The sequence below is a fragment of the Salmo trutta genome, chromosome 15 (genome assembly GCF_901001165.1).
Source record: "Salmo trutta chromosome 15, fSalTru1.1, whole genome shotgun sequence".
NCBI lineage: Eukaryota > Metazoa > Chordata > Actinopteri > Salmoniformes > Salmonidae > Salmo > Salmo trutta.
In genome coordinates this window covers 46,184,070-46,328,248 of record NC_042971.1, presented here as the reverse complement: position 1 = coordinate 46,328,248, position 144,179 = coordinate 46,184,070, and the positions used below count along the sequence as shown (strand labels likewise).

The 144,179-nt window shown below is 43.2% G+C and overlaps 3 protein-coding genes, 1 non-coding gene and 2 pseudogenes across 19 annotated transcripts; 1 reads left to right on the top strand and 5 right to left on the bottom strand.

Moving 5' to 3' along the window:
• The first annotated feature begins 16,802 nt into the window (after positions 1-16,802).
• On the top strand, positions 16,803-20,127 carry LOC115149156 (complement C1q-like protein 2). 2 transcript variants are annotated; one of them, XM_029691730.1, is made up of 5 exons: positions 16,803-17,081; positions 17,181-17,243; positions 17,791-17,853; positions 18,004-18,152; positions 19,531-19,563. In XM_029691730.1, the coding sequence occupies exons 1-5, from the start codon at positions 16,832-16,834 to the stop codon at positions 19,546-19,548; spliced, it is 543 nt and encodes a 180-aa protein (XP_029547590.1). In that variant the 5' UTR covers positions 16,803-16,831; the 3' UTR covers positions 19,549-19,563. The 2 variants fall into 2 exon arrangements, with proteins under 2 accessions (XP_029547590.1, XP_029547589.1); XM_029691729.1 differs by lacking the exon at positions 19,531-19,563 and adding an exon at positions 19,772-20,127 and having other exon boundaries at positions 16,804-17,081; positions 18,004-18,132.
• Positions 20,128-58,196: 38,069 nt separating this feature from the next.
• On the bottom strand, positions 58,197-58,253 carry LOC115149702 (U7 small nuclear RNA). Its single transcript, XR_003866955.1, has one exon. It is a non-coding gene; the product is annotated as a U7 small nuclear RNA (small nuclear RNA).
• Positions 58,254-76,189: 17,936 nt separating this feature from the next.
• On the bottom strand, positions 76,190-138,147 carry LOC115149152 (protocadherin gamma-C5). 15 transcript variants are annotated; one of them, XM_029691715.1, is made up of 5 exons: positions 135,440-138,147; positions 86,464-86,525; positions 85,453-85,509; positions 84,292-84,401; positions 76,190-78,501 (listed from the first exon to the last, which is right to left on the bottom strand). In XM_029691715.1, exons 1-5 carry the CDS (start codon positions 137,888-137,890, stop codon positions 78,278-78,280), a joined length of 2,904 nt encoding a protein of 967 aa, XP_029547575.1. In that variant the 5' UTR covers positions 137,891-138,147; the 3' UTR covers positions 76,190-78,277. The 15 variants fall into 15 exon arrangements, with proteins under 15 accessions (XP_029547575.1, XP_029547572.1, XP_029547578.1 ...); XM_029691712.1 differs by lacking the exon at positions 135,440-138,147 and adding an exon at positions 132,100-134,726; XM_029691718.1 differs by lacking the exon at positions 135,440-138,147 and adding an exon at positions 122,382-124,901.
• LOC115149565 (protocadherin gamma-A11-like) lies at positions 125,611-128,262 on the bottom strand (annotated as a pseudogene).
• Positions 129,403-131,917, bottom strand: LOC115149155 (protocadherin gamma-C3-like). The gene has a single exon (XM_029691728.1). It carries the CDS (start codon positions 131,280-131,282, stop codon positions 130,014-130,016), a length of 1,269 nt encoding a protein of 422 aa, XP_029547588.1. The 5' UTR covers positions 131,283-131,917; the 3' UTR covers positions 129,403-130,013.
• Positions 138,148-138,575: 428 nt separating the features above from the next.
• LOC115149154 (protocadherin beta-16-like) lies at positions 138,576-141,215 on the bottom strand (annotated as a pseudogene).
• Between the last annotated feature and the right edge of the window lie 2,964 nt (positions 141,216-144,179).

The window sequence follows — 144,179 nt, the reverse complement described above, 5'->3', positions numbered from 1 at the left end:
GTATGAATTTATGCTAACGACTTAATTAAAGCCTGACAAGGGGAAATGAATCAGTGGCTGTGTGTGCATTTAACTGACGCAGTAAATGCCAGAGTAGCCGAGTGTGTATGTGTGTCTTTATTTGACTGATGCATGCAACTATAGTTTGTGGCCAAAGCAAGGACAATAGTGTGTGTGTGTGTGTGTGTGTGTGTGTGTGTGTGTGTGTGTGTGTGTGTGTGTGTGTGTGTGTGTGTGTGTTGGTGTGTGTGTGTGAGTTTAGTGTGTATGCCTAAAACATTGTGTGAGTTTACATTTGCTGATACAGTAAAATACAACAGATGTGTGTGTGCGTGTGTGTGTGTGTGTGACTGAGTGTGTGCATGCAAAAAATATTTTTGTCCCACAGCCCACCCTCACCCCCCAGGCTTCATGCAGCACTGTCAGAATTGCAGGTAGATCATCTAATCAGTTGTGCCTGCAGGCACCACTCTTTAACTGTCACATTGTAGATGTCAGTTGGTTGTACTCCCAACTGACCCCATCTGATGTCACTACGGAACATTCCGTGACAAATGCCTTAGCCCCTCCTCAGACACAGTTGATAAATCTGCCAATAATTCCCTTTCTGACACTGTAAATGAGGGGTAAACAGTGTCCTCTCATCATCACTATATAAAGGCTAGCGGATTTATATCCAGGACAGAGCAATGAGGAACCTGTCCCCTGCCTTCACAGTCAATCTAGACCGGGTCACTAAGCATGTTCAGGTGACTTACCATTGTCAGCGTTTGTCAAACCTTGGGTTGAGCTGTGGTACGTTTCACTTTGTCCTTTAGGTGTTCTGGGTTCAGACGTGGGGGTCCACCTCTCCACCTGGCCTCCTCTCCACCTTGCCCCCCTCCTCTGTACTCCTCTGCTCCAAGTCTTTGAGGAGGGGGGCACTGAGTGACTCTTTTTTGATGAGGTTGAACTCCTTCTCCCTTTCAGTCCCTCCGTGGCACACACAAACTCACATGAACATACACTATGCAGTCTAACAGTGGTGCAAAGCCATATTCCCTTCTGGTAAGTATGCCAAAAGCTCTGAGTCACCACTAATCTGGCTCCCTCAGACTAGACATGTAGTCCAGCTGCGTTCTCAGTTTATTCCCTCTCTCCTCTTATTTTGGTCCCTCTCCTCCTTCCTGCCTCCCTGCTCACATCATAACACAATGATGCACTGCCCTATGTTCAGCACTCTGTCCAACTATCCCTCTCCCTTCCTCTCTTTCTCCCTCCCTCTCTCTCTCTCTCGCGTCCTCTTTCTCTCTCACTATTCCCTCATGCGCACACACAGATCTATGGCTGGGTGACTGGCATCCGAAATTCATCTGAGGGGAAGGAGAGAGAAAGAGAGTGAGACAGAAGGAAGTGACTAAAATCACAAGGGAAGGGACTGGGTGAAAAGTACCACCAGACTTGAAAAACAAGATAAGGCAAATTGCTGCAGGGTATCACACCAGCAGAGAAGACTTGATATTTTATCCTGTGTCTCTCAACACATCATGTGGGTGATAGGGTGACAGCAGTTTCTGCATTGTACACTTTTTAGTTCGATCAGAACATTTTGTGATACAAGAAAGAAAAATACATTTTTGGATAATTTAAACTGTGTTTTTTTATATTCTGGTGACATGTCCTGCTTATGATGATATTGTAGCGATCCTTGCTATATGAACCACTTTACAATTTCCACCATGGGGTTAATCTGGTTGGCGCGATACGTATGGTTTTTGCCTTTTCATGCCAGCGACCCGGATTCACTTCCCTGCCCCACCATTCGCTACAATAGTCTGGAGCTAATGTTTCTGCCATGGACTGTGTATGTCCATAGTCCGTTGTGATACAATCTAACTACAGTACCCCCTACACATATTTAATACTCTCTCAGAACAGAACATATTTGACAGAATTATTAACATTACAATTCATATAAAGCAACAGTGAAATCCAATATTCAACTTCACAAACAAATGTTCTCACTATGTGGGGAATGAGGATTATACTGTATAACTGAAATAGTATTTGACAATCAGAATTTTTTTTTTTACAGCGCAATCACCATGAACAATGTACAGTGTAATGGCACATTGTTTAACTCTGAGGTAATTACTGCTTTATCCATATCTTATCATTGTTATTACCCCTATTCTGAGTTGTAGTGCAGGCAGTGATTGTTTTATTGGGTATTGCTGCCATCTACTGTTTCAAAATATATGGTACCATCCCTCTGAACAACTCCACAAACACATGCTTATGATAAGAAGTTATTTCAATATGTTTACGTTTTATATATCCAGATATTGACCAAAATAATATTGGATCACAAAGGTATCACGTTGTATAGTTGTCAATCTTGCATTTATTAGTGAGAGTAAATTACGGTGGTTGATTCGAGCGGTATCCCCAGAATCAATACACTTTAGTGAAGCTTCTCATCACAACATGGTGTTCATTTCACATTGGGAAGAGAAGGAAGCCACTGAAGATAGTACGGTTATTTGAATCATCATAAGCCCTGTCACTGGTTTTCATGTATACCACATCACCCTCCTCCAGATGTAGCACAGCTGCATTAGACAAACTTTTTATGCCCACCGCTATTGATTTCATCAGCATACAATACTGACTTTTTTATACTGACATTTTTATAAAGCAAAGCCCCCATCCAGTTTGTACCAATACCACAAAGGGTAAATCTGAGGTAGTAGATGCCTCTCACTGGTGCAGTGAAGATATCTATATCAGAGGGAATTAAAGGAGAGAGATCATTCCTAACATAGAGATGAGCTCCAGTTTAGTGTTTCATTAATCAGATAACTGTGTGCTTCAGTACACATTCTTATGAGGACATTACTATACCTGTAATTGGATTGTAGTGGTTGCTGATGTTTGTGAATACAGTGCCTTACAAAAGTATTCATCCCCCTTGGCGTTTTTCGTATTTTGTTGCATTACAACCTGTAATTTAAATGGATTTTTATTTGGATTTCATGTAATGGACATACACAAAACAGTCCAAATTGGTGAAGTGAAATAAAAAAAAAATAACATGTTCAAAAGAATTCACAAAGAAAAAGAAATGGAAAGTGGTGTGTGCATATGTATTCACCCCTTTTGCTATGAAGCCCCTAAATGAGATCTAGTGCAACCAATGACCTTCAGAAGTCACATAATTAGTTAAATAAAGTCCACCTGTGTGCAATCTAAGTGTCACATGATCTGTCACATGATCTCAGTATATGTACACATGTTCTGAAAGGCCCCAGAGTCTGCAACACCACGGAGCAAGGGGCACCATGAAGACCAAGGAGCTCTCCAAACAGGTCAGGGACAAAGTTCTGGAGAAGTACAGATCAGGGTTGGGTTATAAAAAAATAACACAAACTTTGAACATCCCACAGAGCACCATTAAATCCATTTTAAAAAATTGGAAAGAATATGGTACCATAACAAACCATTGCTTAAAGAAAAAAAATAAGCAAACACGTTTGGTGTTCGCCAAAACGGCAGCATCATGCTGTGGGGATGTTTTTCATCGGAAGGGACTCGGAAATTTATCAGAATTGAAGGAATGATTGATGGCGCTACCTGTTTCAGTCTTCCAGAGATTTGAGACTGGGACGGAGGTTCACCTTCCAGCAGGACAATGACCCTAAGCATACTGCTAAAGCAACAATTGATGACGGCGTAGTGTGTTACTAATGGTTTTCTTTGAGACTGTGGTCCCAGCTCTCTTCAGGTCATTGACCAGGTCCTGCCATGTAGTTCTGGGCTGATCCCTCATCTTCCTCATGATCATTGATGCCCCACGAGGTGAGATCTTGCATGGAGCCCCAGACCGAGGGTGATTGACCGTCATCTTGAACTTCTTCCATTTTCTAATAATTGTGCCAACAGTTGTTGCCTTCTCACCAAGCTGCTTGCCTATTGTCCTGTAGCCCATCCCAGCCTTGTGCAGGTCTACAATTTTATCCCTGATGTCCTTACACAGCTCTCTGGTCTTGGCCATTGTGGAGAGGTTGGAGTCTGTTTGATTGAGTGTGTGGACAGGTGTCTTTTATACAGGTAACGAGTTCAAACAGGTGCAGTTAATACAGGTAATGAGTGGAGAACAGGAGGGCTTCTTAAAGAAAAACGAACAGGTCTGTGAGAGCCGGAATTCTTACTGGTTGGTAGGTGATCAAATACTTATGTCATGCAATAAAATGCAAATGAATTACTTAAAAATCATACAATGTGATTTTCTGGATTTTTGTTTTAGATTCTGTCTCTCACAGTTGAAGTGTACCTATGATAAAAAATACAGACCTCTACATGCTTTGTAAGTAGGAAAACCTGCAAAATCGGCAGTGTATCAAATACTTGTTCTCCCCACTGTATATGCATTGATTGTGCTGAAATGAATGACATTACTGTCTGAGTATAAACAATTGCCAAGGGATAGGCTAAGAAGAATAGTCATCAGTAGCCTATTTCAGCTTCTTTCTTTCTCTTTTCATCTTCCACCTGGCTCTCACTGCTTCTCAGCCTAGCCTCCATGGCTGAGAGTAAACATACATTGTAATAATATCTTGAGGTTATGTTGACAAAGAAAAGCATCATCACAAAATCATACACTTCTGGAAAGTGGAAAGTATTATTTATTTGCACCTGCTTTGTCTTTCTCCAGCTTCTCTAAGTAACCCTCCGTGGCTCTTATTTTGGTCTCGATCACTATAAGATACATAAATGAATAATAAAACAACAACCCCAACGTCATAAATAGAATAAGAATAAAATGTGAGGTTGGGTTGAATATTCATGCAAGAGCACCTGACAATATTTTTTCTCGACGCAGTTCCTCTAATTTACCGTCACTGGCACTGAGTCTGGTCTTCGGGGCTAAGGCACCATATATGGTATTGTTGTGAATTCATGTGATCATTGATTTAGGAATTGTTCATCAAAGTGATCTTTATATTTTACCTGCATTGCTAGTCCTCAGTTCTTGTCACGACGTCTACTGAGGGTGGCTCCTCTCCCTGTTCGGGCGGCGCTCGGCGGTCGTCGTCGCCGGCCTACTAGCTGCCACCGATCCCTTTTTCCTTTTCGTTTGGTTTTGTCTGTCTTGTGTTACACCTGTTTTGAGTTGAGTTCGTTAGAGGGGTATTTAGTCTTGCTTTCTAGGTTGAGGTTTTGTGCGGGATTGTTTGTTGTTTCCTGTCGTGGGGTTTTGGGGTAGTTTTGTTTTTCTTGTGTATTTTCTGGAAGGACGTTTTTCCTGGACTGTGTCCCGACCCTGTTGAGGTGGACTTTATGGTCTGTTTGTTTTCCTTGTTTCATGCCTGGGTATGGTATTTTTGGACTCATGAAATAAAACGTTCTACTACGCATATTTGGTCTCCTGCGCCTGACTTCATCCCATCACTACTAGTGAGTTCTGACAGTTCTACCACTCAGCTCTCACTGTTTTTCAGTCTGGCCTCTGTATCTAAATCTAAACCAACAGTTAAATTATAGCAAAACATGCATACATTTCCCCTAAAAATAAATCACATTGGCTACAATAATTAATATTGGCTACAGTAATTCATAATACTTCGTCATTCATATGCCAAATAGGGATGCTTATATTTGTCCTGTTTACAAAAGTGTGTTACCTGTACAAGTGTGAAATGGAAATACAGTTGAAGTCGCAAGTTTACAAACACTCCACAAATTTCTTGTTAACAAACTATAGTTTTGGCAAGTCGGTTAGGACACCTACTTTGTGCATAACGTAAGTCATTTGCCCCCCCCCCCCCCAAAAAAAGATATAGATGTACTATTGTAAAGTGGTTGTTCCACTGGATATCATAAGGTGAATGCACCAATTTGTAAGTCGCTCTGGATAAGAGCGTCTGCTAAATGACGTAAACGTAAACGGAAGATAGATGGGGGGCAATCAGTTCACATATGGTGTCCAGAGCACAGCTGGGGGCAGAGGGTGGTCTATAGCAGGCGGCAACGGTGAGAGACTTGTTTTTAGAGAGGTGGATTTTTAAAAGAAGTTCAAATTGTTTGGGTACAGACCTGAATAGTAGGACAGAACTCTGCAGGCTATCTCTGCAGTAGATTGCAACACCGCCCCCTTTGGCCATTCTATCTTGTCTGAAAATGTTGTAGTTAGGGATGGAGATTTCAGAGTTTTTGGTGGTCTTCCTAAGCCAGGATTCAGACATGGCTAGGACATCCGGGTTGGCAGAGTGTGCTAAAGCAGTGAATAAAACAAACTTAGGGAGGAGGCTTCTAATGTTACCATGCATGAAACCAAGGCTATTACGGTTACAGAAGTCAAAATCAAATCAAATCAAATCAAATTTATTTATATAGCCCTTCGTACATCAGCTGAAATCTCAAAGTGCTGTACAGAAACCCAGCCTAAAACCCCAAACAGCAAGCAATGCATGTGAAAGAAGCACAGTGGCTGGGAAAAACTCCCTAGGAAAAACTCCTGAGAAAGGCCAAAAACCTAGGAAGAAACCTAGAGAGGAACCAGGCTATGAGGGGTGGCCAGTCCTCTTCTGGCTGTGCCGGGTGGATATTATAACAGAACATGGTCAAGATGTTAAAATGTTCGTAAATGACCAGCATGGTCAAATAATAATAATCATAGTAATTGTCGAGGGTGCAACAAGCACGTCCGGTGAACAGGTCAGGGTTCCGTAGCCGCAGGCAGAACAGTTGAAACTGGAGCAGCAGCATGGCCAGGTGGACTGGGGACAGCAAGGAGTCATCATGCCAGGTAGTCCTGAGGCATGGTCCTAGGGCTCAGGTCCTCCGAGAGAAAGAAAGAAAGAGAGAAAGAGAGAATTAGAGAGAGCATATTTACATTCACACAGGACACCGGATAAGACAAGAGAATACTCCAGATGTAACAGACTGACCCTAGCCCCCCGACACATAAACTACTGCAGCATAAATACTGGAGGCTGAGACAGGAGGGATCAGAAGACACTGTGGCCCCATCCGATGATACCCCCGGACAGGGCCAAACAGGCAGGATATAACCCCACCCACTTTGCCAAAGCACAGCCCCCACACCACTAGAGGGATATCTACAACCACCAACTTACCGTCCGAAGACAAGGCCGAGTATAGCCCACAAAGATCTCCGCCACGGCACAACCCAAGGGGGGGGCGCCAACCCAGACAGGAAGACCACGTCAGTGGCTCAACCTACTCAAGTGACGCACCCCTCCCATGGACGGCATGGAAGAACACCTGTAAGTCAGTGACTCAGCCCCTGTAAAAGGGTTAGAGGCAGAGAATCCCAGTGGGAAGAGGGGAACCGACAAGGCAGAGACAGCAAGGGCGGTTCGTTGCTCCAGCCTTTCCGTTCACCTTCACACTCCTGGGCCAGACTATACTTGATCATAGGACCTACTGAAGAGATAAGTCTTCAGTAAAGACTTAAAGGTTGAGACTGAGTCTGCGTCTCTCACATGGGTAGGCAGACCATTCCATAAAAATTGAGCTCTATAGGAGAAAGCCCTACCTCCAGCCGTTTGCTTAGAAATTCTAGGGACAATTAGGAGGCCTGCGTCTTGTGACCGTAGCGTACGTGTAGGTATGTACGGCAGGACCAAATCGGAAAGATAGGTAGGAGCAAGCCCATGTAATGCTTTGTAGGTTAGCAGTAAAACCTTGAAATCAGCCCTTGCCTTAACAGGAAGCCAGTGTAGGGAGGCTAGCACTGGAGTAATATGATCACATTTTTTGGTTCTAGTCAGGATTCTAGCAGCCGTATTTAGCACTAACTGAAGTTTGTTTAGTGCTTTATCCGGGTAGCCGGAAAGTAGAGTATTGCAGTAGTCGAGCCTAGAAGTAACAAAAGCATGGATTAATTTTTCTGCGTCATTTTTGGACAGAAAGTTTCTGATTTTTGCAATGTTACGTAGATGGAAAAAAGCTGTCCTTGAAGCAGTCTTGATATGTTCTTCAAAAGAGAGATCAGGGTCCAGAGTAACGCCGAGGTCCTTCACAGTTTTATTTGAGACGACTGTACAACCATCCAGATTAATTGTCAGATTCAGCAGAAGATCTCTTTGTTTCTTGGGACCTAGGACAAGCATCTCTGTTTTGTCCGAGTTTAAAAGTAGAAAATTTGCAGCCATCCACTTCCTTATGTCTGAAACACAGGCTTATAGCGAGGGCAATTTTGGGGCTTCACCATGTTTCATTGAAATGTACAGCTGTGTGTCGTCCGCATAGCAGTGAAATTTAACATTATGTTTTCGAATGACATCCCCAAGAGGTAAAATATATAGTGAAAACAATAGTGGTCCTAGAACGGAACCTTGAGGAACACCGAAATTTACAATTGATTTGTCAGAGGACGAACCATTCACAGAGACAAACTGATATCTTTCCGACAGATAAGATCTAAACCAGGCCAGAACTTGTCCATGTAGACCAATTTGGGTTTCCAATTTCTCCAAAAGAATGTGGTGATCGATGGTATCAAAAGCGGCACTAAGATCTAGGAGCATGAGGACAGATGCAGAGCCTCGGTCTGACGTCATTAAAAGGTCATTTACCACCTTCACAAGTGCAGTCTCAGTGCTATGATGGGGTCTAAAACCAGACTGAAGCGTTTCGTATACATTGTTTGTCTTCAGGAAGGCAGTGAGTTGCTGCGCAACAACTTTTTCTAAAATTTTTGAGAGGAATGGAAGATTCGATATAGGCCGATAGTTTTTTATAATTTCTGGGTCAAGATTCGGCTTTTTCAAGAGAGGCTTTATTACTGCCACTTTTAGTGAGCTTGGTACACATCCGGTGGATAGAGAGCCGTTTATTATGTTCAACATAGGAGGGTCAAGCACAGGAAGCAGCTCTTTCAGTAGTTTAGTTGGAATAGGGTCCAGTATGCAGCTTGAGGGTTTGGAGGCCATGATTATTTTCATCATTATGTCAAGAGATATAGTACTAAAACACTTTAGTATCTCCCTTGATCCTAGGTCCTGGCAGAGTTGTGCAGACTCAGGACAATGGAGCCCTGGAGGAATACCCAGATTTAAAGAGGAGTCCGTAATTTGCTTTCTAATGATCATGATCTTTTCCTCAAAGAAGTTCATAAATTTATTACTGCTGAAGTGAAAGCCATCCTCCATTTGCGAATGCTGCTTTTTAGTTAGCTTTGCGACAGTGTCAAAAAGAAATTTCGGATTGTTCTTATTTTCCTCAATTAAGTTGGAAAAATAGGATGATCGTGCAGCAGTGAGGGCTCTTCGATACTGCACGGTACTGTCTTTCCAAGCTAGTCGGAAGACTTCCAGTTTAGTGTGGCGCCATTTCCGTTCCAATTTTCTGGAAGCTTGCTTCAGAGCTCGTGTATTTTCTGTATACCAGGGAGCTAGTTTCTTATGACAGATGTTTTTAATTTTTAGGGGTGCAACTGCATCTAGGGTATTGCGCAAGGTTAAATTGAGTTCCTCGGTTAGGTGGTTAACTGATTCTTGTCCTCTGACGTCCTTGGGTAGGCAGAGGGAGTCTGGAAGGGCATCAAGGAATCTTTGGGTTGTCTGAGAATTTATAGCACGACTTTTAATCTTCCTTGGTTGGGGTCTGAGCAGATTATTTGTTGCAATTGTAAACGCAATAAAATGGTGGTCCGATAATCCAGGATTATGAGGAAAAACATTAAGATCCACAACATTTATTCCATGGGACAAAACTAGGTCCAGAGTATGACTGTGGCAGTGAGTAGGTCCAGAGACATGTTGGACAAAACCGTCGATGATGGCTCCGAAAGCCTTTTGGAGTGGGTCTGTGGACTTTTCCATGTGAATGTTAAAGTCACCAAAAATTAGAATATTATCTGCTATGACTACAAGATCCGATAGGAATTCAGGGAACTCAGTAAGGAACACTGCATATGGCCCAGGAGGCCTGTAAACAGTAGCTATAAAAAGTGATTGAGTAGGCTGCATAGATTTCATGACTAGAAGCTCAAAAGACGAAAACGTCATTGTTTTTTTTTTTGTAAATTGAAATTTGCTATCGTAAATGTTAGCAACACCTCCGCCTTTGCCGGACGCACGGGGGGTATGGTCACTAGTGTAACCAGGGGGTGAGGCCTCATTTAACACAGTAAATTCATCAGGCTTAAGCCATGTTTCAGTCAGGCCAATCACATCAAGATTATGATCAGTGATTAGTTCATTGACTATAACTGCCTTGGAAGTGAGGGATCTAACATTAAGTAACCCAATTTTGAGATGTGAAGTATCACAATCTCTTTCAATAATGGCAGGAATGGAGGAGGTCTTTATACTAGTAAGATTACTGAAGCGAACACCGCCATTTTTAATTTTGCCCAACCTAGATCGAGGCACAGACACGGTCTCAATGGGGAAAGCTGAGCTGACTACGCTAACTGTGCTAGTGGCAGACTCCACTAAGCTGGCAGGCTGGCTAACAGCCTGTTGCCTGGCCTGCACCCTATTTCATTGTGGAGCTAGAGGAGTTAGAGCCCTGTCTATGTTCGTAGATAAGATGAGAGCACCCCTCCAGCTAGGATGGAGTCCATCACTCCTCAGCAGGCCAGGCTTGGTCCTGTTTGTGGGTGAATCCCAGAAAGAGGGCCAGTTATCTACAAATTCTATCTTTTGGGAGGGGCAGAAAACAGTTTTCATCCAGCGATTGAGTTGTGAGACTCTGCTGTAGAGCTCATCACTCCCCCTAACTGGGAGGGGGCCAGATGACTTAATGACAACAAGTCATCAAGAGCGCCTGGGGAATAGGAGTGGAGCTAGGCACTGCAGGGCCTGGATTCACCTCTACATCGCCAGAGGAGGAGTAGGATAAGGGTACGGCTAAAAGCTATGAGAATTGGTCGTCTAGGACGTCCGGAACAGAGAGTAAAAGGAGCAGGTTTCTGGGGGTGATAAAATAGCTTCAAGGTATAATGTACAGACAAAGGTATGGTAGGATGCGAATACAGTGGAGGTAAACCTAGGCATTGAGTGATGATGAGAGAGATATTGTCTCTAGAAACATCATTGAAACCAGGTGATGTCATCGCATGTGTGGGTGGTGGAACTGAGAAGTTGGATGAGGTATAAGCAGGGCTAGAGGCTCTACAGTGAAATAAGCCAATAAACACTAACCAGAACAGCAATGGACAAGGCATATTGACATTAAGGAGAGGCATGCTTAGCCAAGTGATCAAAGGGGTCCAGTGAGTAGTGAGGTCGGTTGTGGTCACGGCGATTCAGACAGCTAGCCGGGCCATGGGCAGCAAGTTGGCAGAAGATGGTCTGCTACTAGCCACCTCGTGCGTTTCCGTCGGTAGACCAGTGGGGCTCCGTGTGGTAGAGGGGACCAATCCAACTGGCAAAATAGTTATAGTTATAGTGGCCCAAGAAAATTGGCCGATAGACCCATTCAGATAGCAGTCGATAAGACAGCTAACGATTAGCTGGCCGCAGATGGGCGTTCAGGTTACGTCGCGACAGAGGGGCCAGTTGGATAACTCCCTCGGGCACATAACGTTGGTAGTCTAGTCGTGAAGGCCCGATAGGGCTCCGCATCGGCAGTAAAACGGGTCCGGATAGGTGATTGTCGCCCAGGAGTGGCTGATGGAACTCTTCAGCTGGCTAGCTCCGGAATAATTGATGTTAGCTCCGGGACCAACGTTAGCCAATAGTCACTCGGATAGCAGCTAGCTAGCTGCAAGATCCAGGTGTAAATGTCCAGAGCTTGCGGTAGAAATCCGGGGATATGGAGAGAAAATAGGTCCGGTATGCTCTGGTCTGAGTCGCATTGTACAAAACTGGCGGTAGCTTTTCAAGCTAAGGGATAGCTGATGACCGCCAACCGTGGTTAGCTGAATTCTAACGTTAGCTAGTGAACTGGCTAACTTCTGGCTAGCTTCTGTTGTGGATTTCAGATTTGAGGTAAATAATACTTTTTTTTTTAAATTGGTGAGGCGGGTTGCAGGAGAGCATTTTGAAGTTGAGTTTTTAGAAGAAAAAAAATATATATAAAAAGATATGCGAAGAAAAGATGTGAATATATATATACATGGGAAAAGACAAGACGAGGACAAAGGACGTCTGACTGTTATGCCATCTTGGATCACGAGTTTGGAGATGATTGATACCTTCATTGATACCCAGCTGAGCGATGTCATTCTCCCTGACCTCCTCACCGTCTTTCTGTCCATCTGTCCCACACAGACAAACAAACAACACCAGAGATACTAAAACAGCCCTCATCATCATTACATTGTATTATACAACCGGTAGCGAAGTGTCTTTTCGGATCCTGAACACCCTCTTTATACATGTCTAGATTAGTTGACATGATGTAACCATCATCTTTGTTCTCTATTAAACAACAAGGTCAAAACCTAATTATTAAATATGGAATCCATCTGATTATCTTCGAATAGGTTACACACTGATGTCTGGAAATGTTTAAAACTTTCCCAAAGTGTTGTGGGAGAGAATCAACCTGTGGAATATGTCAAGGTCTGGAGTTGTATTTTTGCCACGTGTCTCTGCCATGAATAGTATCTGCTTTTAGAGTAGCTACAGTCTGTAAGGGCCTCTGTCTTTCAGGAACATACTGTAATACAAAGAGAAAAATGACTATTGAAAAATAACGGTTTTACCTCTTTCTACAAAACAAATGTCCCCATTCTCATTACTCTGTATCTGCAGCTCTTATTCTTATGTTTCCCTGTATTTCCCTCTGCCAACCTGTACAATAGAAGGCAGTATTGCCCCACAAACATAACTGATTCTGTAATTGTTTTATTTAACTAGGCAAATCAGTTAAGAACAAATTCTTATTTACAATGACGGCCTAACCCAGCCAAACCCGGAAAACTCTGGGCCAATTGTGCACCGCCCTATGGGACTCGCAATCCCGGCCAGATGTGATACAGCCTGGAATCAAACCAGGTACTATAGTGACACCTTTTGCACTGAGATGCAGTGCCTTAGACCACAGTGCCACTCAGAAGCCCAAGCATTGAGACTGAAAGTAATATGATGATGATAGTTCTATATGAATATACATTAGGTCCATTTCCAATAATAAGTATTGGAATTTCTCTTTATGAAAAATATACAGTCAATGACCAGTAATTTATGGGCCAATTCCCATGAAAAGGTTATTTGGCTAAACACCAAATAGGATTGTCATTCACGTTTATTTCACATGTATTTAATGTTTTGAGATCACATGCATCCTTAAGTATTTAAAAAAGGACTAAATAGAAAGTCTGTATGTGTCCATTTGCATGATAATGAGCATTCAAAATCATAATGTGTGGTTCATTATATAGAATGCCATCGATCCCCTATGGCCCATAATGCAACATAAAGTCAAATGTCATTGTTGGTTTGTATATGGGGTCGATGCTGCGGAGGTGACAACTGTGAAGAAGGGGTGTGTGAAGGGTTCAGTTAATTTTGCAGTAGCTTATCTGTGTGTGATCCTAAGTGTGTGTTTTAGAATGTGTCTGTGCATGTTTGTGTGTGTGTGCGTGCGTATGCGTTTGTGTGTGTGTACATGTGTGCATTAATGTATTTGTGTGCCATATCCACAACTAATTATCATAGCCTAGTCCCCATGGTAATCCATGTCAGTGTTAATTAAAGTACTTTTCTGTGTTTTATGTGGACTGAAGTACATTTTTCTGTTTACTGCATGTATTTACATCCCCATTTCCTGAAATATGGGTGGCCAACAAAAGTTAATTTGAATAAACAGTTAGCAAGTGGGACTATGGGGAGAGTCTTCTCTCCAGAACATGGTTTTCACGTTTACGTATTTTGGTGGGTTTTAACCAGACAAGAATTGAGTGAGAGAGAGGGAATCAATAAAACATGACCCCTTGGGGTCCAGGTGATTTCTGCATGGCTTCTCTCACTCCTGGCTTATTGAAGTTATGTTTCCAGAAACCCTTAACCTCCTTGTCTCTTTGTATGAGTCCATGTGAGCCTGCTAGTGCAGTAAAGCCTTAAAGTAATGAATATAAATCTTTATTGTCCATGAAGGGCAATTTGTCTGCAGCAGAAAAACAAACACTTGGCCATGTGAATAACAAAAACCATTACTTGGGAAATAGGAAGGTAAAAAATTATTAAATGATTAAAAATGATTTCAAAAATACTACAGTTTGTCCAGCTGCTTAATACGAGTAAAATACAAATGCAACCATTCATGCAACATCATTACTTTTTGATTGTATGGAGACACACAAACACAAGTTGAGTGTGTCAGAAAAACTAACACAAAGGACGGTACAATACCACATGCAAACATCTTCCTTTACGCTGAGTGTGCTGACAGGCCTTGACAGGGGCCATGTGTGTGGGAGAGGACACTGCCATGCCATCTGTCTGTTTGTGTTACTGTTAATGATTCTGTATAGCGTGAGCAGGGCCACTCTGTGCTTGGCCTTGTGCCATACCTTTAGAATCTGCTCAACTCTTTTAGTTGGGCCAGCTGCACTCATATTCATTTGTCCTCTTGGCAGAAACATTGCAGTGCCAGCGCCTCATCACAAAGTCCTCACAGCCAGCAGCTACAGCCACTCTAACAGCCTGTTTGTTTATTACAAAGCCCTTACGGCCATGGCTTCCAGAAACATGTTTCATTCATGACAGGAAACTTGGGGGATGCTAATCAGGGTGCAGGTGCTTCTCAACCGGTTAGAGACTGACATATAGCACCACAACATCTCCAAGTTTCCTAGCTAAACTCACTGTGTGTCTGTGTGTGTGTGTGTGTGTGTGAATGTTTACCTACAGTTTATCTACAGTACCTTAACAGCACCGCAATGTCCTAATAATTCACTAGAATGTCCTGAAAAGGTAATAAAGCAAGAACTTTGGGGGGTTTTGGGGGTTCAGATTAAGTTTAAGTTTAGGGTTAGCAAAAACAGGTTTTTAGAAATGTTTGCAAATGTATAAAATATCACATTTACATACCTAAGTATTCAGACCCGTTACTCAGTACTTTGTTGAAGCACCTTTGTCAGCAATTACAACCTTGAGTCTTCTTGGGTATGACGCTACAAGCTTGACAAACCTGTATTTGGGGAGATTCTCATTCTGTTCTGCAGATCCTCTCAAGCTCTGTCAGGTTGAATGGGGAGCGTTGTTGCACAGCTACTTTCAGGTCTCTCCAGAGATGTTCGATCAGGTTCAAATCTTAGGTCCTGAGTGCTCTGGAGCAGGTTTTCATTAAGGAGCTCTCTGTACTTTGCTCCGTTCATCTTTGCCTCGATCCTGACTAGTCTCCCAGTCCCTGCCATTGAAAAACATCCCCACAAGTGCCTTTTGGCATACTCCAAGCGGACTGTCATGTGCATTTTTCTGAGCAGTGGTTTCCGTCTGGCCACTCTACAATGAAGGCCTGATTGTTGGAGTGCTGCAGAGATGGTTGTCCTTCTGGTAGGTTCTCCCATCTCCACAGAGAAATTCTAGAGCTTTGTCAGAGTGACCATCGGGTTCTTGGTCACCTCCCTGACCAAGGCCCTTCTCCCCCAATTGCTGACTTTGGCCAGGCGACCAGCTGTAAGAAGAGTCTTGGTGGTTCCAAACTTCTTCCACTGTGTTCTTGGGGACATTCAATGCTGCAGAAATGTTTTGATACCCTTCCCCCGATCTGTCTCGGAGCTCTACGGACAATTCCTTCGACCTCATGGCTTCGTGTTTGCTCTGACATGCACCGTCAACTGTGGGACCTTATATAGACAGGTGCGTGCCTTTCCGAATCATGTCGAATCAATTGAATTTACCCCAGGTGGACTCCAATCAAGTTGTAGAAACATCTGAAGGATGATCAATGGAAACAAGATGCACCTGAGCGCTTATTTCGGTCTCATAGCAAAGGGTCTGAATACTTATGCAAATAAGGTATTTCTGTTTATTTTTTAATTTTTTTGCAAACAATTCACACATTTTTGTTTTTGTTTTGTCATTTTGGGGTATTGTGTGTAGATTGCTGAGGACTTTATCCAATCCATTTTAGAATAAGGTTGTAATGTAACAAAATGTGTAAAAAGTGAAGGGGTCTGAATACTTTCCTAAGGCACTGTACATATTGTTTATTTATTTATATTTTTTTGGCACCGTGTATATGTCCCTCCAGACTCACAGCTCTGAATATTTTACTAGCTGGGGATCAAAAATGCAGCAGGGCCTCTAGTGAAACACTCATCAACTCAGATGTGTAGAATAGAGAGGGTTCCCTTGCTCCCTTGTTCCCCTCGCCACTACTCACAAAACACCTCTCCCTCACGCCGTTCAGCTCTGCTCATGCATTCTGGGCATCACCAAACAGCGCGCGCGCACACGCACGCACGCACGCACGCACGCACGCACACACACACACACACACACACACACACACACACACACACACACACACAGCCTTGTATAACTAACCTTGAGGGGACACAAAATTGAGTCCCATTCAAAACTCCTAACCCTAACCTTAACCCTAAAGCCCCTAGAAATAGTATTTGGACACATTTTTGTTAGTTTACTATTTTTGTGGGGCCCTCTTTTACAGAAAAATAACAGGTGGGCAAAGGGCTATTAACCCAGTTTAAACCTTACAGAAAGATAACAGGTGGACAAAGGGCTAATGACCGAGTTTAAATCTTACAGAAAAATAACAGGTGGACGAAGGGCTTATGGCCCATTTTAAACCTTTTATGGGTGTACCAGAAGATTGCTAAATACTCCAAGTTAATGGTTAAGCACAAGGTGATTATAAAAGAGACTGATGTTTGGAGTATATTGTATTCTGAACTAGCTCCATGCATGTTTTCCCAATGAGAGCTTTTCTAGTTCCACTGGTGTTGCTGATCTGTCATTTGGGAGAAGCTAAGGACATTCCAAGTGAAGATGAATCCTCTCACTTACAGACAGCCCTTCACTTTGACATCAAGTCTGAGCTGAGAGATCTGAGAGACATGATGGTGCTGCAAAGAGCAGAGTTCAGCCGCACCATGACTGAACTACGAGACACTAAGACTCAGGTGGAGGGGCTGAAAACAGAGAACTCAGGTGATAGCAGAATACTAAGCCCACTATCAGTTGACTGAGTAATGTTGTACTCTGGTTAATTTCCATTGTTGACATGAAAATTATTTAATTTTGTTTTAGTCATGGAGTCCAGGCTGATGAGTTCTGAAAGACAACTTGAGGCAATGAAGACAGAGAATGCAGGTAAAATGTACAGTTAAATATCAGTTTGTTTAGTTGTAATGCTCGTCGTTAGAAGGAGAAGTGGACCAAGGCGCAGCGTGGTAAGTGTTCATGATACTTTATTCCAAGAAACACTCAAACAAGAATAACCAAAAGCAACAAACCGAAAGTGAACAGTTCCGTCAGGCATAGACAATAAACAGAAAATAACCTCCCACAAACACAGGTGGAAAACAGGCTGCCTAAGTATGATTCACAATCAGAGACAACAATAGACAGCTGCCTGTGATTGGGAACCACACTCGCCCAAAAACAAAGAAACAAAAAACATAGACTTTCCCACCCGAGTCACACCCTGACCTAACCAAACATTGAGAATAATAAGGATCTCTACGGTCAGGGCGTGACATTGGTAATCAAATTAACTATTGTTAATGTAGCCATAGAAACCAGGCAGAATATAGGTATCTAATTATCTTATCATTATGATTGCTAATGATCAAGACACTAATTTCGTGTTCTCCGGGGTATTTTCCTGTAAATGTTTGTGTAATTTTTGTAACTCCAGCCGTACTGAGCAGGGTAACATCCACTGAGAGTGAGGTTGAGAAACTGCAGAGGGAGAATGCAGGTAAAACATAAATGGAATTATGGTACTTTTAAATAACATGTAAGTTAATTTGGGAATAATTCCTTCCCCATCCATTTCTGAGTGTGAAAAAGTTTAAATGTTAATCATTGTCATCATCAAATCATTCTCTTTATTCTCCTGCACTCACAGAGAGACCCAAGGTGGCATTTTCAACCTCTTTGGGAAAAACTGGACACCTAGGACAATTCAACACTGCCACAACCGTAGTCTACAAGAACATCTTCACAAACACTGGTGGCCACTACAACCAAGCTACAGGTACTGTACTGTCTTCATCAATATCAGTCAGGGGCGAAAATCTGATATCAACTCTGGAGGGGACAATTACATGACATTTTCTCAAGAGCAATTCCTGAGGGGGACACCAAAAGTAGTGCTGTAACACATGGCCTACATTGTAATATGGTAAATGTATATTGAGGAACCAAAGAAATAAGGTGTTTGCCGTACTCCTAACTACCGGTACCCAAAACTACACAACTAATCACAACAGCAATACCATTGCCTTTAACAAATCTTAGTTCAGTCACCAGTTTAAGTTGAGAGTGGTGGTATGCATGGCATTTTCCAATTATGTTCCTATTTTACAAGTCAAAAAAATTGAGAACCTTTCATAATGTTGCCAAAGAAAGACTCAACAAACTTACCTGAGACTCCCTGTCTCTGCCAGTCTGTCCCTGCATATCTGTCCCCAACTCTGCTGCCATTTTTCTACCTGGCTGGCTGGCTACACACACACAGTGTGTAGGCTATTTACAGTAGGAGATGGGCTTCTATCATCTTATCTTCTATCATTCTATATGGGCTTTGATCTAAAAGGTAGCTAGCAAATGTGAAACGGATTTCAGTGACAAGAGTTGACAGCTGTATGAGTTCACCATTTCCACAACATATGCTGCAACCTTTTGTAATTTTAATTGTTTGTTTCATATTGGCTGGCTTCCAACAAAAGTTGAATTTGCAAAGCTAGCGAGCACCAATTCCGTTTTAGTGGTGTTTGCTATAATCTTTGCTACCCGGGTTAAATAAAGGTGAAATAAAATAAATAAATAAAAGTTCCCTTGCGACAATTTAGCTTTTGCAACGAGACCATTAAATATATTTAAGACAATGGTAGAAGAGAGTGTAGTTCTGTTCAGTTTATCGCTAACCTTATCACAGGGACTTTGAAGCACTAACTTACATGCATGCTGATCTAGGAATAAATTGACGATAGCAAAGATTCCATCTTTGACGACGCCACATAAATGGAATAGGTACTAGCTAGCTTAATAGTTAATATTTGCGCACTAGCTCTGCATATTCAGCTAGTGTGTGTGTGAACCCTGGCGTGATTGACTGGATGAACCTCCCGTCAGTTATGTTCATTGAGTGCCTTTCAGACAGTAGACACAAACCCTCTGTTACCTGGCCAGCTAGGGAACATGCAGTGGATCAAACCATTGTGAGGCAAAGGGCGGGGGGGTCGCAATCTTTTGAAACTTAAAAACACACTATTAAGTGTCTATAATCAGCACAATTGCTTTCATTGCGTATTATTAATATTATTTAAATTACATAGTTATGTTTACAGTGATATATTGGGGGGACAAATCATATTTTTCCCAGGATGGGGGGGTCGTGTCCCCCCCGTCCCCCCTGGGATTTCCGCCCCTGACATCAGTCAACGGTTAGTGTAGACTATAGCCTACCTAGTCAAATACAAGTGCATCAGAAGTTTTTAAAAAAGCAGCACAACTAGTAAACACTGCTTGATGTTGGTGGCAGGTTGCGTTTGATGCCCCATGATTTTGTTTAGTGCAATAAAGATCATAAATTTATGTCAATGTGCTACAGGTACGGTCATGTACTGTGCAGCACAAGTCTTGATGATCTCTATGATTTCCCTCACATCCAGGTATCTTCACAGCACCTGTGAGAGGGGTCTACCACTTCAGCTTCACAATGGGCGATTTTCTCCAGTCAACTGTTATGGGCCTATCCCTGTTCAAGAATGAACAACAAATAATGCATTCAGGGGAAGTAGGTGACCATCAGCAGTTTAGGAATGCATCCAATGCAGTCATACTACAGCTGGAAGTGGGAGATGTCATTTTTATGCAACTCCCTGCAAACTACAGGATTTATGATGATTCAAATCACCGTAACACTTTTAATGGCATTCTACTCTTCCCTGTTTGAGAAAGTTTTAAATGTGTTGTGATGATGAACATCAATGAAGTGCTTTTGATCAATGAAGTGCTTTTTGACCAATCTTGTTTCATTTAATTATTGCTGCACAGAGACATTATACACAAGCACCTGCACTCCCACGTGCACACAAACCCACACTTCTGATCCACAACACATGCTGCGTTATTCACTTAGACCAGTAGGAGGTAGTAAATGCCTATATTTGGTTGTGTGGTCTTTCAAGTGAGATGGAGACAGACAACACAGACCTCTTATGTGAATGGATTGATGGATGGAAATTATTCAACCTCGCCATGGCAACACATGTATTTGCTATGTATGGAGGTCAGTAAGGATATCTTATTGCAAGGTGTAAGTTTATATAAAAGTTAGGAACAGGGAAGTTAGGGAAGTTAGCAACTCGCCCAAGCCTCCCCCATTTCTCCTTCACCCCTATCCAGATAGCTGATGTTCTGAAAGAGCTACAAAATCTGGACCCCTACAAATCAGCTGGGCTAGACAATCTGGTCCCTCTCCTTCTAAAATTATTAAATTTTAAAATTAAAATTACCCCTATTACTAGCCTGTTCAACCTCTCTTTTGTATCGTCTGAGATTGGAAAGCTGCCGCAGTCATCACCCTCTTCAAAGGGGGAGACAATCTAGACCCAAACTGTCACAGACCTATATCTATCCTACTCTGCCTTTCTAAAGTCTTCGACAGCCAAGTTAACAAACAGATCACCGACCATTTCGAATCCCACCGTACCTTCTCCGCTATGCAATCTGGTTTCCAAGCTGGTCATGGGTGCACCTCAGCCACGCTCAAGGTCCTAAACGATATCATAACCGCATCGATAAAAGACAATACTGTGCAGCCGTATTCATCAACCTGGCCAAGGCTTTCGACTCTGTCAATCACCGCATTCTTATCGGCAGACTCAACAGCCTTACTTTCTCAAATGACTGCCTCGCCTGATTCACCAACTAGTTCTCAAATAGAGTTCAGTGTGTCAAATCGGAGGGCCTGTTGTCCGGACCTCTGGCAGTCTCTATGTGGGTGCCACAGGCTTGGGCCGACTCTTTTCTCTGTATATATCAATGATGTCGCTCTTGCTGCTGGTGATTCTCTGATCCACCTCTATGCAGACGACACCATTCTGTATACATCTGTCCCTTCTTTGGACACTGTGTTAACAAACCTCCAGATGATCTTCAATGCCATACAACACTCCTCCCGTGGCCTCTAACTGCTCTTAAATGCAAGTAAAACTAAATGCATGCTCTTCAACCGATCGCTGCCCGCACCCGCCCATCTAGCATCACTACTCTGGATGGTTCTGACTTAGAAAATGTGAACAACTACAAATACCTAGGTGTCTGGTTAGACTGTAAACTCTCCTTACAGACTCACATTAAGCATCTCCAATCAAAAATGAAATCTAGAATCAACTTCCTATTTCGCAACAAAGCATCCTTCACTCATGCTGCCAAACATACCCTCATAAAACTGACTATCCTACCGATCCTTGACTTCGTCGATGTCATTTACAAAATAGCCTCCAACACTCTACTCAAAAAATTGGATGCGGTCTATCACAGTGCCATCCGTTTTGTCACCAAAGCCCCATATACTACCCACCACTGCGACCTGTACGCTCTCGTTGGCTGGCCCTCGCTTCATATTCGTCACCAAACCCACTAGCTCCAGGTCATCTATAAGTCTTTGCTAGGTAAAGTCCCACCTTATCTCATATCACTGGTCACCATAGCAGCACACACCTGTAGCACGCGCTCCAGCAGGTATATTTCACTGGTCATCCCCAAAGCCAACTCCTCTTTGGCTGCCTTTCCTTCCAGTTCTCTGCTGCCAATGATTGGAACAAATTGCAAAAATCACTGAAGCTGGAGTCTTATATCTCCCTCACTAGCTTTAAGCATCAGTTGTCAGAGCATCTTACCGATCATTGTACCTGTACACAGCCCATCTGTAAATAGCCCACCCAACTACCTCATCCCCATATTGTTATTTATTTTTTGCTTCTTTGCACCTCAGTATCTCTACTTGCACATTCATCTTCTGCACATCTATCACTCCAGTGTTCAATTGCTAAATTGTAATTAATTTGCCTCTATGGCCAATTTTTACCTTACCTCCCTAATCTTACTACATTTGTACACACTGTATATAGATTTTTCTATTGTGTTATTGACTGTACGTTTGTTTATCCCATGTGTAACTCTGTGTTGTTTGTGTCGCACTGGTTTGCTTTATCTTGGCCAGGTCGCAGTGGTAAATGAGAACTTGTTCTCAACTAGCTTGCCTACCTGGTTAAATAAAGGTGAAATAAAACAAATAAAAATGAGGTATGATATAGCCTCTCACAACAAAATAACATCACTCAGTTTCACAGTTTCACTTGCACACTAAAACCACAATTTCAAAATGTTTAGGCTTATACCTTATTCTATATTTTACTATGTCCAAACTAGAAGTCTACAAACAAATTAAAGACATACATTTTTTGCATCCAAACCAGATCTATTTTAAGAAAGAATGACATTTTTTTATTTGTATCTTAACATGAATATATCTGACTTTAAAGTTTAAAAATATAATTTTGAAGTATTCCAGCCTGCAGTTGCATCAAACAGACACCAGATGTGCGCAAGTGAGCAGCTCCTAAATCCCGCCCCTAACCCCTCCCCTCCCACCTGGCCCTCCCATTTCCTGTCAGAACCCGCCCATGCTGCTAGTCCCCCTCTCCCTGGCCTCACCCAGCCATCTGCCAGTGAGTCAGACATTTCCTGCTTCCCAGCTGCCTCCATTTTATTCCTGCCCTTCTCTAGAAAACAGAGACAAGAGGCCATTCAGTGACTCAGCCCCAACCCCTTATTTCCCTTTGTGCGGTCATCCCTAGTAATCAGCACCATAGTGCCCTGTAAACATGACAACCTCCACCTCAAAAAGACAAAACCCCCCACCGACCCCCAAATACGCCAAGCCCCCGCATGCACTTTGTTATTGTGAGGGGTTTTAAAGTTTAAAGGGACAGGGCAGCACAGATTTATAGATGAACAGGTTAAACTTAGAGTATGAACAATAAGCATTCACATCAGCTGTCTCACACAAGCATTCATAGTCCCTCACACACAGTGGATAAGAATAACATCTTCTGTTCAATATCTCCATTATATTACTGAAGTAAAAAAAGGCATCTGTGCTGTTTTACATTTGTTTATCTCTTGTCTAATTGTTCATAGTTAAACTTCTACAGAGTAAAATTTGATGTGAGGGGCAGCCCTGCAGTTCTTCTTTGTGGCCAATAGAGAACACTCTTGAGTCATGCTTGGCTGCTGTGGGAACAATGGAGGGAGCACACGTGGTGTCCCTCTACTCAGAGAGAGATCTAACCACATGAGAGGAGAGCAGTGGTAGGATTCAGAGAGACAGGAGAAGACCCTTAAGAGTTATATCTGTATGTGTAGTCAGAGAACATGTGGAGATGAGGTTAAACATAGCAGCATTGCAAAAAACATTCATTTGGTCAGAAAATGCAAGTCAGTCCAGGACAACTCCCCCTCACTCCATCGCTCCCTCCCTCCCTCTCCTCCCTCTCCAACCTTGGCTCACTGTCCTGGCTCACTGCTTCAGGCCTTTTAAGGAAAGAACCAAGGACGGAGGGAATCAAGGGAGGAGCGAGGGAGGAGGGATCGGTCTAACGTTGTCTGAATGTGGAATGTGTGAGTGTTCAGCATATGAGTTATTGTGTGACTGTTTTATCTCATAGCACAGCTGTGTTGTGCGTACAAGTGTGTTTGTCTGTGTGCGCATATGTGTATGTGTGTCCATGCATGTTTGTTTGTTTGTGTTAAATGTTTTTTTTACTTTGTGAAACTCAGTTACAGTGATTATGTCGACTAAACTAGAATAGAAGACTAATCCTGGTTAGGGACTAGTCCTGGTCAGAGGCAGATTTACACTAACACATAGAGAATCAGACAAAGGATTCTCACATTCTTGATCCATTGGATTCATTAGCAGAAGTTTTATCATAGACCTTGTGTCTATCCTTCTGTCTGAGATCTGAGCCAGTCACACAGAGGCCCATTCAGTGAGTGCATCTAGGAGCAGAGAGCAGAGGATCAGCTTAGTGGTCATCACGAGGACCATCATGGGTCTCTGTCTGCCACTAGCATGACTGAATATAACCTCTCTGTTTCTCTCTGGTCGGTGTCAGTTCCAGAAGAATGCAGTAGGGGGTAATGTTGAACCATAAATGACAGAGTCTACCGCTGGGAGAGTGGCCATTTTACCACCCCCATACCAAACCCATTTTATGACTAATCATTTACTACAGTTTGTTTTTAAGCATTACTACATCTACAAAGGAATTAATGCACATACTCACACAAACGCTCTCTCTCGCTCTCTCAATTCAATTTAAGTGCTTTATTGGCATGGGAAACATATGTTAACATTGCCAAAGCAAGTGAAGTAGAAATTAAACAAAAGTGAAATACAATAAAATAACCAGAAAACATTACACTCACAAAAGTTCCAAAATAATAAAGACATTTCAAATGTCATATAAATGTCAATTACAAAAGGGGAAATAAATAAATATAAATATGGGTTGTATTTACAATGGTGTTTGTTCTTCACCGGTTGCCCTTTTCTTGTGGCAACAGGTCACAAACAGGTCTCACACACACACACACACACACACACACACACACACACACACACACACACACACACACACACACACACACACACACACACACACACACACACACACACACACACACAGACACACAGACACAGACAGTCTCATCCAAGGCCAGGAGGGAGCTGCATCAGTCACATGGTTTCATGAGGGTGCACAGGCCTGAGGTTTTGACCTTGATTCTCATAAAGGATGCTGTCATACACAACAAACATGTGATATATACTAGCCCACAAGAGTTTATTAGTATCACAATAATAGTAATAGTAATAAACTCAGTACAGCCTACAACAACACAATTATAAATTGCAGCATACACAGCCACTTGTTTTTAGCCTTCACTATGCTAATATGAAGGACATAGCTCTTTACAGGGTCCTGTAGTCTGAGCAACAGCTGCTCCCTCCATTCAGGGCATTCCAATGCTCTCAGATAATTGAGTGCTCTCTGTGTCTGTCTGTGGACCCATTAAAGAGTCCCAGCTGCAGGTGTCACCCCCGCTCACCAACATGATAAAACCCTGGGCAGCTGCCAGAGAGTATGCATATCCATAAGAAACTGAGAAGACATGTTGCGCTGAGATGAGGAGTTTAAACTTAATAGTGTAGTTACAATGAGTGCACAAAATATTACGAACATAACGAAAGCATTCCATAAGGATGCTGGCCCTTGTTGACTCCAATGCTTCCCACATTTGTGGAAAGTTGGCTGGATGTCCTTTGGGTGGTTGCAGATCTTGACACAAACTAGGTGCGCCTGGCAGCAGCTACTCTTCCTAGGGTCCAGCAAAATGAAGGCAGTTATACATTTTTATTGTGTGTTTGTATGCATGTGTCTGTGCTTATATTTATGTTTCTGTTCCATAAGGTGTATTTTTATCTGGTTTTTTTAATCTAATTTTACTGCTTGCTTGAGTTACTTGATGTGGAATAGAGTTCCATGTAGTCATGGCTCTATGTAGTACTGTGCGCCTCTCATAGTTTGGACTTAGGGACTGTGAAGAGACCTCTGGTGGCATGTCTTGTGGGGTATGCATGGGTGTCCGAGCTGTGTGCTAGTTGTTCAAACAGACAGCTCGATGCATTCAACAGGTCAAAACCTCTCACAAATACAAGTAGTGATGAAGTCAATCTCTCCTTCACTTTGAGCCAGGAGAGATTGACATATTACAGTTTTTCTCGATTGTTTATACACATTTTCTGAATGTCACAGTTGACTTGGACTGGTGTAAGGCGGAATCAGATGCAGGAGACAGGTGCTGGAGTTGAGTGTCCTTTTAATAATTTGACACACAAAACAAAAACGCGAGGCACAGGGCGCTACAGACAGACTGCCTGGGAAAAACACACTCCCAATATTGCGAACAAACAATATATATAAACGGCACAAAAAGGCACGGGGCGCAGCCCGGTAAATCCTCTCTTCCTTAAACTGTCAGAAAAAACCCGTAATAAAACACGGACCACCGTCCTGAGTGGACAATCAACAATCCCGCACAAAATCCCAACTGAAAACACACATTAAATAAGTCCCCACTAATGACATACACAAAACAGGTGCGGAACAGACAGACAAAACTAAACGAAACTGAAACAACGATCGGTGGCAGCTAATAGGCCGGCGACGACGACCGCCGAGCGCCGCCCGACCGAGGAGGGGCGCCACTTTCGTTGGATCCTGTGACACTGAAAGCATGCCTCATATTCTCAGAACTCTACACATAAATCAAAAAACACACACACACAATGGGCAAAACCCCTCAATTCTCCAGCAAAATGAAACTTTACATTCAAAACAAAGTTATTTCTTATCAAAATGGTATTTTGTTTTCAATGACACACAAACCATCATATGAATAGACATTTATAAGAACCAGTTGAACACTGATGTGCTCAATGTAAAACACTATGATGAATGGAAAACACTTCTTCTCCATTCATCATAATGACTTAGGCCTTTTTTTGGTTCAGTGTTGCCATTACTACAGACAGTACATACATAAGTGTGTTGTAAAATATTTCAGAATATTGTTTTTATACTCAGAACACACAAATACACGGTAACAAATATATTTTATTTTTCCCACAAAAACAATGTACACAGTGTACATCCCATTCCCAACCAACACAAAGTTGCACATACAGTGGTCTACATACAAAACGGAAGAATTTAACGTATACAGTTACAGTAAAAAAAATAAAAATAAATGTAAAACCTTGGGAGACCTTGGGAGACCTTGGTTAATCCTTTGACGTCATCTGTTGACCTCTGTTGACCTCTGACCTAACGTGAGGGTAATTCTGTAGCTTCTAACCCCTTTGTATGTTTACACAAACAAATCCTTATTTTCTAAGTGTTTATTTTCTGCATTTTCTGCAACCACACTCTAACCTTGATTGATTTTAGAGCTGTAATTTAATGTATTTACTGTTGCGGTCTGGCCACAGCACCTCATCCACATCACAAGCAATGTTTTCCCTGGCCAAGCAGCGGGGGAAATATCGCCTAGCATGGCGATTCCAGCCATGAAAAGCATCAGCTGCTATATCTCCACATGCGTCTTCCATAGCTTGGAGAAGAGGTACACGCGTTTGTGGATTTCGGTCATACACTTTCCACCTCCAGGCAGAAAAAAATTACTCAATAGGATTGAGGAATGGAGAATATGGAGGGAGATAAACAACTAAAAAGCGTGGGTGGGCAGTGAACCAGTTATGAACCAGAGCAGCCCTATGGAAACTTACGTTGTCCCAAATGACAACATACCTGAGCTGCTCTGGGCCATCTACCTGATCTGGTGGAATGAGTGTGTTGTGTAGTGTGTCCAGGAATGTGATCAGATGGGCGGTGTTGTAGGGGCCAAGGGTAGCATGGTGATGGATGACACCGTGGTGGGTAATCGCTGCACACATTGTGATGTTCCTTCCACGCTGGCCAGGGACTTGAACAATGGCACGCTGGCCGATGATATTCCTTCCCCTCTTTCGTCTTTTTGCGAGGTTGAATCCAACCTCTTCAATGAAGATGAACTGGTGCTCCACTGCAGCCACCTCTAGCTCAAGGACTCTCTGAAACACACATGACAATATCAGAAATAGACATGGAGTGGTCACTATTGTGAAGCACAATCATTATGATTACAATACTGAAAAATGTATAATTTATACAGTGTTGAGAGTATGCATCAATTGTGGGATTGTATAGGACTCACTTGCACATAGTTATATCGCAATTCTTTGACTCTTTCTGAATTGCGTTCAAATGGCACCCTGTAGACCTGCTTCATCCTGAGATTATTTCTGCGCAAGACACGGTCCAGTGTTGATAAGCTTACCCTATCAATATTTTGAAATATTTAATTGTTTTCTATTATTTTTCTTTGTATTTGCCGTAATGTTATGGCGTTATTTTCTAGGACCATGTTCGTGATTTCAGTTTCCTGTTCAGGAGACAGAACACGTTCCCAACCACCTTGTGTTGGTAATCTTTCAGTTCTGCCAAACAAATAGTAAAATACTGTAAATACAAAGTAGGAATATATTTCCCAAATACTTGAAACATACTTTATTTTTACAGTCCTACAGAACAGTCCACAGGCAATACTGTACTACTGTACTCATTGAGTACTGTATTGATATGCAGTACTGCAATTTTCTAGTGAGAGTAGATTTCTTACCTATTCTCATTTCGGAATGTCCGGATGATGGATGCTACAGTGTACCTGCTCAAATTTGGCTGTACTCTTTGCCCAGCCTCCCTAATTGTTAGACCATGGTTGACCACATGATCAACCAAAGTGGCTCGGATCTCATCAGAGATTACGGTCCTTGGCCTTCCTCGTCCTCGTCCTCGTCCTCGTCCTTCCTCGTCCTCGTCCTCGTCCTCGTCCTCGTCCTCGTCCTCGTCCTTGTCCTCCCCGTCCTCCTCCTCTTACTCTCACTCCTCTGGCTCTGCATCTGTTTCCAATGTTGGCATCCACTGCTCCAAAACAGAAGAGCTCACCTGTTGCCCTTTTATGCTAAAGCTCTGATTGCTAATTGTAAAACTGTGTGACGGGTGTTTGCCCATGTGATGAGTCAGTGTGCATATTTGAATGGCAGTGTGTTCATTGTGAAAACAAGAGATTTTCTGCATGAAAATTGTGCCAAATGCAAAGAATTGTGTGTAGTGTTTTGAAAAAAGTGTGTTTTAGAACTGCAATTTCAGTGTAAAGCAGGAATTGTGCTTGTAGTTTAGCAGAATTGGTTCAGGGGGTTGGTGCATGAGTTACATGTTGTGGTCATTGTGTCTCAAGTACCAGTATTTGTGTGTAAACAATTGAGAAAAACTGTAATAATGTTACTGCTCTGTGTACATCCAAGGGCTGCTGTGCTGCCTTGTTTTGAGCCAATTGCAAGTCCCTCTTTGTGGCACCTGACCACACGACTGAACAGTAGTCTAGGTGCAACAAAACTAGGGCCTGTAGGACCTGCCTTGTTGATAGTGTTGTTAAGATTGCAGAGGAGCACTTTATTATGGACAGACTTTTCCCCATCCTAGCTACTGTTGTATCAATATGTTTTGGCCATGACAGTTTACAATACAGGGTTACTTCAAGCAGTTTAGTCTCCTTAACTTGCTCAATTATCACATTATTCATTACAAGATTTAGTTGAGACTTAGTTTTTAGTAATGATTTGTCCCAAATACAATGCTTTTAGTTTTTTCTCTATATATTTAAGACTATTTTATTCCTTGCCGCCTATTCTGAAACTAACTGCAGCTCTTTGTTAAGTGTTGCAGTCATTTCAGTTGCTGTGGTAGCTGACTTGTATAGTGTTGAGTCATCCGCATACATAGACACACTGGCTTTACTCAAAGCCGGTGGCATGTAGTTAGTAAAGATTGAAAAAAGTAAGAGGCCTAGACAGCTGCCCTGGGGAATTCCTGATTCAACCTGGATTTTCATTCAAAGGCACTTACATTTTTTGTCATACCCATTCACCCTCTGAATTGCACACACACAATCCATGTCTCAATTGTCTCAAGGCTTAGAAATTATTCTTTAACTACTTGTTACTTTTATTTCTTATTCTTATTCATATTTTTTTAACTGCATTGTTGGATAGGGTTTTGTAAGTAAGCATTTCACTGTAAGGTTGTTGTATTGTATTGTTGTATTCGGCGCATGTGACTAATACAATTTGATTTGATTTGTGACGTTCATAATGTTTTGTGCACTCAGTGTATAGTGTTATCTGAAGACAAATTGAAGGGGTCATTTGGACAGAAAATAGCTCAATGGCCCAGAATCATGTTTCTATGGAGATGGATGACTGGGGTAACAGGTGGTAGCTCCATTAAAGCGGAAGTGTGTAGTTTGATTATCACACAACTATATATCTCACTCATTACTTCACTTCACACAACTATATATCTCACTCATTACTTCACTTCACACAACTATATATCTCCCTCATTACTTCACTTCACACAACTATATATCTCACTCATTACTTCACTTCACACAACTATATATCTCCCTCATTACTTCACTTCACACAACTATATATCTCACTCATTACTTCACTTCACACAACTATATATCTCACTCATGAGTCCCGTGTGGCTCAGTTGGTAGAGCTTGGTGTTTGCAATGCCAGCATTGTGGGTTGATTCCCATGGGGGACCAGTATGGAAAAAAATGTATGATATGTATGCATTCACTACTGTAAGTTGCTCTGGATAAGATTGTCTGCTAAATGACTAAAATGTATGTGAACTACTTCACACAACTATATATCTCACTCATTACTTCACTTCACAAAACTTTATAGCTCACTCATTACTTCACTTCACACACATTCTACTCTACTTAACCTTTAAAATATGGTAACTCTCGTTTGAGATTAGAAGGGACATACTCTTTGTAAACTTCAGGTCTAATTCTCTGTCCGCTGTACTCAGTGTGTGACTCGCATGCTCAGTGACCATGGGAAAGTCACTGGGGGACAATCAGGGACATCCACTCTGTTGACTTCATTGACAAATGTCAAAGACAAGGTCACTCTTGTATCCTGAGATAACAAAGACTAAATTGTAGCCCAGAGTCTATTTTAGCCATCCAGCAGTCTGAGTCATATACCAGAGTCTGACCCCTGTATTCAACATCACACACACATACTGCAAAGAGCACACAACACACACACACACACACACACACACACACACACACACACACACACACACACACACGCACACGCACACACACACACACACACACACACACACACACACACACACACACACACACACACACACACACACACACACACACACACACACACACACCTCCCCTTTCCTTTTGTCTCAACCCTTTCATGTGGGAGTGCATCATTTCCATTAGAGATGAGACACTTTACCAAGTTGCAAATCAAAAGGGAATATATTTGTTTATACCTTGTCTTGTTTTGAATCTGTGTAAGTAAGGTGTGTGTTTGTTATTCATTGTCAGCAAAAATCCTGTGCTTTTTATGAAAGTATTTAACCTGGTTTCTAATGGGCCTTTCCTCAGGCCTGCATGGTCTCTGTAGAAGCCAGTTGGGGGAGCTCCAAGCCCACATTACACCACCTCTACCCACACTGCAGGCTTACTGATGGAATGCAGCATGCTGGGAAGAGCCTTGAAGTAAGCTGATTCCTTATCTTCAACAGTACTCATTCAACACAGTTTCCACACAAATACCAGCACACTGGCCACAATCCACATGATAAGAAACATCTTTAGACACAAAAATACGCACGTGTCATCTGTGGAAGGGTTTTATGGAGAGCTAAGTGATGTGGGGTTTATAAAGAGAGAGCTAGAGAGAGAAATTAAGGGAGAGAGAGAGGGAGGGAGATAGTAAATCCTCTTATCAGAGTAGGAGACAGTGGTGAGGACAGGGATGTAAGGTTTAGGGATGTTGAGGCTGGGGGTCCCCCCGTGATTGCAACCCTCGTACTGCTGCTCTGCTGGGATAGTGGGCACACACCAAGGAGGCGTTAATCTGCTCTCATCCTCATGCACCGTTCAGTGTGTGGATTGGGGGGTGGGGGGTATTTTGGGCGTATGGGGAGATAATCTTCGGGACATGGTCTCTGAGTACTAGCTATAAACCCGGGAGTGAAAGGAAGGTTATTTCTGTGAAATCTCTTCAGAGGGATGAAAAAGAGAGTGGAAACTCTGTCCCCCAAGGGAGGTGGTATAAAGTGAGAATTTAAACACATTACTGAGCTGGGGGACATGTAACCAAGGAGAGACGGTAGTAGCACATGAGTGAGTTGAAAGGTAGGAAGAGAGGGAGATGACTCCTGTTCCTCTGTGTAACCCTGTAATCCTGAAGGAGTGGTAGGACTACACACCGCATCTGACACTAACTGTCTGGCCTCTTGAGGCCCCCGCAACATCACACCATCATACTGGTCCTGACTGTATATTTACATATCTGTGTAGTAAAGAGACAGAGAGCGAGAGCAGTTTAAGGTTGCCCTCATTATGCAGCCTATCAGAGAGCCTGCTCCATTTTGATTCCAGTTGCATGACACTGCACATCTGTTTCTAATCATAGGCAACTACATTCAACTCAACTCAGTTCAGTCTCCCCTGCTGCTGCCTCTCCCTGGGATGGACAATGAGCTTTTGTCTGTGTGTGTATGAGTGTGTATACATGAGCTCACCGTGTTTACTATGTTGAGACAATGAATATAAGAAGAATAACACACTTATTCCCCCAATCTCTCTCTCTCTCCCGCTGCCTGTAACCCACTCCTCCACATCCCCCAAATTCCAGAATCCATGTCATTTGACACCCTCATCTTGAGTAGCCTCTGTATGTGTACTATGGAGAGAAAAGCAAAGGTGGGGGAGGGTTGTATTTCTCTTCCAGTAGTGAAGTAGGGGTCTTTTTCACAGAGTACTATTTGGTCTCTGGTTACAGAAAAATAAGGGGAGGGGGGAAGTGGATTTTTAGTGTTGCAGTACATCAAAAGCCTGGATTGCCACCCATAACATGGAAAAGATAACCATGTGAGGAGAAGAAGAGAAAGAGAGTTGAGAAATGATAAAAGAGGAAAGGGGTTGTTGGATAGAGAAAGGTAAAGGGGGTTGTTGGATAGAGAAAGCTAAAGGGGTTGTTGGATAGAGTAAGGTAAGGGGGTTGTTGGATAGAGTAAGGTAAAGGGGTTGTTGGATAGAGTAAGGTAAAGGGGTTGTTGGATAGAGTAAGGTAAGGGGGTTGTTGGATAGAGTAAGGTAAGGGGGTTGTTGGATAGAGTAAGGTAAAGGGGTTGATGGATAGAGTAAGGTAAGGGGGTTGTTGGATAGAGTAAGGTAAGAGGTTGTTGGATAGAGTAAGGTAAGGGGGTTGTTGGATAGAGTAAGGTAAAGGGGTTGATGGATAGAGTAAGCTAAAGGGGTTGATGGATAGAGTAAGGTAAGGGGGTTGTTGGATAGAGTAAGGTAAGGGGGTTGTTGGATAGAGTAAGGTAAAGGGGTTGTTGGATAGAGTAAGGTAAGGGAGTTGTTGGATAGAGTAAGGTAAGGGGGTTGTTGGATAGAGTAAGGTAAGGGGGTTGTTGGATAGAGTAAGGTAAAGGGGTTGTTGGATAGAGTAAGGTAAGGGGGTTGTTGGATAGAGTAAGGTAAGGGGGCTGATGGATAGAGTAAGGTAAGGGGGTTGATGGATAGAGTAAGCTAAAGGGGTTGTTGGATAGAGTAAGGTAAAGGGGTTGGTGGATAGAGTAAGGTAAGGGGGTTGATGGATAGAGTAAGCTAAAGGGGTTGTTGGATAGAGTAAGGTAAGGGGGTTGTTGGATAGAGTAAGGTAAGGGGGTTGATGGATAGAGTAAGGTAAGGGGGTTTTGGATAGAGTAAGCTCAAGGGGTTGTTGGATAGAGTAAGCTAAATGGGTTGGTGGATAGAGTAAGGTAAGGGGGTTGTTGGATAGAGTAAGGTAAGGGGGTTGATGGATAGAGTAAGCTAAAGGGGTTGATGGATTGAGTAAGGTAAAGGGGTTGATGGATAGAGTAAGGTAAAGGGGTTGTTGGATAGAGTAAGGTAAGGGGGTTGTTGGATAGAGTAAGGTAAAGGGGTTGATGGATAGAGAAAGGTAAGGGGGTTGTTGGATAGAGTAAGGTAAGGGGGTTGTTGGATAGAGTAAGGTAAGAGGTTGTTGGATAGAGTAAGGTAAGGGGGTTGTTGGATAGAGTAAGCTAAAGGGGTTGATGGATAGAGTAAGGTAAAGGGGTTGTTGGATAGAGTAAGGTAAGGGGTTGTTGGATAGAGTAAGGTAAGGGGGTTGGTGGATAGAGTAAGGTAAGGGGGTTGTTTGATAGAGTAAGGTAAGGGGGTTGATGGATAGAGTAAGGTAAAGGGGTTGTTGGATAGAGTAAGGTAAAGGGGTTGTTGGATAGAGTAAGGAAAAGGGGTCGTTGGATAGAGTAAGGTAAGGGGGTTGATGGATAGAGTAAGCTAAAGGGGTTGATGGATAGAGTAAGGTAAAGGGGTTGTTGGATAGAGTAAGCTAAAGGGGCTGTTGGATAGAGTAAGGTAAGGGGGTTGATGGATAGAGTAAGGTAAGGGGGTTGATGGATAGAGTAAGCTAAAGGGGTTGTTGGATAGAGTAAGCTAAAGGGGTTGTTGGATAGAGTAAGGTAAGGGGGTTGATGGATAGAGTAAGGTAAAGGGGTTGATGGATAGAGTAAGGTAAGGGGGTTGTTGGATAGAGTAAGAGAAGGGGGTTGATGGATAGAGTAAGGTAAGGGGGTTGATGGATAGAGTAAGCTAAAGGGGTTGTTGGATAGAGTAAGGTAAGGGGGTTGATGGATAGAGTAAGCTAAAGGGGTTGTTGGATAGAGTAAGGTAAGGGGGTTGTTGGATAGAGTAAGGTAAGGGGGTTGATGGATAGAGTAAGCTAAAGGGGTTGATGGATAGAGTAAGGTAAGGGGGTTGTTGGATAGAGTAAGCTAAAGGGGTTGTTGGATAGAGTAAGCTAAAGGGGTTGGTGGATAGAGTAAGGTAAAGGGGTTGATGGATAGAGTAAGGTAAAGGGGTTGATGGATAGAGTAAGCTAAAGGGGTTGTTGGATAGAGTAAGCTAAAGGGGTTGTTGGATAGAGTAAGCTAAAGGTGTTGTTGGATAGAGTAAGGTAAAGGGGGTTGTTGGATAGAGTAAGGTAAAGGGGTTGTTGGATAGAATAAGGTAAAGGGGTTGTTGGATAGAGAAAGCTAAAGGGGTTGATGGATAGAGTAAGGTAAGGGGGTTGTTGGATAGAGTAAGGTAAGGGGGTTGATGGATAGAGTAAGGTAAGGGGGTTGATGGATAGAGTAAGCTAAAGGGGTTGTTGGATAGAGTAAGGTAAGGGGGTTGATGGATAGAGTAAGCTAAAGGGGTTGTTGGATAGAGTAAGGTAAGGGGGTTGATGGATAGAGTAAGCTAAAGGGGTTGATGGATAGAGTAAGCTAAAGGGGTTGTTGGATAGAGTAAGGTAAGGGGGTTGGTGGATAGAGTAAGGTAAAGGGGTTGTTGGATAGAGAAAGCTAAAGCTTTTGTTGGATAGAGTAAGGTAAGGGGTTGTTGGATAGAGTAAGGTAAAGGGGTTGTTGGATAGAGAAAGGTAAGGGGGTTGTTGGATAGAGTAAGCTAAAGGGGTTGTTGGATAGAGTAAGCTAAAGGTGTTGTTGGATAGAGTAAGCTAAAGGGGTTGTTGGATAGAGTAAGCTAAAGGGGTTGATGGATAGAGTAAGGTAAGGGGGTTGTTGGATAGAGTAAGCTAAAGGCGTTGGTGGATAGAGTAAGGTAAGGGGGTTGATGGATAGAGTAAGGTAAGAGGTTGTTGGATAGAGTAAGGTAAGGGGGTTGATGGATAGAGTAAGGTAAGGGGGCTGTTGGATCGAGTAAGGTAAGGGGGTTGATGGATAGAGTAAGGTAAGGGGGTTGATGGATAGAGAAAGGTAAGGGGTTGATGGATAGAGTAAGGTAAGGGGGTTGATGGATAGAGAAAGGTAAGGGGGTTGTTGGATAGAGTAAGGTAAGGGGGTTGTTGGATCGAGTAAGGTAAGGGGGTTGTTGGATAGAGTCAGGTAAGGGGGTTGATGGATAGAGAAAGGTAAGGGGGTTGTTGGATAGAGTCAGGTAAGGTGGCTGATGGATAGAGTAAGGTAAGGGGGTTGTTGGATAGAGTAAGGTAAGGGGGTTGTTGGATAGAGTAAGGTAAGGGGGTTGTTGGATCGAGTAAGGTAAGGGGGTTGTCTGATAGAGTAAGCTAAAGGGGTTGTTGGATAGAGTAAGCTAAAGGGGTTGGTGGATAGAGTAAGCTAAAGGGGTTGTTGGATAGAGTTTGCTAAAGGGGTTGTTGGATAGAGTAAGCTAAAGGGGTTGATGGATAGAGTAAGGTAAGGGGGTTGTTGGATAGAGTAAGGTAAGGGGGTTGTTGGATAGAGAAAGCTAAAGGGGTTGGTGGATAGAGTAAGGTAAGGGGGTTGTTGGATAGAGAAAGGTAAAGGGGTTGATGGATAGAGTAAGGTAAGGGGGTTGATGGATGGAGAAAGGTAAGGGGGTTGTTGGATAGAGTAAGGTAAGGGGGTTGTTGGATAGAGTAAGGTAAGGGGGTTGTTGGATAGAGTAAGGTAAGGGGGTTGATGGATAGAGAAAGGTAAGGGGGTTGTTGGATCGAGTAAGGTAAGGGGGTTGTCTGATAGAGTAAGGTAAGGGGGTTGTAGGATAGAGTAAGGTATGGGGGTTGTTGGATAGAGTAAGCTAAAGAGGTTGATGGATAGAGTAAGGTAAAGGGGTTGTTGGATAGAATAAGGTAAGGGGGTTGTTGGATAGACTAAGGTAAGGGGGTTGTTGGATAGAGTAAACTAAAGGGGTTGATGGATAGAGTAAAGTAAGGGGGTTGTTGGATAGAGTAAGGTAAGGGGGTTGTTGGATAGAGTAAGGTAAAGGGGTTGTTGGATAGAGTAAGGTAAGGGGGTTGTTGGATAGAGTAAGGTAAGGGGGTTGTTGGATAGAGTAAGGTAAGGGAGTTGTTGGATAGAGTAAGGTAAGGGGGTTGTTGGATAGAGTAAGGTAAGGGGGTTGTTGGATAGAGTAAGGTAAAGGGGTTGTTGGATAGAGTAAGGTAAGGGAGTTGTTGGATAGAGTAAGGTAAGGGGGTTGTTGGATAGAGTAAGGTAAGGGGGTTGTTGGATAGAGTAAGCTAAAGGGGTTGTTGGATAGAGTAAGGTAAGGGGGTTGTTGGATAGAGTAAGCTAAAGGGGTTGTTGGATAGAGTAAGGTAAGGGGGTTGGTGGATAGAGTAAGGTAAAGGGGTTGTTGGATAGAGTAAGCTAAAGGGGTTGGTGGATAGAGTAAGGTAAGGGGGTTGTTGGATAGAGTAAGCTAAAGGGGTTGTTGGATAGAGTAAGGTAAGGGGGTTGTTGGATAGAGTAAGGTAAGGGGGTTGTTGGATAGAGTAAGCTAAAGGGGTTGTTGGATAGAGTAAGGTAAGGGGGTTGTTGGATAGAGTAAGCTAAAGGGGTTGTTGGATAGAGTAAGGTAAGGGGGTTGGTGGATAGAGTAAGGTAAAGGGGTTGTTGGATAGAGTAAGGTAAGGGGGTTGTTGGATAGAGTAAGGTAAAGGGGTTGTTGGATAGAGTAAGGTAAAGGGGTTGTTGGATAGAGTAAGGTAAGGGGGTTGTTGGATAGAGTAAGCTAAAGGGGTTGTTGGATAGAGTAAGGTAAAGGGGTTGATGATAGAGTAAGGTAAGGGGGTTGTTGGATAGAGTAAGGTAAGGGGGTTGTTGCATAGAGTAAGCTAAAGGGGTTGATGATAGAGTAAGGTAATTGCATGATAATCATAATTTTCATAATCTTTCTTCTTCTCCTTCCTCCAACTCCTTCTACTCATCATCATCATCATCATCACATTCACATTCAGATAGATTAGAAAATAATACCTTTGCTCTATGTTGAGTAGTTGAACAATTCTTTGAAGTGCCATAAACAGATAGAGACACTCTGTTTCGGCTCACAACACAGCTGTGTGATGTGTATGTGAATTGGGTGTGACTCTGTACCCAACCATAATAAAGTCAAAATGTTTGTGATGTCATACTCCTATCAAAGCATCCCAGTATTACATGCATCCATCTCCTGCAGTACTCTGTTTTAGACAGCAGGGAACACTGTTGTGAATGTGTGTGTCTGTGTTTGAGGGAGTTTGTGCGCAAGTGTGTGGATGTGACACAGAACTCTGACTTAAAGGGATATTACATCTCTTTTTGACAAATTTGGGTCTGATGCAGCTCCTGTCCTGGGCCTGCAGGGGTCAGTGTTGCTGGAGGGGGAGGCTGTCTGTGAGAGAGGAGAGAGGGTAGGGGACTGACGTCTGAATAGGATTATCAGGCTGTTACTCTCCCACCAGATGGAGCCGTGCCTCAGGAGAAGAGCTGAAGGCACAGACACACTGACCCAGTCAGCTCTGCTTGGGGAAAACAACACATCACAACAGTGTGTGTGTGTGTGTGTGTGTGTGTGTGTGTGTGTGTGTGTGTGTGTGTGTGTGTGTGTGTGTGTGTGTGTGTGTGTGTGTGTGTCAACTGATGTTTTTTGTGGAACTGGTCATTGTATTGATCCAGTCATACAATGCCTCATGGTTCACAAACACACATGTTCTACAGACAGTAGAGTAGCAGTAGTTCATAGTCAGTACAGGGGATATTTGGGGGGGGGGGGTTGATCTTTAGCAGTGGGTCATCTCTGAAATGTAAATATATAGATAATATAACAGTATACCTGTTTCCTCAGGTATTTTAAATGCCAAAGTTGTTTTCATGAAATGTTCAACACAAATGTTCAATTTCACACTGCAGTGAGAAGGAATCAGCTGCAGTTTCATAGTTCAGCCATCGTGTGGCATAGTTCAGCCATAGTTCAGTCATAGTTCAGTCATAGTTCAGCCATAGTTCAGTCATAGTTCAGCCATAGTTCAGCCATCGTTCAGCCATCGTTCAGCCATAGTTCAGCCATAGTGTGGCATAGTTCAGCCATAGTTCAGCCATCGTGTGGCATAGTTCAGCCATAGTTCAGTCATAGTTCAGCCATAGTTCAGTCATAGTGTGGCATAGTTCAGTCATAGCGTGGCATAGTTCAGCCATAGTGTGGCATAGTTCAGCCGTATTGTGGCACAGTTCAGCCATAGTGTGGCATAGTTCAGTCATAGTGTGGCATAGTTCAGCCATAGTGTGGCATAGTTCAGCCATAGTGTGGCATAGTTCAGTCATAATGTGGCATAGTTCAGTCATAGTGTGGAATTGTTCAGCCATAGCGTGGCATAGTTCAGCCATCGTTCAGCCATAGTGTGGCATAGTTCAGCCATAGTGTGGCATAGTTCAGCCATCGTTCAGCCATAGTGTGGCATAGTTCAGTTATAGTGTGGCATTGTTCAGCCATAGTGTGGCATAGTTCAGCCATAGTGTGGCATAGTTCAGCCATAGCAGTGGTGTAAAGTACTTAAGTAAAAATACTTTTAAGTGCTACTTAAGTAGTTTTCTGGGGGTATCTGTACTTTACTATTTATATTTTTGACAACTTTTACTTTTACTTCACTACATTCCTAAAGAAAATTATGTACTTTTTACTCCATACATTTTCCCTGACACCCAAAAGTACTCGTTACATTTTGAACGCTAAGCAGGATAGAAAAGGGTCCAATTCGCACACTTATCAGGAGAACATCCCTGGTCGTCCCTACTGCCTCTGATCTGGCGGACTCACTAAACACAAATGCTTTTTTGTAAATGATGTCTGAGTGTTGGAGTGTGACCCTGGCTAAACCGTCTGGTTTGCTTAATTAATATAAGGAATTTTTAATTATTCATACATTTACTTTGATACTTAAGTATATTTTAGCAACTTAATTTACTTTTGATACTTAAGTATATTTAAAACCAAATACTCTTAGACTTTTACTCAAGTAGTATTTTACTGGGTGACTTTCACTTTTACTTGAGTCATTTTCTATTAAGGTATCTTTACTTTTACACAAGTATGACAATTTAATACTTTTTCCACCACTGAGCCATAGTGTGGCATAGTTCAGCCATAGTGTGGCATAGTTCAGCAATAGTGTGGCATAGTTCAGCCATAGTGTGGCATAGTTCAGCAATAGTGTGGCATAGTTCAGCCATAGTGTGGCATAGTTCAGCCATAGTGTGGCATAGTTCAGCCATAGTGTGGCATAGTTCAGCCATAGGGTGGCATAGTACAGCCATAGTGTGGCATAGTTCAGCCATAGTGTGGCATAGTTCAGCCCTAGTGTGGCATAGTTCAGCCCTAGTGTGGCATAGTTCAGTCATAGTTCAGCCATAGTTCAGCCCTAGTGTGGCATAGTTCAGCCCTAGTGTGGCATAGTTCAGCCATAGTGTGGCATAGTTCAGTCATAGTGTGGCATAGTTCAGTCATAGTGTGCCATAGTTCAGCCATAGTGTGGCATAGTTCAGCCATAGTGTGGCATAGTTCAGCCATAGTGTGGTATAGTTCAGCCATAGGGTGGCATAGTACAGCCATAGTGTGGCATAGTTCAGCCATAGTGTGGCATAGTTCAGCCCTAGTGTGGCATAGTTCAGCCCTAGTGTGGCATAGTTCAGTCATAGTGTGGCATAGTTCAGCCCTAGTGTGGCATAGTTCAGCCCTAGTGTGGCATAGTTCAGCCCTAGTGTGGCATAGTTCAGTCATAGTGTGGCATAGTTCAGCCCTAGTGTGGCATAGTTCAGCGCTAGTGTGGCATAGTTCAGCCATAGTGTGGCATAGTTCAGTCATAGTGTGGCATAGTTCAGTCATAGTGTGCCATAGTTCAGCCATAGTGTGGCATAGTTCAGCCATAGTGTGGCATAGTTCAGCCATAGTGTGGTATAGTTCAGCCATAGGGTGGCATAGTACAGCCATAGTGTGGCATAGTTCAGCCATAGTGTGGCATAGTTCAGCCCTAGTGTGGCATAGTTCAGCCCTAGTGTGGCATAGTTCAGTCATAGTGTGGCATAGTTCAGCCCTAGTGTGGCATAGTTCAGCCCTAGTGTGGCATAGTTCAGCCCTAGTGTGGCATAGTTCAGTCATAGTGTGGCATAGTTCAGTCATAGTGTGGCATAGTTCAGTCATAGTGTGCAATAGTTCAGCCCTAGTGTGGCATATGAGGGCCAAAGGAATGTGTGTGTGTCTGTGAGATCAGCAGGCTCTATGACAAAGGCAATCTTCTATGTACCAAGGCACAGAGGATAGAATGGTGTCCGTGGAGGGAGGGTTTGACTGACTGATAGAGTTAAAGGGATGTGTTGACTACAGTAAGCACCTGACCCTTTAATCTGATGGATTATTAGACATCGCCACTTGCCTGGGTTATGCCTGATGCCAATCATCAGTAGCCTACGTTTGAATACATTTTCTTTTGTGACTTTAGAGTTTTTAATCTTTATAACATTGTTGAAGACTCACAAGAGATGTACAGAAGATGGTATGTATGTGTTGTGTGTCTCTGTGAGAAAAAGAACAGCTAGTCCTATCCTTCTGGACAGGGGAGGAGCTATCATTTCTGTGGTCTATCTCATATTGTGGAAAAGGCTAAATGTTTACTAACCTTCAACGGAGAAAGGCCTGATCTCAGGATTAAGTGTAATTCAGTGCTTTAATTCTATCAGCAACCCCCTGTGTGTGTGGGAGCGTGTGTGTGTGCATCCGTGCTTGTGAGTGCATAAACAGGAAGTATCCATTTCCTTGTTTATCTGTCATGCTACATGTTGTTGTGTTTTATGTGTAATAGGCTCTATGCATTATACCGCCTCCCACATTCTATTTTGTTTCCTACCAGGTTGCTGACTTCCGGAGTGATTTCCGCTGTTGTTTTTATCATTAGCTTACTAGCTAGCTAGCTATCGTCGATACATTTCTGACTGAAATAGTTCACAATGGCTACGTTTAGATTACAGCCCGCTGTTAAGGGAATTTTTAATCCCAACAATGCATTTAAACTTTAACCAATTCAACAAGGTTTGTAAGACCCTTGATTCACTAATAATTGGGCGAAGTCTCAGATTTTATAAAAAAGGTTCAAAGATCTTTATTCATGAGTGCTCTAAAGTGAAAAATGAGGACTCAGTCCTTTTATAATACACACATACATTCCTATCTTTAGACCACTCGCTTCTCAAACAACCAGTACTTTTCCACTAACCACAAAGAACCATAAAAGTTGTCACATTCTTCAAGGCTTTCACCTTTCCTCCCCTGTTGGGACCCTCTTGGTTTGAAACCCTCTAATGATTTTCTATTACCTACTCTACAACTTCACTCTGTTTACATCCCTACTAAAGAATATACTAACAGATCTACCCCATCTGGGTTTTATCTTCTCAAAATTATCCAACTTTTCCCCCTATCCTACAATTTCAGAGTGGAACACTTAAGTCATTATCCTAACACATACAAATTATTCTAACACCCGCAAAGGAGGTGCTAATGAACATTGTTCAGTGCCTCTGTGTTCAATTACTTCCAAATGTAATGGTTTTGTGAGCTTCCATAGTTTCCAAGTCGATGTAGAGCTCAGAAAAATGTGGTTGGTGGCAGTACTTCGTGATAACTTTACTGTCACCGAACACACAAAGGTGTGTAGTACACATTTTGTCGAGAGTGACTTTGTTGAGGGGAAAATTGGGGGGCAACAATACCTAAAAAGAGGTGTGGTTCCTACAGTCTTTGCGTGGAACTGGAACATTCAAAAGAGACCTGGTGTTTGGGAAAGAAGACTGAAACCTCCTGCCCTGACTGAGGAGGATGAAGAACAAGGTGTGCCTTTGAACTGTGCCGTCTCTGATCCGGTCCAGACACATGATTACTGTGAAATCCCTGAACCCGCAGCCCTGGACATGGCCCTAATGGCAAATCATGAACACGTAAGAGAAATTGAGGAGCTTCGAGCCAAGCTGGAGAAACTGACCACACAACACGGCGTTGGTCTACAGTGATTTGCTGGTTCTGACGAGGATATACGTTTTTACACAAGGTACAGTAATTATTTATTATTATCCAGCATTACTATTGTTTATTATTTACTATGAATTATTATTATTATTATCACAAAGTCCATCTTACCTTTAAGAACATGTTCATTGTTATTTCAAATCAAATCAAATGTAACGGATTGGCAGTCGTGGTGAAGGAATGAGGCACAGGAAGCAGCGAGCACAGGGTAGTGGCGTATTTAATTTACACTCACACAAAACAAATACTCCCAAACACAGGGGAGAAAACACACACGGCGTAAAATAGCGCCGACACGAACATGAACCGTCACAATAGGAATAATCCCGCACAACACGGAAGCGGACCAGCTAACATAAATAGCCCCGCTAATTAACCAAACTAAACACAGGTGCACAAAACCAAAAAGGGAAAACCAAAAAGGGAATCAGTGGCAGCTAATAGGCCGGTGACGACGACCGCCGAGCACCACCCGAGCAGGAGGGGGCGCCACCGTCGGTGGGAATCGTGACATCAAATCACATTGTATTAATCACGTGCTGAATACAACAGGTGAAAATGCTTACTTACGAGCCCCTAACCAACTGTGCAGTTTACAAAAATAAGGATAAGAATAAGAGATCAAATTAACAAGTAATTAAAGAGCAGCAGTAAAAAAGATAAAATCGAACTAGGCTAGCATATCGTAGCATAAGTAGACACATTGTCTTTACATTAGTTTTCAGTTAACCCCCAAAAATCCACTTCCCAGGATAAATAACAGAACATTTTAAACAAATCCACTGCTGTGATGATAGTTGTTGTGAATTACAATACGAATTTCAGTAACAAAAAAAAACAGGCTACAATAGCAGCTAGGTCATGTCTAGTGCTACTTGATGCTTAGAGAAGATGAGCAATCAGAGTAATGAGCTTTTTTGGTATTCAAATACTCTAAGTCCATCTTTAGATTTGCAAGCTACACCCACCTGATGGCCTTCTGGCACTTGATGATACCACAAAACTTGGCACCCATGCAGGGGATACTTTCAGGTGTGAGATAGACACTTCTGCAAGTCGTGGTAAAATGAAAGTGGTCAACCTTCTCTCTTATAGTTTTTGAAACCTGTAGATCTTTATATATCCTTTCAACTAGGATGTCCTCCTGTGCACAGATGACAATGTCACACCAGTTACAACCTGTGAGAAGGATTTGACCTTGCACCTGCCAGTAGTAAGCATGAGATCTCTTCAACTTCAGCTCTCCGTTCTGTATCTTCAGGTAAGGGCAGTCATCATAACTTGGTACATTTGGGCACTTGACCTCTAAGAGTCCAAAGTGTGATCTCACACTGGGATCAAATATGATGCAATCTGGAGAGCATCATAACCATGGGGCATCTGGGTGCACTACAAAGCCACACAGAAAGAAGTTAACATTCTTCAGTGTGCAGTACTGCTGTACAGCCAATGGCTCCATGGCTAGCCCCCTCTTCATCTCCATGGTCTGCATACCAGATCCCTTGAACATCCACTCAGCTAGGCGGTCAGCCGAGGTCTCTCCCCGGACATGGCAAACCTCTCAGAAACGAGAGGATGTTATTCTCATTTTCCTGAGCTGATGCCATTCCGGGCTGCTGCTCTGCTCCCTTGTAGCAACCTTGACTTTGTGTGACATCTCGTAGGTTGTCTCTAATGCCTTGATGTGGAACTGCTCCTGATGGTTAAGGACGTCAGCATACTGGGAAGACTGAAGCCTGTAGCCATCTAATGGAAGGATTGGTAAAGAAGGGCCACCACATGATTACACATAGCACTTCCTGCAACACAGGAGCAGTGGCTTTGGACCTCTATCACTGGTACGGAGTGCTTTAACACCATCTGCGAAGTGAAGAAAAGATAAGACTGAAGTGAGAAACAAGAGTGATGTGGCCCATAAATAACAATAAACATAGTCTTCTTAACTAGGGGCTGATTTAACTATACAGGAATACATTGTGTCTCGGTAACACAATTATCAAACACCGCATCAACAGATCTTTACCAAATAACCTGTTAAGTGGATAATTCTAAATTGGGATTCATCATTAACATCTATTTTTTGATAAGATTAAACATTGACACTGTCTCCAACACATGTTTACCATGATGACAGTGTCCCACAGGAGATGTTTTACAAGGTCCCTAGTAGCTATCTATAACCTTTCCCTACTCTCATGCTGTGCGGCTTTTCACTCTTCCTCATGAACCTGTGAAAGGCAGCCCTCACCGTGATATAACCTTTATTTATTTAACTAGGCAATTCAGTTAAGAACAAATTCTTATTTACAATGACAGCCTACCGGGGAACAGTGGGTTAACTGCCTTGTTCAGGGGCAGAACGACAGATTTTTACCTTGTCAGCTCAGGGATTCGAATGAGCAACCTTTCGGTTACTGGAACAATGCTCTAACCACTAGGCTACCTGCCGCCTCAAAGTGTTATGTGTGATCTCCCCTGTCAATGTATCTTTGTTACATACTGTGTAGAAGACATGAATAACAATTATTTTTAGCAAATATATCTAGCAAGCATAATTTTTAAGTAAGCTAACGAAAATACACACATTCCCTGGTAGAGTCTGTCAACATTACATAATTTTACGAAGTAACTACGAAGTAACTAGAAACTAGTAACTAGCTACAGTTACTAGTTAAATTAGCTAGCTAGCTAATATGATTGTAGCTAGCTAACATTATATCTGTCACTGACTTGGTACTCCCCTTCATAGTTGTCTATGTAGCTTCCTATATCTTGAACGCCTTTTCGTTCTTGCTAGCTGGAGTCTCAGAGGCAGATTTAACAATTCGATGTACATCATTAATATTAATTTGAGGCAAGTCCTGAAGACACCTAGTGAAAAACTGTGACATAGTGGTAGGCTCACTTCCGTTCTATAGTATGCGCCAAATTGCCTGTCACGACTTCCGCCGAAGTCGGTCCCTCTCCTTGTTCGGGTGGCATTTGGCGGTCGACGTCACCGGCCTTCTAGCCATCGCCGATCCACTTTTCATTTTCCATTTGTTTTGTCTTTGGCGTCTGGAGGGAAACACTGTAGGAATGCTCAACCGGTGTCGCTTATTCAGCCGACAGAAACTTTCAACCGGTTCTCCCCATTAAGCGAGTCGGAGTCGGAGGCCGAGACTTCTCTGGTCTCTGCTCCTCCCGTTGTGGGGTCTGAGACGCCGACGGCTCCCACCATTAGCTCTGACAAATTGAAAACCCTAGTCATTGGCGACTCCATTACCCGCAGTATTAGACTTAAAACTAATCATCCAGCGATCATACACTGTTTACCAGGGGGCAGGGCTACCGACGTTAAGGCTAATCTAAAGACGGTGCTGGCTAAAGCTAAAACTGGCGAGTGTAGAGAGTATAGAGATACTGTTATCCACGTCGGCACCAACGATGTTAGGATGAAACAGTCAGAGGTCACCAAGCGCAACATAGCTTCAGCATGTAAATCAGCTAGAAAGATGTGTCGGCATCGATTAATTGTCTCTGGCCCCCTCCCAGTTAGGGGGAGTGATGAGCTCTACAGCAGAGTCTCACAACTCAATCGCTGGATGAAAACTGTTTTCTGCCCCTCCCAAAAGATATAATTTGTAGATAACTGGCCCTCTTTCTGGGATTCACCCACAAACAGGACCAAGCCTGGCCTGCTGAGGAGTGACGGACTCCATCCTAGCTGGAGGGGTGCTCTCATCTTATCTACGAACATAGACAGGGCTCTAACTCCTCTAGCTCCACAATGAAATAGGGTGCAGGCCAGGCAACAGGCTGTTAGCCAGCCTGCCAGCTTAGTGGAGTCTGCCACTAGCACAGTTAGCGTAGTCAGCTCAGCTTTCCCCATTGAGACCGTGTCTGTGCCTCGATCTAGGTTGGGCAAAATTAAAAATGGCGGTGTTCGCTTCAGTAATCTTACTAGTATAAAGACCTCCTCCATTCCTGCCATTATTGAAAGAGATTGTGATACTTCACATATCAAAATTGGGTTACTTAATGTTAGATCCCTCACTTCCAAGGCAGTTATAGTCAATGAACTAATCACTGATCATAATCTTGATGTGATTGGCCTGACTGAAACATGGCTTAAGCCTGATGAATTTACTGTGTTAAATGAGGCCTCACCCCCTGGTTACACTAGTGACCATAACCCCCGTGCATCCGGCAAAGGCGGAGGTGTTGCTAACATTTACGATAGCAAATTTCAATTTACAAAAAAAAAATGACGTTTTCGTCTTTTGAGCTTCTAGTCATGAAATCTATGCAGCCTACTCAATCACTTTTTATAGCTACTGTTTACAGGCCTCCTGGGCCATATGCAGTGTTCCTTACTGAGTTCCCTGAATTCCTATCGGATCTTGTAGTCATAGCAGATAATATTCTAATTTTTGGTGACTTTAACATTCACATGGAAAAGTCCACAGACCCACTCCAAAAGGCTTTCGGAGCCATCATCGACTCAGTGGGTTTTGTCCAACATGTCTCTGGACCTACTCACTGCCACAGTCATACTCTGGACCTAGTTTTGTCCCATGGAATAAATGTTGTGGATCTTAATGTTTTTCCTCATAATCCTGGATTATCGGACCACCATTTTATTACGTTTACAATTGCAACAAATAATCTGCTCAGACCCCAACCAAGGAAGATTAAAAGTCGTGCTATAAATTCTCAGACAACCCAAAGATTCCTTGATGCCCTTCCAGACTCCCTCTGCCTACCCAAGGACGTCAGAGGACAAGAATCAGTTAACCACCTAACCGAGGAACTCAATTTAACGTTGCGCAATACCCTAGATGCAGTTGCACCCCTAAAAATTAAAAACATCTGTCATAAGAAACTAGCTCCCTGGTATACAGAAAATACACGAGCTCTGAAGCAAGCTTCCAGAAAATTGGAACGGAAATGGCGCCACACTAAACTGGAAGTCTTCCGACTAGCTTGGAAAGACAGTACCGCGCAGTATCGAAGAGCCCTCACTGCTGCACGATCATCCTATTTTTCCAACTTAATTGAGGAAAATAAGAACAATCCGAAATTTCTTTTTGACACTGTCGCAAAGCTAACTAAAAAGCAGCATTCGCAAATGGAAAATGGCTTTCACTTCAGCAGTAATAAATTTATGAACTTCTTTGAGGAAAAGATCATGATCATTAGAAAGCAAATTACGGACTCCTCTTTAAATCTGGGTATTCCTCCAGGGCTCCATTGTCCTGAGTCTGCACAACTCTGCCAGGACCTAGGATCAAGGGAGATACTAAAGTGTTTTAGTACTATATCTCTTGACATAATGATGAAAATAATCATGGCCTCCAAACCCTCAAGCTGCATACTGGACCCTATTCCAACTAAACTACTGAAAGAGCTGCTTCCTGTGCTTGGCCCTCCTATGTTGAACATAATAAACGGCTCTCTATCCACCGGATGTGTACCAAGCTCACTAAAAGTGGCAGTAATAAAGCCTCTCTTGAAAAAGCCGAATCTTGACCCAGAAATTATAAAAAACTATCGGCCTATATCGAATCTTCCATTCCTCTCAAAAATTTTAGAAAAAGTTGTTGCGCAGCAACTCACTGCCTTCCTGAAGACAAACAATGTATACGAAACGCTTCAGTCTGGTTTTAGACCCCATCATAGCACTGAGACTGCACTTGTGAAGGTGGTAAATGACCTTTTAATGACGTCAGACCGAGGCTCTGCATCTGTCCTCATGCTCCTAGATCTTAGTACCGCTTTTGATACCATCGATCACCACATTCTTTTGGAGAGATTGGAAACCCAAATTGGTCTACATGGACAAGTTCTGGCCTGGTTTAGATCTTATCTGTCGGAAAGATATCAGTTTGTCTCTGTGAATGGTTCGTCCTCTGACAAATCAATTGTAAATTTCGGTGTTCCTCAAGGTTCCGTTCTAGGACCACTATTGTTTTCACTATATATTTTACCTCTTGGGGATGTCATTCGAAAACATAATGTTAAATTTCACTGCTATGCGGACGACACACAGCTGTACATTTCAATGAAACATGGTGAAGCCCCAAAATTGCCCTCGCTAGAAGCCTGTGTTTCAGACATAAGGAAGTGGATGGCTGCAAATTTTCTACTTTTAAACTCGGACAAAACAGAGATGCTTGTCCTACGTCCCAAGAAACAAAGAGATCTTCTGTTGAATCTGACAATTAATCTGGATGGTTGTACAGTCGTCTCAAATAAAACTGTGAAGGACCTCGGCGTTACTCTGGACCCTGATCTCTCTTTTGAAGAACATATCAAGACTGCTTCAAGGACAGCTTTTTTCCATCTACGTAACATTGCAAAAATCAGAAACTTTCTGTCCAAAAATGACGCAGAAAAATTAATCCATGCTTTTGTTACTTCTAGGCTCGACTACTGCAATGCTCTACTTTCCGGCTACCCGGATAAAGCACTAAACAAACTTCAGTTAGTGCTAAATACGGCTGCTAGAATCCTGACTAGAACCAAAAAATTTGATCATATTACTCCAGTGCTAGCCTCCCTACACTGGCTTCCTGTTAAGGCAAGGGCTGATTTCAAGGTTTTACTGCTAACCTACAAAGCATTACATGGGCTTGCTCCTACCTATCTTTACGATTTGGTCCTGCCATACATACCTACACGTACGCTACGGTCACAAGACGCAGGCCTCCTAATTGTCCCTAGAATTTCTAAGCAAACGGCTGGAGGTAGGGCTTTCTCCTATAGAGCTCCATTTTTATGGAATGGTCTGCCTACCCATGTGAGAGACGCAGACTCAGTCTCAACCTTTAAGTCTTTACTGAAGACTTATCTCTTCAGTAGGTCCTATGATTAAGTATAGTCTGGCCCAGGAGTGTGAAGGTGAACGGAAAGGCTGGAGCAACGAACCGCCCTTGCTGTCTCTGCCTTGTCGGTTCCCCTCTTCCCACTGGGATTCTCTGCCTCTAACCCTTTTACAGGGGCTGAGTCACTGACTTACAGGTGTTCTTCCATGCCGTCCATGGGAGGGGTGCGTCACTTGAGTAGGTTGAGCCACTGACGTGGTCTTCCTGTCTGGGTTGGCGCCCCCCCCCCTTGGGTTGTGCCGTGGCGGAGATCTTTGTGGGCTATACTCGGCCTTGTCTTCGGACGGTAAGTTGGTGGTTGTAGATATCCCTCTAGTGGTGTGGGGGCTGTGCTTTGGCAAAGTGGGTGGGGTTATATCCTGCCTGTTTGGCCCTGTCCGGGGGTATCATCGGATGGGGCCACAGTGTCTTCTGATCCCTCCTGTCTCAGCCTCCAGTATTTATGCTGCAGTAGTTTATGTGTCGGGGAGCTAGGGTCAGTCTGTTACATCTGGAGTATTCTCTTGTCTTATCCGGTGTCCTGTGTGAATGTAAATATGCTCTCCCTAATTCTCTCTTTCTCTCTTTCTTTCTTTCTCTCGGAGGACCTGAGCCCTAGGACCATGCCTCAGGACTACCTGGCATGATGACTCCTTGCTGTCCCCAGTCCACCTGGCCATGCTGCTGCTCCAGTTTCATCTGTTCTGCCTGCGGCTACGGAACCCTGACCTGTTCACCGGACGTGCTTGTTGCACCCTCGACAATTACTATGATTATTATTATTTGACCATGCTGGTCGGTCATTTACGAACATTTTAACATCTTGACCATGTTCTGTTATAATATCCACCCGGCACAGCCAGAAGAGGACTGGCCACCCGTCATAGCCTGGTTCCTCTCTAGGTTTCTTCCTAGGTTTTTGGCCTTTCTCAGGAGTTTTTCCTAGGGAGTTTTTCCCAGCCACCGTGCTTCTTTCACATGCATTGCTTGCTGTTTGGGGTTTTAGGCTGGGTTTCTGTACAGCACTTTGAGATTTCAGCTGATGTACGAAGGGCTATATAAATAAATTTGATTTGATTTGATTTGATTTGTCTTACACACCTGGTTTCAATCCCCCAATTACTTGTTCATTATTTAACCCTCTGTTCCCCCATGTTTGTTTGTGAGTAATTGTTCGTTGTATATCGGTCCGTTTTTGTGGGCTCGCCATCTTGCTTTGTATTTGTGTATTTTGAGTAAAATACGTTGATTACCGTAAATTCCGGACTATAAGCCGCAACTTTTTTCCCACGCTTTGAACCTCGCGGCTTAAACAATGACGCGGCTAATATATGGATTTTTCCCGCTTTACTTTTTTTTTTTTTTTAAAACACATTCTGTGATGTGTTCAGTTTTTTGGCGGCATGAAGCTTTCATTAGACCAATGAAATTGCCGAACGGGTTAAGGTCAAACAACTTTTTGGTTTACTGTTTAGATTAAATCGAGCGCTCTCAAACTTCCCATCATTCTGATTACGGTAGTCATTTTGTCACCCTCATCATGGCAAAGACACGGAGAAATGCATGTGATGCAGCTTTCAAGTTGAAGGCGATTGATCTGGCTGTTGGAAAAGGAAATAGAGCTGCTGCACGGGATCTTGGTCTTAATGAGTCGATGATAAGACGTTGGAAACAGCAGCGTGAGGAATTGACTCAGTGCAAAAAGACAACTAAAGCTTACTGCTAATTATTTTTTTTTGTTACAAGCCGTGTTTCGTTAAAGCCTGTGTAAAGTTCATTTGTTTCAATGTACCGGTAGGCACCTGCGGCTTATAGACATGTGCGGCTTATTTATGTGAAAAATAATATATATTTTTTTAATTCAGTGGGTGCGGCTTATATTCAGGTGCGCTTAATAGTCCGGAAATTACGGTACTCATATCTGCTGTCCTGCGCCTGACTCTCTACACCAGCTATACACAGGACCATTACATTGCCAGACTGGTAGGAAGTGTGCTTAGAACGTTCGTTCATGGAATGTGCATAAGGGCTATTAGTCTTACTGTATCTTTCCACTGTCCCCTGGCCCTAGGTCTGTGTGTATCCGATAAAGGAAACATACCACTTAAACTGAGTGTATGGTAATATTCCCTGTGGGAGGGACATAGTCTCTGCGGAAATGTTACAGCCGTTCTAGAAGCATTGTGCCTACTCTTATTTCATTGTTTGAGTTCAGTGGATCCTGGGGTTGTCAGTGAACTGCATGTACAGAAAGTCAACAGGTGTAAGTTCTACTTTGCTGGTAGAGTTTCCCGTGTAACCATCTGATTCTCTTTACTGTCCTCGTTGATATAATCTAGGATTTCATGTCCTTCCTCTGAGGTTGTTTCTCACCTCAGCGTGATTCTTTGGTTGGGTAATCCCTTAGTCGGCCACCATTGTACCATTATATACCAGGCAGTAGTGTATCTGTACTTTCTGTCTGTACTCTTCAGTCTCAAGTGTATAAACACATATTTATATCTTTAGTGTGAGGTTTCAAAACCAGCACGCACAGTCTCACTGAGAGGTCTGTAACTTCCAACAAGAGATGGGGGTTGCTTCTGTATCATGCAAGTGTACAGCGCGTGGTGGCATAAGCGTGTTGGAAAGTGATACTATCTGTCTATTTGATTACAGAGACTCTGTCACAGTGTAATGAAGTCTTGTTAAATGTCTCAGTATGAACATCGATTGGGGACTAATTATCTCCTGAGAAAGAGAGAGAGAGGAGATGGAGAGAAAAAGAGAGAGTAAGAGAGATAGAGAAACAGTGTATATATGTGTGTGAGAGAGAGAGTAGTGAAAGAGAATGCTAACCCCAATCAACCCTAACCCTAAACCTAGCTTGTCCACACCCCAGCTCAACCCTAATGGGCATGATAGCTTTGTAGTGAACAGTCTCAACAGCAAATTATTCCTGGATATCCGAGGACCCTGGATTCACTGTCAGGGCCGTGTGTTGGCATCCAGGGCACTGCCATCTGTCCCTCCACCTCCTCCTCCTTCTCCTCTTCCTCCCCCTTCTTCTCCTCCTCTTCCTATTCCTCCTCCTCTTCCTCCTCCCCCTCCTCCTTCTCCTCCTCCTCTTCCTCCTTCTCCTTTTTCTTCTTCTCCTCCTCCTCCTCATCTTCTTTTTGATCCTCCTCCTTTCGTTGGCGTTGGGTCATGTCAAAGTTAATCACTGTGTTTGTGTGCAGCAGCGGGTGGCTGCGTATCCTCCTGTAGCATCTGGACCACAGGCCCAGCTAAACGATTCAACATGCATAAGCCAGTTTACAGCCTGTTTATGTGATTAATAGAGCAGGCCAAATGATAGGCAAGATTGGAGTGCTTGGGGGATAACTGACCAAGCTAGGCAATTACACTGTTTGACCTGAATGTGATTGGCTGACAGACTCGGAGAAGAAAACTGATCAGGGTCTGTTGGATCTGTGTCATGGCCTATTGATAAATGAGCACAGATATTTGAGGAGAAAAAAAGTAATTGTAGAGGGATTTATGAACAACTATCTCAGATTCACCATGATTCTAACCTTTATGAATAAAACCCATTAATCAGTCATCCACAAACCCCAAACCCACACACATACACGCATGCATGCAAGCACACACACACACACACACACACACATGTACACACTTCTAAGATCAATGTTACCTTCAAGTAGGTTTCAGTTTTGCTAGGGCGTTGTGGACGGGGCTGGCGGATGGGCGCAAGCATCCAGCGATAGAAAATTGTTTTTGAGATTTTTTTTTTACGCCTATCCCAACCTCAACCATTACCTTAACCATTCGGAGTTAATGCCTGACCTTAAAAAATCTGAGTTAATACCTAAACGTTACCTTACACACTTGAAATGTGACATTTGGGACAACTTTGATATTTGATGTTTGTGAAACATGGATAAACTTCTAATTCTGATGTGAGATTGTGAGAGCTGGTAGCCCAGCCCCCTCGGCCCATCCTTCATGTCCCCAGCCTCCTCGGCCCTCCCTCCTGCCCCCAGCCTCTAGCCCCTCGGCTCTTCATCCTGCCCCCAGCCTCCTCGGCCCTCCATCCTACCACCAGCCTCTAGCCTCTCGGCCATCCCTCCTGCCCCCAGACTCCGGCCCCTCAGCCCTCCCTCCTGCCCCTCGCGTCTAGCCCCTTGGCCCCCCCTCCTGCCTCCTGCCCCCAGCCTCTAACTCCTCGGACCTCCCCCCTGCCCCCAGCCACTAGCACCGCGGACATCGCTCCTGCCCCCAGCCCCCTTGGCCCTTCTTCCTTAGCCTTTGAGCAGGGGGACAATGGAGGAGCGTGTAGTGCATGCAGAAGACAGCCAGTCCTGCTGATGTGTTGGAATGGACTAGGAGGTAGTAGCAGCAGCATGTGTCCTCAAATACACAAGCAGGCACATACACGCAAGCACATTCATTTTAGTTGAGGCTCATATCCAACAAAGGCCCCATCTGCAGGCTCATAATTAGTCAATAAAAGGTCATAGTTACTCAGTCAGTAAGGGGTCATAGTTACTCAGTCAATAAAAGGTCATAGTTATTCAGTCAGTAAGGGGTCATAGTTACTCAGTCAGTAAGGGGTCATAGTTACTCAGTCAGTAAAGGGTCATAGTTACTCAGTTAATAAAGGGTCATAGTTACTCAGTCAATAAAGGGTCATAGTTACTCAGTCAGTAAAGGGTCATAGTTACTCAGTCAATAAAGGGTCATAGTTACTCTGTTAGTAAAGGGTCATAGTTACTCAGTCAGTAAAGGGTCATAGTTACTCTGTCAGTAAAGGGTCATAGTTACTCTGTCAGTCAGGGGTCATAGTTATTCAGTCAATAAAGGGTCATAGTTACTCAGTCAGTAAAGGGTCATAGTTACTCTGTCAGTAAAGGGTCATAGTTACTCAGTCAATAAGGGGTCATAGTTATTCAGTCAATAAAGGGTCATAGTTACTCAGTCAGTAAGGGGTCATAGTTACTCAGTCGGTAAGGGGTCATAGTTATTCAGTCAGCAAAGTGTCATATTGCCTCTTTTCCCCACTTTATTCCACGTTTCCAAGCTGTGATTCTCTTTTGCAATCCTCCTTTTCTCATTTTGTTTGTATATTTTCATCTGCATGGGCGTGAGTCTGTGTTTGTCTGGTGAAGCCCCTAAATCAATGTAGGAAAGTTGACTTGATCTCAGCTAAAGTCAGGTTGGCCTTTGACTCGGCTGTGTGGGTGTGTAATGGATGTTATATACATATATTTTTTATTTCACCTTTATTTAACCAGGTAGGCCAGTTGAGAAAAGGTTCTCATTTACAACTGCGTCCTGGCCAAGATAGAGCAATGCAGTGCGACACAAACAACACGTACAGTCAACACGGATAAACAAACGTACAGTTAATAACACAAGAGAAAAATCAATATACCGTTTTTACCTTTATTTAACTAGGCAAGTCAGTAAAGAACAAATTCTCTTTTTCAATTCTGGCCTAGGAACAGTGGGTTAACTGCCTTGTTCAGGAGCAGAAGAACAGATTTTTACCTTGTCAGCTCGGGGATTCAATCTTGCAACCATTCGGTTACAAGTCCAATGCTCTAACCACTAGGCTACCTGCCATGTGTGCAATTGTCGTAAGATTAGAGAGGTAAGGCAATAAATAGGCCATAGTGGCGAAATTACAATTTAGCATTAACACTGGAGTGATAGATGTGCAGAAGATGAATGTGCAAGTTGAGAAACAGGGGTGCAAAGGAGCAAAAACAGAAATAACAATATGGGGATGAGGTAGTTGGGGGGGTTAGTTACAGATGGGCTGTGTACAGGTGCAGTGATTGGTAAGCTGTTCTAACAGCTGATGCTTAAAGTTAGTGAGGGAGATATAAGTCTCCAGCTTCAGTGATTTTTGAAATTCGTTCCAGTCATTGGCAGCAGAGAACTGGAAGGAAAGGCAAACAAATGAGGAGTTGGCTTTGGGGGTGGCCAGTGAAATATACCTGCTGGAGTGCGTGCTATGGGTGTGTGCTGCTATGGTGACCAGTGAGTTGAGATAAGGCGGGGCTTTACCTAGCAAAGACTTATAGATGACCTGGAGCCAGTGGGTTTAGCGACGAATATGAAGTGAGGGCCAGCCAACGAGAGCATACAGGACGCAGTGGTGGGTAGTATATGGGGCTTTGGTGACAAAACGGATGGCACTGTAATAGACTACATCCAATTTGCTGAGTTGAGTGTTGGAGGCTATTTTGTAAATGACATCGGCAAAGTCAAGGATCGGTAGGATAGTCAGTTTTACGAGGGTATGTTTGGCAGCATGAGTGAAGGAGGCTTTGTTGCGAAATAGGAAGCCGATTCTAGATTTCATTTTGGTTTGGAGATGCTTAATGTGAGTCTGGCAGGAGAGTTTACAGTCTAACCAGACACCTAGGTATTTGTAGTTGTCCACATATTCTAAGACAGAACCGTCCAGAGTAGTGATGCTAGTCGGGCAGGCGGGTGCGGGCAGCGATCGGTTGAAGAGCATGCATTTAGTTTTGCTTGCATTTAAGAGCAGTTGGAGGCCATGGAAGGAGTGTTGCATGGCATTGAAGCTCGTCTGGAGGTTTGTTAACACAGTGTCCAAAGAAGGGCCAGAAGAAAACGGAATGGTGTCGTCTGCGTAGAGGTGGATCAGATAATCACCAGCAGCAAGAGCGACATCATTGATATATACAGAGAAAAGAGTCGGCCCGAGAATTGAACCCTGTGGCACCCCCATAGAGACTGCCAGAGGTCCGGACAACAGGCCCTCCGATTTGACACACTGAACTCTATCTGAGAAGTAGTTGGTGAACCAGGCGAGGCAGTCATTTTGAAACCAATTCTGTTGAGTCTGCCGATAAGAATGCGGTGATTGACAGAGTTGAAAGACTTCAGGTCCTCCCAGTCCACCCAGTAAAAACATCTTAAACCAGTTTAATTAAAGCGCTTACACCCCCAGCGGGACCGACATCTGGCCTGATGGTAATCATCATTAAAGCACAACACAGCTCTACAGCAGGAAGAGGTACATATGCCCCCTACCTCCCAACAGGACTCTTCATTAAAACCAGTCCAGATTCCAACACTCCTCACTGACAGTTCAGGACCAGGGATGAACACTGTTCCCACTTCACTGGTAACTCTCTGCTCTTAATACACTGACAGTTCAGGACCAGGGATGAACACTGTTCCCACTTCACTGGTAACTCTCTGCTCTTAATACAGTCGGCAAACAAATAGTACATGATCCATCATGAAATTAGATTATTACCAAGACACATACGCAAAAATGCACACACCCACACACCTGTATTCCAATTACAGGTCAATGTCATACATAACTACAGTAGTGTGTCAGTATGTTTGTCTATGTACACTGTACATCTATATGAGCAATACACTGAGTGTACAAAGCATTAAGAACACCTTCTCTTTCCATGACATAGACTGACCAGGTGAATCCAGGTGAAAGCTATTATCTCTTATTGATGTCACTTGTTAAATCCACTTCAGTCAGTGTAGATGAAGGGGAGGAGACAGGTTAAAGGAGGAATTTTAAGCCTTGAGACAATTGAAATATGGATTGTGCATGTGTGCCATTCAGAGGATGAATGGGCAAGACAACATATCTTTAAGTACCTTTGCATGGGGTATGGTAGTAGGTGCCAGGCGCTCCGGTTTGTGTCAAGAACTTCAGCGCTGCTGGGTTTTTCACGCTCAACAGTTTCCCGTGTGTATCAAGAAAGGTCCACCACCCAAATGATGTCCAGCCAACTTGACACAACTGTTGGAAGCATTGGAGTTAACATGTGCGAGCATCCCTGTGGGATGCCTTCGACACCTTGTATAGTCTATGCCCGAAAGAATTGACGCTGTTTGAAATGATCAGTATAGCCACACTTGTTCTAAAGGGGTTAGGCCCCACCCTCTCAGAATCTCCCAGTGACCTACATAATCCAACATGGCTGTCATAATGCTACAACACACTGGGTGGAGACTCCTCTCTCATTTTCTCCCTCTCGTCTTCTTGTGCCCTCACTCTCTGAGAAAATACTGTTAGATATATACATTTACAGCTATGTTTGTAGATGTATACAGGATAACATGGAATATAAAGGATTTTTGCAATGATACCCATTGACAATATTTTATCGAAAATACATTTCTATTTGTTATATGGGTCTATGGAGCAACAGTTCTACTGTAAGTGAGATCCAGTGTGTGTGTAGCTGTGAGTGAGCGTATTATAAAGTAGCTGTTATCAGTGACTTATTATGTGTTGCTATGTCCATATCTGCAGTGTGTGAACTTTGAGTGTGTAGAGCTGCCTGTCATCACCCACATGAAAAAATATTATAGTATACCATGGTATAAATTCTGTAGTATTACTGTGTTTATATACTGTACTATTCACTGTATTGTTTTTGTGCACTTTACTGTACTGTTTATTGTAGTGTGTTTGCAGACATTACTGTAGTATATTGAAGTTTTAACTATAGTGTTTTAGTTGTATTATCTTTGACAGAGAAGTGAAGGCTTTCTCCTTGAGGAAACCTACTGGACAAATACTGAAAGAGCAAATGATCCATAAACTGAATGTAGGTAGGACTAGCGTCTGAATGGATAGTACAGAGCTTTTCTATAACCTGTAGGGAACACAACATATGGTCTATACATGGCATGTAGGTTTCTCACTCATGGGTGGCACAAATTTGGTTATGGGACACCCATTCAAAGGAGTGGATTCGGCTATTTCAGCCACACCCGTTGCTGACAGGTGTATAATATCGAGCACACTGCCATGCAATCTCCATAGACAAACACTGACAGTAGAATGGCCTTACTGAAGAGCTCAGTGACTTTCAACGTGGCACAGTCATAAGATGCCACCTTTCCAACAAGTCAGTTTGTACAATTTCTGACCTGCTAGAAACATAAGCTACACAAGTTCACAGAATGAGACTGCTGAGTGCTTTTAATGAAGGCCTAGGAACAGTGGGTTAACTGCCTTGTTCAGGTGCAGAATGACAGATTTTCCCCTTGTCAGTTCGGGGATTTGATTTAGCAACATTTCGGTTACTGGCCCAAAGCTCTAACCACTAGGCTACCTGTCGCCCCAAAGTGCTAAAGAGCATAGAGCGTAAAAACATCTGTCCTCGGTTGCAACACTCACTACCGAGTTCCAAATTGCCTCTGGAAGCAACATCAGCACAATAACTTTTCGTCAGGATCTTCATGAAATGGGTTTCCATGGCTGAGCAGCTGCACACAAGCCTAAGATCACCATGCACAATGCCAAGCGTCAGCTGGTGTGGTGTAAAGCTTGCCACCATTGGACTCTGGAGCAGTGGAAACCCGTTCTATGGAGTGATGAATCACACTGGCAGTCCGACGGAATCGCCCAACATCAGCTTCCGACCTCACTAATGCTCTTGTGGCTGAAAGGAAGCAAGTCCCCACAGCAATGTTCCAACATCTAGTGGAAAGCCTTCCCAGAAGAGTGGAGGCTATTATAGTAGCAAAGGGGGGACCAACTCCATATTATTGCCCATGATTTTGGAGTGAGATATTTGACGAGGAGGTGTCCACATACTTTTGGTCATGTAATGTATGCAAGTATGCATACATTATGCAAGTATGCAAGTCACGGAGGCTCTCCGCACTGCTAAAGCTAACTCTCTCTCCTCTCATCCTTCTAGACCTATCTGCTGCCTTTGATACTGTGAACCATCAGATCCTCCTCTCCACCCTCTCCGAGTTGGGCATCTCCGGCGCGGCTCACTCTTGGATTGTGTCTTACCTGACAGGTCGCTCCTACCAGGTGGCGTGGCGAGAATCCGTCTACGCACCACGTGCTCTCACCACTGGTGTCCCCCAGGGCTCAGTTCTAGGCCCTCTCCTATTCTCGCTATATACCAAGTCACTTGGCTCTGTCATATCCTCACATGGTCTCTCCTATCATTGCTACGCAGACGACACACAAATAATCATCTCCTTTCCCCCTTCTGATAACCAGGTGGCAAATCGCATCTCTGCATGTCTGGCAGACATATCAGTGTGGATGACGGATCACCACCTCAAGCTGAACCTTGGCAAGACGGAGCTGCTCTTCCTCCCGGGGAAGGACTGCCCGTTCCATGATCTCGCCATCACGGTTGACAACTCCATTGTGTCCTCCTCCCAGAGTGCTAAGTGCTTTGGCGTGACCCTGGACAACACCCTGTCATTCTCCGCTAACATCAAGACGGTGACCCAATCCTGTAGGTTCATGCTCCACAACATTCGCAGAGTACGACCCTGCCTCACACAGGAAGCGGCGCAGGTCCTAATCCAGGCACTTGTCATCTCCCGTCTGGATTACTGCAACTCGCTGTTGGCGGGGCTCGCTGCCTGTGCCATTAAACCCCTACAACTCATCCAGAACGCCGCAGCCCGTCTGGTGTTCAACCTTCCCAAGTTCTCTCACGTCACCCCGCTCCTCCGCACACTCCACTGGCTTCCAGTTGAAGCTCGCATCTGCTACAAGACCATGGTGCTTGCCTACGGAGCTGTGAGGGGAACGGCACCTCCGTACCTTCAGGCTCTGATCAGTCCCTACACCCAAAGAAGGGCACTGCATTCATCCAACTCTGGCCTGCTCGCCTCCCTACCTCTGCAGAAGCACAGTTCCCGCTCAGCCCAGTCAAAACTGTTCGCTGATCTGGCACCCCAATGGTGGAACAAGCTCCCTCACGACGCCAGGACAGCGGAGTCAATCACCACCTTCCGGAGACACCTGAAACCCCACCTCTTTAAGGAATACCTGGGATAGGATTAAGTAATCCTTCTAACCCTCCCCCCTACCCTCCCCCCCAAAAAAGATATAGATGTACTATTGTAAAGTGGTTGTTCCACTGGATATCATAAGGTGAATGCACCAATTTGTAAGTCGCTCTGGATAAGAGCGTCTGCTAAATGACGTAAATGTAAATGTAAATGTAAATGCAAGTTAAATACTGTAGTATTACTATTGTTAAAAACTGGAGTGTTTTTGTGGTCATTAATGTAATATTTACAACAGTGTGTTTTGGTGGATAATACGTAGTATTCTACAGTATACTATAAAACTCTATCGTAATTGCTACACATGATCGAGGGATACTACAATATGTAGTGCAGGGGTATGCAACTAGATTCAGAGACGGGCTGATTTTTGTCAGAGAAGATGGTTAGGGGCCGGAACATAATTATAATAGAATTTGTACACTGCAAGTTGACCACAACTATGCCCAAAAATAAATATTTGTATTTGAAAATAACAATAATTTGTTATCTTGATTACACTGAGAAAGAAACTGGTCTATTTTTTATTTGTGGGAATACTTGGGAACAAATTTCCAAAATAAACTAATTTTAAGATGAATTCCTGGTGATTTTACAGTCTTTTTTGACAGAAAACTAAAATCCCCCCAAAGAGACGTAGCTATATACTGTATACAGTGCATTTGGAAAGTATTCAGACCCCTTAACTTTTTACACATTTTGTTACATTACAGACTTATTCAAAATTGATTAAATTGTTTTTTTTCTCATCAATCTACACACAATAACCCATAATGACAAATATATATTTTTTTAATTGTTGCAAATGTCTAAAAAATAAACTACTGAAATATCATATTTACATAAGTATTCAAACCCTTTACTAAGTTACTTTGTTGAAGCACCCTTGGCAGCGATTACAGCCTTGAGTCTTCTTCCTGTATTTGGGGAGTTTCTCCCATTCTTCTCTGCAGATACTCTCAAGCTCTGTCAGGTTGGATGGGGAGTGTCGCTGCACAGCTATTTTCAGGTCTCTCCAGATGGGTTCAAGTCCGGGCTCTGGTTGGGCCACTCAAGGACATTCAGAGACTTGTCCCGAAGCCACTCCTGCGTTGTCTTGGCTGTGTACTTCGGGTCATTGTCCTGTTGGAAGGTGAACATTCGCCCCAGTCTGAGGTCCTGAGTACTCTGGAGCAGGTTTTCATCAAGGATCTCTCTGTACTTTGCTCCGTTCATCTTTCCCTCAATTCTGACTAGTCTCCCAGTACCTGCCTAAAAACATCCCAACAGCATGATGCTGCCACCACCATGCTTCACCGTAGGGATGGTGACAGGTTTCCTCCAGACGTAATGCTTGGCATTCAGGCCAAAAAATTCAATCATGGTTTCATAAGACCAGAGAATCTTGTTTCTCATGGTCTGAGTGTCATTTAGGTGCCTTTTGGAAAACTTCAAGCGGGCTGTCATGTGCTTTTACTGAGGAGTGGCTTCCGTCTGGCCACTCTACCATAAAGGCCTGATTGGTGAAGTGCTGCAGAGATGGTTATATTTCTGTAAGGTTCTCCTATCTACATAGAGGAACTCTGGAGCTCTGTCAGAGTGACCATCTGGTTCTTGGTCACCTCCCTGACCAAGGCCTTTCTTCCCCGATTTCTCAGTTTGGCCGGGCGGCCAGCTCTAGGAAGAGTATTGGTGGTTCCAAACTTCTTCCATTTAAGAACGATGGAGGCCTCTGTGTTCTTGGGACCTCCAATGCTGAAAAACGTTTTTGGTACCCTTCCCCCAATATGTGCCTCGACACAAACCTGTCTCGGAGCTCTACGGAATATTCCTTCAACCTCATAGCTTGGTTTTTGCTCTGACTAGCACTGTCAACTGTGGGACCGTTATATAGACAGGTGTGTGCCTTTCCAAATCATGTCCAATCAATTGAATTTACCACAGGTGGACTCCAATTAAGTTTTTGAACTTCTCAAGGATGATCAATGGAAACAGGCTGCATCTGAGCTCACATTCGAGTCTCATATCAAAGGGATTGAATACTTATGTAAATATCGTGTTTCTGTGTTTTATTTTTAATACATTTGTGAACATTTTTAAAAACCTGTTTTCGCTTTGTCATTATGGGGCACTGTGCGTAGATTGATGAAAAAAAAATATTTTATCAATTTAAGAATAAGGCTGTAATGTTACAAAGGGAAGGGGTCTGATACTCTACAAATGCACTATATGCTTATCTAAAAACTTTGGGGGGCCACCCCAAAAAATATTGCGGGTCTCTATAGTAAACTGTAGTATTTCTTTATGTGGGTAGTCAATGACGTGTAGTTGTGTTTATCTGATACAGCTTTTCTCAGTGCAGCTCTGTATGGATGTCTTCAGTGCTTGACCCTGTGTGTGTGTGTGTGTGTGTGTGTGTGTGTGTGTGTGTGTGTGTGTGTGTGTGTGTGTGTGTGTGTGTGTGTGTGTGTGTGTGTGTGTGTGTGTGTGTGTGTGTGTTTTCCTCTGTAGGGATGAGCGTCTCTAATCCTTTGTCACAGCTTAGATCAGATCAGCCAGGAGTTGTGTCTTTGTCTCCAAGACACGTGAGTTCAGCTCACAGCGAGTCGAGCAGATGTGTACCATGCAGACCCAGACCTCCAGTTCTCTACCACACAGACCTCCAGTTCTCTGCCCTGTGCTACCCAGCCAACATGACCCTGACACACTCAATCCTCTCAGCTTCATGGACTCACTGGGCATCATTATGATAATGCAATATAAAAGTAACTTCAGGCAAAACAGACTGCATTGCAGGGGTGGCGCCAATTCCAATTGAAGTTAGTCAAGTCAGGTAGTAAACTTAAATAACAATTAAAAATGTGAAAAAAAACAGCGTCTATTTTCAATGACTTCTCAATAAACTGAGTAGAAACATTTTTTTTTTATCACTGCCTTCTATTCAATTTGACTCCAGCCCTGCTGCCTTGCTCCCAATATGTGTAGTGGCTTTAATGTATCATATTTTTCCCTTGTTTATTTTTTCTCTCAGATGATCCTAGATACTGTATGTACAGTATTACATTGCCTATGTTTCCCATCTCCGTTTACAAAAACAAGACAGGTAATATTCAAACTTGCACTAATTTACATGTAATGTAATTTCCAGAGCCTGTTGAAATAATTTGGAGGCTGTTCACCAGACAATAGCATGCCTGGAACTGAAACAGGGTCAGTGGCCACATACTCTCTTTATGACATCCTGAGGTCAGTAGGAGCATGGTGCCTGCCTGTCCCTGATCCAAGACCCAATGAAGATGTTCTATTAAATACATTGATGCGTCTATATTTAGGCATCATTCAGTTATGGCTGAATAAAGCTCTCTGATGGACCCATCTGTTCCAACAGGGATGGAGTGGTGAGTAACAGAGCCCAGCAAAAGAATGGAGAGGGAGAAGGAGCTATAATGGATCCTTGTTCATAGAAGGGATAGAGAGAATAGTTTTTTTGCTAAGCGCCATATTTTAATTATTGAATAGATATTGCTTAAACTTCTCTTATAGATGTTTTTGTCTGTGACTGTCTATGTGCAGGTGTTCGTGAGTGTGTGTGTCTGACCCTGTGCCTGGTAGATGAGAGGCAGGGCCAGCTCTAGTCTTTTGGGAGCCTTAAGTGAGATTTGGTTGGGGGGCCCCCCCACAACGGGGCAAAACATTTTAGTGGCCCCCCTCTTGACAGCGTAGAGAAAATGTTACGGAGAGAACATTTTGCAATTAGATGATATCTGTGGAAGAATGATTAACAAAATCATTGGGGGCCCCCTGGAGGTTAGGGCCCATGGGCACGTGCCCTGCATGCCCTGCCGGTATTTGGCCATGATTATTACAAGTTTAGATAGCTGGCTAACTACCAATCTAAACATTGACATAGCTAATTGTCAGCTAATTGAGTGACTGACATAGCAAGAGAAAAACTGCTGATGCACAACAAAAGTTTGAAATTGCACCTGGTGTATTCTATTATTCTTGCTATCAATAGTAGACTGCTTATGTCGCTTAGGCATGCGAGCTGACCCTGCTGGAAGGTCACTGAGGTGTGACATTGTGTCAGTGTGATTTGGAAGAGATGAACATGATTTACTCCGACAGGGGGAGCGCTACACTCCGCTCTGCTTGGTACCTGGGTTCCGTTGGAAACCCAGGAGGGATGAGGCCTGGTGGGTCCCAGGTGTCAGGTGCATACATAAAGACCATGATGTGAAATTAAATGGTAAAACTCTAAAAATGTTGAATCGGATAACTCACATCCCTGGCCGGGCAGAGAGAGAGGGCTGATTGAAAATCACTGAGACAGACAGACAGACAGAATTGTATTGAGTCCATCATATTCAACAAAAATGTTTTCACAGACAAAAAACAGGACTTGTTTTATTGAGTCAGTTATATTCTGTTGAACAGTCTGCATAAAGACTTCTCTCCATCTGTCTGCTGGGTTACAGTAGGCTGCTCAAGTGTCTGTAGAGGAGGCAATATGCCTGAAATGGTTTGTAGCCCTCTCTGAATACAGACCAGACCCAGAACCAATCATGCTGGAGGCTATTGTCTAGCTATTGTATCAGTAAATAACAAGTTAACTATTGTCTAGCTATTGTATCAGTAAATAACAAGTTAATTGGTTCTTATTACTAAAAGACAGGTCAGATTTGAATCAGACAGACAGCTACCCACCTACCCCCACCCTCTGTCCCCCAAACAGACACACAAACACGCTCCTTCCCTCCACCCCTGCCCCCATCGCTAACCCACCCATCAATACTGTAATGAGCCAGGGGGCTGTGTGGACCTATCGGGGAAGGGCTGCATTCCATTGTCCTCTGATTGGAGGAGGGTGTGTTATGTCTCCAGGTAGAACAAGTTACCCCTGAAGGAGTCACAATCTACATTTTACCCCTCTGTCTGTAAGATAGCCTCCATTAAAGGAAGTCAATAGAAAACAATGACAACCCTAGACTCAAAGAGCCTCAGCAGGGGGATGCTGTGCTAATATGGAGGACAACACCTACCAGTTAACCTTCATCCCCGTTTCCCAAAATAAAAGATAATAATCATAACAATCTTTATCAAATATAATCTTGTAACTATTGTACAGGATATTTTAGCATGTTTTTAATATTGATAGGAGCACAGTAACCTTTCAGATAGCACAGCCTCTCTCCTCAGCTATCCCTGAGTATAGTTCTGATGCTCTGAAGATGCCCTCACCTCAAACCCAGACAACTGTCAGTCTCTGTCTCCTGCTCATCAGTGGCGGAGACTGTAATCGTGTACATATGCCAGTGATGAGAGATTTCACGGTAGCATGTAAAACACACCGCGTGGAATCACAGGGCCACGCTCATTAACACGGAGACTTACCAGGGTGCCAGCTAATCTTAGCAAGCTGTCACTCTCCTGTCAGCATGACACCTCAATTACGCCATGGGCTGATCCTGAGAACACACCGTACAGCACCATCAGAACCCTCAACACCTCACAGACACATCTCCAGATAAGCAACATATCTTTATTTTATTTATTGAACCTTTATTTAACTTGGCAAGTCAGTTGAGAACAAATTCTTATGTACAATGACGGCCTACCAAAAGGCAAAAGGCCTCCTGCGGGGACGGGGGCCTGGGATTAAAAATTTAAAATAAAGAGAAAATAAATATAGGACAAAACACACATGACAACAAGAGAGACAACACAACAATACATAAAGAGAAACCTAAGACAACAACATAGCAAGCCAGCAACACATAACACAGCATGGTAGCAACACAACATGACAACAACATGGCAGCAACACAACATGATAGCAGCACAAAACATGGTACAAACATTTTTTGGGCACCGACAACAGCACAAAGGGCAAGAAGGTAGAGACAACAATACATCACACAAAGCAGCCACAACTGTCAGTAAGAGTACCTAGTGGATACAGTAGTTTATCTGGTCCTGGATATGTGTGCATATGTGTCTGTCTGTCTGTATTTTGTATTTACTCATTGTGTCTCTTTTTTGTCTGCATGTGTGTTTAACAAGAATGTGTCTACTTATCTGTTTTCTGTTTCTCATGTGCTCTGTCCCCTCAACCCTCCCTCCATCCCTCATCCCTCCCTACCCCCCTCTCTCTACCTCTAGGAATCCAGCTGTCACGGCTGTTTAAAGGATCGGACCAAAGCGCAGAATGGTTGTAGTTCCACATATTTATTATACCGTGAAACGTTGCAATAACCAAATACTTGAAACAACAAAACAACAAAACCGTGACGCAGAGAGAAATACACACTACTCAAATTTAACAACCCACACCCACAAGTGGAAAAACACCCTACTTAAATATGATCTCCAAATGGAGACAACGAGGACCGGCTGCCTCTAATTGGAGATCATCCCAACAACCCCAACATAGAAATAGAAACCTAGAAAACCCACATAGAAACAGAATAACAACAAAACCACCCAAAAACACCCCCTGTCACGCCGTGGCCACTCTACTATAGAAAATGACATCTTACAAGGGTCAGGACGTGACACCAGCTCTGTCAACTCTATATGCATGTGCGTATTTGGGGCATTTCTCATGTCTCTCTGATGCCCTGGTTGATGTTATTGATGTGACAGACACTGGCATGGGTCACAGTGCTGCCTGGACTACAGACTCCCCTCAGCCCTCCAGGCAGTGAGTCTCCATGCCTCACTGGAAATGTGTGTCTGTATGTTTACTAAACTGTACTGTGTCTGCATGCACGTATGTGAGAGCCCAGGGCAGTGATCATGTCTTCCCCTGCATCACTCTGTCTGCCCTGGCTGAGCCCCTACCAGTCAGCCCACCCTGATGAGTGGAGATGGATCTGAAGCTTTAAAGACAGGGTGGGAATCCGGTGAGGGTGGAGATTAACAGGACTGGAGCCTGGGACAAACAACAGCTAATTTCTCCTGGGACTGAATGATTATCTAGTAAATGACTGACTACTCATCCTCTTACTGACCCCCACCCTGCCAACCTACATCTGTTCAGTTCAGAGAAAACACAGCACAACCAATATAAAACAAACTCACAAATTGCTCATGCACACACAGCTCACAGAATTTACTAAATTTACTAAAGAAACAAACAACAAAATGCTCATAATATAAACAACACTACATAATATAGAATAGTGAAAAAATATATAAAAAATGGAAAAAGAAACAGCATAATTTACTCTAAAGCTTAAGGACGTACGGTCTGCATTGTTAATGGGAGATGACCTTAACCTGAGTTACAATCTGCTCATTGAACCCCTAGAAATAAAACAGCCTGTTTGTGATTTATTGCTTCATTAGTATTTTATTCATCTTGAGGCTTAACCCCCATGAAATATCTCTGGTTGATTGAGATGCAGAGGAAAAGCATGGTGGACATATTGTTTTTTCAATGTGGTTCCATCAAAGAGCAAAACAAAATGTACCTTTGTAAAATACCAACACTATATGCACAGTGAATTTGCAGAAACCCCCTTCCCCCATTTACCCTGCAAATGGTTTAATAGGCCATCAGGAAGCATGACATCTCCTCACTGTGTCTGTTGCTATAGTTACCTGGCTCTGACTAGTCTAGCCTCCCCAGCGCACTGTGCTTCAGGGCGTGTGCTTGTGTTCACGTTCATGACTATGAATACAAACACAATGAGTGATTCATGGCTCTCATTGTGAGTTGTATGTGTATGTGTGTCTGTGTGTTCATGTAAGTGTGAATGTATGCTTGTGTGTGGAGTCCACTGATTCAAATAAAATGACGGAATCATAGGACAAAGACAGCGGGGAGAAGACAGAGGCAGAGTGGACCTAGACAATAGAGCAGGGTCATGAAGAAAGGTGAAGAAGCCAAGTGAGGCAGTAATCTTCTTACTGTGTGAGACGTTGCACTGTTGTGATGTATTCCTTCCTGGGGAACAGGGAAAAGAATGCTAGACAGCAGGGTTAAAGAAGAGGGAGAGACGGATGGAATTTGACAATCTTTGTTCATTTAGATGAAGAGGGAGGTGGTAGGTGATCAGGATGATAGCGGAGGGTTTTTCAGATGCAGAGGCATGTTGTTTCACAGGTGGAGCTTACACAACAGGCCAACCCTTCTTTCCTCCCGCTCTCCTCCGTAGCTGTATCGTTCAGAACAAAGGCAGCACACAGTCTAGGTCATTGATAACAAATCCGAATGTAGGTTGAGGAATGATGGGGTTGCCGTGGCAACGGTGGAGCGGGAGTGGGGGGATGCGGATGTTGGATGAACTACATCTTTCCCCCTCCTTTCTGCAGAACCACCATGCTTCATAAATATTAGAGGGGGATGAAGACTCAGACCAGGGAGAAGGAGAAAGGGGAAGGAAATGAAGAGAGAGAATGGTAGAGGAGAGGTAGTAACGGATACGTATAAAGCAATGACACAGTGAGCAGGAGGAGGTGGTAACGACAGAAAAGGGTTAAATAGAGGTATAGAGAGTGGGAGGCTGGTTGATTTACTTAGGCCAAGAGAGCTGGTGGTACTGGTAGGCAACAGCAGAGTGATTCTTTTCTCAGATCTCTCAATGCCTAATAATGATTTCAGCTTCTCTCTGCTAGGCATTCTAGTGTGAAGCAGAGCTGATGTAACACTGACACAATTATTACACTTTCTGTGTACACTCACACAAACACAGCCTCGGTGTAGGATTTTGTTGACTGTGTTTAAACTCTGACCCGGATTCTGCAGGATGATCAATCCTGTTATCCTCAGCTGGTGGGAGACCTAAGTCGACAGCCCTGTTTCCATGACAACTGCAGCTGCAGTGGGGTTTTTCACATCCTTGCAGGGAAGGCTGTGCTTCTGTGTTTACTGTGTGACTGGGGCTAGAAGGGAAGGGGGGGCTGCCTCCCTCCCAGAACAAGGAGCCACAGCAACACTGTGTGTGTTGGCAAACACTGCTTCTATTCCAGCACCAGGAGCGTACACAAGCCCATGCCTCAGTCTGTCTAATGGGATGGACCTCAGGCGTTCTAGGTGTCAACCTGTGTTTGTGCATTACGATGCTTTTTGTCCCATGCTTTCACGGACCAGTCTCTTTCTAATATTATAGTCATTGAGAATGGATGCAAAACAACAGTATATGAAGCCTGATATATAATGTATACCATTGAATAATCTTTTGGTGAAAGTGGAGGTATATAAATGCGTTGTCTATTAAGACAGAAATTAAACTAGTCCATAGTTTGTTGGGGACAGATGAAAATTGTATTGTGGATATGGCAGGACTGTCCTCTGGAGCGTGGTCATTCTAAACTAATGACCACACCAAGTGTTATTGGTCAGCTGGCCTTTCCTCACCATAATGACCAGAGGAAACAGAATAGTTTACCTTTTCTAAGGAGGGTGACCAATGGCACGAGACTGTGGTCTGAACAGGACATCTGCCCTGTGAAATTTTTATGGGTGTTGCCGGGTTGGGGAAGACTTTACTAAGCTGTTGCCAAGGACACCAGGCAATGACCAATGAAGTCACACGACTTTGTTGACAAAAGAAGTGTAAGTCTGCCTGGTAACAGACAGATTACTGGGCACACTCCTAAATGAGGGGTGGAAGAGGGGGGGCCCCATGATAGAAAGGAAGGGTAAAATGAAGGGCATTGGGAGTGGCTCTTCCTCTCAATGTTTGTCAGTGACTGATGTAACCACCACATGGAAACTCTTTAGAAGCATGTACCAAAATATCCACGAGGGGGTTCTTCAGTGAGGAATTAGACTACGCATACTAAATTACAGTTGTTGTGGAGATGGGGGGAGGGTGTTGTAGTGTGCACTATAGACAACCCCCCATCTAAACCCCTCAACAAAAAGATGTCCTTCATTATCCATACATTTTATCAGAGCATCAGCATGTTTGATTGGCAGATTAATGGCCCCGACAGTGTGTAAATGGAAGGATTAGCACTGCAGCAGCTGCTGGCTGTGATAATTATCTGTCTGCCCTGATCCTTTAATGCAGTCCCAGTCTCAGTCTCAGTCTTACTCTCTGTAAGGTGCTTAGGAGGAGCAGGGGATGGGATTTTCCCTGGGAGAGGGTGACCTCCCAGCAGGGTGCTTAGGAGGAGCAGGGAATGGGATTTCCCCTGGGAGAGGGTGACCTCCCAGCAGGGTGCTTAGGAGGAGCAGGGAATGGGATTTTCCCTGGGAGAGGGTGACCTCCCAGCAGGGTGCTTAGGAGGAGCAGGGAATGGGATTTCCCCTGGGAGAGGGTGACCTCCCAGCAGGGTGCTTAGGAGGAGCAGGGAATGGGATTTCCCCTGGAAGAGGGTGACCCCCTGCCGGGTGCTTAGGAGGAGCAGGGAATGGGATTTTCCCTGGGAGAGGGTGACCTCCCAGCAGGGTGCTTAGGAGGAGCAGGGAATAGGAATTTCTCTGGGAGAGGGTGACCTCCCAGCAGGGTTGTCACGTTCTGACCAGTAAAGGGGTCATTTGTTATTGTAGTTTGGTCAGGACGTGGCAGGGGGGTATTTGTTTAATGTGGTTCGGGGTGTGTGTTTATGTAGAGGGGTATTTGGTTAGAGTATTCCGGGGTTTTTGGGTTATGTTCTATGTGTCGTATTCTAGGTTCTATCTATGTTTTGTATTTCTTTGTGTTGGCCTGGTATGGCTCTCAATCAGGAACAGCTGTACACCGTTGTTGCTGATTGAGAGTCATACTTAGGTAGCCTGTTTTCACCTGTCCCTTTGTGGGAAGTTGTATTCGTGCACTGCTATGTCTAGCCTGCAGAACTGTTAGCTGTCGTTCGTTTTTTCATTTTGTTGTTTTTGTGTGGTGTTCATAATAAAATAAATATAAGCATTCACGTACCCGCTGCATTTTGGTCCACTTCCTACGACGACCGTTACAAGGGTGCTTAGGAGGAGCAGGGGATGGGATTTTCCCTGGGAGAGGGTGACCTCCCAGCAGGGTGCTTAGGAGGAGCAGGGGATGGGATTTTCCCTGGGAGAGGGTGACCTCCCAGCAGGGTGCTTAGGAGGAGCAGGGAATGGGATTTTCCCTGGGAGAGGGTGACCTCCCAGCAGGGTGCTTAGGACGAGCAGGGAATGGGATTTTCCCTGGGAGAGGGTGACCTCCCAGCAGGGTGCTTAGGAGGAGCAGGGGATGGAATTTTCCCTGGGAGAGGGTGACCTCCCAGCAGCAGCACCAGTAGTCCTCATTCAGGCCTTAACACCCTCCCCTCCATCTCCTCACTGACCACTCATGTTAAAGCTGCTTAAGGGATGTACTCTTGAATGCTGCTGTTGAAAGACCTGCCAGAAACAGGAACAACTTAGGGATAGTTCAACTTCTTTGTTTAATTTACTTAAGCATATGTAGAGTACTGCAATCAAAATAATTGCTACGGTGTTTTTTCACAACCTAGTAATTATCATACCAAAGCCTTGCAATGATTAACTTTTGTCTTTTGTACTTTCCCTTGATCTTTTTTTAAAGTCACTACAGTATCTTCAATATACTGATGCAACTTTCCTTGTCTGTCTCTTGTTGACTCAACCATATCATTACCACGTCATTTCACTCATAAGCCCTTTGTAGTCCACAAGAGTAGCTCCTATCTCTCGTCTATGCATAGTCACTTTAACCATATCTACATGTACATACTACCTCAATCAGCCTGTCTGTATGTAGCCTCGCTACTTTTATAGCCTCGCTACTGTATATAGCCTCGCTACTGTTTTTCACTGTCTTTTTACTGTTGTTTTTATTTCTTTACTTACCTATTGTTCACCTAATACCTTTTTTGCACTATTGGTTAGAACCTGTAAGTAAGCATTTCACTGTAAGGTCTACCTACACATGTTGTATTCGGCGCACGTGACAAATAAACTTTGATTTGATTTGATTAACTTCACCCCACTGTGTTTGTGGGGTTGGTTCACACAGCCCCTACAACAACAACCCCTCCAGTCCTCCGATGAGGGGAATGTTTCTCAATTTGGTTACACAGGACCCGGATTTAAGGGTTTCTGGGGAAAGAACACCGTCCTGCTGTTTGACATTGCTTTTCTGTGGTGTTTATGGTGAGACTATGGAGGAGGAAGAGAGAGAGAGGAACAGAGATGACTGCAAACTCTATTCTATTAGTCTATAACTGTAGTTCAGTTTGGTTCTGAGTTGATAGAGATAGACTTTCCCTCATCTATGGTACATATAGTTGCAAGGAACTTAACATTAGTTTTGCCTACTATACAGTCTTACATTCATATAAAAAAGAAATTGCAGATGTTTTTTTCCATTTACCTTATTGTGTTCTTCTCTCCATTAAACCATTCAATCCCCTTACTTTCCATAGAAACTCTGATTTAACCCCTGTGCATGTATTTAGGGCTGATGTCAACACAGTCTTTCATGTGCTCTACCCCCTCTCTATTCCCAGCCTCATGAGCAGCTGAGGAAATAGTGATCTGCATCATCAAATCCCAGTCTTTCTCTCATTACCTTGGCAACCACTGCAGCACTGAAGTGATTGTAGTGTGTCAGGTGGCAGACATTTTGTGTCCGCAGCAGGAGAGTCAGGAACAACTGATTTAAAAACATTGAGGCATTATTTTCTTCAAGGTATAGAATATTCAAAATATAGTTTTTTGTAGGATTATTGCTAATTTTATGTCGTACAACTGTAATAAAAATGTTGTTGAAATATCACGTGGTATTCATCCTTGTTGTATTAAGATAGATGTGCTCTGCTTACTTCATCGGCCAGATAAAGTGGAATAGTATGGGAATTGATGACTTGCATGAAAGCAATGCTCTGAAATTAATGTTACTGCTTTACTAAAGACAGAGGTGTATTGCATTGTTTTCTAAATAATATTTCACAATAGTTGAAAATAATATAATAATAATAAAAAAATGGCTTTTATAAGAGCATGTTTGTATCTAATTGTGTATCACCAACCTGTGTTAAATAATTGTTAACACCTTCCCATACTGTATATCGTTGGTAGAGTGGGTTCTGTTATGTCACTCCCAGTGACTCAGTGAGTGTGTGTCTGCCACTGCAGCAGTTCCTGTAGCTATATATAGACAGGCCAGTGTTAATGTGGGACCTACAGTGAGATGCCTGCGTCCTCTGTGTCCACTGATGTAGAATTCATTACACAATGAAAGTTTATAGGTTGTGCTGTAAAGGAGGTTGTCATTGTCATAAAATGTGTCCTTAAGAAGTCCTTAATCTCACATCTTTATGATGGAATCAAACTACCTGATTGGATTAGCTTGCTGGCTGAGCACCCAAAACAAGGTCACTGTATTTGATCCTAAATCAAGCAACATATTATTGTATATATCAAGGCATTATGTATGTATCTCATATTTTAAAAGCATATGTAAGTTGTTGAAAGATGTCATTAGGATATAATTCATTATAATGGCATTATAAAGTGTCCACAGTTTAGGGTGTCCTTCCCCTGCAGGTCTTCTGAAGACAAAATAACTATAAATGGCTTTGAGTTTATATCCTACTTCCAAACTCTCTGTAGAGCCCTGTTCTGTTCCATGTCTCTCTGACGTTTTTCTGCCTTCACATTCCCCAGTTGACTAAATGTGAGCTGAAAATGGGTCAGGTCTGATTCAGAGTGCTATGGATTTAAAGAGCCCACAGAACTGCTGATCTGGGTGGAACAGTGATTTCTGAGTAAAGAGGGGGAAATTGACTAGGATCCATCACTCAGACAGCAGTTCATCCACACACATGTCATTCTATGCTGTTGATATGTGAGCTGCACTTACTTTGATGGTCTTGCTACATGCTGAGTTTGCAAGGTACCTTATTAACTCTAATGGTATGTGAGAGGTTTAGAATGTTATAAAGGGGGAGAGACTAGGCATTTGAGGTTTAGAATGTAATAATGGGGGAGAGACTAGGCATTTGAGGTTTAGAATGTTATAAAGGGGGAAAGACTAGGCATTTGAGGTTTAGAATGTTATAAAGGGGGAAAGACTAGGCATTTGAGGTTTAGAATGTTATAAAGGGGGAAAGACTAGGCATTTGAGGTTTAGAATGTTATAAAGGGGGAAAGACTAGGCGTTTGAGGTTTAGAATGTTATAAAGGGGGAAAGACTAGGCATTTGAGGTTTAGAATGTTATAAAGGGGGAAAGACTAGGCATTTGAGGTTTAGAATGTTATAAAGAGGGAAAGACTAGGCATTTGAGGTTTAGAATGTTATAAAGAGGGAAAGACTAGGCGTTTGAGGTTTAGAATGTTATAAAGGGGGAAAGACTAGGCATTTGAGGTTTAGAATGTTATAAAGAGGGAGAGACTAGGCATTTGAGGTTTAGAATGTTATAAAGGGGGAAAGACTAGGCGTTTGAGGTTTAGAATGTTATAAAGGGGGAAAGACTAGGCATTTGAGGTTTAGAATGTTATAAAGGGGGAAAAGACTAGGCATTTGAGGTTTAGAATGTTATAAAGGGGGAAAGACTAGGCATTTGAGGTTTGGAATGTTTTTTTTTCCTGAAAAATATTCTAAGTATTCCAGTACTAGCCAGCTGTGTGGCTGTGGTGAGAAAGTGATGTCTCTCTCTCTCAGATTGGCTGTGTCTTATTTACATGGGGGTAGAGTGTCACAGGACTCTATGAGCCTTAGAGAGGGCCACAATGCAGAGCCAATCACGCTGGGCCAGCTTGGCATAACGCTAATACAACGTTACAACAACGCTGACACAATATCGAAATAATGCTGGTTCTAAGTTTATAAAACACTGATCCATCACCTTTACACTGTTACATTATTTAAACAAAGTTTTAACGCAGTACAGGATTCTACCAATAATGATGGAAAAAGGTTACAATCATATATAAAATTATTTAAGTTACCACAGAGGTTTAGAATGTTATAAAGGGGGAGAGACTAGGTGCTTGAGGTTTAGAATGTTATAAAGGGGGAGAGACTAGGCATTTGAGGTTTAGAATGTTATAAAGGGGGAGAGACTAGGCGTTTGAGGTTTAGAATGTTATAAAGGGGGAAAGACTAGGCGTTTGAGGTTTAGAATGTTATAAAGGGGGAAAGACTAGGCATTTGAGGTTTAGAATGTTATAAAGGGGGAGAGACTAGGCGTTTGAGGTTTAGAATGTTATAAAGGGGGAGAGACTAGGTGCTTGAGGTTTAGAATGTTATAAAGGGGGAGAGACTAGGCATTTGAGGTTTAGAATGTTATAAAGGGGGAAAGACTAGGTGCTTGAGGTTTAGAATGTTATAAAGGGGGAAAGACTAGGTGCTTGAGGTTTAGAATGTTATAAAGGGGGAGAGACTAGGTGCTTGAGGTTTAGAATGTTATAAAGGGGGAAAGACTAGGCGTTTGAGGTTTAGAATGTTATAAAGGGGGAAAGACTAGGCGTTTGAGGTTTAGAATGTTATAAAGGGGGAGAGACTAGGCGTTTGAGGTTTAGAATGTTATAAAGGGGGAAAGACTAGGCGTGTGTGAGGTACAGGATTAGGGTCCCGCTCCACTCCATCATTTCTGGCTGAACTGTGCTGAACAAAGAGTGGATTACTTCTAACAGAGCCATGGCTCCAGTTCAGTCAACTCCAACAGACACACTCCAATAAGGACGCTGCCATTAGCTATGATAATCCCTTGCCTCTTACCAGCTACCAAAGCATCATTCATCAGTAAAAAAAACACCAATAGTAAAGAGACGGCCACACACAGACATAATTTCAGAAGAGATTTTTATTTGGAAATGTCAGTGAACAGAGAATAAACAAAAACCATAAAGAAATGAACAGCGATATAAATTTGAGCATATAAAATAAGAGTGTAACAGGGAGAAGCGCTAAGCATTTTAATACGGAAGATAATACTATAGAATAAAGAGGATTAGAAGACACACATTTATATTCATATGAGCAAGGGTGGCATTCCAGTAGCATAAACAATTGATCAAAATCACAAACACAGGAAGAGGTGCAGGGAAATGGAATCACACTTTAAAAGGCATGTAGGTGTTGTGTGTTAAGATTTAAAGTTTGGTGTGACCAAAGAAAGAAAGTGATACAGAGAAAACACCAAAATATGCACGAAAAATTTCACAAGCCACTAACTACGACTGTCTTTTGAAAGTTTTAGTTTTATTTACAGCTTGGTAGAGTCAGTTTGCTCAACTCTTAGTCACTACACCACTACATTTAATATGAACCACTTCTTTTTTTTCTCTTTTTTATCAGATTTTTTTCCTGAAAAATATTCAAAACATTCCAGTACTAGCCAGCTGTGTGGCTGTGGTGAGAGAGTGATGTCTCTCTCTCAGATTGGCTGTGTCTTATTTACATGGGGGCAGAGTGTCAGTGCAGCTGAGGATTTGGCAGGGTAAAGAATGGGCTGGAAACATTCTATGTGCCCCAGACTGCTTCTAAGAGAGGAGAGGGAGGTGGTCTCTGTCCATGGTCCTGATATTGCCCTGGACTCACAACAAGGCTTCTACAGAGGCTCCTGTAAACTGTCCATTACAGAACGTCATACAGTGCCTGGAGTTGTAGTGTACTGAACCTGTGGTCTAGGCTGAAGAAGTGATTAGAGCACATTTACAGGCTGTCATAGCCGGAGAGATACTGTACATGTGGCAAGAGGACAGAGACTGTCCACCCTTTCCTCTCTTTATGCCTTTACCACACACCCAAACCTGGGGTCACAGGACTCTGTCTAACCCTAACACTAACCCTAACCCACAACCCTGGGGTCGTGGTCACAGGACTCTGTCTATGAGCCTTAGAGAGGGCCACAGTGCAGAGCCAATCACACTGGGCCAGCTCGGCATAACCCTAATACAACGTTACAACAACGCTGATACAATATCGAAATAATGCTGGTTCTAAGTTTATAAAACACCGATCCATCACCTTTACACTGTTATATTATTTAAACAAAGTTTTAACGCAGTACAGGATTCTACCCATAATGATGGAAAAAGGTTACAATCGTGGATAAATGATCTAAGTTACCACAGAATCCTGCTTGGACAAGATTTTAAAAAGCAGCTGGATATACATTGATGGTGACCATTATAAGTAACACAAAATCAGAATCTGTTCGTATGCTTACTAGTCGTATAACTACAATGAACCTTACATTTTAAAATGTTAATGCCACGGTATGCATTCTCACATTAAATTTGTATTTTTGTGACGAAGTTGAGCTAGCCTCTTTCTTCAAATGTATGTTAGTGTAGGCTTATCTTCAGTGGTTCTTCATCTTTAGGATGAATCATGCAACACGTCTTGTCTACTTCATTCCTTAAAGAGCTAAAGCAAGTTCTCTAAATAAACAAGAAGGTAGTGTAATTCATGTCATCATAAGAAGCAACTACTTGGCATTTTAGAGAAACATCAAAAGTTTCAATGAAAACAAACAATCAGATGTTGTTTTCTTTAGAATGCTATAATGCAGAGCTAGATCACTTTATGAATTCCAGGTACCTGAAATCCATCTGAATCCAAAATACATCTCATGCCCTCTTCTTTTCTCTGCTCTTCCTCCCCCTCCCACCCCACATACACCACAAACCAATAACCTCTGCTGAAGTGAGCTGTGATGACCATAGGAGTAAGAAGTACAGCAATTGCCCACTACCAACATTTTGACATATGCTCACTACATCCACAACGCTGGGACTATCAGATTGAACTATCAGATTGAATGGCATAAGAAAAAGAAAGATCAAGGCTTCTATTGAGGGAGGATGCTCTGCAGTATGGGGGTAAAGGGTCTTGGTGTCGTGGCGATTGGGTTTGGTGTTAGCTTGGCTTACTTCTTGTCCTTCTTGGTGGACTTCTTCTTACTGGCGGGGGTCTGGGCAGCGTTGTGGATATCGACCTGGGGCATGGCCTGTGGCAGGCCCTGCAGGGGGTTGGCTGTCAGGGTGGCCGTGCTGCCAGGGATGTAGACATTCTGGCGGTAGTCGGGCACATGCTGCATGGGGAACTGGGCGTTGTAGCGGGGGCCAAGGGTCGCAGTCGCCTCGCTCACCTCTGAGAGAGAGACGGGAGGGAGGGAGAAAGGGTTATAGCTGGGTGTGTTGTGCTGCTGTGAAGAGAGAGTGAATCGTAACTCACTGAGAGTCATTGCTGCACTGCATTGCAGCTCCAGCTCAGCACTCTGTTCTGAGCCAGCCAGCCCCTCCCCTCCCCACAACATATAGAACCTCCGCTCTCTCACACAGAGATCAGATGTAAATAACTTCAAACAGCACAATCAGATATAATCAAATATAATTTAGAATTGAGGATTAGCTACACTGACTAATCACACAGTAATAGAGAGAGAGGCAGTGCACAGGTTTCTGAGTGACTGCAGCTGGGGAGCATAGAAACAAAGAGCTCTGTGTCCCATAGCCCTCTGTGTTGCTTCATTCATACACAGGGACTGTAGAGACTGTAGCTCTACACATGTGTAATTGGCACATGTGTAATTGGCAGCATTTCTCTCAGTGTGTCCTAATGGAGGCAAACACAGGAAGGATGTGTTGTTTCCTTATCAACTGCCATCTAACAAAGTCGTATGCACTTAGAATCTAGTGCCTGAGATGTTGCTCTCCAACAGGGCTCTCTCTGTAGCTCTACCCAGTGGCAGAGAGATCTCTATCTCACCATCTGTATGCAGTGTCAGTCCTCAGAGGAGAACAGAGATACTTCAGTGTTCTCTCTCTCTCTCTCTCTCTCTCTCCATCTTGCTCTCTCTCTCTCTCTCTCTCTCTCTCTCTTTCTCTCTCTTTCTCTCTCTCTCTCGTTCTTTTGGAATTTGAGAGTTTGTTGTGTAGGGCTCTGTCCTACATTTTCTTGATTCTGTCCTTGGTCTTTTCTTGAAATTTTTGTTTTCTGTGGTGGATGGTTAATGCACTATTTGTTTTAGCGGTATCCACAGGTTTTTTCAAAGTTAGGGTGGAAGAGGACAGAGTTTTAGTTTCCTGGGGTTTGGAAGGTGTGGTGTGTGCGATGGCTTCTCAGCTTAGTGCGGAGGAGAGGCTGTCATTACGGCATGGATTCAGGTGTGTTCCTGAGAATGGAGTTAAAGTGGAAAAGGTTCTGCTCGCGGTCGGTGAACCGGTAGGAGCTGAATTTATACATTCCACTTCCAGAATGAACAAAGCTGTGGTTGTGTTCAAGAAAAGAGCAAATTTGGTTGGTAGGCTCATTGCTAGTGGAATATTGGTAAGGGGTGTGTTGGTGCCAATTTCGCCTCTTTTTACCCCTTCGACCAGGGTGATAGTTGCAAATTTGCCTCCGTTTTTTACGGATGATCAAATCATCCATAATAAACGGATGGGTTCTACGCAGGGTTTGTCAGCACAGTTAGTCTATGGGGGTTTTGAGTGTGGGGATTTGGGGCATAAGAGCTTTGCGTGCCCACATAAAGGCTGTAGATAAGGTGAGGGTACAAGCGCCAGTGGGGGAAATCGAGGTCAACGTGCAGGGGGCAATGAGATGCAGGCAGCAGAGGCTGGGCCTAGTCATGCCAGTGGTGGTGGTGTAGATGAGGCTGAGCCTAGTCAGGCTAGAGATGGTAGTCTAGATGAGGCTGAGCCTAGTCAGGCTAGAGATGGTGACGTAGCTGAGGCTCAGCTTTGTCATGCTATGGATGGTGGTGTAGATGAGGCTGGGCCCAGTCAGGTTATGGATGGTGGTGTAGATGCTAGTGGATGAGGAGAGTATTGTGGTGAAGTGTAAGAGACTAGGGGGATGAAGGTGTCACGTGGAAAAGGAAAAAGGGGGAGAAGAAAGAAGTTGGGAGGGGAGAGGCTGGTGTGGTCCAAGGCACCAAGGAACCTTTGCCTGGTGCTGGGGGAAGGCCCTGACCAGAGAGGAAGGGCAAGTGGTCAGGATGGGAGATGGAGATGAGGAGGAGGTGGAAAGTGAGTCTGAGGAAGAGGATGACGAGGCTCATTTAGGGTCAGTGGGAGTGTTAAGTGCCATCCTTAATCAGTTCGACCTAGTGGATGTTTGTAGAACTAAACATCCTGACAAAAGACAGTATACATGGGTGAAGGTATTTGGGGCATGGGTGAGTGCAGCCCGACTTGATCGTTTTTACAGGAATCAGAGCAATAGGCTGTTGGGCACCACCATTCTCCCGATGGGTTTTTCAGATCACCACATAACCATGGCTCGGATGTCTATTTCACCAGGGCCTCAGCATTCATCCTATTGGAAGTTAATATAAAGCTCTTACAAGATGCCACTTTTTGCTCAGGTTTGCAGATTTTTTGGGAAAGGTGGAGGCAGCAAAGAGAGGAGTATGAGTCTCTGAATCAATGGTGGGAAGTGGGGAAAGTTCAAATTTGGCTGATCTGTCAACAGTATATAGCTTTCTCATCCTCAGAGGCTAGGAGAGTATTGGGGGAACTCGAGCATCGTATTAGTGAGATGGAGATAGAGATGGTGGGGCAAGGCAATGTAGGCCTCCAGGCTAATTTAGCTGAATTATGTAGGGACCTGGGCAGTTTTTTCCAGGTTAAAGCAAAGGGAGCACTTGTAAGAGCAAGGTTCTCCATGCTCAAAGAGATGGAAGCTCCCAGCTCTTTCTTCTTAGGTTTGGAAAAACAGAGCGGTGAAGCCAAGGGTATGCATTGTCTACGGCTGTCTGATGGGTGGGGGACCTCTGTGGTGGGGGAGATGCGGGAGCGGACTGTGGAGTTGTATACTGAGTTGTATACGGCAGAACTGTGTGATCCTATGTTTGCTCAGGTCTTGTTTGCAGAACTCCCTAAGCTCTCTCTGGCACAGAGGGATGAAATGGACATTCCTCTGTTGTCCCATGAACTGGCAGAGGCCGTAACCCAGATGTCCCCTGGCCGTGCACCGGGGGTTGATGGATTTCCAGTGGAGTTTTATAAAAGATTCTGCGGAATAATTGGACTGGACTTCTTTTGCGTGTTGCATGAATGCCTCGGGGTAAGAGAGTTGCCGATGAGCTGCCGTCGGGCGGCTCTGACTCTCCTGCCCAAAAAAGGGGGCTTGTGTGAACTTAAGAACTGGAGGCCTGTGGCATTGCTCTGTGCGGACTACAAGATATTTGCCAAGGTCCTCTCTAACAGAATGAAGTCCCATCTAGATTCTATAGTACGCAAGGACCAAACATATTGTGTACCGGGACGGTCAATCACGGCCAACTTGTTCTTAATCAGGGACATGTTGGACTTGTTGAGAGGTTCTAATGTGAACTTTGGACTGGTCTCTTTAGATCAAGAGAAGGCTTTTTGATAGAGTGGACCATGAGTATCTGTTTAATGTGATGTCTGTTTTTGGGTTTGGGAAAAGTTTTTTGACCAATGTGAAGATGTATGCTGGGGCGTCATGTATGGTCAAGTTGGGAGGGGGGCTCTTGTAGGCCAGTCTGAATGAGACGGGGCATTAGACAAGGATGCCCTCTATCGGGCCGTTATATACACTAGCCATTGAGCCTTTTTTGTAGGAGAATGCAGGGAGTGTGCTGGACAGGCATAGCTGTGTCAGCATATGCAGATGATGTTTCTGTGACGGTCAGGTATGGTCAGGATATGCAGGCACTAGAGATTAGTTTGAAGGTGTACAAGGGAGCTTCATCAGATAAGGCAAATTGGGTCAAGAGCAAAGCTCTGTTATGTTGGGCATGGGGGATAGGGCCCCTTCTCTGCTTCCAGGGGGTTTGTAGTGGGGTTGTGAAGGGCTTAAAATGTTGGGGGTATACCTGGGCTCGGAGAGATGGAAAGGGCTGTCACAGGCAGTGGTGTCAAGACTGGCCAGGTGGAGGTGGCTCCTGTCCCAAGTGTCATATAGAGGGAGGGTGCTTATAATCAACAACCTGGTAGCATCTTCCCTTTGGCATAAACTGGCATCCTGGCACAACAAACAGGAATAATGTCTCTTAGGCTGCTCGAGAGATTCCTGCAGGAGGTCCAGGATGCACTGTCTGAGCCGGTAAGTGGGGGTGTTTGAGCGGCCAAAGGGGGAGGAGCTACCAGTGTTTCCACCACTGCAGGTGATGGCAGAGACTGGGGACAGGCAAGGGGGTCTGGAGGACTTGTTAGATCTTAACACTCTGAGCCTGGGGGAGATTGAAGAGGTGGGAGGTAAAGCCATCTACAACCTCTGCGTTAAGGTGAGGAACATTAGGAGACTAACAGGAGTGAAGGCACATCAGTGGCAGGGGCTGTGTGGGGCTGAGAGTATGGTGGATTTTAGATGGAGGGGGCTCTACAAACCCCCAGTACCAAAGAGGTTAGGGGACCTCCAGTGGAGGGTTCGACATGGAGCCCTGCCCACTAATAGCTGGTTGGCACAGATTGAACCGGGAGTCGGGCAGGGGTGTACTTTCTGTGTTATGAGAAAAAATGTGATTCATGTGTTTTCTGTGTGTGCCAGGTTAATGCCATTAACCTCACTACGGTAGGGGGCACTATTTTCACCTCCAGATGAAAAGCGTGCCCAAAGTAAACTGCCTGCTACTCAGGCCTAGAAGCTAGGATATGCATATAATTAGTAGATATGGATAGAAAACACTCCAAGGTTTCTAAAATTGTTAAAATAATGTCTGTGAGTATAACAGAACTGAAATGACAGGCGAAAACTTGAGGAAAATCCATCCAGGAAGTGCCATTATTTTGAAATAATTTGTTTTTCCAATGAAAGCCTATCCACCATTTAAAGAGATAGGACCCAGATTCAGTTCCCTATGGCTTCCACTAGTTGTGAACAGTCTTTAGACATTGTTTCGGGCTTTTATTCTGAAAAATGAGGGAGAATGACAACTTTGAGTGAGTGGATAGTGGGATGTCCCCAGAGCTGTTTCCTGCGCACGACCGAGAGCGCGTCTTTCTTGTTTTTCTTTTATATTTTGACAACGCTATTGTCCGGTTGAAATATTATCGATTATTTAGGCTAAAAACAACCTGAGGATTGATTATAAACATCGTTTGACATGTTTCTACAAACTTTACGGATACTATTTGGAATTTTTGTCTGCATCTTGTGACCGCATTTGAGCCATTGGATTACTGAACAAAACGCGCCAACAAAATGGAGGTTTTTGGATATAAAGAGGGACTTTATCGAACAAAACAAACATTTATTGTGTAACTGGGAGTCTTGTGAGTGCAACCATATGAAGATCATCAAAGGTAAGTGATTAATTTTATTGCTATTTCTGACTTTCGTGACTAATTTACTTGGCTGGTAACTGTATGTAATGTTTTGTGTGCTGAGCGCTGTCCTCAGATAATTGCATGGTTTGCTTTCGCCGTAAAGCCTTTTTGAAATCAGACATGGCGGCTGGATTAACAACAAGTTAAGCTTTATTTTGATGTATTACACTTGTGATTTCATGAAAGTTAAATATTTATAGTAATTTAATTTGAATTTGGTGCTCTGCAATTTCACCGATGTTGGCCAGGTGGGACGCTACCATCCCTCACCCCCTAGAGAGGTTAATGTCTCTGTTGAAATGTCTGTGAGAGGTTGGGGGTGGTTTTTACTGTTGGGATGTTCATAATGGGGTATAGGTATTCAAATAAGGAAAAGGCCAAATGTGTTTTGTTGAATTTTCTGTTTGCTCAGGCAAAGTTGGCTATTTGGCTAACAAGGAGGAACAGGGTCAAAGGTGGAGGGATAACAGACCCTTTACTATTATTTAATGGGATGGTGGTGAGGTTTTAATGACATGAGAATGTTTCATTAAAGAAAGACAAAGTCTCTCTCTCTCTCTCTAGTATATTGAGGTAACATTGTGAGGTAGCTAAAGACAGAGAAGGCAAGGGGATTTCTGGGAGATGAAGGCAGCAGACTCACGATTGGCAGCAGCCATCAGAGCCTGGATCTGCTCAGCCTCGGTGGGGGGGTTGGGCCAGGGTCCTGTTCCAGCTACGACACCACCTGCCCCCTCAGGATGGGGGCCAGCTCTGGAGGAGAGGAAGGGGAGGAGTTAGTATAACAGATACACACAAATCTCTCTCATCCACTGTGTCTCGCACTCTCTCATGAACACACATACTCTCATTTAATGTGAACCTCTCTCTCTCACTCGCTCTTTCACACAGACACAAAATAGAGGACACTCTCTTCCCATCATGGTTGTCAGCATGGCAACACTCAGCCACCAGCAGCCATTTTGAGTGAGCAGTGCTCCCGGAGCATCACAGAGCACAGACAATATTGAGGCTGGGAGAAGACATTAGAGCAGGACGTGCTATAGATGTTATTAGGTAGCACAGATCCACAATACGCAAGCTGACACACACACACTCAAACACACAGAGTAAGGACTAACTGAGCTGTTTGGATGCTGCCCGGATGCCATGTGTCTTGTACACATGCTGTGTGTTACTGTGTGGGTGGGAGAGTGAGAGACAGAGAGAGAAAGGAAAAAAGAGGGGGACGACGAGAGAATGTGTGCATGTTTTTATATTGCAGAGTGGCTGAAGATGATCAGATATTATATGGTTCTTCTCAATCCCTTAATTTACCCATCAAATATGTTCAAATTTTAAATGCAGGACTGGGGATATATGTTGAATTTAGTTTGCTGGGTTCATTACAGCCATAGGGGAGTCAGTAACACACACACGCTAGCATAACCACATACACTCACACACAAACAGACAGACAGAGACAGACCGACAGAACCACAGGAACATGTACATTTACACTACGAATAAAAGGACAAACTACACAGTTCAGCGAAGCCTACAAACCCAAAGTATAAAACAAAGACTACGGAACAGTGCTGAGCTAAGCACATCTACAAACACCACAAAGCCTCGGCCCATTTCAGATACATAGTTAGACCGCAAGAGCATGTACAGATTATCACACACTCAAAAGCCAGAAGCCAGGCTTGACTACACACAGCTGCACCAAGCCTACAGCCAGTCAGACAGCATCACGTATAAGACCAGGAGGCCACCTTGCACACTCAGCACAGCTCACTCTGCTCTACCTACTCCACTCTACCTCGCCTTCCCGTACGGTGTCCATCTCTGCTGGGTGCTGGTGCTGTACCTGTATGTGCTGAAACACAGACAGGGGAAACAGTTCTGGCCGTCACTCCTTCAGCCCCATGCAATCAGATGGACTCCTTCATTAGCCAACAAGGTTCCTTTTCAGTTTCTAGAAAAGGAACTACAATACAATGGTGTGTCACATTCTATTTTGTGCCGCCACAAAATAGAAATTGCGCAATGACTATTTACAAGTCATTGTCCATATGTTAAGGAATCTACTGTCTCACTTTCTTTGAATGATACAGTATGCAATCAGTGGCTAATAACTCCAAGACACTCAGACGCTCAATATTTGCTCCACCAATAGAGCCACAACCTGTTAATCAAGATGCATCAGATAATCCAAGCATCTTCTACAAAAGCAAATGAGGCAGCAAGTCACATTACTGTCTGAAATGGCAATACAGTGTGAAAGACATTGCTAATCTAAAGCAGGCTTTATACTCACAACACTACCACAACCAGAGGGCTGCCCCTACCTCTACTCTAGTATACTTCTAACCTCACCCACACAACAGACATCCGATCTCTATTGATTGATTTCTTCTGGAATCACATTGACAACTAAACAATCATCACACTATCTATAAATCACTTCTACTCAACTACTACCGAAGGACTCACAACTACTATCACAACTACCATATAACAACCATTAGATGACCCGTTACTCAGTGTTATTGGATCTGTGTGGAGAGTAGTGGGGCACCAATGTGTACTTTCTGTTCAAACACACAACTGCCTTAAGTCTTTATGTCTTTCAATGGAACACATATCTTAGGCACAAATTGTTCATTCACATTGTGGAAATTAAATTCAATTGTGAATGCGTATAGGAATGAGGGACGTGTGTGTGTGTGTGTGTGTGTGTGTGTGCGTGCGTGCGTGCGTGCGTGCGTGCGTGTGTGTGTGTGTGTGTGTGTGTGTGTGATGTATATATTTAAAGAAGCTGAACACCTACCCACTGGGTCCAGGTCTCTGTCCCTGCTGGTTTAAGCGCCAGTCATTGTTGGGTGGATTTTGCTGGAGAGAGAGGAGATACTGTTACAAAATGCCACTGATGGCATGTCATCTTCAGTCATCAGCACTGGAAGCCATTTTGTCCTTCAGTGGGCCAAGAAGAGAGAAGATGTCACATGGGGATAGAAGAAAAGAGGGAAAGAGACAGTGCTAGAGAGAGCGATAGAGAAAGCAGTGTGAGAGAACGTGTGAATTATTGAACTGACTATTTTGCCAGTGATGTGCTTGAGCGAGTCCGCTGAGAGGAAGGATCAAACATACTCCTGTTACAAGCAACTTCAAAACAAGCTTAATAATGCTAAATATTTAACCACAGTTCTCCCAATGTATTGACAAAGGAGCTTTCCACTCAAGCTATATCTGCTATAGATGAGGGAATATCTCATTCCAAACCCTGGATCATTAGCCAAAGCCAGGCTGAGAGAGAGAGACACTGTATATACACATAATATGACATTTGTAATGTCTTTATTTATTTGTCTTTACTCTTTTGGAACTTTTGTGAGTTTAATGTTTACTGTTCATTTTTATTGTTTATTTCACTTTGTATATTATCTACTCCACTTGCTTTGGCAATGTTAACATATGTTTCCCATGCCAATAAAGCCCCTTGAATTGAACTGAGAGAGAGAGAGAGAGAGAGAGAGAGAGAGAGAGAGAGAGAGAGAGAGAGAGAGAGAGAGAGAGAGAGAGAGAGAGAGAGAGAGAGAGTCAGTCAGTGGGGCAGTAATCTGCAGCTCTGCCCTGCCCCACCGATCCTCTAAACCCTGGCTGGATTACACAGACAGAGCCCTGCCAGGCCTGCAGCCTAGAGAAGCCCTATGTCCAGGCCTGTAATACTCTCATACACTGGAATAATCTCTATGAATGGGTGATGTGCCATGCAGGAGTTATTACTGTACTTTCATATGAAGCAACAAGGAGTCATGAAGTTCAATAAACAGATATGCTCAGTAATATATGACAAATATAGTTCTGATTAAAAGCAGGTCAAATATGTGATAAGTATACAGCAAAAAACGATCCTCTCTATGAAGATCTATTTCCATCTATTTATGACTGAGGCTTGACTCAGGGAGTTGCCAATTAAAGGGATGAGTCACATAAAAGTCAGACAGAGAGAAAGTCCGGCACTCTGTTTGGTGAGGTCATGAGAGGTGGCTACTGGCTATAGGTTCAATGCAACAACCCCAATCTATTAGCTTTACCTCATTCAATAAGCAGTCAAAGGTCAACAACTGACCTCGATATCTTCATTATTATGACCCGTACTGCCGCATACCTCCACATCCTACTCACCATGTCCCTCCCCATCCCTGTCACTGTGCAAATGAACACATGTTGAGTGAGAACACCCTCAGTGTAATAGCATGTCTAGTACAGAGAGCGTTCCTCCGCAGTCATATGAAATATTCAGTCTCCCCCTAGCAGACAAGAGGATACAACACTGGGATTTCAGCACTTAATCACAAACAAAACATTCTGTACTTCCCTGAGAATTCACAAGTGTCTTTAAATCACTAAGTATTTTCCTGAGAGGTAACCACAAGTGGTTTAACATCTAAACACCCACACACATATACAGATGCACTCTTACGTTTAAGTCTTGACACGGTCTTATCTCATTAGTTTGAGAGAGCCCTCACATAGGCTACATTCCTAGTGTATTTGTTGAAGAGGGTTACACTCAGAATGTTCTGGTTCATCATGGGAGTTTTAACAAACACAATGTCCCTGTCACTGCTGGGGCCCCCCCCCCCTCCACCTTCACGTCACGCAGCGACCTGTCCATGTTGAGCTGCAGGTGGAGGTCTTTATGAGAGTGGGAGTGCAGGGCCCGCTTGGGGCCCAGGTCCGACCAAGTCAGGTAGCCTCTGTGTCTCATCCAGCGCATCACCACGCCAATGCTTGTCACCAAACACAGAACCGAGACACAGGCCAGATAGCCAATCAGAGCCAGGGTAAGGCCAGAGCCCTGCTGAGCTGGGAGGACGTGTCTGCACCCTTCTTAGACACAGTGATATTGACTGGGACACTGGTGGAGAGAGCAGGCTTACCACTGTCCTGCACCAGCACTGAACGTAGCATCTTCCTCCTCAAATCTATGGGCCGTGCGCATGGAAGAGCCCTGCGTCCCTCCCAGAGAGGCTGTAGAAGAGCCAGGCATTGTGCCCACTGTCTGGGTCCCCACACACCACCCTGTTGACCAGGGGCCTCGTTTATAAAAATGTTCTTAGATTTATACTTGAACTTAGTCGTAAGATCATTTCAGACGGTGTGCTTACGTTGGATTCATAAAAGATACTGAGCATAAACAACCTTGCTTACGCAGGTTCTAAGAAGCCCATTTGTAACTTATGCACCTGTGATCTGTAAATCTCAAATTAACTTCAAATTGACTACACCTGAACGTGCCTTACAATCCACAATTTCCCTTTATAGAATGCTAGCACAAATGAGGGTTTAGTCAGGAATAGCCATGGATCAAAAGAGAAAAGCTAACTTTTTGGAAGACGAGATCACGGCGATGGTAGAGGAGATTGAAGACAGGCAACACGTATTATTCAGTGGACTAAATAGTGGGTTGACAAACGAAGCCAAACAGGTAGCTTGGGAGTGTGTCGCCACTCGAGTGAACGAGGTGGGGCAGCATGACAGAACTGTGGCTGATGTGAAAAAGAAAGTGTCTGACCTTAAACTGCAAGGGAAAAAAAGAATATCCCTACATAACCAGCAGGAAAATCACTTACGTCAAGTCTAGACTTTGCGTAGAGATAAGATAATTCCCAGGTCAAAGTAAGGTTTTCTAAATAACTACTTACACGTGGTTTTCTGCGTAAGTCATACTTAAGATCAAAATTGATCCTAAGTCCATTTTCTAAATGAGGCCCCAGGTGTCCTAAACCAGCCGAGAGGGGTACAGACAGCTGCAGCACACCGTCTGGGGGCGGAGCGGGGTAGATCAGGGCAGGTGCGTGGTCATTCTCATCGATCACAAACACATGCATGGTCACAATGGAGCTCTGTACGGTTATCCCCGCCTCCTTAACCTGCACCTGGAACACATTCCCCTGCTCATGGTCGAGGGCACGAATGGCATGCAGGTCGCCGTTCTGAGTTTACGTGGACCAAAGAGGACACGGCCGAGCCCTGCACCTCACGATCCAGGATGGAGAAGGAGAGGCGGGCGTTCTGGCCGAGGTCCTGGTCGAACGCAGTCACAGTCAGGATGAGAGCACCAGGGGCATTGTTCTTCGCTATATCAACAGAGTAGTAGGACTGGGAGAAGAGGGGGGCGTTGTCATTTACACCTGGAAAAGCGACCACAGTGGACTGTAGTGCAGAGCGAGGGGGAGAGCCAGAGTCTGTGGCTGTCATGGTGATGGTGTATTCAGTCACAGCCTCTCGGTCCAAAGGGCCGTCTGTAACCAGGGTATAGTGCTCCTCAAAGGGGGTATCAACCTAAATTAAAACCCAGAGGGAATGCGGACGTCAACCTCCCCATTTCTACAAGTGATCAAGGCTATGACAGTGTCTGATTATACGTCCTCCTGGACCACTTTAGACCATGCATTTATGATTATCTTTGGCTTGTTGTCATTCATGTCATTGATTTTGACTTGAATGTGACAGGAGCCTCCCATGGCGGGGGCCCTGGCATTCACAGTGATGTCATAACTGTCAGCCATTTCATAATCCACCTCTCCTTTCACTCGGATTTCACCCGAAGACAGGTGAAATCCGTACTTACTAAAGAGTTAAGATATATTACTAAAGAGTTAAGATATCTCCCCATTAAGACCAGAATCAGAGCCAGATGCCCTGAGTTTAGTCAATAATGTGCTTGGTGGAGAGTTTTCCATTAAACTAGCTGTTTTCATTAGCTGGTCAAGTACTGGAGCATTGCCATGGACATCTAGTATATTAATAAGAACAGAAGTAGTCCCTGATTTCTCAGGTTGTCTACCATCTACAGCCGCAAGCAGCAGGTGGAATACTGACTGCTTTTCACTGTCCAGAGGTTTCTCCAGTAATAACTCGGGGGATTTCCTGCCATCACTTTTTGATTCAACTTTCAATATGAACAAGTCGATAGGACTGTGGATGTATGTGCGTAATGAGTTGATGTCTACACCTAGATCCGGTGTGCGGTCCAAACGAAACCCAGTGCCCTTTTTTTATGACAAAACGGTGGAATTCCTGAGGGTTTTGAAAAACAAGTTGAACAGTAAGAGAACATGGCAAAGTTAATGCACAAAGACGTTCTCTGTCCATAGTTTGTTTGATTACTAAAACTCGCGTTCACGTCAAAATACTTGGCAAAAGATTCAGACACAACTTGTGGGTTTCAGTTCCCATGAATTAGTACGCCGAGGCCTAAGTCCTTCACTATGTCCCGACAAAGGACCCCGGTTTTAAATCCTCCAATACGGAATAAGAAAGTTCAGCGGAAGATGATGCGCTGTATAAAGCGGAGAGGAGAGCCAGAGCACCGGCCATCCCAAGGCCTTTCTTCTCGTCTCCAAAACTCAGATTGTTCAACTCCTCATATATCCTATTTTATCATTGAACCACACAGTAACATAAATAACGGTCCAAGAGCTTCAATAACTTTCAAATATGATAATCTAGAGAAAATAAATAGGAAGTTAACACCGACTCCCTTCCACGCGCAAAGTTCCTATAGCTTCTGAAAGGACACTTTTTCAGAGGAGGTGCCTGGGTCTCCAAACAAAGGCAGGAAACTCTCCATTTGTAGGACAATATAAGCGGCTCTCATTAGTTGTGCCACATCCGCTACACACACGCGTGCAGGCGAACACACACGCGCAAGTACACACACACACACTCACCAAAACGAGTTATGTACACCGAAATAAAAGATGAACAGGTCCAAATAAAAATGAAAGGATGAGGGAGGTAATAATAATAGACAATACAACTTTATCTTCGTTTTTCTCTTGGTCTTACGGGAGAAAAAATTTACAAAAGCTTTGATAAATCTGGAGACAAATTCTATGAGTCCTCCCAACTAGAAACCTAAACAATATAGATATTATTATAGAATTGCCACGAAAGTAACAGTTTTCGTCAATTGAGTCATTCAATAAATATTAGAAATTGATGCAAACATATCCGCAACGTAGCCTACCACATTCATCGTCTAATAATTAAATAACATTGCACTGTCCTAATTCCTATGAAAAACTTGAGGGTTGAGTACTGACTGGATGTCTGGTACTTCGTTCAGTCTATGCTCACCTGTTGGCTCTCGAATGTCCACGTACTATCAGGTAAAGATGCGTCAAGCACGTTTATCATTTCCTTAAAGTCAGTGGTGCTGCTGGGCTTAACGAGGGTGAAATCACTGAACTCTGACATTGGAGAGAGATACGACCTGAACGACTGGCTCTGAGACAACATGTCCCCTCCCAGGACCTCCACATACTTAATAGGGCCGTCAGTATTCAGCTGGATCTGCAGGTTTCTGTTGGGATTCTTGTATCCATCAGAGTCAGCCCGTCTGATACAGCAACTCGAGCTGCTCCTACTGTTTCTAACGCACTTCACCACTAAGATGACAAAGGTTAACAAAGACAAGACGGACACTGAGGCCAGAGAGATGATCAAATAAAAGGTGATTTTACTGTTTCTCTTGCTGGGCTCTGCTGTTTTCTGGCGGTAGTCCGATATGGGCTCGTGTAGCCCGTCCTCTAACAGTATATTGACTGTGACTGTGGTGGACTGGACCGGATCCCCATTGTCCTTTATCTCTATAAGCAGCCTCTGAGAGGAGTCATCCTGCTCTGAAACAGCGCGTTTAGTCCTCACCTCCCCTGTGTAAAGATTCACACTGAACAGAGACGAGTCTGTGGCCTCCGTCAGCCTATAGGAAATCAAGGCGTTGTGGCCCGAGTCTGCGTCCACTGCCGATACCTTAGTTGCCAGGTGGCCTGCTTTAGCGGACCGGGGCATCTTCTGATGGGAGACAGAGCCCATGACAGCGGAGGGGTAAATAACAGCGGGGACATTGTCGTTCTGGTCCAGGATAAAAACATGAACCGTGGTGTTGCTGCTCAGAGACGGAGAGCCGTGGTCCTTTGCCTGCACCTGAATCTGAAACACCTTCAGTGTCTCATAGTCAAACGAGTGCATGCTGTACATGCTGCCGTTATCTGAGTTGATGTAAATATAGGAGGAGACTGACATGTCTTGTACTGTAGAGTCTAATATAGAATAGGAGATCTTAGCATTATCTCCAAAATCCATGTCCGATGCAGACACGGAACAGATAATAGAACCAGGTGAGTTATTCTCATTGACATACACGGTATACGCATTGCCTGGAAACCTGGGTGGATTATCATTGACATCAAGGATACGTACTGGGATAGTTTTCCTGCTGCTCAGAGGGGAGAAGCCCGAATCAGTAGCTGTTATCTCTATGCTGTACTCTGGGAACGTCTCTCTGTCTAGAACACCATTGGTGACTAACGTGTAATGATCGGAAAAAGAAGGTGCTAGTGTAAAAGGATATCCTGGTGGGATTTGTAATGTCACTTTTCCATTTTCCCCAGAGTCAGGATCCCATGCACTAATCAAAGCCACTACAGTCCCCTTGGGTGAGTCCTCGCGCACTGGGCTTGGTGTAGAAGTGAGGGTAATTTGGGGAGGGTTGTCATTGACGTCTACGATATCAATCTGGACGCTGCACTGTCCCTCCATTTCAGGCATGCCTTTATCTTTAGCAATAATCTCGATTCTGTGTGAGGGAGTGTTTTCGTAATCCAGGATACCATTTAAATACATCTCCCCCGTTTTTGGATTGATGTGAAATAAATTCTTTATGGACTGTGCAGTATGATCACTGAAAGAATATTCAATCTCACCATTTGGGCCATCATCTAAATCCTTTGCCTCAACCGTTAAGAAAGATGTGCCTTGTTGACTATTTTCCTTTAGAGACACTTCATATGACGATTTTTCGAATACGGGGTTGTTATCATTTATATCAAGGACAACAACGGTTATCTGCGAGGTCCCAGATCTGGCTGGAGAGCCACCATCCAAGGCTGTCAACAACAGTTGGTATGCTGCCTTATTTTCTCGGTCCAGTGCGTTCTCCAATACTAATTCTGGCACTTTTCTTCCATCGCCAACCTCCTTTACTTTCAAGCTGAAATGTTCGTTTTTGCTGAGAGTGTAAGATTTTAAAGAATTATCGCCAACGTCAGGATCCTGCGCGCTCTCCAAAGAAAAGCGCATACCAGGAGCCGTAGATTCTGCGATTTTCAATGTCCGCTCTGTTGATTGAAATTGTGGAGCATTGTCATTTATATCCTTAATTTCAACTTCCACTCTGTGGAGCTTTAGAGGATTCTCAACGATGACTTCTAATGGCAAGAGACAACTGACGCTTTGTCCGCACAGACTTTCTCTGTCAATTCTATCGCTCACAACCAGGTCGCCCTTACCCAAATTCACACTGAAATACTGCTTACCAGCCACGGAGGCTATCCTCAACTTACGATCAGAAATCTCAGTTACATCCAAATGTAGATCTTTAGCTAAATTGCCAAGCACGGATCCCACGCTAAATTCCTCTGGAACAGTGTAACGAATCTGTGCTCCTGTTGTATTCCAAGACAAAAAGAAACTGAACAGCCATAGCACTTGTCCTCTCCAATCGCTCAGGCGCGACCTCTCTTTCAATTTGAATTTCCTCATATTGCTGGACTCGGAAAAAAATAACGCGTGAAAAACATGTTTAGAAAAAAATATTCCATGGGAATTGTTATTGATCACATGTCCTTTTTAGCCAGGTATCTAATTCCACGGTGAATGAATGGGTGAGCACAGCTCCGTCTCTCCCAGCTCTATGCATTGTATGGGCTGCGATGCTGACGATGGGGGAGGGAGTAGATCTTAGTGTACAGTTAAGCATGCTATTGGGGCAGAGCACAGCAACGTTTAAACCAATTCAAAACCGAGTGGCTGTTAAAGTCATAGCCATCTTTCTGGCATAGGAGTCAGCGTTTCAAACTCGTTAACACACCAGAGCATTCATGAAGAAATGGAGATGGTATTCATGAGGGAATGCAAAATGACCGCTTTCCCTTGACAGCTATGATTTTGAAATGTTGACAGTGAGGATAATCATCGCAATAGCCCTTTATCTGAAGGTCAAAGTAAATAATTTAAAACTAATTGAAAGTGGACCTATGTCTAGCAGACGTGTGGTACAAACAGCAGAAACAATACAGCAAGCGAAGTGTTTCCTGGCCTGTAAAGCGCGATTGTCGCTGTCCATGGTGATGAAATGTAAAAACCGCTCTGCTGGCAATGAGGTAAACAAATAATCCCATTCCTGAAAGCATATACATGCTCATTTCTTACTGCTCATTTATGTCACAGATATAATTTATATCACAGATATAATTTTAAATTTGAGTATCATTTCATTTGAGTATAACACTTCTCAATTGCATTCAAAAATTTCAAAAAAATACTTACTTTCCGTGAACCTGTTAACTTCTGAAGTTCTTTAAAACTCCGGGTTTTACATAACCTGTCTGTTTTGATAACGTTCAAGTGAAGAAATATGCTAAAGAAAAAATGTTAGTTTCGATTAAGGAAATAGCATGTTGGCCTCGTTCAAAACATAATATGCGGTTAAAGAAGGGAAGAGACAAAGTATGAAGTGAAAAAAGCTTGGATCAAGTTATTTTAACTTAAAATTGTGCTTCACATTTAAGATGAGCAAAAATAACATTTAAGTCATTCCATTCCTATATTCACATTATTGTTCACTGATATTACGTCACTGAAGTAAATGCTTCTACTATGAGCTCACCTGTTGACTCTCGAACGTCCACGTACTGTCTGGTAAAGATGCGTCAAGCACGTTTATCATTTCCTTAAAGTCAGTGGTGCTGCTGGGCTTAACGAGGGTGAAATCACTGAACTCTGACATTGGAGAGAGATACGACCTGAACGACTGGCTCTGAGACAACATGTCCCCTCCCAGGACCTCCACATACTTAATAGGGCCGTCAGTATTCAGCTGGATCTGCAGGTTTCTGTTGGGATTCTTGTATCCATCAGAGTCAGCCCGTCTGATACAGCAACTCGAGCTGCTCCTACTGTTTCTAACGCACTTCACCACTAAGATGACAAAGGTTAACAAAGACAAGACGGACACTGAGGCCAGAGAGACGATCAAATAAAAGGTGATTTTACTGTTTCTCTTGCTGGGCTCTGCTGTTTTCTGGCGGTAGTCCGATATGGGCTCATGTAGCCCGTCCTCTAACAGTATATTGACTGTGACTGTGGTGGACTGGACCGGATCCCCATTGTCCTTTATCTCTATAAGCAGCCTCTGAGAGGAGTCATCCTGCTCTGAAACAGCGCGTTTTGTCCTCACCTCACCTGTGTAAAGATTCACACTGAACAGAGACGAGTCTGTGGCCTCCGTCAGCCTATAGGAAATCAAGGCGTTGTGGCCCGAGTCTGCGTCCACTGCCGATATCTTAGTTGCCAGGTGGCCTGCTTTAGCGGACCGGGGCATCTTCTGATGGGAGACAGAGCCCATGACAGCGGAGGGGTAAATAACGGCGGGGACATTGTCGTTTTGGTCCAGGATAAAAACATGAACCGTGGTGTTGCTGCTCAGAGACGGAGAGCCGTGGTCCTTTGCCTGCACCTGTATCTGAAACACCTTCAGTTTCTCATAGTCAAACGAGTGCATGCTGTAGATGCTGCCGTTATCTGAGTTGATGTACATATAGGAGGAGACTGACACGTCTTGTACTGTACAGTCTAATATAGAATAGGAGATCTTGGCATTCTCACCTATATCTGGATCTGTAGCGGACACTGAACACATTATTGACCCAGCAGCATTGTTCTCTCTGACATAGACAGTGTAAGATGTTTGGGAAAACATTGGAGAATTGTCATTGACGTCAAGAACACTGACATGAATCATCTTTTTGGATGAGAGAGGAGGTGATCCAGCATCAACTGCCATTATCTCAATGGTGTAATCCGGATATGATTCTCGATCCAAAATGGAGTCGGTAACTAAAGCATAATTATTGGACACTGATTGTTTTAATTTAAAAGGTACGCCTGGTGGTAAACTTAGAGTGACTTTCCCATTATGTCCAAAGTCTATGTCCTTGGCGCTTAGCAGAGCCACAACAGTTCCAATAGGTGCGTCCTCCCTAACCGGGGTAGGTTCCGATTTCAAAATAACATCAGGAACATTGTCGTTCACATCCACGACATCTACCTCAACAGTGCACAGTCCCTGCATAGTTAGCGGGCCATTGTCTGTAGCAAGAACATCAAATTTCAAATAGCGTCCTGTTTCAAAATCTAATTCACCCTTAATTGCGAGATCTCCCGTTTGTGAGTCAATAGAAAACAGATTCTGAAGTGATTCAGGATTATGTGGTTCAAATGAATACGTTATTTCGCCATTGCCACCTTCGTCAAGATCTACAGCTTTGACAGTCAAAACTACAGTACCGATAAGAGTGTTTTCCAGCAATTTCAAGCCATATAAAGATTTTTCAAAAACAGGTGCATTGTCGTTTTGGTCCAATACCCGAACAGTGATTTTTGTTGTGCCTGACCGGGCTGGAGTTCCACAATCTATTGCTGTCAGAATTAGACTGTGTGCTGGTATGTGTTCTCTGTCCAACATTTTTTCCAAAGCCAACTCGGGGACTTTGGTTCCATCCTTGCTATTTTTTACTTTTAAAACAAAATGGTCGTTTTTACTTAGCGTGTAGGAACATATGGAATTTGAGCCCACGTCGGGGTCTTGTGCCGATTCTAAACGAAATTTTACACCTGTCAATGTAGATTCGGCAATATTTAGAATATTTTGATTGTTTTGAAAAACTGGAAAATTGTCATTTATATCCTGTAACTCAATTTCAACACGATGGAGCTGTAGTGGGTTTTGTACTATAGCCTCTAAAGGCAACATACAGCTGGCGCTTTGTCCGCACAGATTCTCTCTGTCTATTCTCTCATTGACAACGAGCTCGCCTTTTCCCAAATCCACGCTGAAATACTGCTTACCACCCTCCGAGGCTATCCTCAGTTTTCGTTCAGATATCTCAGAGATTCCCAAACCCAGATCCATCGCTATGTTCCCAACCAGGGATCCCACATTTAGTTCCTCAGGAATGGTGTATCGTGTCTGCGCCTCTATTGTATTCCACAAGAGAAATAACATCCAAAGCGTCCGCAAAGGAAAAAACATAATTCCGATAGGAATCCCCATTTTTTCACAAAACGTAGACTGGGTAGACAAGGTGGTTTGCTATACATTGCCAGAAAATGTTGGATTATAAATTATCCAGGTATCATTTTGGTTAACATCTGAAAATGGTTTGTCATCACCGTCCTAGTGATATTGCAGCTCCCTCTCTCCCAGCTCATCTGTGCGTTGTTAGGGTTATGGTTCTGTGGCTCGGGGAGGGGAGGGACTAGATCTATTTGCACAGTTCAGCACGTGATTGGTGCACAGCGCTCCAATGGATTATGGTTGTGATCAGCAGCACTGCTCCCTAAAGAAACAGTGCAGACCATGAAGCAACAGTGAGAGGAGCTGTTATGAATAGCCCTCCTAATTATGATGAGTAGATTTAACAGCCACATGTTAAATGATTCATGGTTAGATCTATTACATTAGCTAATCCTGTTATTGTCCTTATGCTTTCCACGTCATAACGTCATAATGTAACAGTGATGCACATGACGTCAGGTGTATTCTAAGTCGTAATTATGAATATCACACAATGCCAGAGCGGCAAAATATCACAATGTAACAAACACATAACTTCAGAGGCAGTCTAGAACGTCATAATGGATATGACACAAAGCTACTTTTGAAGACAAAGACACATCCTGACCTCAAAGCCAGTCAAGAAGGTAAACAATCTGTTTCAACAAATGTGAGCACCAAATTCATGGTGTGGAACGAAATAAATATAATACACATAAGAGTCGTTTTGAAAGCTGAAAATTAAATGTATTTCGATGAAATCCAGAATATATTAACACGTTGGCAATGTAATGCTAGGTTGCCAATTTAAAACGACATTGTTAGAATAATGGTGGATTTTCCATTTCAGGCCCAAAGCGGTGGACAGTGTCACACACAAGAATGCGGCAGGCGCATTTCTGATTAAAGACAGTACAATAAACCTCTAAACACAATACACAACGTTATTACTAAAATTAGATCGAATCAAGAGAAGAAATATATTAAACGAATTACTTTTTTATTCTCACCTGTTGACTCTCGAAAGTCCACGCACTGTCTGGTAAAGATGCGTCAAGCACGTTTATCATTTCCTTAAAGTCAGTGGTGCTGCTGGGCTTAACGAGGGTGAAATCACTGAACTCTGACATTGGAGAGAGATACGACCTGAACGACTGGCTCTGAGACAACATGTCCCCTCCCAGGACCTCCACATACTTAATAGGGCCGTCAGTATTCAGCTGGATCTGCAGGTTTCTGTTGGGATTCTTGTATCCATCAGAGTCAGCCCGTCTGATACAACAACTCGAGCTGCTCCTACTGTTTCTAACGCACTTCACCACTAAGATGACAAAGGTTAACAAAGACAAGACGGACACTGAGGCCAGAGAGATGATCAAATAAAAGGTGATTTTACTGTTTCTCCTGCTGGGCTCTGCTGTTTTCTGGCGGTAGTCCGATATGGGCTCGTGTAGCCCGTCCTCTAACAGTATATTGACTGTGACTGTGGTGGACTGGACCGGATCCCCATTGTCCTTTATCTCTATAAGCAGCCTCTGAGAGGAGTCATCCTGCTCTGAAACAGCGCGTTTAGTCCTCACCTCACCTGTGTAAAGATTCACACTGAACAGAGACGAGTCTGTGGCCTCCGTCAGCCTATAGGAAATCAAGGCATTATGGCCCGAGTCTGCGTCCACTGCCGATACCTTAGTTGCGAGGTGGCCTGCTTTAGCGGACCGGGGCATCTTCTGATGGGAGACAGAGCCCATGACAGCGGAGGGGTAAATAACAGCGGGGACATTGTCGTTCTGGTCCAGGATAAAAACATGAACCGTGGTGTTGCTGCTCAGAGACGGAGAGCCGTGGTCCTTTGCCTGCACCTGAATCTGAAACACCTTCAGTGTCTCATAGTCAAACGAGTGCATGCTGTAGATGCTGCCGTTATCTGAGTTGATGTAAATATAGGAGGAGACTGACACGTATTGTACTGTACAGTCTAATATAGAATAGGAGATCTTTGCATTCTCACCTATATCTGGATCTGTAGCGGACACTGAACACATTATTGACCCAGCAGCATTGTTCTCTCTGACATAAACAGTGTAAGATGTTTGGGAGAAAATTGGAGGGTTGTCATTCACGTCTAAAATATTCACTGTTATTATTTTATTTGAGTTGAGAGGTGGGGACCCTGAATCCGATGCTTCAAGCTCAATATGGTATTCAGGGAATGTTTCTCGGTCTAATGTTGAATCTGTCACTAGTGTGTAATGGTTAGAAAACGAGGGGTTTAATTTGAAAGGATAATCAAAAGACATACGAAGGGAGACCTTACCATTGTCCCCAGAGTCTAAATCCTTGGCACTAATCAGAGCTACCGTAGTTCCTACTGGGGCATCCTCTCTAACGGGTTTGGGTATGGAGGTGATGGTGATCTCGGGTGGGTTATCATTAACATCGACTACAGTCACTTGAACGCTGCTGTGGCTCTCCATAGATGGCGTACCTTTGTCTGCAGCGCATACATCAAATTTAAACGAAGGACTTATCTCGTAATCTAATGACTGTAATAAAGTAATTTCTCCAGTGTCTTGATTTATAACAAATAGCGTTTGAATGGAGTCTGCTGTATGTGATTCGAATGAATACTCTATTTTACTGTTTGTGCCTTCATCCAAGTCGTTGGCTCTAACCGTCAATACTAATGTCCCGGGAGCTGTACTTTCGCTCATTTGGATTTCGTATAAGTCTTGCTCAAAAATGGGCGCATTGTCATTTATGTCTAGCACCAGCACTGCAATTTGCGTAGTTCCAGATCTTGCTGGAGTACCTCCATCAAACGCGGTAAGAATTAGATTGTGCACGGGTTGCTGTTCCCGGTCTACAGCCTTTTCCAGAATTAGCTCAGGAACTTTTGTGCCGTCTTTATTGTTTTTAACTTTCAAAGCAAATAAGTCATTTTTATTCAGAGCATATGAGCGTAAAGCATTGACTCCAACGTCAAGGTCCTGTGCCGTTTCCAAACGAAACCGAACGCCAGGGAGAGTTGATTCGGACACTTTTATAGTGTTCTCGTCTGACATGAAACGTGGAGAATTGTCATTTAAATCCTGTATTTCCACCTCGATCCGATAAAATTGCAGTGGATCCTCAATGATAAGCTCCAGGGGTAACAAACAACTGCCGCTTAGTCCGCATAGCCTCTCTCGGTCTATTCTCTCATTAACAATTAGTTCGCCCTTTCCCAAATCCACACTGAAATACTGCTTAGCACCCTCCAAGGCTATCCTCAATTTACGATCAGAGATCTTTGAGATTTCCAAGCCCAAGTCTTTAGCTATATTCCCAACAACAGAGCCCGCTTTCAATTCCTCAGGAATGGTGTATCGAGTCTGCGCCTCTATTGTACTCCACAAGAGAAAGAACATCCACAGCGCCAGCCATGGCAAAACCTTAGTCTTTGCTAGCGTCCACATCTCCACAAATAGTGTGCAATAGACAAAGGACTTGATTCGTCACACATCGCAAGAGAACGCAACGCAATTGCAAATATCCCGTAAATTATTAAATGAACAATGTAAAAACGGGAATAAATCCAATGGGCTACATGTACATCGATGTGCGCCCAGATTTGTCTCTCCCAGCTCTGTGCATGGTAAGGGATGCAGCGGTGTGGTTGGGGTGGGACTAGATCTCTTTGTACAGTTCAGTTTATGATTCGATTACAGAGGTCCAATAATTACCACCAGAATCAGTCCTGAATTAAAGAAACAGTGCAACAGAAGATAGAGGATGAGAGTTAATGCTATAAACCTGTGTTTGTCCAGTCCTCCAGTATCCCGAACAGCACACATTTTTGTTGTGTCCCCAGACAAGCACACCTGATTGAACTTGTCAACTAATCATCAAGCCCTGAATGAGTTGGATCAGGTGAGTTTGTCTGTTGCTACAACAACAATGCGAGCTGATGCGGTACTCAAAAACTGGAGCTCGGAAACACTGTAATAGGAAGCACTACATACTGACTGGCTTGACTAGATTGCATTTTCGTGGACATAAAAATCATAGGCTAATTATTTGGTCTGAATGCCATGAAGTGTTTTTTTAAAGTTCTAAAACATTTAATCATCAATGGAATCTGTGATAAAACAGGAAGAGTGTAACTCATGACAATAGAACTTCACAAATTGACTGTGAGACGCACATGGAACCCTTCACTTTTAGGAGTAAATGGTGACTATTTTGATCCATTACAATGTTTAATTATAGCGTTATCTTCATGCATTTTGAACAATGGGTGAATAATACTGTCAAAATAGCATATTGACGTTCATGTGAAAACTACAGTACAACAATTTTATGTACTGTGTATTATTGAAAAACACAGTTCTAAAATAGAACAAAACCTCCTATATGTATGAAAATGTATCCAAAATCATAAACACTATATACTGACAGAACATACATGATCAGAATCAACGTGAGGAAAAATACTGGCGTTCGTTTTTGTTTTCAGTACCAAGAAGGTGGACAGCGCCAAACTGAAAAACAAAGGCAAACTGAACAACTGTGTAAAAACCAATTCAAGACGTGAACAGTTCAAATAATTGCTAGAGAACACGTGCATAACGTAAGTCAAAAACAAAAGTACAAGTAAAATGTAAAGAAAAGGCAGGAGAACTATTTCTGAAACAGCGCAGCCATCTCAGCTGTAAAAATCTACCAATTAAACAGGCCATCAACGTGACGAAGAATTCATGCATTTGCTTTCAGTTCAGCGTCACGGTAGTGGACAACACCAAAATGCAACAGAGAAGATAAACAGAATAGCACAAACTAATTCAAGACATGGACAATTCAAATAATTAATTAAGTTGTTAACGATTTCCAAAGGATACAAAAAATGGTAGGACATTGCAGGAAACATATTTATGAAACCACACAGAGGTATTATGCATAGGGCGTAGACATCTACCAATGGAAGCTAAAATGACGAATCCAAACAATATCCTCACCTGTTGGCTCTCGAATGTCCACGTACTGTCAGGTAAAGATGCGTCAATCACGTTTATAATTTCCTTAAAGTCAGTGGTGCTGCTGGGCTTAACGAGGGTGAAATCACTGAACTCTGACATTGGAGAGAGATACGACCTGAACGACTGGCTCTGAGACAACATGTCCCCTCCCAGGACCTCCACATACTTAATAGGGCCGTCAGTATTCAGCTGGATCTGCAGGTTTCTGTTGGGATTCTTGTATCCATCAGAGTCAGCCCGTCTGATACAACAACTCGAGCTGCTCCTACTGTTTCTAACGCACTTCACCACTAAGATGACAAAGGTTAACAAAGACAAGACGGACACTGAGGCCAGAGAGATGATCAAATAAAAGGTGATTTTACTGTTTCTCCTGCTGGGCTCTGCTGTTTTCTGGCGGTATTCCGAGATGGGTTCTTGTAGCCCGTCCTCTAACAGTATATTGACTGTGACTGTGGTGGACTGGACCGGATCCCCATTGTCCTTTATCTCTATAAGCAGCCTCTGAGAGGAGTCATCCTGCTCTGAAACAGCGCGTTTAGTCCTCACCTCCCCTGTGTAAAGACTAACACTGAACAGAGACGAGTCTGTGGCCTCCGTCAGCCTATATGAAATCAAGGCGTTGTGGCCCGAGTCTGCGTCCACTGCCGATACCTTAGTTGCGAGGTGGCCTGCTTTAGCGGACCGGGGCATCTTCTGATGGGAGACAGAGCCCATGACAGCGGAGGGGTAAATAACAGCGGGGACATTGTCGTTCTGGTCCAGGATAAAAACATGAACCGTGGTGTTGCTGCTCAGAGACGGAGAGCCGTGGTCCTTTGCCTGCACCTGAATCTGAAACACCTTCAGTGTCTCATAGTCAAACGAGTGCATGCTGTAGATGCTGCCGTTATCTGAGTTGATGTAAATATAGGAGGAGACTGACACGTCTTGTACTGTACAGTCTAATATAGAATAGGAGATCTTTGCATTCTCACCTATATCTGGATCTGTAGCGGACACTGAACACATTATTGACCCAGCAGCATTGTTCTCTCTGACATAGACAGTGTAAGACAGCTGAGAGAAAATTGGAGGATTGTCATTCACGTCTAAAACTCGTACAATAACGTCCTTTTGTGAAGTAAGGGGAGGGGAGCCCGAATCAGAGGCGATAATTTTCAGCTTATATTCAGAAAGTTCCTCTCTGTCGAGTTTAGAGTCTGTAACTATTGCATAATTGTCAGCAAACGACGTTTTCAGTTTAAATGGATATGTACCTAGTAAACTCACACGGACCTTCCCATTACCCACTGAATCTAGATCTTTCGCGCCTATCAAAGCAACAACTGTTCCTAAAGGAGCATCTTCTTTCACAGGGTTAGGTAAAGAGGTCAGGACTATTTCAGGTGCGTTATCGTTCACATCTAATACATCTATCTGAACAGAGCAGTGCCCTTCCAAAGAGGCGACGGCTTTGTCTGTTGCGCGGATATTCAATTCATAAGTGTGACTCTCTTCGTAATCCAGACTGCCAGTCACAGTGATCTGTCCAGTCTCAGAGTCAATAGAAAACATTTCATGTATGAAGTCTGGCGTCTGCTCAGCAAAAGAGTATTGTACCACTCCATTAGCACCATCGTCAGCATCAGCGGCTTTAACGATTATCACCACTGTACTTTCCGGTGAATTTTCTCGTAAAGAAGATTCATAAAGCGATTTCTCAAAGATTGGGGCATTGTCATTGATATCTACAACTTGAACAGTGACATCCGTAGTCCCTGAACGGGCAGGGCTACCCCCATCTAATGCTGTCAGCACAAGCTGATGAACGGCCTGTTTCTCTCTGTCTAGTGCTTTTTGTAAAACTAACTCTGGTATTTTCGTCCCATCTCTACTTGTCTTAACATTTAAAACAAACAAGTCATTTTGATTTAATTTGTATGAGCTGAGGGAATTGGAGCCCACATCAGGATCTTTTGCACCTGTAAGTGGAAATCGTGCCCCAGTCGCTGTAGATTCTGCAATATTAAGAACACGTTCGGTAGAAAGAAAGACTGGGCCATTGTCATTGATATCCTGGACTTCCACCTCAACTCGGTAAAGCTGGAGGGGATCCTCAATAACAACCTGCAGTGGTAACAGACAGCTGGCGCTTTGTCCGCACAGACTCTCTCTGTCTATCCTCTCAGTGACAACCAACTCGCCTTTTCCCAAATCCACACTGAAATACTGCTTATCAGCCTCGGAGGCTATCCTTAATTTTCGCACAGACATCTCAAATGCTTCCAAACCAAGATCCTTTGCAATATTACCAACTATAGATCCTTCTTTCAATTCCTCTGGAATAGTGTAGCGGATCTGCGCTTCTATTGTATTCCACAGCAGAAAAACCAACCAGAACGCCCCTTTAGGCAGAATATGTATCCTTACAATCCCCATTTCCAAAGAAGATGTACATTTGATGCAAACGAAGTTCTTGGATTGCAATACATCGCAATATTAAACAATTAGATCATGAACATTCCAGTATCATTCAAGCACAAAATATTTCAAAAATATTCCCATTCACTGTATCGATGTGAGCGTAGCTCCGTCTCTCCCAGTTCTGTGCATTGCATGGGTTACTGTGCTGTGAGCTGGGGGAGGGAGTAGATCTCTTTGTACAAAGCTGCATGGTATTGGTGCTCAGAGCTCCAATAGATTATGACTGGGACCAGTGCTGCATTAAAGCAGCAGTACAGGCCCAGGCTAAGGTAAATGACAAAGACCATGTAGTATGCTCTAAAATCAGAAAAAAATAAATCAACTGTTTTTCCTTGGACGCTAATAAAAAAAATGGAAGGCCCAATTAGAAGTAGAATGCAACAAAATTCGTTCTGTTAGGTCTACTACTTTAAAAACAAAACATTGAAGCATAACAGTTGGTCCCCAATATTTTGTGACGTATCCTATTGATGCAATAATGGCGTTTATTTTCGTATTAAAACTGTAAATAAAGATAAACAATTCTCTAATGGTTTGTTTACAGACACAAAACAAACGAGGTGTTTTACTAGCTGATGTTTTAATGAGGGGGTGTATACAATGATGAAGTGGACAAATATTCACTCAGGGGTCTCCCTGAAGCAAACCTGACAGCAACAAAACAATCACATCTCAGCCCGTCAGCAGAACTATTGACTTCCGTTTCAGGACCTTGGACAGCACCAAGTCAGAGCTGCTACATGCTGACAGACCGCGCGCATGTTGATTTTGTCCCCCCACACCAGACGCGATCAGGACACGCAGGTTGAAATATCAAAACAAATTCTAAACCAACTATTTTAATTTTTGGGACAGGTCGAAAACGTTAAACATTTATGGAAATGTAATTAGCTAGCTTGGGTTGCTCAAATACTATAACAGTTTTTTATAGGGCAGGGCAGCTCTGACCAACATCTCCAATATCGTCTCATTGATTGGACTCCGGGTTAGCTGACTCCTGACTCCAATTAGCTTTTGGAGAAATCATTAGCCCAGGGGTTCACATACTTTTTCCAACCTACACTGTGAATTTTTTAATTATCTATTCAATATAGACAAGTAAAATACAATAATTTGTGTCACTAGTTTAAGCACACTGTGTTTGTCTATTGTTATGACTGAGATGAAGATCAGATCAAATGTGATGACTATGCAGAAATCCAGGTAATTCCGAAGTGTTCACATACTTTTTATTGCCACTGTATTTTGTAACAATATGTGTAATTCGTTTTTTTAAACCCATGTTTTGATTAATCTAAAACAGTTTGAATGAGGTATTTGAGCTAAAGTTCATAGTGCGCTTTGTGTAAAGTGCTAATCCCAAACGATCACCTAAACCTTATGCAGTTGTGAAGCTCTGAAATGATTTGTAGTCAGGTACCATCTATCTGGATGTGACTTTGCCTCAGGAGGCAAGGTGGAGTTATACCCAGAATGCTTACAGATTACATAATAATGAGCTCTCCAAAAGTGCCCAAGGAGTAGGGTTTAAAGGGCAATTTGAGTTTGAAGAAATTATAAAATGATAACATTTATTTTATTATAAATAAAGGTTTTGAAGGTGAACACTGTTGTTTCGTTTTGCATATTCCTTTGTATAGAAATAATAATTTGGAGTAAATTATCCCAAGTATGTTGAGGTAACTATTTGCATCAGCTTTTTAAGTATAGTTGTGAGTATATATTTGAGTAGTAGGAACCCAATTTAAATACATTTTACTAACCTGAGTACGATAAGTAACTGAGCAAAAACATTTGTAGATAAAACATAGAATATCAGTTATGATACTGAGAAAATCCAGCAAATTAAATTTACAATATTAGTTTGTAACTGATTACAGTAAGTATATCAAACTTCTAACATTCGTTCTGGGACTTGAAGGACTTAAGCAGGTCAAACAAAAAAAGAACTGTTCTGAACCTGATAAAATTAAAATTGAAAGGAATTTTTGAGATCCAGTTAGTTGTTTGAACTTAATATATTTGAGTTTGTAATACACTAAAAGCGAAGCCTATTATACTTAAAATATCCTCCTTGTTGGATTTACTTAAACAGCTGATGCAAATAGTTACCAAAACATTTTTAAGTAAAAGGGGCACAATATTTTTTACAGTGTGGACCCCACTTCATCTTTCAATCACCCACGTGGGAATATGCTCCTAAAAAACAATGATGAGATGGCAGATGCTGGACTTGCAGAGCGTTGAGCGTCACAAAGCAAGTTCTATTTTAGTGCCTGGCTACATAGATGCTCGTTGAGCGTCACAAACCAAGTTCTATTTTAGTGCCTGGCTACATAGACGCTCGTTGAGCGTCACAAACCAAGTTCTATTTTAGTACCTGGCTACATAGATGCTCGTTGAGCGTCACAAAGCAAGTTCTATTTTAGTACCTGGCTACATAGACGCTCGTTGAGCATGTGGGTGTAATGATTGAATAACATGTATGTGTACATTTATTTTGTAATGCGAGCGGTGTGGTCAGCATGTTAGGCTATGGGCAATTCCATAGTAGCATAGTTATGTTGAGACTCCGAGTTTTCACTTTAAAATGTGTGCCAAACAAAAACCAATGATTGCAACGTTAAACAAACCATAGAACTCTATGCACAATGAAGACTTTTAACAATTTCCACAGAAAATGTTACAAAAACATATTTACTTGAAGAGCAGTGCGGATCCAAAGTTTGGTAAGAGAATGAAAAACGAATCAAGATGTTTTTTAAGTAAATGTGTTTTTGTAAAATGTTCTGTGGAAATTGTTAAAAGTCGTCCTTGTCGTCCTTGTGCATAAAGTTGTATGGTTTGTGGCATCTTCTGTGATGCCGTGTCGAGACGTTGCGTCAATCGGGATGCCGTCTTCTTCTTCTCCTTCTTTTTAAGCCCTTAACCATGTGTGTGAGGTGTATAGTTTTGCTTCAAAGTAGATTTGATTAAGACTACCAAGAAACACTCTGTGTGACCCTGATTTAGCCGACAGCAGTAGAAGGTTAAAGTGTTAAAAACCAAGATATGGTCACTATGGCAGGGTTCCCCTCAAATAAGAAGGGCACTACGCCACCTTGTTGGTTTGGCTGTGCCACTATGGAGACTGAAATGTAGTAATGATAGAGTAACTATCTGTGTTGGCCAATGAGATTGTTATGAATTGCGAAATAGGTCGTTCATCAATTCCTAGCAGTATCATGTTCCTCAATGAATTCAGAGCATTTCAGCAGTAGGTTATCTCGACACAGAGCGCACCCAAAGCATACAATTGTCAAATCATACAAACTTTGCAATGGCAGTCAAACAAAAGTTAAATGACCAAAGTTTCTAAACTTGCTAGATAATCTCCTTCAACGAATAACAGAATATCTCCTATATTTGATGAAGAGTGGAAATAGTTTAAATATCAAGGTATCTTAACGGGGACCAACTGTCACTGTTATCGCTGGTGAAGGAGGACCAAAATGCAGCAGGACTGTTTGTTCATTTATTAAATCAAAATGAACGCAAAAAACAACAAACCAAACTCACGATCACCGAACAGTCTTCTCATGCTCATGCTCATGCTCATGCTCATGCTCATGCTCATGCTCATGCTCATGCTCATGCTCATACATGCTAGACAAGGAACAATCTCCCACAAATGACAGACAAACACACCCTAATATATTGGACTCTCAATCAAAGACAAAGGGAAAACACATGCCTTCAATTGAGAGTCCCAACCCCAATTAACCAATCATAGAAACACACTCACTAGACAACACATAGAAATACATAAACATAGACCATAAACCATAAACCCGGAAATACTAAATCAAACGCCCTTTTACCAAAACACCACCCCGAACCACATAAAACAAATACCCTCTGCCACGTCCTGACCAAACTAAAATGACAATTAACCGTTATACTGGCCAGGACGTGACACCAACTATGTTATACAAATATCGATATATACTATCAGATCGTTTGTTGATCATACATTCTCTACCGAAGCTCTCATTTGAACGAGACAGCGCAGAGAAGCGGAGGAAATGTTATAAAAGTATTTTGACATGCATATGCGAGAGACGTGCTGTGATAATGCAACCTATGAAATAGGAATTTTCATGCGAGACAGGAGTAGGATTTTGCGTTTCATTGGGTTTGGGCCTGGATAGGAAAATAGCCTAGGCTTCAGGACAGAAGAAGATATAGCATTTCCCCTCATCCCTCTCTGAATTGTTAACAGACTTAATGACTGTGACAGAGATGTAGTGAATTGTGCATAGGCCTGTCAAATTTGTGACTGTCTAAAGCAGGCCTGGGCAATTCCAGTTCTCGGGGCCTGGTCGGGTCACACGTTCCCCCCATCCCTAGCAAACACACCTGATTTAAACGAATTGTATTTTGAACTGAATATCATGATTATTTGATTATTGGAGTCAGGTGTTTTAGCTGGGGCTGGGGAAAAGTGTGACACCAATCAGGCCCATAGGACTGGAGTTGCCCAGGCCTGCTCAACGAGACACATATTATTTTATATTCTAGGGGTTTCCAGTAGGGTTTATTAACTGCATTCGGGTTGTGTGTGCAGTCCTGCAGTGTCAATTATGCGTGTGCTTTGAATTTATGGCGAGTTTGTGAGGTAAATATGGTAAAGGCTATGCTTCTATGCGACAACCGGTTGTGCTATTTATTTTTGGTAATCTTCTGCTGTGCATGTTGGGTATTTTGTGGAATTCCATCAGTGCGACATTGGGGACATTTTTTGTAATTTCCTGGGTCTTGTCATTTTATTTTTGGGGGGAAATGTGAAGAATTTTCCCAGGACAGTCCCGGGATCCCGGTTACCCATATTCATCCCTATTACCATGGAATTGCCTGTATGCAGTTTATACAGCCTCATAATGGTTGACAAAATAACTACTCAAACGAGCGGGGAAAACTGTCATTAACTTGCTTGAAACCTACTATCAACATCAACACATATCAAATGAAAGTATACAAAATGTGTTCTAATCTAATGTAGTGGAAAATGCATAGCAATATATTACAAAAACTGGACATATCATAACCCTCATTTAAGCAGGAATTGTGCTCACCTGTTGGCTCTCGAACGTCCACGTACTATCAGGTAAAGATGCATCAAGCACGTTGATAATTTCCTTAAAGTCAGTGGTGCTGCTGGGCTTAACGAGGGTGAAATCACTGAACTCTGACATCGGAGAGAGATACGACCTGAACGACTGGCTCTGAGACAACATGTCCCCTCCCAGGACCTCCACATACTTAATAGGGCCGTCAGTATTCAGCTGGATCTGCAGGTTTCTGTTGCGATTCTTGTATCCATCAGAGTCAGCCCGTCTGATACAGCAACTCGAGCTGCTCCTACTGTTTCTAACGCACTTCACCACTAAGATGACAAAGGTTAACAAAGACAAGACGGACACTGAGGCCAGAGAGATGATCAAATAAAAGGTGATTTTACTGTTTCTCCTGCTGGGCTCTGCTGTTTTCTGGCGGTAGTCCGATATGGGCTCGTGTAGCCCGTCCTCTAACAGTATATTGACTGTGACTGTGGCGGACTGGACCGGATCCCCATTGTCCTTTATCTCTATAAGCAGCCTCTGAGAGGAGTTATCCTGCTCTGAAACAGCGCGTTTAGTCCTCACCTCACCTGTGTAAAGATTCACACTGAACAGAGACGAGTCTGTGGCCTCCGTCAGCCTATAGGAAATCAAGGCATTATGGCCCGAGTCTGCGTCCACTGCCGATATCTTAGTTGCGAGGTGGCCTGCTTTAGCGGACCGGGGCATCTTCTGATGGGAGACAGAGCCCATGACAGCGGAGGGGTAAATAACAGCGGGGACATTGTCGTTCTGGTCCAGGATAAAAACATGAACCGTGGTGTTGCTGCTCAGAGACGGAGAGCCGTGGTCCTTTGCCTGCACCTGAATCTGAAACACCTTCAGAGTCTCATAGTCAAACGAGTGCATGCTGTAGATGCTGCCGTTATCTGAGTTGATGTACATATAGGAGGAGACTGACACGTCTTGTACTGTAGAGTCTAATATAGAATAGGAGATCTTGGCATTCTCACCCATGTCTGTATCAGAGGCGGACACTGAGCTCAGCATAGATCCCGGGGTGCCATTTTCTTTAACGTAAACAGTATACAAGGTCTGGGAAAACACTGGAGGATTGTCATTTACATCTAGGATTTCCACAGTCACGGTTTTCTTTGTAGATAAAGGTGGGGACCCTGAATCAACTGCAGTTATGACAACATCATACTCCGGGAACGTCTCTCGGTCTAATGGGCCGTTGGTCACCAGTGCGTAATGGTTGGAGACGGAGGGCTTCAGGGTGAACGGTGAGCCCGGTGTCATGTTTAACTTTACTTTGCCATTCTCACCACCATCTAAGTCTTTAGCGCTAATCAATGCAATAACCATCCCAGGGGATGAATTCTCCGGTATTGGACTGGTGAGTGAGGTTATAATAATTTCAGGGGCATTATCATTAACATCAGCAATCTTTATCTTTATACTGCATTGTCCCTCCATTTGTGGATTGCCTTTATCTTTTGCCATTATGTCGAATTTATGCAAATGTGTTACTTCATAATCAAGCTTCCCTTTGATAGTTACATCTCCAGTATTAGAACCAACATCAAGTAATGACAATATTGTATCGGGGGTTTGGTCTGCAAAGAAATACTCGATCGCTCCATTTAGTCCTTCGTCAGAATCAGTTGCTTTGACGTTTAGAACCGTAGTGCCAACTGGTGTATTCTCAGCGACAGATACTTCATAAAATTGTCTTTCAAATTGGGGTGCATTATCGTTAATATCTAACACTATGACGGTGATTTCAGAGGTGCCAGATCGCGCAGGATTCCCTCCGTCTACAGCGGTGAGCACGAGCTTATGAACTGCCTTCTTCTCTCTGTCTAATGAAGTCTTCAGTACAAGCTCTGGTATTTGTGTGCCATCTTGGGTCTTCACATTTAACAAGAAATGATCATTATCACTGACACTATAGGACCGTAAGTAGTTTGAGGCTACGTCAGGGTCATATGCGCTTTCCATTGTGAACTTCGCACCTGCAGTGATAGACTCAGCTATTTTCAAAACCCTTTCATTTGTAAGGAAACTCGGAGAATGATCATTTATATCCTGTATGTCGATTTCAATGCGATGCAGCTGTAGGGGATTTTCAACTATAACCTCCAATGGTAACAGACAAGGGACGCTCTCTCCACATAACTCCTCTCGGTCTATCCTCTCATTGACAACCAGTTCACCATTTTCCAAATCCACACTGAAATACTGCTTACCAGCATCAGAGGCTATCCTTAGTTTACGGTCATAAAGCTCAGATATTCCCAAACCAAAGTCCTTAGCTATATTCCCAACAACAGAGCCCACGTTCAATTCCTCAGGTATGGTGTATCGAATCTGTGCCTCTATTGTATTCCACAGGAGAACAAATTGATAAATCCAGAACACTTGCCACTTCAAAAGAACACGAATACTCATTGTCCTTTGTTCCATTGAGTCAGTCTCCTGTTCGCAGGAAATACCATCCCACAATATGGAAATAAAAGGTATTCCCCGTACACATTTCCACGAAGTTCAAACAGACTGTGTTTTGTTTCCAGTCAGTGCAAGAGTAGCTCCCAGATCTGAGCATTGTAGGCTAAAGGATGAGATGCTGAGGCTGAGGGGAGGGAGTAGATCCCTTTGTATGGCTCTACACAGTATTGGTGCAAAGAACACTCTGCTACAGACCAATCACTGATTCACTTGATCTTAAAGGCACACTATGTTTACACTGGAGAAGAACGCTTAAAACACAGAAACAGATGAGCAGCACAATGTATTCACTCACAATAAAATATGTTACTTTGATTCAGAAGTAATAAAGGTGCTACTTTAGTAAACAGATGTGGTAATTCTATAAATTATGAAATAAATAATAAATGATGAATGCAAACATAGGCCTATATTATGTTTATTATTATTACTAGTATTATTATGAATATTATTATTATAGCAGAACTGTATCCTTTTAAGCCCTCCGTTTACTGTAGTCTTTCTGCCGTCGTGTGGCAATGAGAGTGAAGCACAGCCTAGTGGTGTTCTCATAGCGCGTCATAAGGAGCAGGAAGCCAGTCTCTCTCATCCCCTCACACACACACGTCTAATCCCAGTAGCCTGCTCAATCTGAACGGGAGGGGGAGTAACGGGCTGGGAATGAAAGGATCGTGAGAGAGGGGAGTGAAGAGGAGGATAGAGGTTTCACTCACACATACACGCACACATGCACGCACACGAACACACACACGATTTAGTAGTGTGTATTTACATAGCGGTAGTACATACACTGAGTGTACAAAATATTAAGAAAACATACACTTTCCATGACATAAACTGACCAGCTGAATCCAGGTGAAATCTATGATCTCTTATTGATGTCACCTGTTAAATCCACTTCAGTCAGTGTAGATGAAGGGGAGGAGACAGATTAGAGGGATTTTTAAGCCTTGAGACATGGATTGTGTATCTGTGCCATTCAGAGGGTGAATAGGCTAAACAAAAGATTTGAGTGCCTTTTGAACGGGGTATGGTAGTAGGTACCAGGCACACCGGTTTGAGTGGCAAGAATTACAATGCAGCTGGTTTTTCACGCTCAGCAGTTTCCCGTGTGTATGAAGAATGGTCCACCACCCAAAGGACATCCAGCCAACTTGACACAACTGTGAGAAGCATTGGAGTCAACATGGTCCAGCATTCCTGTGAAGGCTTTCAACACCTTGTAGAGTCCATGCCTCAACGAATGGAGGCTGTTCTGAGGACAAAGGGGGGGGGGGGGGGGTGCAACTCAATATTAGGAAGGTGTTCCTAATGTTTTGTACACTCAGTGTATTTCATTATTTTACTAATTTGCCTATCGAACTGATTGAGGAAGTATTTAGCAAAGATAGTTTAAATCTGTGTCTTTAGGCTATAAAGATTTGTCCTATCTATGTATTTGGGCTATAAAGATTTGTCCTATCTATGTCTTTGGGCTATATAGATTTGTCCTATCTATGACTTTGGGCTATATAGATTTGTCCTATCTGTGTCTTTAGGCTATAGAGATTTGTCCTATCTGTGTCTTTAGGCTATAGAGATTTGTCCTATCTGTGTCTTTAGGCTATAGAGATTTGTCCTATCTGTGTCTTTAGGCTATGGAGATTTGTCCTATCTGTGTCTTTAGGCTATAGAGATTTATCCTATCTATGTCTTTAGGCTATAGAGATTTGTCCTATCTGTGTCTTTAGGCTATAGAGATTTGTCCTATCTGTGTCTTTAGGCTATAGAGATTTGTCCTATCTGTGTCTTTAGGCTATAGAGATTTGTCCTATCTATGTCTTTAGGCTATAGAGATTTGTCCTATCTGTGTCTTTAAACTATGTGTCTAACCACCACAATATCAATTCGTTCACACTGATTTTTAACGACAATAGGCTACGACCAGGGGACATAGATCATCTAATCTCACTGGAAACTGCGGGAGCTCGAATTACAGCTTTAGATGAAATAACGTTTTAATTATGAATCATGCTCATAAACCATATCACAGTGTCATGTAATATGGGCCAGGTCGACAAAACATAAGTATAGTCGTATTTCATCACGATGATCAGTGGCAGAATAAGACCCACTTCTGCAGCACCACATTATTCAATCCCTGAAAATAGGTGCGCTGAGGCAGAAAGGAGACCCAAACGCGCTGCACAGACCGAGCGGAGCATTTCAGCACCACGCGGGTGGACAGCGCCACACAGGCGGACAGCTCACGCTGGTGCATGCGGCAGACAATAGGCAGTACGAGAGTTGCATAAACAATGCGCGCCTGTTTCCTCTCACTGGAATGGAAAACACGAGCTAACTGAAAAGATACTTCCTTAGATAAACAGCTTGGTAGCATTTCCTGAGGAAGAATACTAATTTAAATGGCCCCAAATCGCTATGTTCATGCCACTATTTGTCACGTGACCAGATACTTCTTTATCATTCATGAGTGGGTCCTCAATAGCTGAATACATAAACAAGATGTAAAGCCCCTTCCAAGGTACATAACAATAATGATTGAATGGTCCTTTACCCAAAGGAAGATGTTATGGATACAGGTACCGACACATTCATTCCATATTTTTTAATTTCTCTCATACACTGCTCAGATAGATAGATAGATAGATAGATAGATAGATAGATAGAGAGAGAGAGAGAGAGAGAGAGAGAGAGAGAGAGAGAGAGAGAGAGAGAGAGAGAGACAGAGAGAGAGAGAGAGAGAGAGAGAGAGAGCGAGAGAGAGAGAGAGAGAGAGAGAGAGAGAGAGAGAGAGATATGTATGAAATGTATGCATTCACTACTGTAAGTCGCTCTGGATAAGAGCGTCTGCTAAATGACTAAAATGTAAATGTAAAATGTAGATAGAGAGAGAGAGAGAGAGAGAGAGAGAGAGAGAGAGAGAGAGAGAGAGAGAGAGAGAGAGAGAGAGAGAGAGAGAGTGAGAGCAAGAAAGGTAGATAAAAGTTTGCTCTTACCTTGTTTGGAGAAACACAGATGGAGCAGATGCAGCGACAACATGAAAAAGAGAATTGAATAAAATCAGATTCATTAGGTCAGGACAGTGACTGTACCCACGGCACACAGAGACATACTTACCAAAACAGAAGAAGAGTTCAGACATAGACCCCTCTGACACGTTATCCACCACAGTCACTTAGTATGACCACTGTGTTGTAGAGCAATGAATGATGCTGAATATTAGCATCAAATATCCCACTCTGCATGTGTAGTGTGGGTTCCATGTGTGGAACGACCATAGTATTATACTAGTGTTAACTTCATGTTCCCCTTATGCTTCATGAGTAGGGCCTTGAGGTTTCCTGGTCAGGTCCCTTGGTCAGGGAAAATTCAGGGGCCTATAATCATGAGGTCGGTGCTTGAACGCCATTCAGGGAAACACAAGCATGTTTACCATAACCAAAGAAACATGTTTGCTATTACCAAACACAAAATATACTGTATCTTATAATATGTCAGTAGTTATGCATGTTATTTGTATTGTTTTACTGTGTTTGGTCCTTACAATAGCTAACAGAACATGGTTAGATATGCAAGGGTGTGAATATCTCTGTAGTGAACAGAGGAGAGTATGTTTTTGTAATAAATATCACAATCTTCACAAACACCTGCACCAGGAACAACACCATCTTCACTGAGGGTAATATACCCGCAGACAAAACGATAGAGAGTTTCAGACACACATGATCCCCTCCTGCTGACCTTGCCCTGCCCCACTGCAGCTTAGGGCTGGGTCGCTTCCCAGTGCCTTTCTACCAAACACCCCACAGACATAACCGCCCCCCCAACTTCTTAAGGAATGGTGCAGTCTTCACTATGACTCGGCCAGTCGTCATGGCAACACATTCCACCTCTCCTCATGAAAACTGCAAGCTGCAAGCTGTCTGAGAACCACGCACAGAGAAACACATTCAATTCGAAGGTTTGCACCAAAGGGAAAGGCTACAGTGCAAATGAAGTGTTGATGGGCTGTGTGCAGTGTATGTTCACAGTTAAAGATGAGCAGAGCACACTTTCATTCCATTCTAACTCTCTGTTATTACATATAGCTCAGGAAAATCCAAAGCTATAAGAGTAAAGCCAGAGGTCTACTGTCAAACACAGTCTCTGTAAGGACAGGGTTTACTGTGGACAAGTGTTCTATAAAAACACATCTAGTCTATAGCTCACTGTATTAAGCTGTGGTTTTGAACCAAGCTAGAGGGCTATGGGGAGTAGAAATGGATACTGATGTGACATAGTGAAAAGCTTTTTGTTACAGGGAGAGAGATGGAGAAAGACAAAAGAGAGAAACAGATTGAGTGTGTTAGTGAGAGAGAAAGAGAGAGTGAGAGGGGGGGAAGAGAGCGAGAAAGACCTTCTAAATGAATAGACCCTGTGACCCTGTGTATGTAGGTGTATGTGAGCGTATACAGTACAGTACATCTCATCTGAAGACAATACTTTGATTGAACTGAAGAGGAACAGAAGCTAGTGGTGCAGTGAAACCTGCCTCCCACAGCCTTCCTCCTGCTGCTGCATGATGAACAACAACACCTCACTCCCTCCCTCTGCCTCCACACAGTGGGTTCAGCACCACTAATATACAACCCAGTCACTGGCTGGTAAACAGACAAAGACTCACACACTGAGGACCCCCAGGTCCGATATGGGAAAGTGAGTGCTTGTGATGATGTGATGGTCTGAGAGGAGGAAAAGACTAAGATTGTATGTAATTACATTACATTACATTACATTACATTACAGTCATTTAGCAGACGCTCTTATCCAGAGCGACTTACAGTAGTGAATGCATACATTTCATACATTTTTTTTCTCCGTAATTACAGGTGTATGGTTGTATAAGTACAGTGGAATATTAAATACGTACAACAGTGTAATGGAGTTAGGACAGATTGGTTGATGGATAGTTACAGAGGAAACAAAATGGAACACAACTTAGCTGTTTCATCACTCACAAACATTCAAGGACAGGGACCCTAACATGAACATAAACACAAACACTCAACCACACAACCATAAAACAAGTCCTACGTTTTTCTAACACATCTAATACCTCAGTATCTATGCAGGATTCTGTGGTTAAAACAGGAGACAAAGATGTGAAGCTGTTGCTGGCGGATGCCAGGCAGATGAGAAATCTCTCTAACTGTCACTAACATGCTCTAATCTAAAAACCCTTACAACCTGTCAGCCATTACTACTGTGACTGACAAGTAGTGACAGACAGACAGACAGACAGACAGACAGACAGACAGACAGACAGACAGACAGACAGACAGACAGACAGACAGACAGACAGACAGACAGACACATTGGTTACAGACAGAAAGATGGACAGATGGACAGACAGACATGCATACTCATTCTGAATACAGAGCAGATGCAGTGTTCATACAGGCATGAGTGTAACACTGCTGTGGAATGAAGCCCAGAGTCTGATAGAAGAGACATAAGCCCATTACTGCAGTACAGCAGCACAGATTATTAGAGTAGTGTGTGAGCGGGAAAGTGGGTCAGTGTGCCCAAGCGCTATGGTGTTTTATAGAGAGAGAGAGATGGAAGAGGAGAGAGAGAGCAAGAAGGAGAAGGCTCCTCAGAACATAGATTTGATAGTATAAGCAGAGTGAGTCAGTGAGGTCAGTCGATCAGTCAGTCAGTCAGTCAGAAGAGACCTAAGGAAACTGATACAGTGAGTTCAGAACATGCTCTTTTAAATCCACACCTGCAGGGTAAATGAGAAGAGTAATCAACTGAGGATCATAGTCACAGTTCATTATAACAGGTTAACACAGAATCATGACATCACAGGCTGCCTGATGATGAGCCATCTGGCCTCACTAATGCCTCTACATTTAACATGTTTAGTCATTTTCAGACACTCTTATCCAGAACAACTTACAGGAGCAATTAGGGTTACATGCCTTGCTCAAGGGCATGATGGCAGATTTTTCACCTAGCTGGTTCGGAGATTCGAACCAGCAACCTTTCTGTTACTGGCACAACACTCTTAACCACTAGGCTACCTGTTGCCCAAATGCACTTTAGTTACTGATACGCCAGCTGAGATGAACACAGAAACGGATAACACTAGTCAGCACCATGCAGTGCCTTCACTGATATATAGTAGGAGAACCCTTTACACATTATAAAGGTAAAGTCCTATGAAGATACATTGCATGTATGTGCACCCCTTCATATAGATAGACAGACATTACACAGATTGGAAGAGGGTCAAAGTATGTTTGGCTGTAGTCCAGCCACCAATACAACATACCACAGTTTGGACCATGCTACTAATATGTTTCAGTTGTAACATCTGAATAGAGAACAGAATGGAGCGGGGGTCTCACCTCTCCATTGACATCCTCCTGCTTTCTCTCTTCTCTCTGCATTGTCCCCATGCAACTCACATCCACCAGTGTGTTCTGGCTATAAGGCCTCACAATCTTCACATTACTCATCCTAGAGTCAGTGGTTCCACACACCTCATAGTTGTAAACACGCTGTAGGGTTCCCAGGTTTCCATCAGGGTAAACGGGAGGGTAATATGGGATAACGGGGAGGTTTGCTGCAGATTTATAGAATAATCGATTCTGTCTCCATCTGTAGATTTTTACCGTGACAATGGCAATGATGGAGAATATGAACAGAACCGAGACCACAGCCAAGGCCAACACCAGATAAAAAGTCAGCTTGTTGTCATATTCCCTATCCACTGTGAAGTCAGTGAATTCTGAAAGCACTTCGGGGAAGCTGTCCGCCACCGCCACGTTCACAATGACTGTAGCTGATCGAGAGGGCTGCCCGTTGTCCTCCACTACAACAGTGAGCTTTTGTTTCACAGCATCTTTATCAGTGACCTGGCGTATGGTTCTTATTTCTCCATTCTGTAGGCCTACTTCAAACAGCGCCCTGTCTGTCGCTTTCTGCAGTTTATATGAGAGCCAGGCATTCTGTCCAGAGTCCACATCAACAGCCACCACTTTAGTGACAAGATAGCCCACATCTGCTGAACGAGGCACCATTTCAGCCACCAGAGAGCTACTAGTCTGTACTGGGTAGAGAACCTGAGGGGCGTTGTCATTCTGATCTTTTATAAATATGTTTATAGTCACATTGCCACTCAATGGGGGTGAGCCTCCATCTTGTGCTTTGACATTGATTTTGAAAGATTTGATTTGCTCATAATCAAAGGGCTTCACCGCATAAAGCACCCCACTGTCGGAATTTACTGTCAGATATGCGGAGAGTGGAGCCCCGTTTAAACTACCATCCTCAAGGAAGTATGAAACCTTAGCATTTGGTCCCAAGTCTGCATCTGTTGCGCTCACAGAAAAGAAAGACCGGGAAGGGACATTGTTTTCAAACACATAGGCATCATAGCTTTCTTGTTGGAATTGGGGTGAATGGTCGTTCACATCCGATATCTTTAAACTGAGCGTCTTTTTACTTGAGAGCGGCGGACTGCCTCCATCTACCGCCGTGATTGTTATGTTATACTCTGCTGTCTGCTCTCTGTCCAATACAGATTCTGTCACCAGATTGTAGTAATTTGATAAAGATGATTCCATCTTGAAAGGAAGGTTGTTATGAACGGAACATGTTATCTCTGCGTTTTCCGCGGAATCAAGATCCTGGATGTTAATCATGGCTATAATAGTGCCAGGAACTGAGTCCTCGGGTAGGGCACTAGAAAAGGACATGACGGTTATTTTCGGAATGTTATCATTAACATCAATAACGTCAATAACGATGCCACACGAGTCTGTTAAGCCACCAAGATCTTTGGCTTTTACCTTCATTTGGAATCGTTTGTTCTTTTCATAATCTATATCTCCTACTACTCTTACCTCGCCTGAAATCGGGTCGATTGTGAATAGCTCTTGAATACTTTTGGTGGCATGCTCAAAATAATACTCTATATTGACGCTAGATCCCTCGTCTGCATCTGTCGCACTTACTGTGGTAATCAATGTGCCTTTCACTGCATTTTCTGGAACAAATGCTTTATATGTAGCTTGGCTAAATGCAGGCGCATTATCATTAACATCGAGAACGACGATGTGAATTTTAACTGTTCCAGACCGCTGAGGGTCTCCACCATCGACAGCAGTTAAAGTCAAATAGTGATGCTTCGTCTTTTCTCTGTCCAGAGGTTTTTGAAGTACCATCTCTATGTGTTTACTGTCATCTATGCGACCTTGAATATTAAGATTAAAATGGTCTGTGGGGTTTAATATGTATTTCTGAAGTGCATTTTCCCCCACGTCTTGGTCTACCGCGCTTTCCATAGAGAAACGCGCACCAGGTACGGCTAACTCGCTGATTTCCAATTCAATTTCTCTCTTCGGAAAGACGGGGCTATTATCGTTGATATCTACTACTTCAACTGTAACTCGAAACAGTTCCATTGGATTCTCTAATATCACATCGAAACTGAAGCTACAGGCGGGCATCTCCGCACATAGCTGTTCCCGGTCCATTCTCTCTTTCACTAACAATTGTCCTTTCTCTCGGTCCAGCCCTACGTACTCACTGTCGCCCGCGCTGAAAATCCGAGCTCTCCCGGCTACAAGCCGTTGCGGCTCCAGTCCCAGATCTTTTGCTATATCTCCAACAAAGGATCCCAATGTCATCTCTTCCGGGATGGAGTAGCGGACCTGCCCGGCCACAGGGTAAACTGAGAACCCGCAAACCACGAACACGCACAACGGCCACTCGAAGAGTCTGTTCTTTCTCATTGCCATTTCACAAAAAAAATCTGAAGCCAAATCACAATATTAAGGCTGAAAATGCATCCTAGAATGTATTTGACAAGAATCCAGTCAATGTGGCGTCCATTAACAGAACAAAGAGCCTCTGGACACCTAATGTACAATCCAGACAAGGGTCTTTATTCTCTCATCTGGAGCTCCAGTTTACTGTGCTTCTGTGCGTTTCTAAACGCATTATTATGGGAGGAACCACAGTGTGATTGTGTTTTATATTACATGCGATCCACAGCGGCACTTAGGGTTCAAACAAAGTATTGCAATACTACAGAAATTAAGGCTTTGGCATGTTAATGTATCACACTTAAAAATACCGAATAAATGTTGACATAAAACATTTAGATATTTCGTAATGCAAAATTCACCTCCGTAGTGTCATAAATATTGGATAAGAATGTGTTACAGGAATAGTTTTTAAGAGAAATAAGACAAAGATGCAGCGGAGTGCTTACAAAGACATGCGTAATGACAACGCTTGTGCTCACACGAACGCAGAGCGTTAAAGAAAGAGAGAAAGAGCAATTGAGCGAAAAGAGAGCATTAGACCGAAAGAGAGGGAGACGACGGTGAAAGAGATGCATCAACACCCAACAAAGCCTATAAAACAACCCTGATCAGGAGTAAATATTAATTTCAATATGCCCTCTCACCTCTCCATCGATATCAGCATCCGCCTGATCTCTCCTTTCTCTCTGCATTGTCCCCATGTGACTCACGTCCACCAGTGTGTTCTGGCTATAAGGCCTCGCAAACTTCACATCACTCTTCCTAGAGTCAGTGGTTCCACACACCTCATAGTTGTAAACACGCTGTAGGGTTCCCAGGTTTCCATCTGGGTAAACGGGAGGGTAATATGGGATAACGGGGAGGTTTGCTGCAGATTTATAGAATAATTGATTCTGTTTCCACCGGTAGATTTTCACTGACATTATAGCAATAATCGAAAAAATAAAAAGCAGTGAAACCACAGCAAGTGCCAAAATTAAATAAAAAGTCAGGTTATCATTATAATCTTTGTCGTGCGTAAAGTCAGTGAATTCTGAAAGCACTTCAGGGAAGCTGTCCGCCACCGCCACGTTCACAATGACTGTAGCTGATCGAGAGGGCTGTCCGTTGTCCTCCACTACAACAGTGAGCTTTTGTTTCACTGCATCTTTATCGTTGACCTGGCGTATGGTTCTTATTTCTCCATTCTGTAGGCCTACTTCAAACAGCGCCCTGTCTGTCGCTTTCTGCAGTTTATATGAGAGCCAGGCATTCTGTCCAGAGTCCACATCAACAGCCACCACTTTAGTGACAAGATAGCCCACATCTGCTGAACGAGGCACCATTTCAGCCACCAGAGAGCTACTAGTCTGTACTGGGTAGAGAACCTGAGGAGAGTTGTCGTTCTGATCTGTTATGAAAACAGTTAAAGTCACATTGGTGCTCAGAGGCGGTGAGCCTCCATCTTGCGCTTTAATGCAGATCTTAAATTCTTTAATTTGTTCATAATCAAAGGCACGCACTGCATGTATAACGCCACTTTCTGAATTGACAGATATATATGGGAATACTGAAAGTCCATCTTTGTCTGAATCATCAATACAATATGAAATCCGTGCGCTGTTGCCGGTGTCCTTATCACTGGCTGTTAGTGAAAATATGGAAACACCTGGAGAGTTGTTCTCCATCACAGAAGCAGTGTATGAGTGCCTCTCAAATAATGGTGCATTATCATTCACATCGGATATTCTCAATGTCAGAGTCTTGTTTGTAGATCGCGGAGGAAACCCCTCATCCCTTGCTATTATTGTAATATTGTACTCAGAAATCATTTCACGGTCTAACATCTGATCTGTGACTAAACTGTAGATGTTGAAAGAGGATGACTTAATGTGGAATGGTAAATCCTGGTTGAGGGAACATTTGATATGTCCATTTCTATCGGAGTCTAAATCTTTAACGTTCAACATTGCTATAACAGTCTCTAAAGGTGCGTCTTCGGGTATCGGGTTAGAAAAGGTCATTAGTGTAATTAGAGGGTCGTTGTCATTGACATCTAAAACGTCGATCAGTACTTTACTTGTATCTGATAGACGCCCCCGATCCATTGCTTGCACAATTAGTGTATGCTGTTTACTACGCTCAAAATCTAATTGTCCAGTAAGTGTTATTTCCCCTGTAAGGGGATCTACACTAAACAGATCTGAAGCGCCACCGGCATGTGAAAACGAATACATAACTTGGCCATGTGTCCCTTTATCTGAATCGGTAGAACTGACTCTCAGAATCACGGTGCTTTTTGGAGAATCTTCGGAGACAGAGGATTTATAAAGGCCAGAACTGAAAACAGGTGCATTATCATTTATATCTAATACTTCTATATATATTTTAGCAGTACCGGACTTCTGTGGATTACCACCGTCCACAGCAGTTAACACCAAGGTATGTTGCTCATTCGTTTCCCTGTCAAGCATCGTTTCAAGCACCAACTCTACATATGTTCTTCCCTCTGCGTGTGAATGCTGTTTCAGAGTGAAATGATCACTCCGTAAGAGAGAATATGTTTGAATGGAATTAATTCCGACGTCAGGATCCATAGCATTCTCTAGCGGAAACCGGGCTCCAGACAGAGACCCCTCACTAATCTCTATTCGAATATCTTTATTAGAAAATACTGGAGTATTGTCGTTAATATCTAATATCTCTACGTCAATACGGTGAAGTTCAACGGGATTTTCAAGAATTATCTGGAAATGTAATGAACATGGAGCCACTTGGGCGCACAGCTCCTCTCTATCAATCCTCTCTTTCACAACCAGAGTCCCTTTGTCCACATTGAGACCGATATACTCACGGTTATCCTCCGTAAAAATACGCGCTCGACCTGATTTGAGTCTTTTAACTTCCAGCCCTAGGTCCTGAACGATATTCCCCACGAACGAACCAGTCGTCATCTCCTCACGAATTGAATAGCGGAACTGGCAGTCCACATACATTGAGAAACAGACTGAGAAAAGGAGAAGATGCAATTGCCATTTCCGAATGGCGGATCCCCTTTTACCTCCTCCCCTTGTTCCACAAAAACAAAGAAAATGCATGTTTTTCTTAATATGCGTTGCACAACTATCTAATGTTAAAATCCAATAACACTCATATGTAGGCAAGGCAGCAAATCAAAATATATATGCTACCTCTGTTATTCCAGTGACATCCGTTTTAGACAGTGTTCTCACTCTCCCAAAGCAAAGGGGATTGTGCACATGTCACTGCGACTTTAATATCATCCACACTATATAGGCAGGGACAAAATTACACTCGTGTATGCCTACTGCTGTACCGGTCAACAGCGGCACTAAGCGCATAGCGGAGATATTACATGTGTATAGAAAAACGTTTTTCACAATCTACACAGCTTCTATCAGAAATCACAATTTCCGAAAAAAACTAATTATTTTGCCAGCTTCATGGCCTGTTTCACATAGTGCTCTAAAAGTGAACACATCTTGAAAAGTATCTAACACCATAAAATATCACAAATAAACTGTGAATTTGACCTTGCATATTTTACAAAAACCTACTCAAGTGATGAAAATTGTAGTATAGTATATATGGACAATTCATTATAAATGTAGGTTCCAGCTGTAAACTTTGAATTGATCATATAGAGGCCAGAGCATACATGATTATAAACATCACCCAGTCATTCTCCTCGCCCCAACCTGGGCTTGAACCAGTGACCCTCTGCGAACATCAACAACTGACACCCACGCCACAAAAGCCGCGGCCCTTGCAGAGCAAGGGGAACAACTACTTCAGGTCTCAGAGCGAGTGACGTCAGCAATTGAAACGCTATTAGCGCGCACCACCACTAACTAACTAGCCATTTCACTTCGGTTACACACACACAGCAACATCTGAATAGAGGACGGGATAGGGGGAGGGTGGGTGTCTCACCTCTCCATCGACATCAGCGTCTTCCTGCTTTCTCTCTTCTCTCTGCATTGTCCCCATTCGACTCACATCCACCAGTGTGTTCTGGCTATAAGGCCTCACAATCTTCACATTACTCATCCTAGAGTCAGTGGTTCCACACACCTCATAGTTGTAAACACGCTGTAGGGTTCCCAGGTTTCCATCAGGGTAAACGGGAGGGTAATATGGGATAACGGGGAGGTTTGCTGCAGATTTATAGAATAGTTTTTTCTGTTTCCACCGGTAGATTTTCACTGACATTATAGCAATAATCGAAAAAAATAAAAAGCAGTGAAACCACAGCAAGTGCCAAAATTAAATAAAAAGTCAGGTTATCATTATAATCTTTGTCGTGCGTAAAGTCAGTGAATTCTGAAAGCACTTCAGGGAAGCTGTCCGCCACCGCCACGTTCACATTGACTGTAGCTGATCGAGAGGGCTGCCCGTTGTCCTCCACTACAACAGTGAGCTTTTGTTTCACAGCATCTTTATCAGTGACCTGGCGTATGGTTCTTATTTCTCCATTCTGTAGGCCTACTTCAAACAGCGCCCTGTCTGTCGCTTTCTGCAGTTTATATGAGAGCCAGGCATTCTGTCCAGAGTCCACATCAACAGCCACCACTTTAGTGACAAGATAGCCCACATCTGCTGAACGAGGCACCATTTCAGCCACCAGAGAGCTACTAGTCTGTACTGGGTAGAGAACCTGAGGAGCGTTGTCGTTCTGGTCTAGGACAAGTACATGCACACTTGCGTTGCCACTGAGAGTTGGAGAACCACCATCATGCGCTCTAATATTGATTTTGAATGCTTTAAGTTGTTCGTAATCGAATGATCTCACCGCATATATAACACCAGTTTCAGCATTAATTGAAACTAAGGAGGAAGCTGGTGCCCCGTTAACCACAGAATCCTCAAGGATGTAGGAGACGCGTGCGTTCTGGCAACAATGAGCGTCTGATGCTCTTACGGTAAATAATGATACACCTGGTGAATTATTTTCCACTATATTTGTGATATAAGATTCCTTTTCAAATATTGGTGTGTTATCATTGACGTCAGACACTCGTAAGTTAATAGTCTTGTTACTAGAGAGAGGGGACGAGCCTTCATCTGTGGCAGTTATAGTGACGTTATATTCTGATACCATTTCCCGGTTTAATTCTTCCTCTGTCAATAACGTATAGTAATTCCGTAATGATGACCTAATGACAAAGGGGGAATCTTTTGATATGCTACAACGCACCTGTCCATTTTCTCCCGAATCTATGTCTTTAACATTAATCACTGCAATTGTTGTGCCAGGTGGAGAGTTTTCAGAAACAGGATTCGTGAATGATGTCAAAGATATGACAGGCATGTTATCATTCACATCAATTATGTCAATAATCATGGCACAAGAATCAGTGAAGCCGCCATGATCTTTGGCTTCGATGTTTAACTCGTACTTTTTAGCTTTTTCAAAATCTAGATGTCCAAAAACGAAAATCTCACCTGACTGTGCATCGATTCGGAAAAGCCCGTTGTTACTGTCTGCGCTGTACCTGAAAGAAAACGTCACCTCTCCGTTTATGCCTTTATCTGCATCAGTTGCGCTTACTTTAGCCACAGGGCTTCCCTTAGGCGCATTTTCTGGAACTGACGCCCTATACAGCTTTTTGGAAAATACGGGAGTGTTATCGTTTACGTCTAAAACGTGGATATTTATTTTCATCATGCCTGATTTCGGTGGATGGCAACCATCAATTGCGGTTAAAACGAGGGTTAATTCCTCATGGCTCTCCCTGTCTACTGGCGACAGCAACATCATGTCTATGTATTTGTTTCCGTCTGCACGAGTTTCCTGTTTCAGAATGAAATGATCAGTGGGTTTCAGAGTGTAGCTCTGTATTGTATTTTCTCCAACATCTGGATCAAATGCGCTATCTAGTAAGAAACGCGCTCCCGAGACGGCTGACTCGCTAATCTCGATGTAAATTTCATCTTTGGGAAATGTAGGAGCGTGGTCATTGACATCCATGATTTCTACGGTAACTTCATAAAGCTGAATATGGTTTTCTAAGATTAGCTCGAAGCTGAAACTACACGAATAAGTTTGTTTACACAAGAGCTCTCGGTCTATCCTCTCACTCACTGCCAGTGTTCCTTTGTCTGTGTTCAGCTCCACATAGGGACTATTGTCCCCGGCTATGATACGAGCTCGGCCGCTCCTCAGCCTTTTCAGAGCAATGCCCAAGTCCTCTGCGACATTACCCACGACCGAGCCTTTCGCCATCTCCTCAGGAATAGAATATCTCACTTGTCCATGGACTATACATCCAAATAAAACGAGGATAAGCCATAGTGACGCATGGCTGTCAAAAGCGCATACCAGATTCCTAGCAGACATTTGATAAAATCCAGTTCATATACTACATAAATGTCCAGACCAACAGAAAAACTAATCTACACAGACCAAAGACAACGAAGTAAAAGTATCCAAACGATCGTCAATTAATCACAAAACATGTCGTTCCGCCTGCTTCGGGCGTGTAACTCTAGCGAGTCTGTTTTCAAATATGGCTGAAGCAACTAGCAACCTTCAGATAGAAAGAGCTCACAGATATGTAGATATGGGAGGTGCTTTTTACATTTCACAGTCTGAACCAACAGCGGCACTCACAGACCATTGCAAGGAGCGCACTTCTACTGTACAAAATGACACTACAAATCATTAATTATTTCAATTGTATGGCCTACTATATCTTCTAGTGTGACACATTTGCTCAAAAACATGTCAATGTAAGACAAAACTGAGAGAGATACACATTAAGGCCTATATGTTGTCATCCCCAGACAGAACTACTTCTCACTTAAAATAAATTAAATGTAAAAAATAGACCTAACGTTAAAAAAATATTCATTAAGGTTTAGTATCGTTCTGTTATAATAAAACCTGTAAACAGACTTACGGTGCCCTATAAAATATTACGTGAAAGAGGCTGCGGGACTGGGTCCGACAGTGTCGCTGTCCACAAGTGGTGGTGCTGAAATGAACAGGACTAGAGGCTCTCTTTGAAAAACATTAGTAAATCAGTTGATAATACACATACAAAGTCCCAATCTAATCTAATTTAAATAAAACTATTTAATTAATGCAATTATTAAGCAACATAACACATTGGGCAATGATTATCTCACCATCTCAGGAGAATCTGGGAAACTTTTCTCTCTTTGTGCATTTTGGAAAGTATCTATAGAGATTGAGTCCATTATTACCACGTTCTGACTAAAAGGTCTGGCAAATTTACAGTCACTCTTCCTTGAGTCAGTCGTCATGCACACCTCATAGTTGTACATATGTTGCAGAGTCGCTGTCCCTCCGGCGTCTGCGTAACGGGGTGGATAATATGGAATAACTGGGAGACTAAACTGATACATGCGTGATTGTATCCACGTGTAGATCTTAACTGATATTATAACTAATACACACGAGATGAAGAGGAAAGACACCACAGCCAAGGCCAAAACGAGATAAAAAGTCAGGTTCTCATTGTAATCTGTTTCATGCGTAAAGTCACTGAATTCTGAGAGCACTTCAGGGAAGCTGTCCGCCACCGCCACGTTCACATTGACTGTAGCTGATCGAGAGGGCTGTCCGTTGTCCTCCACTACAACAGTGAGCTTTTGTTTCACAGCATCTTTATCAGTGACCTGGCGTATGGTTCTTATTTCTCCATTCTGTAGGCCTACTTCAAACAGCGCCCTGTCTGTCGCTTTCTGCAGTTTATATGAGAGCCAGGCATTCTGTCCAGAGTCCACATCAACAGCCACCACTTTAGTAACAAGATAGCCCACATCTGCTGAACGAGGCACCATTTCAGCCACCAGAGAGCTACTAGTCTGTACTGGGTAGAGAACCTGAGGGGCGTTGTCATTCTGATCTTTTATAAATAGAGTTAAAGTCACATTGGTGCTCAGGGGCGGTGAGCCTCCATCTTGTGCTTTGACATGAACTCTAAACTGTTTAATTCGTTCATAATCAAAGGACAGTACAGCATACAACACTCCGGTCTCAGAATAAACAAAAATGGACGATGACACAGGGGCTCCAACTATCTAGGTCTCGTCCAAAAGATAAGATATCCGCGCATTGTGATTCCAATCAGAGTCAGCGGCGCTCACTGTACATATAGATATACCCGGAGAGTTCTTTTCCATGATGAATGTGGAGTATTCACTCTGATCAAACCCAGGGGCGTTGTCATTAACATCAGAAATCTTAAGAGCAACTGTTGTTACTTGAGAGGGGTGGGAAGCCAGAATCGGTCGCTTTTATTGTGATATTATATTTCTCGGTCGAAAGCAGAATCGGTTACCAAGGTGTAGTAATTAGTAAGAGAAGACATGATCTTAAACTGACGTTTGTGATTGATGTTGCATGTCACCTGACCGTTCAACTCTGAGTCTATGTCCTTGACATTGATAACTGCTATTGTCGTACCGACCGGTGCGTCTTCAGTCACAGGATATGAGAAAGACATAACATTTATCACAGGTGCATTATCATTAACATCAACTACTTCATCTATAACCTTACTAGAATCTGCTAGACCCCCTTGGTCTTTGGCCTCGACGCCAACGTCATACTTTTTAGTTTTTTCGTGATCTAGCTGCCCAACAACATATATAATTCCAGTGTTCTCAACCACACTAAACACATCGGCCACTTTACCGTTCATGTTGGAAAATGAATATGTTATCAGTCCATTCGATCCGCTATCTGAGTCACTGGCATTAACGGTAGTGATGTATGTGCCTATGGACGCATTTTCCATAACAGTTGCTCTATAGACTGACTGGTTAAACACAGGTGCATTATCATTAGCATCTAAAATAGTAACCTCAATATTTACAGAGCCAGATCGCTGTGGATTTCCACCATCGACTGCAGTTAAGGTAAGAGAGATTCGGGGCTCTTGCTCTCTGTCCAACGGCTTCTGAAGCACCATCTCTGCCCATTTCAGCCCGTCAGGTCGAGTATGTTGTTTCAGGATGAAGTTATCATTAGGAGTTAATATGTCATTCTGAAGAGCGTTTATTCCAACATCAGGGTCCTCCGCGCTCCCTAAAACAAAGCGCGCTCCCGGTGCAGCAGACTCACTGATTTTCAATTTGATCTCTTGTTTTTTTTTAAATCGGTGAGTGATCATTGACATCCAAAATGTCCACAGTGACACTGTGAGTTCAATCGGGTTCTTTAAGATTATTTCGAAAGTAAAGCTACGTGGAGTAAAATCCCCACAGAGCTGCTCTCGGTCAATCCTCTCGCTGACGACCAATACCCCTTTGTCTGTCTTTAGCTCTGTGTACTGAATGCTGTCTCCGGTGACGATACGAGCCCTCCCTGATCTCAGTCGTCCCACATTTAACCCTAAATCCTGCGCAATATTCCCAACAAAATATCCTTTCTTCAATTCCTCGGGAATAGAATAGCGAATTTGACCACAAACGGTCTGGATTAGGCACGCAATGAAACACGATCGTAGTTGCCAATGCATACGGCAAAACAGTTGCCATCTCATGATGTTAAATATGATAAATCCTCCCTCCATTATTAACAACAGAGGGTTATCTCAATATAAATCCGGAAGGCCACTTTCTTGTAGCAGCAAAACACAAAATCCTCGGAAGAATTCACAAAATTCCAGTCGGACTGCAATTAAAATCTGTATTTATTAGACGTGAAGAGATATGTGAATCTCTCTCTCCGCCTTCTGTTATACATCACAGTTGTTTGGGAGGGACCTCTACACGTTAGATAATTACTTTTTTCTACTGACCAACAGCGGCACTCAGAGCCCAAAGACTGAATAAACGAGAAATGGGAACATAAGCATTCAAAGCTGTAAAAAAGACTGCATTAAAATATTCACTCACACGTGCACATTATTATATTATATTGATTAACACACGGTGGAATATACACACAAAACGTAAACAGTGCATGTGTGTTAATTACTGTGTGGTAAAATAGAAGAGCATCCTGATAAAAAACAGCAAATACCAGCTCTATAATGAACGCTCTTTCAAGACAGGGTCCTGAAAAAGGACGTTTCCATTTTTGCTGAGTTTAGTAGGCCCATACTTCTTCACGAAACAGCACCCTGTAAGTGCTGTCTTTTTTCAAGACTAACTAGGTCTACTTAATAAACTACATCATGAAACAAATACATCAGTTGATTGGCCTGACGAATGTGCTGACAATACACATCCCCCCCCCCCACCCCCACCTCCCACCCCCCATCCCCATCAGGACCCCACAAAGGATTTACAGAATGTACTGATAAGAAATGCATCCAAACATATTGCAAGCTCATCAGTCTAGTTTCACTAAACAAATCATGTCATATTTCTGTACAGCCGTCTCACCTGCTCAGGAGAATCCGGCTCATCCAGAAAGCTTTTCTCATTCGGAGAACGTTGCAAGGTCGCATTGTCTCTAGTCATAGTAGAGCTCGGGTCCATTATTAAAACGTTCTGACTAAAAGGTCTGGCGAATTTACAGTCACTTTTTCTCGAATCAGTCGTCATGCACACCTCATAGTTGTACACGTGTTGCAGAGTCCCTGTCCCTCCGGCGTCTGCGTAACGGGGTGGATAATATGGAATAACTGGGAGATTGGAGTGGTGGAAGTTGCGAAATTGTCTCCATCTGTAGATCTTAACTGATATTATAACCATTACACACGAGATGAAGAGAAAAGTCACGACAGCCAAGGCCAAAATTAAATAAAAAGTCAAGTTATCGTGGGATTCTTTGTCGTGCGTAAAGTCAGTGAATTCTGAAAGCACTTCAGGGAAGCTGTCCGCCACCGCCACGTTCACAATGACTGTAGCTGATCGAGAGGGCTGTCCGTTGTCCTCCACTACAACAGTGAGCTTTTGCTTCACAGCATCTTTATCGTTGACCTGGCGTATGGTTCTTATTTCTCCATTCTGTAGGCCTACTTCAAACAGCGCCCTGTCTGTCGCTTTCTGCAGTTTATATGAGAGCCAGGCATTCTGTCCAGAGTCCACATCAACAGCCACCACTTTAGTGACAAGATAGCCCACATCTGCTGAACGAGGCACCATTTCAGCCACCAGAGAGCTACTAGTTTGTACTGGGTAGAGAACCTGAGGAGGGTTGTCGTTCTGGTCTTGGATAGAAATGTGCACAGTAACAGTAGCACTGAGGGGAGGGGACCCTCCGTCTCGCGCAGTTATATTACAATGAAACTCTTTTAGTTGCTCATAATCAAATGAGCGCACAGCATGAATAACCCCATTCTCTGAATTTACCGAGACCAGTGAAGAGACCTGTGCCCCATTTATCTCACTGTTCTCCAGATAGTAGGACAAGCGCGCATTTTGACCAGAGTCAGCATCACTCGCCCTGATAGTAAATATGGAGACCGCTGGCGAATTGTTCTCTGTTAGAAATGCCTCATAGACACAGCGGTCAAAGGCGGGTGGGTTGTCATTGACGTCTGTCACTTTCACTGTCACTGTTTTATTACTGAAGAGAATCGGTGTCCCGTCGTCTGATACATTTATGGTGACGTTGTATTCTGAAATCGATTCTCGGTCGAGGATGCCATCAGTTACTAAGCTATAATAGTCGGTCATTGACGACTCCATTTTGAAAGGGATATCTGGGTTTATAGAACAGTGCACCACGCCGTTCTTTCCAGCATCTGCATCCTCTGCATTTATCACGGCTACTGTAGTTCCAGGAGGGGAATTCTCTGCTATGGTATTGGAAAAAGACATCAGTTGTATTGTTGGAGAATTATCATTCTCGTCAATAATTTCAATAACAACTCTACATGTATTGGTAAGACCACCATGGTCTCTTGCTTTTACATTTAATTGGTAGTTTTTCACCTTTTCATAATCTAACTGGGCTGACACTGTTATCTCCCCCGTTTCCGCATTCATCTGAAATAGACCATTCGCTTCTCTGCTTACATGGGCAATAGAATATGACACTTTCCCGTACGACCCACTATCAGCATCAGCAGCGCTTACATTTGTTATCAAGGTTCCTATTGGGGAATTTTCTTTGATATCTGCTTTATAAACAGACAGACTGCAAACGGGGGCATTATCATTGGCATCTATTACAATTACATGGATATGAAGAGTGCCAGATTTTTGAGGATCACCCCCATCGTTTGCTATAAGCAACAGCGTAAATTCCTCCTGTCTCTCTCTATCTAACGGATTATGCAAAATCATCTCGACATATTTCCCGCCGTCAGGTTGGCTATGTAACTCTAGGTTGAAATGATCTACTGGTTTCAGGGTATAGCTTTGGATGCTGTTAACGCCCACGTCCGAGTCCTCTGCACTGTCTAACGAGAAGCGAGCTCCAGACACGGCAGACTCGCTAATTTCCAGGTTAACACTATCTCTCGGAAAGGAAGGGGCATTGTCGTTAACATCCCGGACCTCGACTGTTATTCGATACAATTGGATGGGATTTTCGATTATAACCTCAAAACTAAAGCTGCAGGGTGTAGTCTGCTGACAGAGCTCTTCTCTGTCTATTCTCTCTTTAACAACCAGAGTGCCTTTATCTCTGTTGAGATCAACATACTGACGACTCCCCTTTGTTACAATGCGAGCTCTACCAGTAACAAGCCGACTGACCTCCAAACCCAAGTCCTTCGCAATATTACCGACAAAAGACCCCTCACTCATTTCCTCTGGGATAGAATACCGTGCTTGTCCTGTCACATTGTCTACCCAGTTCACGCAACAAACGATGCACAGTACTTGCCATCTGTAACCAAAGCATTTCTTCCGTAGGCTGAGTGGAACATCGAACAAACACCAAATATCCATTGTATGTCTATATAAATTGTAAAGTTGTAATCCAAAGGACATTAGGAATTCCAAAAGATAATATCTGGAGATATTGCCAATGCCTGCATGTATCCTTCTCGGCTGCAAATGGAGTCGAGTCTATCTAGTGGTATATCTGTGAAGGAGTATAGCAATACTGAGGTAGGGATACTGCTCAATCACCCTTGAGACAATATACTATTGTTTTGTTAACCAACAGCGGCGCTCACAGTTACAAAAGGGTAAATGCACCGAATGAATACGGTATATGCCTCTACATAGCTGATCACTCCTCTTTAGACACGAACTCCCATAGGACTCTGATTTTGATCCAGCCCACGAATGCACTAATGACGCATTTCTATTTTACGCAGATGCACGGCACACTGAGGCTCACCATGGATACCCAGCACTGCAAATTCACAAGTACAACCTCAACAGAAAATACTTACATGTTTTTGCCAACAAATAAAGGTGTGCTATGTGAGAGTCTGAATAGAACCGCTATTCGGATTGCAATACACCCACTTCGACAAGAATAACACTTTTCTACAACAACTATCTGAAAAGCCAAACATTGTGGATTAAAGCAAAACATGTGGGTTTAATTAAGGATGAAGACAGATAAACAAGATGATTAAAAAAGCACCTAAACTGATGGGACATCTAAATAACTTTTACCTCACCTGGGTTCTGCTGCATGCCTATTTTAAATATGTCTTCGTATCTTCTGTTTATTTTACTATTTTCAAAAATAAATCCCGAATCAACTACTTCTATTTGAAGTATTTTAAAATAGCCTAGCTACTTGTTTTCAAATACATTTAAATACCTCTAGGACCAAACCGTAAACAACTGATGTAATATGTCCGCGTCTCACCTGCTCAGGAGAATCCGGCTCATCCAGAAAGCTTTTCTCATTCTGAGAGCGATGCAAGGTCACTTGGTCTCTGGTCATAGAAGAGCTCGGGTCCATTATTAAAACGTTCTGACTAAAAGGTCTGGCGAATTTACAGTCACTTTTTCTCGAGTCAGTCGTCATGCACACCTCATAGTTGTACACGTGTTGCAGAGTCCCTGTCCCTCCGGCGTCTGCGTAACGGGGTGGATAATATGGAATAACTGGGAGATTGGAGTGGTGGATGTTGCGAAATTGTCTCCATCTGTAGATCTTAACTGATATTATAACCATTACACACGAGATGAAGAGAAAAGTCACGACAGCCAAGGCCAAAACAAGATAAAAAGTCAAGTTATCGTTGTAATCCTTGTCGTGCATAAAGTCAGTGAATTCTGAAAGCACTTCAGGGAAGCTGTCCGCCACCGCCACGTTCACATTGACTGTAGCTGATCGAGAGGGCTGTCCGTTGTCCTCCACTACAACAGTGAGCTTTTGTTTCACAGCATCTTTATCAGTGACCTGGCGTATGGTTCTTATTTCTCCATTCTGTAGGCCTACTTCAAACAGCGCCCTGTCTGTCGCTTTCTGCAGTTTATATGAGAGCCAGGCATTCTGTCCAGAGTCCACATCAACAGCCACCACTTTAGTGACAAGATAGCCCACATCTGCTGAACGAGGCACCATTTCAGCCACCAGAGAGCTACTAGTTTGTACTGGGTAGAGAACCTGAGGAGGGTTGTCGTTCTGGTCTTGGATAGAAATGTGCACAGTAACAGTAGCACTGAGGGGAGGGGACCCTCCGTCTCGCGCAGTTATATTACAATGAAACTCTTTTAGTTGCTCATAATCAAATGAGCGCACAGCATGAATAACCCCATTCTCTGAATTTACCGAGACCAGTGAAGAGACCTGTGCCCCATTTATCTCACTGTTTTCCAGGTAGTAGGACAAGCGCGCATTTTGACCAGAGTCAGCATCACTCGCCCTGATAGTAAATATGGAGACCCCTGGCGAATTGTTCTCTGTTAGAAATGCCTCATAGACACAGCGGTCAAAGGCGGGTGGGTTGTCATTGACGTCTGTCACTTTCACTGTCACTGTTTTATTACTGAAGAGAATCGGTGTCCCGTCGTCTGATACATTTATGGTGACGTTGTATTCTGAAATCGATTCTCGGTCGAGGATGCCATCAGTTACTAAGCTATAATAGTCGGTCATTGACGACTCCATTTTGAAAGGGATATCTGGGTTTATAGAACAGTGCACCACGCCGTTCTTTCCAGCATCTGCATCCTCTGCATTTATCACGGCTACTGTAGTTCCAGGAGGGGAATTCTCTGCTATGGTATTGGAAAAAGACATCAGTTGTATTGTTGGAGAATTATCATTCTCGTCAATAATTTCAATAACAACTTTACATGTATCGGAAAGACCACCGTGGTCTTTTGCTTTCACATTCAACTGATAATTGTTTTCCTCTTCATAATCTAATTTGTCTGATACTCTGATCTCTCCTGTTTCCGCATTTATCTGAAACAACTCCTTTGCATCTCTTGAGGCCATGGAATACGATACTTTTCCATATGACCCATTATCAGCATCCGCAGCTTTGACTGTTGTTATCAGTGTGCCTTTTGGGGAGTTTTCTCTCACTACAGCCTTGTAAATAGATTGACTGCAAACTGGAGCGTTATCGTTCGCATCTAGCACTGTAATGTGGATGCGAACAGTTCCGGATTTTTGCGGATCCCCCCCATCGGTTGCTATAAGGAGCAACGTAAGATCTTCCTGACTCTCTCTGTCTAATGGGTTCTGCAGAATAATTTCGACGTATTTACTGTCACTGTTCCTATGTACTGCTAATTTAAAATGATCTGATGGCTTGAGTGCATAGTTTTGTAAGCTATTCATGCCCACGTCCGAGTCCATTGCGTTATCTAACGAGAAGCGAGCTCCAGACACGGCAGACTCGCTAATTTCCAGGTTAACACTATCTCTCGGAAAGGAAGGGGCATTGTCGTTAACATCCCGGACCTCGACTGTTATTCGATACAATTGGATGGGATTTTCGATTATAACCTCAAAACTAAAGCTGCAAGGCGTAGTCTGCTTGCAGAGCTCTTCTCTGTCTATTCTCTCTTTAACAACCAGAGTGCCTTTATCTCTGTTGAGATCAACATACTGACGACTCCCCTTTGTTACAATGCGAGCTCTACCAGTAACAAGCCGACTGACCTCCAAACCCAAGTCCTTCGCAATATTACCGACAAAAGATCCCTCTGCCATCTCCTCTAGGATAGAATACCGTGCTTGTCCTGTCACATTGTCTACCCAGTTCACGCAAAAAACAATGCACAGTACTTGCCATCTGTAACCAAAGCCTTTCTTCCGCAGGGTGAGTGGAACATCGAACAAACGCCAAATATCCATTGTAATGATTATTTAAGTGGTAAAGTCGTAATCCAAATGACAACCGATGAATTCCAAAATAAAATATCGCGAGGTATTGCCAATGCCTGCATTTATCCTTCTCGGCTGCAGAGTACAGCAATACTGAGGTAGGGATCACTGCGCAGCCACCCATGAGCCAATAGAAGAACGTCTTGTTAACCAACAGCGGCCCTCACAGTTAAAAACATGAAAATGCACCGAATTAATACTGATCATGCCTCTACAGACCTGATCATTCCTCTAGAGACACAACCTCCCATAGGACTCTAGTTTAGATCCAGCCCATGAATGAACAAATGAGACATTTCTATTTTACAAGAATGCATGACATACAGTGGCTCAATATGGATATCCAAACACTGCAAACTCACAAGTACAACCGCAACAGAAACGACGTTTATTTGATTTCTGTCCACGAAGGTGTGCTGTGACAGTCTGAATATGACATTTTATACGAATTGCAATACACACACTTTGACATGCATGTCATTTTTCTACAACACGATTCGAAAAGCCCAAACATTGTGGATAAGAGCAAACGGCGTAGGATTCATTCAGGATGAAGACAGGCAAACAAGATGATAATAAATGATATCACTAACCTAAATCACCTAGAACCGACCTGGGTTCATGCCTATTTAAATACTTATGTTCTGTGTATTTGAGTATTTTCAAATATTGTGGCCGAAATACTTATATTTGAAGTTGTAAAATGTCAGCGTCTCACCTGCTCAGGAGAATCCGGCTCATCCAGAAAGCTTTTCTCATTCTGAGAGCGATGCAAGGTCACTTGGTCTCTGGTCATAGTAGAGCCCGCGTCCATTATTAAAACGTTCTGACTAAAAGGTCTGGCGAATTTACAGTCACTTTTTCTCGAGTCAGTCGTCATGCACCCCTCATAGTTGTACACGTGTTGCAGAGTCCCTGTCCCTCCGGCGTCTGCGTAACGGGGTGGATAATATGGAATAACTGGGAGATTTGAAGGGAAGTTAAGTGATTGTCTCCACGTGTAGATCTTAACTGATATTATAACTAATACACACGAGATGAAGAGGAAAGACACCACAGCCAAGGCCAAAACAAGATAAAAAGTCAGGTTCTCATTGTAATCTGTTTCATGCGTAAAGTCAGTGAATTCTGAGATCACTTCGGGGAAGCTGTCCGCCACTGCCACGTTCACATTGACTGTAGCTGATCGAGAGGGCTGCCCGTTGTCCTCCACTACAACAGTGAGCTTTTGTTTCACTGCATCTTTATCGTTGACCTGGCGTATGGTTCTTATTTCTCCATTCTGTAGGCCTACTTCAAACAGCGCCCTGTCTGTCGCTTTCTGCAGTGTATATGAGAGCCAGGCATTCTGTCCAGAGTCCACATCAACAGCCACCACTTTAGTGACAAGATAGCCCACATCTGCTGAACGAGGCACCATTTCAGCCACCAGAGAGCTACTAGTCTGTACTGGGTAGAGAACCTGAGGAGGGTTGTCGTTCTGATCTTGAATTATTAACTTCATAGTCACGTTACTGTTAAGTGGAGGGGAGCCTCCATCTTGCGCTTTAACGTGGAATTCAAAAGCTTTGATTTGTTCGTAATCAAAGGATCTCACTGCATAAATCACTCCTGTTTCAGAATTAATCGATATTAAAGATGAAATAGAATTTCCTCCCACCTGCGATTCCTCCAAGAAATTGGAGACCCTGGCGTTCTGACCCCAGTCTTGTGGACCAAACCAACTGACACACCTGGGGAGTTGTTTTCTAATATCCGAGCTGTGTACTCGCTTTTATCGAACACTGGCACATTGTCGTTCACATCAGAGATTCTTATGCGAAGGGTCTTATTGTGACGTAATGAGGGAAGACCTTTGTCAACCGCTGTCACTGTGACGTTCTACTCAGACACAACCTCACGGTCTAAAACACTGTTTCTTAGTAAAGTGTAATAGTTCGCTAATGAAGATTTTATCTTAAAGGGAAGAGAATGGTCGATGGAACAATTAACATGACCATTTTGTCCAGAGTCCAAGTCTTTCACGTTAACAATGGCGACAGTTGTCCCCGGGGGAGAGTCCTCGGGGATGGTATTGGAAAAAGATGTCAATGCTATAATAGGGGGATTGTCATTCACATCTATCACTTCAATTACTACTTTGCAAGATTTTGAGAGACCACCTATGTCCTTGGCAATTACGTTAATTTGAAACTGCTTAGTTTTCTCATAGTCGATTAAACCTGATACTCGTATTTCTCCACTGCTTGGATTTAGTGTGAACACCATAGCATTTTGTTGTGTAAGGTGGTCAATGTAATATTCTAACTGACCATTACTGCCCACATCTGCGTCGGTCGCAATCACTGTTGCTACTAAAGTCCCTTTAGGGGAATTCTCAAAAACAGAGGCTTTGTATACGGCTTGACTAAAAACCGGAGCATTATCATTGGCATCCAAAACATTCACTTTTATGCTCACAGTCCCTGTTCTCCGCGGATTTCCTCCGTCGGCAGCTGTCAATGTTAGAAACATTTCACCTTCCTTCTCTCTATCTAAAGGACTTTGCAAAACCATCTCCACATATTTACCACCATCAGCAAACGTGTGTTCTTTTAAAGTAAAATGCGTCGAAGGTTTAAGACTGTAGCTTTGCAGGGCATTTAAACCTACATCAGGATCCACGGCACTGCCTAAAATAAATTGAGCTCCAGGCGACGCTACTTCACTGATATTCAAGGTAATTTCCTTATTCGCAAAGGCGGGTGAATTATCGTTGATATCGAGTATGTGAATTATCGTTGATATCGAGTATTTCCACAGTTATACTAAATAATTCCATTGGATTTTCTAGAACCATTTCGAAGTTGAAGCTACAGGGGGATGTGTGTCCACACAGCTCCTCTCTGTCTATGCGCTGTTTGACCATCAGAATCCCTTTGTCCGCGTTCAGCTCTACACAATCCTTTTCCTCAGTAACAATGCGGGCCCGGCTATATTTTAGTCTTCGGATATCTAGTCCCAAATGCTTTGAGAGATCCCCAATCAACGACCCTCGTACCATTTCCTCTGGAATCGAAAATCGCACCTGGCATTGAACCGTATGCGACAAGAGGGCACACACAATAATCAACCGTGCTTGCCATTGTGGCGTTCGATTTTGCTTTCCCTCAAACATTTCAGAAAAAAACTGCAAAAATATTCATTTCTGAACAGAAATATTGAGTAGCCTTCTGATGCACAACTCTCTCTTAGTCCACTTATATCAGCTATATTGGTAGTCTATCCGTGTTGATTTTCATTCCTGTTTGATTCTAGATATCTTCCCCCGAATGATGTATCAGCTCATATGAATCCATCAGTCAGGAGGTTCTGTGAATTTGAAGCTTATAACTCGTTTTACTGTCCAACAGCGGCACTCAGAGTCCAGAGCGCAGACTAACCTCATGTCGAAATGATACACAGGCAACTAAAGACAGACTGTTTTGTTACACAGCCCATAACTAAGCCTACATCAGCAAATGGAAGATTATTGCACTGTGTATTGTCAGTAAACACCTTTTATAACACTTTCTTTAAAAAACGAATTTGGAGCACTGCATTCAAAGCCCAAGACTGGTCATTGAATGCAGCACGTTTGATATTTCAGCACCATGGAGAGCGACAGCTCCAACCTGATAGGCCATGTGGCAAACCAACAAAATTAGATCTTCTTTCAGACCAATACTAAACACGAATACTGTTTCAGGACTTAAAAATGTGTATGCTATAACTGTTTCACCATATACCAATAATAAACAATTGAACACCATCAAATCTATGTGGCTTCATGTGTTTAACCCTGACTGCAACATTTCATAATTCACAGCACCAACCAATATACCCAAGTCTGAAATATCTGAAAAGCTGTAGTTAATGTTTTATTCATCAAAGTTGCCAACTTTGCATCCCTCTATTTCCATGTAACTAGGGGTGAAACTGAGAGGCCAATCGGCCTCCCACAGAGCGAGGTCAGAGGTCATCACAGGATGAGGCAGACAGTGAAGCCCTCTATCCACCGCACAACTTCCACATGTTCCGCAAAACAACCTACACATGTCCTGCTGCAGGCTTACACATCCATGAGACATCGAGGCTTGTCTTTACCACAGTCTAACAATCACTGGCAGGCATGATAGTCTAGGGTCCTCTGCACTAGAATATCACTGCCACATTCATACACCTCTTCCAATATCACAATTTAAATTGTATTACCAGATCTTTATACAAAATATGTAACGGCATTCCTTGTTATATAACATAGGCCAATGGGTTAGATAGTTTTGCACACAGAGAGAGATCAGATGCCACATAATTCAATTAATTAGAAATATATTTGAGCAGGGATGGAAGGCTGGGGATCTACAAAAATAAGAATTCTCCTGACCTACTTTAGAATTGTGTGGCAGTGCTGAGCAGAGTTGTCATACTGCAGTATGTGTGTATGTGTGTCTGCAGTGCTGAGCTGTGTGAAGTTCAGCATGAAGTATACTTTGTGTTACTGGTCAATTCTGTGTGAGTGATTTTGCTTTGTGGGCCACTACTGGGATGTCTTTTCAGTACAGTGTTCTGTGTGTAACTGTTGAGAAATACGATGGACTGCTGTGTTGTGTGCTAATGACAAGTTGTGTTCGTACTGCTTTGTGTGTTACCGTGTGAGCAGTGTGCTTGAGATGGTCAATGGCCAATGTTGAAGGAACTGAGGGAACCACTGAGTTTAACATCAGATAGACATGTAATCATGAAAAGGGTTGTACAATGACCTGCTATTGTGTCGGCCGACATGGCAACTGCACGAGCCACCCATCTCAGTGGGAGACCCTAATTTGCATCTGTGTCTACAAGTAAAGAAGAAGAAAATATGTTTTTTTTTACCTTCAGATGTCCAAATGATGGTTCAATGGGAGAGAGTAATAAGACAAGAAACAAATGAAAGAAGAGTGTTAAAAACATAATACAGGTTTATATGCACTTACAAGAAGAATGAGCTATAGCAGAATTGTGTTATACATCTATGGTCATCTCTTTCAGACCCCTATAAGCAGCCACTTTACTACTGTAAAAAAAGCCATTAGAAAAGTATGTGTTCCTGACAAATAATATAAACAGCAGCTTCATTCTCTCCATTGGGCCTAAAGCTTTAGTCTTCAGTCACTTTTAAGCCATACTGTCACTTTTCTGCTTATGCTTTACACAGACGAGTGCAAGAGAAGGCTGGTTCTGACTGGCATATAGACTTGAATGGAACATGTTCTTCATTAAAGACTTGTATGACCCTGGGGTGACCTCAGGGAAAACATGCTGGCCTCTTTACACTAGCTTTATCTTGCAGGGATGCCAGGGCTAACACGCTAGTCTCTTCACATAGCCCCAAAACACAGGCTAGCCTCTTCACATTGCAATTTCCACCTCTGGGTGAGACATTAAACTCTGGGCAATTCTGCTCAAGACCAGAGTTGAAAAGTCTGCCCTTGGTTGACAAATTCAGGTTTTCTTAAAGACCATAGACCGTACACAGCTATCATCAGCAAGATTTTCCTGAAAATAGTAGTCATTAACACAGTTAGATGTTAAAGATGTCTTCAGCATTTAGCTTCCTTTATAATGTTGCTGACATAGCCTAGTCCCTAATGTTTTCATGGCAGAACAAATTCTGCTGCATAAGTACAAAAATGTCTCCTGATTTGCATTCTTCAATTGTTTAAAAATCTAAATGTGAGACAATTGTGTCCATCTCCAGAATGAGTTAACTTTACCCTAAAGGTTTTGAGCCTCTTCTGACCCAAGGCCAAAGTGACAATCGGGTAATACGGAACGACGGGATGACCCAGGGGTCGCCCAGGTGTCGCCCAGGTGTCCAATGATGGGTCAAAGGATGCAACAGCCAAGGAGCATGAATGTGAACAATATTTGTATTTTACTTTCAGTGATCATTGACCTGTGTTTCACCGCTCATCCTCCCCACTGCCACAAGCCAAGAGCCTTGTCTACCTCTACCTGGGAGCATGGTTCTATTTGACCCAATTCTCATGGTGTTATACCTGTGATCCCACCTCTTGGTCCTGGATGAAGGAATTCTAGTATGGATCATCACACACAGTTGAAACTACTGGAAGGAGACCAAACAAATACATTTATCTACACCAGTATTACACATGTCATTTGCATAACTTTTTTCATTACCATTGTCAAATATTTTGATCCAATGTCAATTGCTTCACAAGTTTCATCTGGACTCCTC

Bases quoted from the DNA above. Each gene is read 5' to 3' on its own strand.
- LOC115149155 (XM_029691728.1), bottom strand. From the start codon at position 131,282: ATGGAGGGAGGATTTATCATATTTAACATCATGAGATGGCAACTGTTT.
- LOC115149152 (XM_029691712.1), bottom strand. From the start codon at position 134,601: ATGTCCTTTGGATTACAACTTTACAATTTATATAGACATACAATGGAT. The intron at 84,402-85,452 runs GTAGAGTGGAGT...CCTCTCCTCCAG, and splicing joins ACACCGTACGGGAAGGCGAG to AGCTGGCCCCCATCCTGAGG. The intron at 78,502-84,291 runs GTGAGTCTGCTG...TCTCTCTCTCAG, and splicing joins TCTGATGGCTGCTGCCAATC to AGGTGAGCGAGGCGACTGCG.
- LOC115149156 (XM_029691729.1), top strand. From the start codon at position 16,832: ATGCATGTTTTCCCAATGAGAGCTTTTCTAGTTCCACTGGTGTTGCTG. The intron at 17,244-17,790 runs GTAAAATGTACA...TTGTAACTCCAG, and splicing joins AATGAAGACAGAGAATGCAG to CCGTACTGAGCAGGGTAACA. The intron at 17,854-18,003 runs GTAAAACATAAA...CTGCACTCACAG, and splicing joins ACTGCAGAGGGAGAATGCAG to AGAGACCCAAGGTGGCATTT.